Raw genomic sequence first — 144,179 nt, forward strand, 5'->3', positions numbered from 1 at the left:
CCACGTAAGGCTGATAAAATTTTTGTTCTCTAAATGTATAATTTTTTATCTCGAAAATTTCAAAATTTCAATTATTTTATGTAATTTTTTTTTATTATATTATATAAGTAGTTGTACCCGTGTGTTCATTTAATGTTGCCATTGTAGCGCCACGCTGTATATAATCGTAGCCTCTGTTAATTTCCCATTTCGAGTAAGGAGCACTTGAACCTAGTGGAATAAAGGTCTATTTTGAACAAGTCCATCCAATAGCGACACGCCTTATTGACCACTTATGTTTTAGGCGATTGGTTAAGATGCCATTGTTTCAATTCAGAATCTGAAGAATATGTAATTTGGGTATTTTATTTTTGAAACTCAGATTTCACTTCTTTCAACTTTTCCGAAATGATGATAAATGGTAAAATATATAACTTTGATAATGATCGGTGTAATATTTGACACAAAAAATAAAAATATTTTTGATTTTTGAATTTTTTATTGTTTAAAGACACCGCAACTATAATATTTATGTTTTCTTTTATATTTATTCAGAATCATTGTTCTCATGTAAGTGAACTTTTGTTCTTTTTGACAAAATAAACTCTTTAAACCTAAACCTATTTGCTTTAAAGAAATACCTATTAAAATAAACTATTAATGACTTCATCAGAATTCGTTGAATTCCATGCGCAGCACTGAAAATACACAGATAAGGTTTATGAATATTGGCGCAGTAACTGTGGACTATGTTAATTCAACTGACCATTGCATTTAAAGCGACAAATTCGTTGCAAAGCAATCAGCTGTTACAATCCTATATGAGTCCAGCGAGGCCGCTTTCAAACATTGGACTTTCAACATTCTGATGAAACGAGCAGATTCAGTCATAGTTCAGAAATTACTTTTACATAATAAGGCTTTACTACTTCTCTCGGTACATTTACTAAGATGGGTAACTATCAATTAAGATATACTATGCTTAAACTCATTTAGAGGGCTATGTTCGGAGTTTCCCTGCAAGATCGAATCAGAAATGAGGAGATCCGTAGGAGAACCAAAGTCACCGACATTGACGTGACACATCAATGTCATCGACACCAACCATTGGAAATACGAATGGGTGGTAGTTTTTGAGGTCCATAAGTTATTTTAAATCCTATTTTGAATAAAATATTTCAATTTTAATTCGATGTTGAATATTTTTTTTTTGATAAATGGTGACAAGACGAGCAAGACGTTTATCTGGTGGTTAGTGAAACACTCCGTCCATCATAATGCAGTACTTCTGAAAATTCTTGATTGAACATAGTACAGTGTGGCATCTTAACTGCGATCGTCACATAACATGACATATCTCATTCAATCATCATCAAGTAACGGCAGCTTTTATTTAAACTGAAACCGTCCTTTAAACTAAAATACAATAATACTTGCACATAACTACTTCACAGCAGTTGACCAGAATATGACACCGTTGTTTTATATCCTGAAAACCTCCCTGAAACTTATATTCCTTCCCATTTATTGAAATTGTTATAGTAAGCGAGCTTTCCTTTTTAATTTAGTTACAATATATTATGTAGTATTGTGGTGTATCGTACAATAAGATTTTGTAATTAATTATTATGTAATAATTAATTTACCTGTACCACAGAAACGTTTTTTTAACAATTCTTTCGAAGTTGGTAACACATTTGTTTTGTACATTTCTTGAAATCATGTTGTAAACGCATATTATACATCGCCCAATAAAATAATTACTAACTCAACTTAACCGAGTAGTAGACGTGACATATTATTAGATATTATATCATGTAGTATAGCTATAGTATAACATAATAATTTAGCGACTATTATTACCAACCAAATTTAAAGGATTCTAGTGTTAATTTTTTTACAATTAAACTGATGTGCTGATGAATAGACCTCATTAAAATAAAATGAAAAGAAACATATAATACATACAATATAAAATTTTAAAAAATACCTTTATGTAACAATACTATCTGTGCTTCATAACAACGTAACTAAAAATTTAAAAGTAAAGCAACCGTCTGAAGTTGGTAGTAATAACATCTTTGAAAAGAGCAACCAAGATAATCTCCTTACTAGATAAAGAGAGAAATAAGACAAAAAGAGCTATATTAGAGAGTTCAGTTACCACCTTTGACAGTCTTAGACATTTATACCCTTTAGTGTTGACTCATTTCGCCATGAGGCCCAGACGATTGTTTGAAGTACTCAAGAGAATAAAAAAATTGTTTGATAATTCTTAACGAATTTACTTTTAATAAACAAAAATTAACAAAAATGGTATCTAAAAATATTCCTTAAGGAGCTCAAAATTCTTCTCAATATTTCATGAACTTTTGCTTCACAACACTGAAATATTACGTTTTTGTTAAAAAACGTAATATTTCAGGTAAGCACGTGAGAATTCTTTAATAGCCAGCGAGACCGTGGAACGGCTTAAATATTATGAAACATGGCTGGCCGAGCACGCTTCATGGAAATGAATAATTATATCAACGCTCATTCATTTTAATATTTAACCCCTAACAAGTTTAAAGGTAAATTGTCTAAACGAAAATACTTGGAAATTGCAGACTTTAGTAATCATTTACAATAACTTTTTCTTATATGAGACTTAAACCGCGTTTGTTCTCATTTTCACTTGTTGAAATGCGAGATAGAGGACGATCTACTGTTTTGGGCCTTGTCACATCACTGATGAAAAGAAAACACACCATAAAACCTTAAATAAGAATTTTGTATGCATTGAAACTTTGAATAAGAATGTTAAGTTTATCAGGCTATTTTAAAAAGCTGAAAGTAAATAGAGTGAACAAAATAATTAATTGACAAAATAATTAATTTAAATATATTTACCAATTTATTTTTGTAATTTGAGAAAAAAATTATTGTCAACATAGCGTATTAAAAATTTTTACTTAATTTTGAATTATCATTCATTCAATCAACGACAACTATTCTAATATAGGATGATATACTTTTCTTAAATATCTGAATTTTAAAACATTGTAGTTTATCTAAAAATGTTTGTACCGATCGCATCTAAAGTTCTCGAGGTATATAATTTTTTTTAATTATTAATACTTAAACACCACATAAATTTATTACTACTTATGGTTAATAATTTTATGAGTTGGGATTACTATTATTCACAGTAAACATGAAACGCTTCATTCAAAACCATAAATCAACGACAACATGCGCACAAGGATTCGAACCTTTGACCCTTCTTAGCTTAGTGGTAATTGACTAATAAACCCTATTTAATACATCTCGTATGGAACTCATAACATTGGTGGTAACCAAACACTTTAACAGCCAATATTCGCAAATTATGATTGAAAGTCGAGCCTATCATAATATATCTCCCGCCAAACACATCGGTATGCAAATGCATCTAAAACCATTTGAACCAAGCTTTATAACGTTGATTATTTTTCACGGTGAGAATATCGTTGCGAGGTTTATGTGGATGTTATTTTCGTTTGAACTTTATTTTAACAGACAGATACCTGAATATTTAATACGAGCGGTGGAGTTTTTGTCGAATCGCGAGGGATTTCATGCTGGCAAATAGCATGAACGAAAGTAGTATTTTGCACAGTAAATATTCATTTATATTTTTAGCTTTCTGTCTAAAGCCTCATCATACTTCAGTACTGTATTGGACTTATATTTTTTTAAATGAAATGTGTTATATTACAGTACTTGTAATTATTTAACAATAGGTCTCCTTCAAGACGTTACATTATACGCCAATGCTTGTTTATAATTGCATTTAATTGTGTAGCGTAAGTTAAGTCTACTCAAGTCTTTCATTTATTAAACAAATACATACTAAAATACATAAGATTTTTTTATGTACCTAAGATTTTTTTAAATATCATATTATTATATTGCTCTTACTTAGTTCTTATTATTTAAAATATTTTATTGTGATTGATGTTAAGTTGCAACGTTTTTTTAATAAATTTTAAGTTTAGGCCTAGTATTCGAAATTGCGGTGGTAAAGGCAGAAAATACTATTTGTATTATAATATATTTTAATGTTACGACTTGTAACACTTTTTTATACCGCGCTATTTCAGACATCATGATTAAGTACTTCAAATTGACATGTAAGAAGGAATATTAACAAGATATGGCAACACAATATACTAAGATATATCAGTTATAATTCTACGACAAAATGAAACTTCTTAATTTTTTAAATAATACTTTTCCTAAAGCCTTAGTTAAAATATTTGCTACATTATCTTCACTCTTAATATAAATCAAATCTATTAACCCTGCACTTACTTTTTCTATTATAAAATGGTATCTTATAGCTAAGTGTTTTAGACGTCTGTTGTTATTATTATTATTTTATATTAGAATTTGGTTGTCCTCTTAACAATTTAATAACCATATTTAATTCAAAATCTTTTAATAAGTTTTTTATCCAACAAGCTTCTGAAATAGATGAGCTTAAAGCAATATATTCAGGTTCAGTAGATGTTAGAGATACTGACATTTGTTTCTTAGTACACCACAAAATTGGACATTCAAAAATATAAAATATATATCCTGTAGTAGATTTTCTATCTCTCACATCACCTGCCCAATCCGAATCATTAGATCCCTTAATTATGTTAGTATTTTTACACTAGTAAATACTTTTCTACTCTGAATGTAAACTTTCACAATGCCATACACACTCCTTTGTGCGTGCTGTGTTTACAATTTTACAATAATTGTACAATTTTATACACGTGTCAATATACAAGTAGATAAATAATAATAAGGGTAATGCAAAATAAAGATAATAATATGAAATAAATAAAGAACCATTGAATCATTGCAAGTTGCAGAGGGAAAGGATCTTATCGTATAAATCTAGAAAGGATGACTGGTGAAATGTACGTGTGGCGCCAAGTACAAACGAGATCCATGTGGGATTAGCGCCAAGCGAGCCGTGTTTGCGTAGTTTACGATTATAACGTAGCACTTACAACTACCCACGTAGCCAGATAAGATTTCATTGTTTGTATGTTTGTAAGCATTGAATAGGCTCCGAAACTACTGAACCGATTGGAAAAATTCTATCACTGTTGAGATGCTACACTATCCCCGGGTATCGTAGGCTATATTGTTTTTAAAAAATAATTGGGATCCTTACTAAAACACCAGTAATGTATCCCACGGTGTAAAAAATTACCTAAAATAATATTCTTTACATCGTGTGCGTTGCGAAAAGTATTGATGATATAATAAAATAATGTACTACGACTTTGCAGAACACATTATTATTTTCAAAATGTGTCGCAACAGTATATGTTATGTGTTCTTTAATTTTTAAATTAATTGAAATGACGCTACTACGTATTCAGTCTTAGGCGGAAGAAGTCATGGGATATCAGCTAGTATCATATATTTTGATGTGTTACGTAGAATACCCACTACCTCCTCGATGATTAATGATTCAGTAAACTGTATTAAAATTTATTGCCTTTTGACACTTGCATGCTTGCGTGATGTTGTTCTAAAAATATTATTTATAATTATACCGTTTATATATTACTTAATATCAGTCTATTAAAGTTTGTACTTTAAAAAGTTGTTAAGATAATGGGGTCATGTTCAATGGGCAAAGCAGTAACTTGAACTTTTAGAAGATAACACAACTACATAATTATAATGTTGGCGCTGATGGCGATGTTAGGGATCTGCCTATCTTTGACTTCAATTAATAATTTATTGAACAGTACAAATATTTATTTTATAGAAGTTACAAAATATGCTTAGTAATTTAGTACTAGGTATTTAATCTGTGTTTGTGCTTTGATTTCTTGAAGAGAGTGAGCTCGCTCCCCGCATGCAGTGTGGTTATTGTAGTTTCTTGAATCGTACTCGTAGTACTGTACTCATAGTTACCACCTCATTGTGTAGGTGGCGTGCATAATAATGTACCTACACAAACAGTATATTCTACATCAAACTTTTGAAGCCTTTACTACGTGTACCTGGCAAGCGTTGGAATGCCATGTTAAAAGTAGTAGTATTAAGAAAAAATCATAAATATTTTCATATTTGGGCCAGGAATCGTCGTGGGCGTCTACAGATAGAGATCTATTCATCACAATCTAATCAATGGTTTCGGAAGCTAAAATATCTCAAATAGGTGTCATAATTAATGTACTCTTCATCATTAACTATTTCAATTGCAGGTCTAATCTAATTCTACATAAAAAGGTACCTTCATAAAGAGCGCGTACACTTTTCTAAGGAGTTGGCAAAGCCCTGGTTATTCCACTGGTGTCATAAGTGAATGTGGGCGGCGGTGATCACTTAAAATCACGTGATACGTACGCTTGTTTGTCTTCTCTTCCATTAACAAACTTAAATACGTACATAAATCCACCTACTTGCCATGTACTCAATAGACTAATTAAAATATTCATAGATTTATAATTATTTTCAGTGAGAAATGAAGACTAAATTTGATGAATAAATAATAGCGAACCTTTATCTAAATTAAATAATTAAATTTATTATTTAAGCAACCATTAGAAAAGACAATTATAAGACGATTGCAATACTTATAAATTTAAAAGCAGAGTGTAATATTCTATTTATAATTATTTATTGAAGTTTGCATTTCTTTGTTATTTATTTAATAATTATTTTAATACGTGACTATTTCAACAAAAAAATTAAAGAGCTTTGATACAAATTCTCCTAAAGCAACTGTCACTAACACCTAATAAAATATTATTCATCATCATTTCAGTCGAAAGATATTCACTACTAAATAAATGCCTCCTCGAAAGATCCCCACGACGATCTATCCTGCGCTATATTACCATTAATAACTGGTCATTACATAGTATTAACACAAAGTCGCTTACCGCTGTCTGTCTCTGTGTATGCTTAGATCTTTAAAAGTACAAGACGGATTATTATGGGGGATTTTTAAGTAGATAGAGTGATTCAAGAGGAATATTTATATGTATAATACATGATATAGTAACAAAACACTGATAATTTTAGAGGTCTCTAAGTCTTATGTGATATCGTAAATGAACACATTTTTTGAGCTTAAATTGCAAACGCCTGCTTAACCCTATGAAAGAGTAACCTGATTCCTGCCGCCGAATTCCACCTTCGCACGACACGCCACAAGTTAGGATATCATCCCCACCATCTGGATGTGTGGCGGTCCTCCACAGTGCGGTTTTCAAGGAGCTTTCTTCCACGTACTACAAAGCTGTGGAATGAGCTTCCTTGTGCGGTGTTTCCGGGACGATACGACATGGGTACCTTCAAAAAAAGCGCGTACACCTTCCTTAAAGGCCGGCAACGCTCTTGTGATTCCTCTGGTGTTGCAAGAGAATTTGGGCGGTGGTGATCACTTAATACCAGGTGACCCGAACGCTCGTTTGTCCTCCTATTCCATAAAAAAAAAAACTAAATTTTTCTCTACGTTTTCACAGCTCTCACAAGCCTTCTAGATGTTTAAATGATCTAAAGTCTCGTCTATTGACATATTTAGTAAAGTAAGTTAAAAAAATTAAATACTACTAAATGGTCCCCCCCAGTATATTCTTACCTTACATGAGAGACAAAGTCAAAGTCAAAGTTTTTATTTGAATTTATATGTCAAATATTATGCCCACTATTTAGTATGTACATGTATGTTCAGTTTATTATTTGTATTACGTTCTCTAGTTGCTTAAACTGCCAATATGAACGAAACCATGTATTATTATTATAAACCACATTTAATTAAATCATTCAAGACAGATTCACGGAGGCTCCTTTGCACACGATGCTGCCTAGATTTTGGATACCACAACGGCGTCTATTTCTGCCATGAAGCAGTAATGTGTAAACATTACTGTGTTTCAGCCTGAAGGGCGCCGTAGCTAGTGTAAATACTGGTCAAATGAGACTTAACATCTAATGTCTCAAGGTGACCAGCGCAATTGCAGTGCCGCTGAGAATTTTTGGGTTTTTCAAGAATCCTGAACGGTACTGCATTGTAATGGGCAGGGCGTATGAATTACCATCAGCTGAACGTCCTGCTCGTTTCGCCCCTTATTTTCATAAAATAAAAGATTATTCCTGCACGTATTTTTTCAACGTTGCAAAGAAAAGTTTGCTAACAAGAAAGTCCGAATATTACTCTGGAGATATAAACTCTTATGCAAGTTTTATCCTATAAAACACTTTATTTTTTGCATTCTGTTTTTGTGGCAATAACAAATGACTTGAAAATGCAAGTATTTTTCAAACAATTTTTTCTTATAGGAAGTAATAGCGTTTGATGGTGGGTAATCAGCATAAGTTACTATTACTTGGGTAAGTCAAGTTAGTTTATATGTTTTTTGGACGACGTATATATATGCTCTTACAACATGATCCCAGAAAAAACAAAACAAATGTGTTACGAAATTTAAAAGAATTGTTAAGAAACGTTTGTGTGGTAAGATTAGACAAAGATTAGATTAGATTAAACAAACGATTATGAATATAGAATTGTATCCAACTTTAATCTATAGGCTTAAACCAAGATTTTACTAATATAGGTTTATAACTCCGATAAGCGTTTCGTAATGAATAACGCTGTTAGAAATAAAACGCGATAAAAACGCATTATGTCAGAAATATAATCAAGAACTGTTTCGTCAAGGAAAAAATATTAATATTGAACAAAATGTCAACCGACTGACACTAATAAATAATGACCTCGAATTGAGAGTTTTACGTTGCGACCTCGTTTTGTGGATATATACTATATATACTGATGAGATTCACAGTATTTTTGAATGGGCTACTCTCCGGGATAACGACGGGAGGGAGGTGGTGAATGCTCATTCATACCTAAGTGCCTACCCACTAAACACCACCTGAGGTTGGCTTAGGGCAAGTGCCCTCTAAGGCTTCATCGAAGGCGGCCTTCTCTTGGGGAGGGAGAGGTGCAAAGGGAAAAAGAAGCGCAAAAAGATTTACTGAGTAGCTGATCTGCTAAGTAACTTGCTAAGTAGAAATATTCTAAGCACAATAAAAAATGACGTAAAGGCTCTGTCTTCCATCAAATTCAAATTCAAATATTTTAATTCAAAATAGGATTTATAATTACTTATTGAACGTCAAAATCTACCACCCATTCAAAAGAGACTGCCTCAGACCTGAAAAGAATGGGCGCAAGAAACTCAGCGGGCTTTTTTTATATAAAATATGGATTACAATGTAATATCGTACAATAAACATTAATAATTAAAGAGCCTGAGGGTGTTCGCTTTAATCCCAGTCCGTGGGGTCATTAAGAAAATCGTTTATGCTATAATAACCTTTCTCACACAAACGTTTTTTAACAATTCTTTTAAATTTCGTAACACATTTGTTTTGTACATTTTCTGGGATCATATTGCAGAAGCATAACAGCCAACAAAAGACTTACTAACTCGACCCAACCGAGTACTAGGCATAACAAGTTTATGTTTGTTCCTCGTGTTAACATTATGAATGTCACAGTTTCTAGAAAATTCCTCAATGTGCTTATGAACATACAAAACATTATCAAAAATGTATTGAGAAGCAACAGTCAAAATGTTTATTTCTTTAGACTTTTCTCGTAATGATTCTTTAGGACCTAGGTTATAAATCGCGCGAATAGCCCTCTTCTGCAGCACAAAGATAGTATTAATATCGGCCGCACTGCCCCATAACAATATACTATAGAACATAACACTATGAAAATAACTAAAGTATACTAATCTCGCCGTATCTATGTCAGTTAACCGTCTGATTTTCTTAACCGCATATGCTGCAGAACTAAGCCTATTCGCCAATCCTTCAATATGGGGGCCCCACTGCAATTTGGAATCAAGAGTAATGCCAAGAAATATAGCAGATTCCACTGGTTTTACCACCTCTCCATTTAACAAAATATTCGCATCTACATTTTTGACATTTGGCGCGGTGAATTTAATATATTTAGTTTTATGATTATTTAACAATAAGTTATTGGCGCTAAACCAGTACACGATGTCAGATAGAGCATTGTTTACTTCGTCATATAAAACTTGGCTTCGTTTCACTATGAATATAAATGAAGTGTCATCCGCAAACAATACCACCTTGTGTTTTTTTTCTACAAGGTTAGGTAGATCATTTATATAAATTAGGAAGAGGAAGGGTCCAAGAATAGACCCTTGTGGTACCCCCATACCGAGAGGAGTCCCAGGAGATCTCCTGCCATTCACCTCGACCCTCTGAATCCTATTATTCAAATATGAGATCAGAAGATCGAGTGCAGATCCTCTTATACCATAGTGGCATAGCTTCCTGACCAGCGTTGAATGTTGAACACAATCAAAAGCCTTAGATAAATCACAGAAGATACCAAGTGCATTCTGTGATTCCTCTCAGGCCTCAAAAATATTCCTGATGAGTTCAACACCTGCATCCGTAGTCGAGCGTCCCCTAGTAAAGCCAAATTGTTTTATATGAAGTAACTTATAAGTGTTAAAGTGAGAAAGCATTTGGCTTAAAATAATTTTTTCAAAAGTTTTACTAAGGGTCGGCAACACCGAAACAGGGCGATAGTTATTCGGGTCAGAAGTGAGTCCCGATTTAAATATTGGTGTAATTTTACTATACTTCAGAAGGTCAGGAAACACGCCATGAGCAATACAGCTATTAAAAACTAGTGCTAGATATGGTGCTATGACGTCAATAACAGAACTTATTATTTTTACAGATATGCCCCATATATCAGCAGTTTTTTTCATTTCTAAGGATCTGAAAGTTTTACTTATTTCTGCTGGGCTAACAACACTAAATTTGAAATTTTGTTTACATTCCTTAACATTTTCCAAAAGAAGTGACTCGGCAACACTGGTGGAGGAGACAAGGGTGCTTGTGATGGAAACTGGAATGTCAGAAAAAAAAATTCTCAAAAGCAGAAGCTACTTCCTGCTCAGAGTGGATTTTGTATTGTTTATTATTAGATTATATTCAAACTTGCAGTCTTTCGCTCTTCCAGATTCCCAGTTAATAACTTTCCAAGTCATTATTATTTTATTTGAAGCATTTTTAATTATTTCTCTAATATGCATTGACTTAGCAATAGTACATACTTTCTTAAATAATTTTGAATAATTTTTCACATATACAAGGAAAGATGCATCATGATTACATGATGATCTCTCACTATATAGTTCATATAACCGTTGTCTGCTCCTCCATCCGATTAACTTCAATATCCAATTAACCGTTAAAAGTTTAATAAAAAAAAACAATGTTGACTTCAATAAGTAAATATTTCAATCGATGATTTGAATGTAAGCAATCTTCGATTTTTCACATATAAGTACCTAATTGCAAATTCTGTGAAACAAAAACTTGTATTAAAAGCTTTTGCTCCAATTGGCTATTTCTCACGACAGTAAATGATGGAGCAGATAGCCCGCTATTTAATAGATAGATAACAATGAAAATATAATCGAAATATTAATGCATCATTCTATCACACAGAGAATTGAAAATGGAAAGTTCCATATCAATAAAATGCCAGTTATTACATCCAGATTCTTCGAACCGGAATGCGACGATACAGGGGCACATTATTTAGTGTAACAGCTACTGCTGTCTGTGGGTGTCTATGGCAGTACTCTACTACAGACAACCACAGCACAGTCTACGTTCCACTTCATATCATTACATCATTTACTTGTAGTCATGGGTATACATAAGATGTTACAAATCATAATAAAAGTTTTCCATACCAAGACAATTAATAACAAGTCAAACAAATATACAACTTACTTATTACTTGATTACTGAATTAAATTAAGTAAAATGATATTTTAAAATGTCAATTGAGTGAAGCATCTGAAAAGAAGTCTTTTATAGAATAGTACGATTTTGTCAGTAGGAGATTAAATAGTTTCTTATTCAAACATCATCATCAACCTAAGTTCTGTGATATGTGTTGGTATCTTGTTAAAAATTCTCGGCGCCATTTCAAGAACACTATTGTTCATTTATGTTGTGTTGCTACCATGTAAAATTGTTCAGATGTTCTTACAAATTTATCAGGGTTGGTTTATACAAATAATGCTATTTCATAAATATATAGTGAGGTCAAAGAAAGAATTTTAAGTTGATTAAAGAATGGTTTACAACTATCCGTTATCTTTATTTCAATCCAGTAGGTATTATTCACAAGTAATTACTCTTCTTTATATTTCTATCAGTTAATCAGTACTATCGTATATTTTTCCGGCACTACAGAGTGTTCCGTATTGACAAAATTAGTATTCCGTTCGTCGGAGAGGTTAATTGACAAACTGACAAACATCAGTGTGGAGTGCAATTAACATTTCAGTTGGATTAGTTTAGTTTTGTCTGCCATTATTTCTACTACTGCAATTATAATATTAAGTTTTGTTAGTTAAGTGAAAATGCTTTTGTAAGTGAGTCTATAAGGCATTCATAGAGGCAGGAATTGAGATTCTCTCATATTTTTAAAATACTCTTAATTTAAAATTTTCAAGTTGGCTCGTAGAACCGTGTTAACCAGGTGAATATCAAAATAATAACATGGTGAAAACATAACCAACAACAAGCAAAGATATAATTACAAAATCGAACGGTTTGGCGGTTTTTTGGTCATTATAAATTTAATTATATTATATTATCTAATACTCCTATAACATAAGCCATTTAGAAGTTTCACATATATGATTGTAATTAGTTTATAGAGTACTAGAGAGGTACAAGATTTTACATACCATTACAATATTTCTATTAAATAATCAGCATTAATACATAAAACAACTACATTTATAAAAACAGAACTTATTTTCGATATTATCTGAACTGAATTGCAAAGGTAATTTGTCAAGCAATATTTTTACCAAACTACAATTTGTATAATATCCACATATTATTACGTGTACAAAGTTGAACTATAAGATTGCTTTTCGAGCATAAAAGTTAAGAATATTAAATTTCTGAACTAGCTTTTTATTCAAAGTGTAAATGATATTCAGTATAAATGACTACAAACTGTTTGTTTATAAATCTCTCATTACTGTAACAAAAGCGGAGATATCGAGCGACTGCTCCTATTGTGTAACCAAACTGCCTGATCTTAACAGAAGCTAAAGACAAAAGTGTTATCACAATATGTTAAAAGCAAACAGAATAACAGCAGCTAGCTTTAGATGCCTGTTTTTTATTTCTATAAATGTTATAAGAAGTGTTACGAAAAGGAAAATTTGAGGAATTTTAATGTATAGTGCTTATTAAGTATTGAAATAATAGTTAATTTTGAGTTTTGACTGTAAAACCAAACATAAGAAAAAGAGAAAGATTGCAAGCAATTTAACCATGAGAGAGGATTGAAAAATTGCAATGTCATAATGTAGATCGGTTGTACGATCGATTGTACTCTGAATCTGTTAAAGTTATCAACAAATTAAATTAAAAAGATAAGAAAATTTTGGAACACTCTGTAATATTTCCAATAGAGATAAATTCTACAGTAGTCCACAATTTCCAAACATTATCAATATATTATTCAGATTATCGCAGCTCACCAAAGAATCCGTATTATATGGAAGTTTGCAAAGAAACGTAATAAAGACCAACATTCGAGTCGCTTATATCTCTTGTTTGTTCAGAATGAAATTCATAGCGCTTTGTATGACTTTTTGTTCTTAAACAAAATATAATTTGAAAAAGTTATTATATAATTTTGTTGTTTGAAAGTCTGTTGTCATTGCGGTTACCAGATTTCTTGTAACACCTATCATTTATAAATAAGTTTGTACAATCATTTTGGGGTTTGAATATTTTTTGTTCGTTTCTATTCCAGTAATTCTATTGAAAATTCGTAGTCCCTGACTCATGGAAGTCGTTGTTAATTCCCGAATAGTTACCCACATCTTTTTTTCTATTGATAGAACAGTGTCTGTTGGGTCAGCTAGTTATAAATCATAAATTGTAGTTAAAAAAAACTAAAAACTTTCGCTTGACTGTGTTGACTTATAAATTGTCTTTGATACTTGAAAATTTAATTTAATTTAATTAATTAAAATAAAATTTAAAATTAACATCAATTGCTGCCATATAGACGATAGATGATAATTATATAAATTAACACAAATCTTAGTTAACAAATTGAAAAATGGAATAATTTTATCAAATTAATATTGTCATCACTCCCCGATAAATGTACGAAGTTTGAACGAAATCTGGCCGTTTGATGTGGGTCAAAATCGCGTCTAAATGCGTCGGTTACAAACAAACATACATACAGGTGAAGGTAATAAAAAGCGTGTAAAAATAAAGGCTGATTCATGATGGTCATAATGAGCACACGTCATGTTATGAAAACTTATTGCTAAAATACAGAATAGTAAAACCTCAACGAAACTTAGTCAAAACAACATTTAAAAAACAACAGTCATGGAGAAACAAAATGAAAGGAATTTAATATCCGCACGCCGAGCGCCGCGCCGTATGCTGAAGGCTATTAGTTCGCTTGGCCAGAACATTCTTTTTAGATTTATCCTTTTCATGCTGCTCATCTCACTGACTGCGATCTGTAAAGGAACTAAAATGTACTTTCACATTTAATCTGTTAAAACAATTGTTGTTTTATTCTTTGCCTTTTCACCGGCAGCAGTATTTAAAACATTCCCGACAACGTTGCAAAAGTTTATATTTCTACAAGTCCTACAATTGATTTTTATAAATTCTTGTATAAATACTTTCATTCATATTTTATTATATATGCTGTTTTTTATTCCTCATTTTGAATACTCATCGTCTAGAATGTTCGATATTCAATTTAAGACTTAGTATAAGTAGAAAAAAATGTAGATATGAATATATTCCTTTATATTATAGATTGATTTATTTATCTTTTAGCAGATATCATGTAAATATTTTCCCTATTGCAATGTATTTATTTAATTAATTTTTGTATAAAACTTACTCTTAAAGATGGCTATTATTTACACTGACCACTTTTGTTGCTTAAAAATATTTAAGAAAATGTTCTTGAAAATTAATATTGGCGATCGAAAATCCCTGACTTCTACTCGTCGCAATTCCAAAATATCGTTTACTTATTGTGCGGTATTCGAGAACTTTCTTCCACACACGACTAACCTGTGGAATGAGCTTCCTTGTGCGGTGTTTCCTTGACGATTGACATTGACGTGTTGACAGAGAATGTGGGCGGCGGTGATCACTTAATATCAAGTGACCCGTACGCTCGTTTGTCCTTTTCTCCATAAAAAAAACTTATTGAATCATCTTTTGGTTCACATTCACTTGACTTACAATGATCACCAAATCTGCAAGGACCTTTTAAATATCGAAACAATTTAAAAGAATGGCAATGGCAAGCGTCCTGATGGAATGAACCGAGTGGCTTGGTCACGTGGAAGTGCATATTGCATAACAGTGCAAACGTCGCAAATATGTCGTTTACAGTGGGTCTTACATTTTTGTATGGTTTGGTGTCGAGACACAACGCACCTCAATAGGGCTAATGGAAACTCAAGCGCTGGCAGCTATTTCAGTCAACGGATCAGCCTAGCTATCCAACATAGATGTGCTATCAGTGTTTTTGATACTCTTCCTCGTAGTATTATTATTTTTTTTTTATGAAAAAATGGGACGTGATGTGCCGGACGTTCAGCTGATGGTAATTGATACGCCCTGCCCATTACAATGCAGTGCCGCTCAGGATTCTTGAAATACCCCAAAATTCTGAGCGGCACTACAACTGCGCTCGTCACCTAGAGACATGAGATGTTAAGTCTCATTTGCCCAGTAATTTCACTAGGTATATCGCCCTTCAGACCAAAACACAGTAATGCTTACACATTACTGCTTCACGATAGATATAGGTGCCGTTGTGGTACCCATAATCTAGCCAGCACCCTGTGCAAAGGAGCCTCCCACTGGTAAAATTAGTGATAGTAATAATGTAATCATATAATGTTAATATAGTTATAAGCATTGTTTTGCCTTAAATATATATTTAATAGAAAATATAACGAGTAACTGAACTGTTTATAAAGGTTAATGTTAAAATTGTTGTAATCAGTGTACGGCTTATGTTCAGGTAACGTCAACATTTGAACGTATTCCAGTTGCTTTCAAAGTTATGTGGAAGGGTAACTTTTATGCGGGTTTATGTAAGGTAAGTAAAGTAAAGTAAACTATGCATTTATTCATGACAACACAAAAAATTATATGCATAGTAAAATTAACAAATTAAAAATAGGATGTCATGAAGAGGACATCCACTCAGCATTTTTGGTATTTAAATAAGGATCACCCCAATTCCAACACTGATTTTCAGTAGGTATCTACCAAGTATTATAATTATTATTTTAATGTGCGTTTGCTATTGCAGTAAATGAATGAAGTCAATTTAAGTGCTCAATATACTTATTTATAGTTTTATTTAAAGCGTTCTTATAAAACATTACACACTTTCTACTAGAGCTACGGATTGATAATATTTTACAAATGTAGTAGTAGTAAAAACATAATTTTGTTACATAAATTCAGATTCTAGACAGTTAATTCAGCTTGAATCATTAAGACCAAATATTATAAAACGAAAAAAAAACTTTTGTTCCAATTACATCGGGACTGGATCTGATTTATTGATTATATTACTGAATAATAAATATATTGTTGTTTGTTGACACAAAACGTTGACAATAGGTAAATAATTTTGAGTTTAATTTAGTATTATATTTGAATATAAATTTTTAATGTTAATGTTCGTTACAAGAATTATTATGCAGTATCTTTATGAAGTTACTTACTTACTATGGTAACTAGTTATAAAGGAATACGAAGAGATTGTAATTTATTATAAATTGTATAAATGTAGTCAAAAACAAATAAATTCTATGATACGGTCTTCATATTGTAATATTGTTGTGAATATTAAAGAATCATCAGAGTATGGAACAAATATTTACAAAATGACCCGCGTTCTCTTATGTATAAAATATAGATGATACAATAACTAAAAGCTTCTAATGATAGAAAAACTAAAGAATTTGTTATGTCTTTTAAAGTGACCTGAACCTGTGAAACCTGAGAGTTGAACAAAGCATACAAGACTTTATGACGATAAGTCACTCAAACGGTTAGTTCAGTTGGCAGAGCACTGGGACGGAACGCCGTAAGTCGTGGGTTCGAGTCCCTCATCGTTCATAGGATTGTTTTTCAAATTTTATTTGATAAAAAAACTATTAATAATAATAAAATTGGATATTTCTCATGCTAATAAGTGATGGAGCCCGCCTCATATCTACATAACAGAGAAATCAAATCATCGAAATATTAATGTATCACTCAATCACACAAATAATTGAAAATGGAAAATTCCATATCAATAAAATGCCAGTTATTACATTCAAATTCTTCGAACGACCATACAGGGGCACATTTATTTTGTGTAACAGCTACTGATGTCTGTGGGTTTCTATGGCAGTACTCTACTACAGACAACCACAGCACATGCTACGTTCTACTTCATTTCATTTCATCATTTATTTGTAGTCATGGGTATACATATGATGTTACAAATCACAATAAAAGTTTACCATACCTTGCCCGCATGCTGTGGCGCACAAGTAATAATTAATAACAAATGAAACAAATATATATGCAATACAAACACTACAAAATGTCAGCAAATTGATATGTAAATGATTGAAGTTAATACTTACTTAAATTTAGTTATTTATACTTATTACTTAATTACTGAATTAAATTTAGTAAAATGATCTTTTAAAATGTCAATTGAGTAAAGCATCAGTTTCTTTATAAAATATGTCAACTTAACTTCTGTGATATTTATTGGTGCCTTGTTAAATATTCTCGGCGCCATTTATAGAACACTATTGTACATTTAAGTTGTGTTGCTACCATGTAAACGTAATCTATTCTTGCATCTCAAATTTATATTGTGGATTTTAGATGTTCTGACAAATTTATCAGGGTTAGTTTTTACAAATAATGCTATTTCATAAATATATAGTAAGGTCGAAGTAAGAATTTTAAGTTGATTAAAGAATGGTTTACAACTATCCGTTATTTTTATTTCAACTTCCACATATATTATTCAGTATTATTCACTAGTTATTACTTACTCTTCTTCATATTTCAGTTGATCAGTATTATCATCTATTTTTCCGGCACTACAGAGTTCCGTATTGACAAAATTAGTATTCCGTTCGTCGGATAGGTTAATTAGATTGTTTGACAAATTGACAAACATTAGTGTGGAGTGTAATTAACATTTGAGTTGGCTTAGTTTAGTTTTGTCTGCCATTATTTATACTACTGTAATTATACTATTAAACTTTGTTAATTTAGTGAAAATGCTTTTGTGAGAGAGTCATAAGGCATTCATAGATGATCAATGCCTGCCATTTACACTATTTTCGTAACAATTTTCATATTTCTTCGAGGATCACTTCAACTAGTATTTTTAATAACTGGGTGCTTAGAATGACGTGGGAGAATCTGCAGAGAATAAGATAGAAAAGCTCCTAAACGATATTGTAACTCTTCAGGAAGATTTATGTGCATTTTTGTAAGCAATTCATATTTTTAGAAGGGTGGATATATAAAAATTCGTTTTCTTACATAAACTCTTGTTTTGCTAAAACATCATAGCATTTACGGTTATTAACAGACTAGTTACTCCCCAGTTTTAAATCCTTTTCTATTCTTGATTTAACAATTTTTGACAATGTCAACAATGCTCTTTGTACAGTGATTTGAACGTACTACTATTTGAACTACTTAAACAAATTTTTACAATATACTCAAAGGTTGTTATTTTGTTTTAAAGATATCTCCCACTTATGGGATTAAATATATATATGTGTAATATGTACCAAAATTCATGGACGATGTGGGGTTCGAATAACTTAAATTGTAAGAAGAGGTATTTAGTGAGCATTGCTTAGTAAAGGTACACCCTATTGCTTCTTACTTGGATGAGTTTTTGTAGCAGGTTTCGTGATGGTCACTTATTGTCACTGCTTGTGGCAAAGTCGTGGGGCGGGTCTCGTTTACTTCTCTAAAATATGGTCGAGTAGTGTGGTGGTTGGTCGCGATGCTCTTGAACGTGTGATAGTTGTGGTAGCTAGAAAATTGTCAACGAGAAATAAAAAAAAATGTTACATATTTATGTGTGTATTGATGTATCTACTGTTTTCAATAACTTTTGTGTTTTTTTTTTAATTAGTTTACATGTTTTGTTTTATTTTAACTAACATATGTAACTAACTTTGATATGACATGCGAGTATGTTTGTTGTATCGGTTCATATACCTAGATTGTAATTGAAATCATTTGTAAATATTGGTTTAAAGCCTCTCTATCAATGTGTTCCTTTCCACTTCTTCTCAAAAAGCTGAACCTTGTCCAATGTGATGGTAAATGGTAAAATGTTCTTTTTTAATTTGGAATTTCTTAACTGAGTTTTTTGATCTAATTGATTAAATCTGATTACATTGATTTAAATATATTATATAAAATTTAAGAAGCTTTTAATCTATAAGAATATTCCTGGCCTGACTATTTACATTTTATAGTTTATTTTAAGATTTATGATTTTATACCTTATAATGTTGAAGAAATTATTCATGCATTACTTACTTATAAAGTTACTGAAAATTGTTTACGGGAAGGACCTTTAATCTTGGTAATGGGACGGTACTCTTGGGAAATCACTCAATCTCACGTTAGCGGAACAGAAATAGCCAGACGTGGGATTTAACGACATCAATTTATCTGGAAACAGCCTGCATTCATTACTATCGAAACAGATTAAGGTTCCAATAATTGTACATGTAGGTAATACGTATATAATAAATATTAGGTACTATATCGTTTGTTATGAGATAGCGTCGGGTTTCAATGGCGACATTAAATGAAAGGAAGGTTAGAACTACTTAACCGAGATCATACAAAATTAAATATAAAAATAAAAATAAATACTTGAAATTTTAATATTTTTACTCAAACCAATTATATATTTCAAAAAACAAATCTTTTCACCGTTACGTAATCGCTACGCATTTATGAGTTCTGAACGGCTACAGCTGGTAGTGACTACGTGCCGTAGCCGTACTACTGCGGGCGGCTACTAAATTACTTACGTAGTCCTATCATATAATTATTATTTACATAGGAGCCTACACATATTTTTAATAAAATCCGGAACCCGCACGTCCAAGTTAAATAATCCGGAACCTAATAATAGATAAATTATGTGTCTGCATATCTATCCGCCTGTGAATACATTAAATTTATAACAAATTTTAAATTCATTGAAATACTTTTACATGCAACGTGTTACGATGTGATACTATATTTTTTTTTTTATTTTCATGTAATCTACAGCGTCACATGAAAATAAAAAAAAATATTTAATAATATATTTAATAGTTTCTAAAGACATCAAAATGCATTTAATGAGAACAAAGTAGCTGGTAGTATATGTGTCGTTAAATGTTAATTAACGACATATATAATATTAATTCATTTTACATGCGAAATCGCATTACATTTATTTGTGAAAGAACACAAATTTTCTTTATTGTTTTATAAAATGTTAAATAAATTTCTGCAGGAAGGCTGAATCGAAAATATGTTTGGACACTTTAATTTCCGGCTATCCTCTACTGTTTTGCTCTGTGTCAAACAAATTTTTGTGTCCGCAAATAAGTTTAGTTGCTCAGTTTTACATTAAACTAATCAGAATTGGCAGGGTTAACTTTTATTTATTTTAGGAAATAACTTTTGTTCATGATAATATTTGTGTATCAGATTTTTGCATATTTTTACACGTTTGAGTGTTTTAAATTGTGTATATTCTAGGTGGTAGAAATGTTTATAAATAAATTCTGAAGTTAACCATTCACCTACTATAAATTTATAATTGCACAATTCATTTTAATAATAATATTGACATACTCTTACACAAATTATCTTACCCCAAACTAGGCATTGCCTGTACTATGGTACAAGTAAACGATATATTTAAAACAATATACTTACTTAAACATACATAAATACAAACAAACATCCATGACTCGTAAATAAATATTCATACACATCATTAAAATGATTGCATTCTACCGTGATTCGAACCCGGGACCTGAGTTCAGTAGGCAGGGTCACTAAGCACTGGGCTATAGGGGTCGTCAATACTTATATATAAATAATTTACTTGTCGATTCTCCCCAATTCCCGAATGACCCGACCTTACCTGCAAGTGAGCCACTGTTGACACAATAAAAAAATCATTCAAAGTCAAATCAAATCAAAATATTTTATTGCAGGTCACTTTTTTACAAAAGGTACCTTAGATGGGTAAAAGACATAAAAAGGCATAAATGACAGTATGTGACGCCGTGCAAGGGCACAGCAATGTTTTATATAAAATAAATAAGTTTTTATACATAAGAAAAGAGATACTAAAAATACAGATAATAAAACTATTTTATTAGTATAACTATTTATTTCTATGTTATAATAATTAATTTCTACACTTAGTGTAATAAAAAATTCGGGTAAATCGTAGAAACATTTTGAAACTAGATTTTTTTTAATTTCGTTTGGGATGTCCCCACATCCCAAAGGATGTGATTATAGATTTTTATTACATATATTTGGTGAGGAGTTCTCGATGACACGTGTGACATGCTTGTTTGGGGTATTTTTAATTTGATTGAATTTCTATTATTTACATTTTTTCTGTTGAATAAATATATCTTTTATTTCACTACAGTTTCCCCGTATTAATATTCTATACAATAATCTATAATGTGTATATGTATAATAGGTCAAAGTCAAATAAACTTTATTCAATGAGGCTTAAACGACGGTTTGTTATTCTTTTGAAATCGAAAAAATTTGCTCGTGAGAAGAACGTGTAATTACTGTCACAATTAGTAATTGTATCCAACAAAAACAATGATTTATTATTTTATAACAGGTCGACCTGACACCACAAGCAGCATCCGTTCACGAGTTGACGCATGGACCAGCCATCAGTCCCTTCGCACATATTTGAGGAAGGAGACCCAGCACACGACGCCACCGCAAGCAGTGCCATCCAGTGAGCAGGAATTTCGCCTGATATAATTGATATCTTGGCTGGCTTATAATATATTGACTGTCCCAAAAAGTGGAGTAGTAGTGTAGTATCTTAAACACTACCGTATTTGTTCTACAATTTTTTGTAAATTTCGAAATATGAAACTTATAACCTTCTTGTCTATAAAACTAGCTGATACCCGCGACTTCTTCTGCGTACTTAAATGCTCAAGTGCTTATAAAAATGGTGGTTTCTTAAAACTTTACTAAGTTCAAATTAAATGAACATATCACAATTATTTTTCAGATAAGGGTCAAGTGTCTAGAGTATAAAATCTATAAAGAATAAAAATATATCAAAGCTCACTCAGGTTGTTGTTGCCTGTTTGTTTGTTGATGAATCGCTCAATAGAACATCGTCTTCAGATTTTCTAAAGAAACATAAGAATTTCTTGAGTCGATTATAAGATGTCTCAAGTTTGCATTCATAATGAGGCTACGTCGCGACGCATAAATACTCCTGGCATGTGAATGGCCTCGTTTGCTGAGTGCAACATGCTTTGGTTTATGTGTAAAGTACACACAATAGTTTACGTATTACTAGCTGCTGCTCGTGACGTCGTCTGCGTGAACGCTATATAGCAGTAAAACTATACCTGCATCTAGCATATCACTAAGTATCCTATATGTTGTCCCAACCCCTTGTTAATATTCATACAAAATTTTAATTATATCTCTTAAGTACTTTTTGCGTTTCCACACAACGCGCGTTTTGCCCGGACATATATACAGACAAACAGACATCTTGTTTGTAGAATATACAGCAGCTGTTTATCAAAAAAAAGTAAAGTTTTAACTTTACTAAGATTTATAATCATATAATAATTAATACTTAAGCTTTCTGTATTACAGTTATATTAAACATATAAGAAAAAATAGCACAAATCATTTTATAGTGTTTTGTATAGAGCTTATTAACTCTAAAGTTTTTAAAACAATGAATCTAAATTTATTAAAGATAATTTAAAACAAAATTGAAAAATTCTAATTCGAAATTCCAACCGATAATTGCTAATTTGTGCGAACGACGCGACACGAATTTTTTATTTAAGTGAAACTATTTCCGCATTGTTTTTTGGTAATATTCCTTATTGGAGACGAACAGGACATTAGCTCCTTCCATTAAAATGCAGTGCCTCTCTGGATTCTTGAAAAACCAAAAAAAATCTGAGCGGCACTACATTTGCGCTCGTCACCTTGAGACATAAGATGTTGTCTCATTTGCCCAATAATTTCACTAGCTACGGCGCCCTTCAGACCGAAACACAATAATGTTTACATCTAACTGCTTCACGGCAGAAAAAGGCGCCATTGTGGTACCCATAATCTGGCCAGAATCCTGTGCAAAGAATCATCCCACTGGAAAAATATCATTAAATGTTGTAGTATTTTAATTGCTTGGAAAATATCATTTTAATGAATCCAATATATTTTGGAAACCTTATTATAAGCCTGGTTATTACAATTTCCGTGGACTTATAATGTTACTAATTCTACACTAAGTATTTCGAGTAGGATTGTTTAACTTATTGTCACAGTTGTAAAGTAAACATCAACGTTTGTTCACAAATACTCACGTTATCATAAATGGGATACAAAGCAAGTTTAGTTTGGCTTGCAATGTGTTTGTGTTTTGCATCTGTTTGATTTATACGGTATATGGCGAGTACGAAAAGTAAATACTCTTAACTATAATTCGAGCAAATAATATATATTATGATTACAAAGATGTATTGGACTTGCCTTTAGCCAAGTCAGGTGTAAAGAGAATAAGCGTTAGCGTGAGTTAGGAAAGAAGTTTTGTGAAATTCATAATTAGAGTTATAAAAGAACATACAGACAGGCAAATATTTCAAAAATTGTAGAATCGGTGTTAGTCTGCCATAAAACGTTTATCGTTCACAAAAAAAAATTAATTCCAGATACTGCAGATTTATACAGTACTATAGATTACTATATTTATTTTTAACTCTTCTTAACGTACATAGTCCCAAACCCGGCTTGTGAAGGTTGGCCTGTGAATTGCATACATCATAATAAAAAGCAGCCATAAAGTAAGCCAACGCCAGGCAGCGGTAAATTAGCCTACTTATTATTAGGTTTCAGAGACTTTGAGGATTAAATGCCCCCTAAACAATTTGATATAAAAGGTAATGTGAAACACACTACGATTTAAACTCCCACGAGAACTCTATGACAAATATTAACAATAGAAGTGCTGTTACGTCGGACGACCCTGCTGAGGCCTGGCGTCGATACCCGGGTCAATGAGTGTGAAATATGCTACCGATGACCTCTCGTCAGTTTGTCAGCAGGCTGCCAAGATAAGTAATGCAACTGAGGACTGCAACACATATATTCGATCCAAAAATAGAATAGGCAAAATGGAATGTAAGAAGACTAATACAGCCGGGCAATCTCGCCATAGTTGAAAAAAATGAATGAACATCAACTCTACAATGCTAGATTTATGTAAAACTCACATGAAAGGAAAGGGTCATATTAAAACATCAAATGTTAATACTGTACACTTCTCTAGCTATGAGTCGGAAAGCAAGAATGGCATAGGCGTTATAGTATCTGGCAAGTTAGCTCATTTTGTCATTAGCTATAATTCCATAAATGACAGAATAAAGACCATCCGCATATAGATTGCACCCCACTTCCTCTAAATATTATCCAGATATATGCGCCAGCAGCCCAGTTATGGAAGATTTTCAAAATCCCTTGGAAACTATGGTAGACGGTTCATTCAAACATGGTTTTTCAAAACAAAATTTCCACCACTTCGAAGTAAGTTAATACGTAAAACCAAGAGTAACTGAGTACAATAGATGCATCAATCGCTGCCTCTCCTTGGCGACTCGCCAGTTCAAACCACGATCTTGTATTTAACGCTCTTACGGTGAATATATCGTAAATCGTATGTGTATACACATACCTGCAAAAATATGCTAAAGTTGTTTGTGAAGTTGACTTCAGTGTACTTGGTAAGACCTATTTACCTCGCCTCCGAGTCCCTTGGTGGACGAACAATATAGGTACCGTGCGTAACCTCAATAGCCGGTAACAACAATGAAAGACCTATGGTATTGTAATGGAATGTCTGAAAGGATCGCTTAATCAAGTGATACACGTGCTCGAATGAATTTAAATTAATAAAAGTAATAAGAAATTATTGCCGTATAATGGAAAGATGTGTGTACACTTCGCAAAGTAGGATTAAGATACAGAAGTCAGAAACACACTCACTTTAACTTGACACTATAATTTATTCACTGAAAAAAGATAACCCAATATTTTTTGTTTGCCGGCGTATACCATATAGAATTATAACGCTGTGACAATATTTTTGCGCGTTTTAACTTTACAACATATACACACGACGATATCTATTGGATGTTTAGTGAAAGAACGTTAAATGATTCTAACAATAAGGCTGACCCTGCAGCCGAAATTATGAGAAAATTTATCAGTCGCACACACTATAAACACGTTTAACTGAAGTATTAATATTCTGAAGGTACGTCACTGACGTGCACACCGCTGTAAATTAATTAGTACCCAACGTACTCTGAATATTATAATTGACACGCAGCAATTATTACTACCAAACACGTATAATTAAATCAGATATGAGTTGAACCTCAGATTAAGTCAATACGTACCAAGATTTTTTGCGGCTAATCATTTGGAAATAGAATACGCCAAAATTATATATACGTTATCATTATTCATTACTTTAATGTAATCTATACAAATATTATAAAGAGGAAAGGTTTGATTTTTTGTTTGTTTGTTTGTTTGTATGAATTGAATAGGCTCCGAAACTACTTGGCAGATTTGAAAAATTCTTTCACTGTTGGAAAGCTACATCATTTCTGAGTGACATAGGCTATATTTCATTTTCAAAAAAAATAGGCATCCTTACTAAAATTACGATAACGTAATCCAAGGTGTGAAAAAAATATCAAAAAACTACCTTACATCGCGTGCGCTGCGAAAACTATTGATGATAGAACAAAATGATATACTACATTTTTTTAGAACACACCATTATCTACAAAAAATCAGCGGCAGCATATCTCTAACTATTACAGTCATGTCACAATAAGCGTTTTTTTATTGAAAAAAAGAAATTAAAATACCACCGCTACAAAAAGCTCTTTATTTGTACCTTGGTATTAACCCTTATCAAAATAAATGATGTATTATTTAAGACTGCTTCAATATCTTTATATTACTTTTTGAATTATTCGATTCTGACAATCCATTCAAAAGATATCACGAGTTAAAAAAAAATTAAAAAATAAACTGTATTCGGCTAGCTATGCGTTGTAGGCGTCACTCGGGCAGGGGTACGGGAGGGGGGTTAAGATCACGAAATAAACTTGCTCCCTACGTGATGGACGTGTGCGGAATTTACGCTTGATAATAATTCGTTTAGTAAGTAACTAAACCGATTTAAAAAGTTCTTTTCAGAACTAAACCCATTTATATAAAATATTGTTCACTTAGTTATTAACCTAATAAATTACTTGAATATTTTTCATGATTTTCAATTTAATTTTAATAAATAGTAGGTAGTTGTGTACGTTGTAATATAGTAGCATATATAGCTTACAGTTATGCTAATTTAGTTCAAAGGCATTTTTTCTTTTGTCATTTTGAAATGCCTAAAAGATCAAGATCTCAACTTTCTAGAAATAGTTCCCAGGCCAGGGCATCAAAAATACGTCGAAATGAAGAATCTTCATCAGAAACTGAAAATCGTCTTTCAATTCATAGACAATATGTGGCACAATCGCGTGCTAGAGAGTCGAGTACCGAGCGTTCGCAACGGCTCGCTGAACAAAATATGAGAACCGCTCAAATACGCGCGCGAGAATCCAGTTTGCAGCGTTCTCAACGGCTCGCTGAACAAAATGTGAGGACTTCTCGAGTCCGCGCGCGAGAGTCCAGTCTTGAGCGTTCAGAGCGACTAGCTGATCAAAATTTGAGAACCTCTCAAGCACGCGCGCGAGAATCGAGTCTTGAGCGTTTACAGCGTCTAGCTCAACAAAATTTGAGAACCTCTCAGGTACGCGCGCGAGAGTCCAGTCTTGAGCGTTCGCAGCGCCTTACTGAACAAAATCTAAGAACCTCTCATGTGCATGCGTGAGAGTCAAGTACTCAGCGTTTGCAGCGGCTTGAAGAGCAAAATATCAGAAATATTCAATCTCGCACTAGGGAATCAAGCTCTGAGCGTTTCCAACGCCTTCAAGATCAGAGAGAACGACAACAGACGTCAAGAGCGAGAAGTCGCAATCAAGTTTTAGCCCACAGTAAAAGATCGGCTTTTAGATACGATCCACAGATTGATTATGCTCAACAGTCTTCCGTCCAAATCGGCGATATGAATAAGATCTGCCCTAAGTGTTCAGGCAAAAAATGGGTCGATGAAACTAATGGCATGTGCTGTGCTTCTGGAAAAGTTAGTCTCCCCAGTATTCAGGAACCACCACAGCCAATAAAAAATCTTTTGACAAATAATCATTCGCTATCAAGACATTTCATAACCAACATCCGTAAGTACAATAGCCTATTTCAAATGACTTCGTTTGGCGCCAAAGAAATAAGAGAGGGTAATTTTATGCCAACTTTTAAAATAGAGGGACAAGTATATCATCTTATTGGTAGCCTTTTACCACCACCAGGCCAAAATCCACAATACTTGCAGGTATATTTCATTTCAGACGCAGATCAGCTATCATTGAGGTCAAACATAGCTCCAACGCTGAAAATAGATTTAATTAACGAACTACAGACCGCACTGAATAGCCACAATGTATATATACGAAGCTTTAAACAAAACATAGAACGCAATTCTTCGGATAATTTAAAATTAATTATTCATTCCGACCGCCCACCACAGACAGCACACCCGGGTAGATACAATGCTCCAGCTGTAAACGAGGTAGCCGTTCTCTTGGTTGACGAAGAAAAAGGCCCCAGAGATATAGTGCTCCACGGAAGAGACGGCCAACTTAAAAGGGTCTCTGAGTTACACCGATCGTATGATCCACTACAGTATCCCTTAATGTTCGTGAAAGGAGAAGACGGTTATTATTTAACCATTCCGCAGGAAGGTACAGCGCGTAACAAAACTGTGACGTGCATGCAATTTTATGCATTTAGGTTGATGGTTAGAGCTAACTGTTTTAATGCATTACATTATTACAGGGACTTATTTAGTCAATATATTGTCGATATGATGGCAAAAATGATATCGGAACGATTGAATTACATATGTCGTAACCAACAGAGACTAAGGGCTGAAGAATACATTCATCTCAGAGATGCTTTAAATCAAGACGGAAATGTTGACCCATCAAATATCGGTCAACGCGTAATCTTGCCATCTTCATTTACAGGTTCTCCGCGTTACCTGCATGAAAAAACCCAAGACGCGATGACTTATGTCCGAAATTACGGGAGACCAGACTTCTTTGTCACATTTACGTGCAACCCCGAATGGCCTGAAATTAAAGCGGAACTACTACCTGATCAGCGATCTTTCGATCGTCATGACATCATTTCAAGGGTGTTTCATTTGAAAATGAAGAAATTCTTAAATTTATTCGTTAAAAATGAAATATTCGGCAAAGTGAAATGTTACATGGCAAGTGTAGAATGGCAGAAGCGAGGTTTACCACACTGTCATTTGCTGTTTTGGCTAGAAACAAAAATCCAACCAGACGAAATTGATAGCGTCATAGTTGCGGAACTGCCCAACCAACAAAACGATCCGATATTGTACGATATCGTAACAAAAAATATGGTGCACGGACCATGCGGAGAACATAACTTATCAGCACCATGTATGAAAAACGGTATTTGCACAAAAAAATACCCACGACGTTTAGTCAACGAAACTCAGACTGGAGAGGACGGATATCCAGTTTATCGTCGTCGTGATGCCGCAAATGGAGGACTGAGCGCTTCGCTAAATATCAGAGGCAGAAATTTCACTATAGATAATAGTTGGATTGTCCCATATTCTCCACTTTTGTGCAGGACGTTTAATGCTCACATAAATGTAGAGTACTGTCACTCAGTTCAAGCCATCAAATACATTTGTAAATACATAAATAAAGGATCGGACCAAGCTACATTTGGCGTCAGAAACCCAAATGATGAAGTGGAAAACTACGTAAATGGACGTTACATAAGTACTTCCGAAGCTGCTTGGCGAATATTCGAATTCCCGATCCATGAGCGGCATCCTACAGTTTTGCAGTTAGCTGTCCACTTAGAAAATGGCCAAAGAGTGTATTTTACCACAGAAACGGCTGTACAAGTGGCCCAAAATCCACGTAAAACAACATTGCTGGCTTTTTTTGAGCTCTGTAATGAAGATGAATTCGCAAAAACACTTCTTTACCACGAAGTCCCGCAATACTACACATGGGCCAATAATAAGTTCACCAGAAGGAAGCGTGGTGAGAATGTAGTTGGCTATCCAGGCATAAAAAAAGATTCCGCTTTAGGTAGAGTCTACGGTGTCCATCCTTCTCAATCCGAGTGTTTCTATCTTAGGATGTTGCTGCACCACGTACGCGGTCCAACTTCATTCCAGTACTTGAAAACCGTTGACGGAGTTCTGAAAGAAACGTATCAAGCTGCTTGCCGTGCTAGAGGTTTGCTAGAAAACGATGACCATTGGGAAAATACTCTCAGAGAAGCTTGGCTTTCTCAATGTCCATTACAATTGAGAGAATTGTTTGTGGTCATACTTTTATTTTGTCAGCCATCGGAACCATTAAAATTATGGAACATTTTCAAAGACGATTTATGTGAAGATATTAGACACAGAATCAGACAGCAAAATCAAGACATCACCTTACCATACAATGAGGACATTTATAACGAAGGTTTGATACAAATAGAAAATAAACTGTTGCAATTAAATGACAAAAGCCTAAGTGATTTCGGATTACCATCATCAGTTCGTACAGAAAGCAATGCAGCAGAGACTATGACTCATCGCTATGATACAAATAATTTGACCGCTTTTGTCAATGAAAACCTGCCAAAGTTAGTCCCAGATCAAAGACATGCTTTTGAAACTATAGTCGATAGCGTCATTCATGACAAAAGAAAAGTTTTCTTTTTGGATGCACCTGGTGGAACGGGAAAGACGTTTCTTGCAAATTTGATACTTGCTAAGATAAGACAATCAGGGAAGATAGCAATAGCAGTTGCTTCCTCAGGAATTGCTGCAACTCTCTTGAAGGATGGCAAAACTGCTCATTCTACTTTTAAACTTCCACTATCCGTCAATCTTGAACAACAATCTACATGTTCCATCCGCAAAAATGGACCTATTGGTAAATTACTACAAGACGCCTCATTGATTATGTGGGACGAATGCACGATGAGCCATATAGCACATATAGAGGCCGTGAACAGAACCTTACAGGATCTAAGGAACTCCTCTGCAGTCATGGGCGGGATTACTTTTGTATTTGCTGGAGATTTTCGACAGACTCTCCCCGTTATTAACAGAGGCACGCGAGCAGATATCATCAAGGCATGCTTGAAATCGTCTCCCTTATGGACTACGATTGAAACATTAAAATTAAGGACAAATATGAGAGCTCATCTTCATGGAATCACTGATAGCGATTTCCCACAGCAACTGCTAAAACTTGGGGAAGGAATTTTTCCAACTCCAAATTTAAGCGGTCATTGTGACATTCTTCTGGATGAGTCTCTAGGCCAAATACTCCATAATTTGGAAAATTTAATAGATTCTGTATACCCTGATATCGAGAATTTGCACGAAAGAGACTTCCATTGGCTGTGTTCTCGGGCTATAGTATCACCTAAGAATGATACTGTCAATGAAATAAACAATCTGATTGTTCAAAAAGTCCCCGGCCAAACAAAAACATACAAATCGATCGACACTGTAACGAATATTGAAGATGCAGTCCATTATCCACAGGAATTTTTAAATTCGTTGAACCCTTCTGGACTGCCACCCCATGAATTGACGTTAAAAATCGGAATCCCAATCATGCTTTTAAGAAATTTAAACCCTCCGAGCATGTGTAATGGGACGAGGCTGCTTATTAAGGAGTTAAAGGACAATTTAATAGTAGCAACTATTATCACTGGCCCAGCAGGTGGTCAACTAGCTCATATACCGAGGATACCGATGATCCCAACTGATCTGCCAATCCCATTTAAACGGCTTCAATTTCCGGTAAAAACATCTTTCGCATTAACAATTAACAAGTCCCAAGGCCAAACCTTCGAATTAGTAGGGATCGATCTGCGAAAGAAATGTTTTACTCATGGTCAACTGTATGTTGGTCTATCGCGAGTCGGAGCCCCTGAAAATCAATTTATTTTGCTGCCACAAAATAAAACAACATCAAATATTGTTTACAGAGAAGCTCTAACAAAATAAATGTATTTTCTTTTAGGGTTATGACCTCAATAATTGAAAAAAAAAACAAAAAATTAAAAAAATATATCAAAAAAAAGAAAAAAAACCCAAAAAAAATACAAAAAAAAACACATAAATACAAAAAAATCATTAAATAATATCTGAATTTAATTATTCTTATTTTTTTTTTATTTACTCTTTTTTAGGAGCTCGACGCAAAAAGGGATGAATACGTGTCATATTATTATTATTATTATGAATGTGTTAAAATTAACAAATCTAAATGTAATGTTTAATGCCCGTGCGAAGCCGGGACGGGCCGCTATACTTTATATGGCAAAACAACGTTTGCCGGGTCAGCTAGTTTATTATAATTTAATTGTCTAATAAACTGTGTTTTTCTATTTTCATATGGTATCAATGGCTGGCAGCTCCAATTGTAACGAATAAAACTACTTTTATTTCTTTATGACGTAATGTAATCTAAACTAAATTTGTAAAAAAATCAAATCAAAATCGCTGTATTCATGTAGATCCATAGATAAATATATGAATCTAAATAAAATACTTATTAGACGATTAAAACGACGACGTTGACGTTTCGTGACCTTTCTAGAGCACGTTTTCAGGGGGACTGGTTGGTCGGGTTAGCTAAAATGATAGTAAAAATGTAATTTTTACGCAAAACCTAATGTAAAACACTGTGGTAATCATAATTATTGTTATGTAAGATGTTGTTTCTCTGTGTTATAAATTCGTACCTACTGTCGTCATTAAACCACGTCAATTATAATGGTTGTTTTAATTAATTGATCTCATTACTTTCAAGACGAGAAAATGTATTTTATTTAAATGTGTAACTCCTGCGTTAATCAAAGAAATTACTACAATTAATGTCAAAAGATTTTTTTTTCTTTTTAAAGTTACCACCATTTCGGAAAAGATTGAACTTTAATGAGAAGAAGAAACTCATATTAATAAAAATCAATATTTGCCCTACAGATAGATTCGAACTAGGCGCGTCGCTTAGAGCAGGCCATGTTTCCTAAAACTAACCATTTGTAGTCCAAGGGGTTCTGATCTGGGCTATAGAATGACTAGTCTTCAGCTCTTATAAAGTCCGGAATGACTTCTTGCCAAGCTTGTGTACTTTGTGCCTTGTGAGCAAACCTAATAGAAAAACTTTCGCATCGCCACTTAATTACTTTGTTACTAACTCTTTATTTTATTTCCTGTGAAACATATTAACAGAATGCAGATCTAACTGCAGTGTAACTTGAATAGCTTTCCCCTCGTTACCCTAAATGTTTCTTGTTAATCGCTTTGTAATGCCCATACACAGCTGATATTATCAAAAATCTAACACGCAAACGCTATTACGGTATGTTGTTCTAATGTCATGATTCTCGCCATAGCGTTCATCCCCTTTGTTTATACAACAATACATACAAAAAAAAATTTTATAGTGTGCAAACGCACACTATAAAATTTGCTTGAAAGTAGTCAGAAATAATAAAAATGTAGTTTGAGCTTATATACCTAGTCTTGCTCTTAAAATGAGAGAAAAGAGATCGCCTCATTGAGTATCATCTACCGCGTTTATCACGAGGAGTTCCGAAACAGCTGTTTGACCTGATTCCTGCCGCCGAATTCCACCTTCAGAGGACACGCCACAAATTAGAATATCTTCCCCACCATTTTTATGTTTAGCGTTACTCCACGGTTTTCAAGGAACTTTCTTCCACGTACAACAAAACTGTGGAATGAGCTTCCTTGTGCGGTGTTTCCAGGACGATGCGATATGGGTACCTTCAAAAAAGCGCGTACACTTTTATAAAAGGCCGACAACGCCCTTGTGATCACTAAACAACAGGTGACCCGTACGCTCGTTTGTCCTCCTCTCCCATAAAAAAATGCATATTTTTTTTGTGATGTAACGTTGTCATAATAAAACTTATATGTGTGTCGGGGCAAGGCAAGGCGTGGTCTGGATCTTTGTGGTTGTCCATTGTCGGCGTCAAACACGACAGGAAGTAAAACATCGTCTTATAAACACATTGTATCATTATTAGCAACAATCTTTACAATCGTAATCTCTCGCCCGCACTCGCACCGCACGCCGATTACACCCAAGCCAAGACGAATACCAAATCATCTTCGTACTCGCTTCTTAAATCACCGTTCTTGACTACGACATAAAGAAAAAATTAGAACAGTATTAGAATACACTCCGCCTATAACTTACTGCATTGTTAGCATGGACCATGAAATTAAATTATTATTTTACCATTAAATACTTTACGTATATCATTTATTTTGCAACACCATAAACCAAAACTTATAATTTAATCACATAGTTTCGATATTAATAACTCATTGCTTAAGAACTACCTATGTACTTATCTGTTTGATGGAATAGTTTGAAAACAATTTGATAGCAGTCAACGTTGTATACACGCGACCTTGGCAACAGTTTGGATCAAGTGAATTGAATATTTCCGATAAAATGTAAGTTTATGTGGAACTAGAATATTTCAATGATACGCAGCAGAAGTTCATTGACCCCGAGATACATGGTAAAATATTATCTGATCACGTTTCACGAACTGAGAAGAGTGTGAATGTAAAATGTTGTGATTAGCAATAAAACACCATAATTTGAAGGACCTTATTGCTAAAAATTATTATGTCACACATATCATACGGCCAAAGAAAATATCGATCTTAAATATCTACCTTAATGTACATATTCAAGTAAAACAACGACCGTTTCCGCGTAATGTCGATTTTTTTTCTGGAACGTGTAACAAGGTGTATTTAATATATACTCGTATTATATATAATACCTAATTAATATTGTAAAAAATCTCCAGGAAATATAATGATTTGAATACTCTCAGCATACGATCTTTGTAAAGAGAACTTATTCTAAGATTGAATGCTTACCTACTCATATTACTATTACAGAGATATCCAAATTGCTGGCTGTTATGAAGTCCATTCTAGAAAGCCATTGTTTCCGTAAGAGGCGATGGCTGAGCCAGTCATGTTATTCAAGTGTCAGAAAGATTTATGTCATGTTATATATGGCTGCTGTACGTAATATTATTGTTATCTTATCGAGCTATATATAGATCTGGTTAAAATCTCATATGCATCGTAATCTAACAAATATCTACGATGTTGTTATATTAATTATTTAATATGAGTTAAGATGCGCTACCAACGTCATGGAGCCATTATACATCCCATTTAATAATTACAAATATATAACTGCTTTTATTTATAACTGTTTTAGGAAGATTTTTTTATTACACAAATAAAATTTTATGAACGATGCGGGACTCTTGCGTTCCGTGTGAGCGCTCTTACCAATTTGTTATTTTATGTGACTATCACTTTATTTTAAAGACCATTGTTATAGCACTTAATATTCCGATCTTTAGGTTAATTAACTTTAATTTGATTCGTGTAAGTTAAGTTAACATTTTATTAGCATTATTACAGCACTTGATTGTCGTACCCTAAAGAGACTAGATTGATAAGTTCGAGTATTTATTACTTATTGTGAATTTTAAGTGGAAACTACCCAAAGTAATTGATAAATTAATTTATAAGTAATTGTAAAAAAATTAATTTAAACGTAAACGACAAGCCGTCAAAATGCGGTCAGCCGTAAAAATTATCTGTAGCAGTCGATTTAAAAATTCTTTTTTGTATTTTCGATGATGTTTTAGTAACTATTCTATTACTAATTCGTAACTTTAAAGTATGTTTTAATTATAAAAAAATACAACATTCATTAGTAATAATCGAAATGTAATCTGTAGGCAAATCTAAAAAAAATCATAAAAAATGCATGACAGCCCTACTTTATACGAAATTTTTTCAAATCACGCAGTATCTATTGTTTATGTTATCTAACAAAGCGCTAGCTTGTTTAAAAACAAAAGCGTCGACGTTCGTTTTTATAAACATGTCCAAACACTTCAAAAGCAATAAATTGTTTTGTCTGTTGCGTCATGCGGTGACCTTGGCGTCGGTAGACACGAATGGCTCGTGCGCCACGCGCAGTGTGGCAGCTGGGATGCCACCGAAGGGTAAAGCAATTCGTCTGAAATTCTTCACTAACCATTATTCCAAAATATTCAAAAATGCACAACGTTAATGAAGCTTTCACTTCTGCCGGCACTCCCGGAGTGAAATCCGTTATTTTCTTATGAGAAAAACTGACAAGATGAACAAGAGGTTCACTATTTGCCCATTACAACGCGATGCTGCTCAGAAGTCTGGATTCAGCCGTAATCTTAGTAGTATGAAATGCTACTAAGATTGAGACGAAACATGTTAAGGATAATTAGCGCAGGTAATTTAAAAACCTACTAGTAACTAAGTACTATATTTGAATAATATGATGATAACTGATATTATTCACAATTACACATTACTTGCAAAAAATATATATATTTTGTTCTTCTTGTTTCGTTTCTTAATAGTATAGTAATACTGGGTCTCGATATCTCGAGAGATTGCCAATTCTGCGGTCAGCTGAAGAGCAAAGCCAAATTTCCTTCGAAGACGCTGGGCTTCATTAATAGAACACGGCAATGTTTCAAGCCGACCCGGCCCACATTCTAGCGCTCTACAAAGCACAGGTCCAGCTACTTATAATATTATCCTAACAACAAACAACAGTTTTGTTTCAATCCTTCTCCCTTCATACAATCTAAATAATAAATCTTCGAAAAAATATTATCTTTAACGCTTTAAAATATTTTATAATTGCATTTGATTAAGGATAGTGCAGACGCGAGGTAACTCGATAGTGTGTTTGCGAAAGGGGTCAATGAACGTCGCACGGAAACCATTAAGAGATTAAAGAGTGAGTGCACCTGTGACGAACAATGGCTTAGATATTATGGTGGTGAGATGTGATAGAACTCCGGGACAATCCCACGCGGGCTTATATTGCTTTTAAATAAAATGTTTGCATTTCAGAGTTGCATTTGAGTAAATGGATCGGAGGTTACCGGAGAATGCAATTATTTATTTCAGCCAGGAAATAGTTATTTATGCAACTGCTGTGTAATAAGGGGTATCAAACTCTGGACAACAACAAAAACTTCTCGTCTGGACGATACTAACTCTCCAAGGGGGGACCATAAGAGGGCAAAACTATTGAATCGGCCTAAACCTACTACATATGCCAACGCCGCGAAAACTGACCCAGTTGTAGCAATAACATCCGTCACAACAGGGCACATAGACGCAAATGCAGTCCAGTTTATACAAAACAAACTTGAAGACAAGCTGATGGCCGCTATGCTGGCTGCTATAAGTGAGGAGAGAGAAGGGCCTGCTTTTCTGGGCAAGCCAATCTATGACGGGGGCGTCCTGAAACTGTGGTGCTCCAATCTCAACACACTTGAGTGGCTAAAGGCAGCTGTCCCAGAAATAACACTACCAAATGGAGACAGCCTAACTGTAAAGAACATGTGGGAAGTCCCTAACCGCATAAGGTGCGGCATCCTGCTGCCTGGAGTGTGGAGGGACACCAAGGCGATCGGTGGCATGCTTAGGTTCCAAAACTCTTGGGCCGAGGTAGACTGCTGGTTGCTACATGCTCTTCACCATCACAACGATGACACATTCATCATCGTAAGCGTTCCGGAGGCGAAAAACCCAGAATAATGGAACATTAGCGCCGGCTATCGTTTATGCTGGGCTCAGTTTACATGAAATTCCAGGGGCCAGGTGGAAAATTTATTGAGACCCCCCCCTCCAAGGATGCTAACGATGAGGCAACTATTCAACCTGCAGAGCCAAATGAAGGCCATAACACTGCACCATCGGAACCGATGGAAACACAAGGGAATAATCCAGCAGACGGAACCTGTGCCGCAAGCTCCCCTTCTGAGGAAGCGCTCGACAGCCTGAAGGAGCTCGAAGAGCTTCTGGCTTCGGGCACCAAAGGCGATGCCGACTGCACTAAGGGTATCGAAGAACTCTGCATCAGGGACGGTGAGGAGGGCTTGCTATCCAAAGATGGCATCCCATTCTAAGTGCAGTTTTATACAAATAAACCTCCACCATAGTGAAACCGCAACGGCTCAACTTCGGAAATGGTTGGAGGTTAACTCTACTGCTCTCGCCCTAATCCAGGAGCCGTGGGTTAGACGAGGCCGCATTTGCTATCTCTCCAATATTGGAGGTAAGCTCATACATTACTCAGGGCCAGAACATCCTAGAGCCTGTATTTACTTTTCAAATAACCTACATGTGCAATCCCTAATAGACTATTGTTCCAGAGATTTATGCGCAATAAAACTACTGGACCAACATACTCACCAGAAAGCGATAGTGGTCGCTTCAGCATACATGCCGGATGGAGAAGAACCACCGCTACAAGCAGCGAGCTGATAATAGCTGCAGACTACAACGCACATCACCCGCTCTGGGGCATGCAGACAACTAATGAAAGAGGTAAGCAACTTACTGAATACCTTTTCACTACTAACCTTAATATTTTAAATGTAAGGTCAGAACCCACCTTTATTAACAAGAGGAGCAAAACAATTATTGACATTACCCTGGCAACGGAGGGTATGTCTAATTCTATATCCAACTGGCATGACTCGAAAGAAGCATCTTGCTCAGATCACAGATGCATACTCTTTAACCTGAAGGTAAACACTACTAAACCATCTCCCAGGAGGAAACCCCGCAGAACGAACCTCATCCAATTCAAGATGATGATGGAATCACGTCTGAATGAGGGTACACTCTCTGACAAGATAATCGGCGTAGATAACATCGAAAAACAAGTATCACAAATCAGTGATCTTATGATAGCCAGCTATCACGCTACATGCCCCCTCATCTCCCCCCAATCTGACAAACCTAAACCCCAGCCATGGTGGGGACCTGAACTGGAAAGGCTCAGGAAAAAAGTGAGGAGACATCTAAACCGCGCAATGAACACAGGCGAACAATACGACTGGGATATCTACAAGGAAAGTAAGTCTGAATACAAGAAACTGAGTTGGCGTAAATACTGCAATGACATTCAATGCCAAAACCAAGCAAACAGGGTAAGAAGAATGGTCTCCAATCAACCTTGACATATTCTGGAATCCTTGCGAAAACCTGATGGTACTTTCACTAACTCACCAGAAGAAACAGAGCGTGTTTTAACAGAAACTCACTTCCCAGGCTGCAAAATAACGCAAAAAACGGAGTGGGTGGTTGAAAAAACAACTGCTAATGAAGCTGACTGGCAACTGGCCTATAAGGTTGTGACGAATGATAAGACGAAGTGGGCTATAAATTCCTTCCACCCCTTTAAATCGGCGGGACCGGATGAGATCTTTCCCGCTTTATGGGACTCTCCAGTCCCTTCACATCCGGTTAACTAACATTTTCAGGGCATGTCTAGCGCATGGATACATCCATAGGAAATGGAGGGAGGTGAAAGTAATCTTCATACTGAAACCGGGTAAAAGCGACTACTCTAATGCTAGATCATACAGACCCATCATTCTCACCTCTTTTGCCTTGAAGACCCTAGAACGACTGTGCGAAAGAGAACTGAGGGAAAATTACGTGCGGAATATACCCTTACACCCCAATCAACATGCGTACAGTCAAGGTAAAAGCACTGAATCTGCACTACACGTTGTAACGAACGTTATAGAAGGTGCACTTTCGGAAAAGATCTTTTGTCTGTAGGCTACGCAGACGACCTAACTATACTGATATGTGGAAAGTTTGCCAATACTGTATCTGAAGTAACAAATGCGGCACTAAAAATCGTGGAAAAATGGTGCATAGATAACGATCTGACAGTTAACCCAACGAAAACAGAACTGGTATTGTTCACAAACAAAAGAGTTCTAGGTAATTACAAACTGCCGAAACTGTTTAACACTGAACTCCAATTAACAAGCGAAGTAAAGTATTTAGGCGTAATACTTGACAGCAAACTAAACTGGGGCGCCCACATAGATGCGAAGATTAATACGGCTACAATATCCAGCAGGCAATGCCGTAGAATGATAGGGAAGACATGGGGTCTTGCCCCGAAAATCGTACTATGGCTTTACACAGCTGTGATACGGCCTGTGATATGTTATGGTGCTGTAGTTTGGTGGTCACGCACTAGACTTAGAACCACGTGTAATAAACTACAACGATTTCAAAGACTGGCATGTATGGCTATCACAGGATGCATGCGAACTACACCTACTGCAGCCTTAGAAACAATGCTAATTCTTCCGGCTCTACACGTCTTTATAAAACAAGAGGCGGCCTCCGCCGCAGGAAGGTTGAAGACACTAAATCTTTAGAGAACCAATCAACCCGCGCACCCAGAGGTCCTAACTGAGGTGATTGAAAAAGAGCCTCTGCTGCTCGTGGTAAGTGACAGGTCTCCAAAGGAATAAATCTTCGATAAGAAATACAAAATACAGCTGTATGAAGAACCAAAAGAGGACTTTAATGTTATAGACCTCAGGATTTTCACCGATGGCTCGAAAACAAGATCTGGTACAGGATACGGAGTGTTCTCGGAAGATCTAAATATAAAAATAGCCGCACCACTAGGAGCTCAGAACACTGTCTTCCAAGCAGAGTGCATGGGTATCATAGAAGCGGCCACAGCTACTTTGGCACGAAAGGTAAAGGATTACTCAATCCGCATCCTTTCAGATAGCAAATCAGTACTACAAGCTCTACAAAGCAACACTATCACCTCAAAGCTAATATACAACTGTCACCAGTATCTGACGGAGTTATGTGCAAATGGCAACCAGGTAACTCTTCAATGGATAAAGGGTCACAGTGACTCACGCGGCAACTATGCTGCGGATGAACTGGCCAGGAAAGGCTCGGAGATGATAGCAATAGGACCAGATCCAATCGTCCCTCACCCCTCTAGATGGCCTACAATGGTCATACGAGAACATACCAAGGTATTACAAAGTAAATACTGGACGGAAGTGAGAGGGTGTAGACAAGCAAAAGAGGCCCTACTCCAAGTAGATTTCAGGCTCTCTCGCAAGCTACTAAAACTCCCACGCCAAAGATTACGTAAATTAACCCATGTTATAACGGGCCACGGCCCTTTTAACAAACATCTGTTTAGTATAGGTGTCACCGACAGCCCGCTGTGCAGAGCCTGCATGGAGGCAGAAGAGACGGCCGCACACATAATTCTGGAGTGTAGGAGTGTGGCCACTTATCGGGCCAAACACCTGGGGTCACCAAGGACTCTCCCTGAGGGGACATCAGAGGTTTGATTAACTACCTTGAGGAGCTGGGATGGCAAGATTAGCCGCCCATCTCACCACGCAAAATAGGCGCGCCATAGTCGTCGAGTTGCGGATAGTAGCCCGTGATAACCTATAACTTATAAGGGGTATCAAAACACGTATGTGGGTGATAATAGTATCACATGAGTGTTTTAATAACTAAATATCAACAGTTGCATACAAGACTATCTACACCCATAATATGAATCCTCTATAAAAGGTTAACTGTTAACTGTTAACTAACATTAAAAAAGCCAGTCCTATTAACCTTTACATCATGTTGTACTGAATTTCATTACAACACTCGTTTGGATGATGTAATGTTTATTAGGACATTGGGTGTTTTAAAGTTGGCGATAAGCCTCCTGTTTAAGAATCTTTAATAGTGGATTTAAAGCATGGGTTTAGATAAAATAAATTACTTCATTTATTTTAGGCTTTGTAATTTTTGTGTAACATGTGCTAGTTATGTGAAGCATGTAGTCAAATAGCTATTTTAAATCACATTTTGAAACAAGTAAGTTAAAACTGTATAGCTACAGTACAACGGTTTATCAAGTGTCGAGCGCTCTCCTAATTAAGTCGTCGACGACAACCCTATTACTCACTACTGTGAATGTTAACTTGGAACCTTAGTAGGTAATTATAGCAATGCTGCATTTTTACATTTGAAGTGAAGCAAACTATACTTATCGGAAATTTGAGCCTTAATAGAAGAACGTTAGGTATTAATTTTGAATAATGCCTATATAATATTTTTTAGTATCAGAATGATTTGTTATATAGCGTTTATTGAAAAAATACGACAACTGTTATCTGATGAAAATGTTCTTTGTTTGAGGCTCAATCACATGTAAACCACTGATCGTATCAACATGAAACTACCACCATTCAATGCGAAATGTATCCCAGATGGTTTATAGTTACCGGTTTTTTTATTATATTAGTAATAAGATGAATAAAATTTAATTTATTTACTTTTAAAATTCGCCCAGCGAAGCGGGCTGGAACGTCTAGTTTTAATTCAAACTTAAAGATTTAAAAAGCCTGCCTGGTATTGGAGAATACTTAAGATGAAGTTTTTAAATTGAGAATTCAAACATTTGCTTAAATAATAAAAAAGCACGCAATTTATTCTTATAGATTCTGCGTTTTTCGATTTACGTTAACTTTATTGTTTATGTTCAGACTAGCTGACACGACAGACCTTGTTCTGTTCATAATAAAAATACTCTTGCGGGTGGAATCTCGTAAAATCCGTTCTTAGCTGACACCTACTCTTACTTGGTTCTATAGATATTGTGATGAGTCATTACATATTACAAGAGTGAATACAATTCAATTATAAAAACTCTGAATCAATCGGTTTAACTGTTTCTGTGATTTATGTGCGCACACAGACAGAAATTCTAAAAACTATTTAATTTGGCCTCGATTACATCATACGTCATTTAAGAATAGTTTTATTGAAGAATAATTAAACAATAAACGTGTTTGTGTTAAGCATTACATTCGTATTATTATTTAATTGATTTTATTATGTTATCATCTTTATAGTTTACAGGATAACGGGTCTAAACAGGGGAAATATTATGGACATTTGAAGCGGGTAGAGTTTCAAAACAAATAAAATATTTTGAATGTCCAAATCGATGCTATGACAGAGAAAATATGGGGATATTATTAAATAAATAGGGAAAAATTGCTACAGTGAAGAGCGCAAAGCCATCTTTAACGATAGGTAAAATTTTATTGGTTCCAATCTTAGGAGGCTTATGTACAGAGACCAAACCTAACTAACGATAGTGCGTGTTAATATATTTTTTCAATAAAAATTATTATTTTAAAATGTATTGATTTAAAACAAATATTCAATATTTAGTTAATTCCAAAACCGATTAACCAGTTTTTTCATTACAATAAAATATAGTTTTAAATAACAAAAAATATTTCAAAGTAGATAATAATCTTTATATGTTGAACTTGTTCTCAAGCGATATTACATCTGCATGTTTTTGAAGTTAAAACTCGTTTAGGCGCGCTGGCTACTTTATTTTATGGGTATTGAATGAGATTGATCCGCCATGCTCGGATTTGTAACGCTCATTCGGTCAAGTCGGCTTGAGTCAAATAAGGGGGTCTCGCGGCCATGATAAGGATTCAGGGTCTTTGTTAATAATATAGGTTCGAACCTTTTAAAAGGCAAAGGCATAAAAAGGCATTTATTTTCACAAAATTGATTCCTTTAGAATATATTTCGATGTCATTTCTAATATACTAGATACTACTACCGCTTCGAAAACAAATGGCACTCTGAGAGAGAAATAGCTGCTCTAGAAAGTCTCCCAGTATTTTTTTTGCGCTCTTTTTAATAAAAATATACAATATTGTATTGTCATTGCTATTGCTATAAAATAATCATAATCTAGTCCCAGACTTTATCTGCACATTTCATTGTAATCACGAATAAATAACAAACATTTGTTTACCATAACTATAGTAAGAAATGTTAAATGAAGTGACATTTATACCTAGGTGTAGTAAATAATTTCTGGTTAAATATTGGATGAATTTGAATAGTTAGCACAAAATCTACGAATAAATAAGCAGAAGCGAGCTTTCCCGAAATTCTTTCAGTATGGAGCTATCAAAATTTCCTTTCAACCTGAATGAAACTGCGGATAGATTAAAAATTCATTTCGATTCGTTATTGAATTTTTTATTTTCGTAGACATTTATTTCCAATGGGAGTAAAATTTGCAGTAAATGCATAAGAATATGAATGATTAATTTATTATCCATAATATTGTTGATATACAACTGTTATTTTACTATATAATTGTTGATAATAAAAAATTACCCGATACAAATCGCTTCAAAGTGATGCCATTCTTGCACTACACATTATTTAATTCAATATTTTTATATTATATTTAAATATCTTTATTTTAGTAGATAAAACATATCAATCTTTGTATGTGCAACATTTATTTCTATATTCTTGTTATGCTTTCAATCATACTTTGTAGATTGTAAGCGATAGAAATTTTTATACTTACAACTTATGATCGTGGAATGGAGTACCGCCCATGGTCAGTAGCTCACAACTAACCAATAAAATTGAGTGGAGTAATCTACCTCCCATTTGTGTAGGAGGAACTCTTATTCCTTTTATCTGATCTGTTAAGAGGTTCATTGATAGACGTTTTCTTAGCACCATCAGTTAAAAGAAGTTAGTAGGAAGCTCTTTGCTGCCTCTCACCCATTAAAACAATACCAAAACTTTCTTCTCATTCCTACGAAGACTTTGCATGCTCAATCCCTTCTCTTGTCCATGCTTGACTACGCTGATATTTCATATGTCGATTTAATCGAACTCCAGTTCGATAAGCTTGAATGATTGCAGAACATTTGTATTCATTTTATACCTGGACTAAGTAAGTATGACCACGTGTCTAAATAGCGCAAAAAGTTCAAATGGCTCCCTATGCACTTACGTAGGAATCAATCGAGTCCTATTTGATCCTAAAACTCCTACATATCTCAAGGGAAAACTTTCAGCATTAAGTTCTCACCAACTATATCTTCGGTCTGTGTATAATCTCTTATTTTGTACTCCTTATCATAAAACTTCCTTCTTTACCAATCCATTAACTATGCAAGCTGTTAACCTATGGAATTCTTTTCCCACTGAAATCAGAAAGGCTCAAACTCTCCAATCTTTTAAAGCAGTGCTCCATAATTATTATTAATTACTGTGACGAATTCATTCGCTTTTTCTTTGGTATTACGTACTGTATGTGTATGTTTAAATTATATGTATATCGATAACACCACCTACTGTTATCTTAACAATTAAAACTATATTAGTTTAGCCAGTACAGGTTGCCTGGAAGAAATCGCTCTGAAGCGATAAGGCCGCCTGTTACTTGTAATATTGTATACTCGATTTTTCGTTATATTTAATTATTTAGTAGTGTGCAATAAAGATATATTTCTTTTCATTAACATTAGCTTTGACTGACGTAGATTGCACCGGTACGGTTAGCAGTTAAAGTGGTCAAAAAAGTCGTCTAAAAATTGTCAAATTTGCAACTCATTTTTTGCTTAATCGGTACTTTAACAGATTAGTTATTGCTAAAGTTAGTTGGAGCAAATCCGCCTTAATATTTAGGGTTGTGATTTTAAAGCTTTTGAATTACATCTATCATTATAAATGTGTATTATTTGGAATTATTGTGTAAATGAATGTATCTTTCTGGTAATTAATAACAGTTACTACTAGGAAGTGAACGGTCGTAACACAAACACTAATACCGGAACTGGTCAGCATTATATCATAGTAACATGTAATTAATCCGCTAAGCTAAGTATTGTACTATTTACTCGAATAGACAGAACGCTTAAATAATGCACTCTATAAAGGGTAAAAACGCTTGCTATTATAACTGTGTTTTAACATTACATTTTGCGTAAAAGTTACAAAAATATTATTGTCTTAGAAAATTTATTGAATTAGGCGTTACTTTGCGGAAATCTATAATTATACAAATGATTTAGGTTTTCTTAAGTGTTATTTCCCCCAATATTTGTTTTTAAAACAAATCGAGACTGACAGTCTCGTGCCAGATTTTGGCGGAACAACACGTCCTGAGGATGCCTCGTGTAGAGGCGAAACACGTGTCGAATTGTTTTAAAAAACAAATATTGGCGGAATTAACACTAAAGAAAACCTAAATCATTTGTATAATTATTGTCTTAGTTAACCCGACGTTTCCTCTAACCTTTCCAGAGCACTTTTTCAGGAGGACAATCCCTCTCGGGTTAACTAAAATAATAATAAAAATTAACCTTTATGCAAAATGTAAAAAACAGAGTTACATTTATATGCATTTTAACCATTTAAAACGGCTGAACCGTTTGGCTGAAAGTTGAAATGGTGATTATACCTTGGATTAGGATATACAGGACAGAGTACATTTTATTATTTTCTAGCCAACCTATATTTTATATATATGTATACATTATTTAGGTTGGCTATAACAAGATAATACAAATACAGGGTACATAATATTATCATTACACATTATACTGTCGCGGACAACCAACTAGTTGCGATATATTAATGATAATTTCAAATTACACTTTTTGCATTTTCTTACAAATCTCGATGAATATATTTAATATAAAAATTTGGAAGAATTTGGTCTGGTCTTCAATTGTCGTGATTTGTTTTAAAAATATGTAACAGTAATTTTGTTACGTCACTCGAAGAATAATCTCATATTTTCTGACATTATTACTAAATATCCAAAATTAATTTTGTAAATAAGAAAGCTCTGTCTATGCTTTGTATAGGTATTGTAAAGGCATGATGAACACCGTACGTTTATTAAATAAATCATTGTACGCTTTTAAAGTCGGAAGCCAAAATACCAGTTCTCAGTTGTAGATAGAGACAGCATGGAAACATATATCTTTATCATTGTGAACATTATCCATTGTTCACTGTAAAAATACATCAGACTTATATCAAAACAAATCAAATAAATATTACTTTCATCCTTTATGTCAAAGAAATGACACTTGTGAATTTCAAAAGTCTTACTTTGTACCATTTACCACCACGTGGGAAAAGTTTGTACTTTAATGAAAAGAAGAAGCTAGAAACTCATTGTCAGTCATTTGAATCACTATTTACAAATACATCGTTTACAAGTTATTGTAATTACAATATATTTAAAGCAAGGCAAAAAAATACTCAAATTTCAAATACTCCAAATACTCAATGAATTACACGAGTAAATCAAAAATAATGTTAATTTATAAATAAAAATAGTTTACAATTACTAAAAAACACGCTTTGGTTTAATAGATAATGGTCAAAATTTAAAATTAACATAAATTCCTGCCTTATTGACGAAGGAGGAAAAAATTATATAAATTAACAAAATTCTTATTTTGCAAATTGAAAACTAGAATAATTTTACCAAATTAATGTATGGTCATCGGTCCTCGATAAATCTACGAAGTTTGAACGAAATATGGCCATTTAAAGTGGGTCAAAATCTCGCCCAAATGAGTCGGTTACAAACATAAATTCAAGGGAAGCTAATAAAAAGAGTAATAAAATTACAATAGTTATTGAGTACAGAAGATGCATCAATACAAAAACGCTGTAAATAAATAAAAGTATTATGCGATAGGAACATTTAATTGTATAATAATATGTTACGAGGTTGGTAGAGGTGTTGTTGGAGTAGTATTAATAACAAAGATCCTCACTCGGAGTATTTCAGTAAAAAGCCGGCGCTAACAAACAAGCTAAGCCGGATGTGACCCTGATAAGGAAGCCGGATCTGATGTTTGTATGAAAGCAGTTTCATTTGTGAGCTATGACTTTGGTAAACTGTTACTGTAGTCGAGTGTGAAACTTACGAAATCCTTAGACATTCTCTACTTGGAGTTTAGATATATATAAAATTGTATTTGATGTTTAGAGATTAGAAGTTAATAATCCTCTTACGTATTTATTATTCAATATAATAAACACGAGAATAAAATTAAAATATCGTATAGTATGTATGATATTATAAATAAAAGTACAAAAATTCATTAGAAGTAAATAGTGTTGTTTTGTATTGGACTTAATTTTAATTTTAACATAAGCCTGTGATACTGCAAGGCATGGATATTTTTATACCAAACTCTGTAGTACCGATCGGTGGCAGATCACAGCCCAGGTTCAATACGTCAGTCAAAGCAGCATCTGACTGCAAAAAACAGGCGTATCATGCGGTATGCGGCGCTGGGCTCAAAGGATCCGAAGTGCAAAGATCAAAGATCAAAGAAGTGCATCCGAGGAAATATAACTGTGTCTCCAGATTCTTTAAGCGGCAAATCGCCCAGGAGAAATCGAAGCACGTTGTCAAAATCAGCGAGCAGCTTTCTAGTTACCCGACTGGAACACGCAAGTTCTGGTCGTTGTCGAAAGCTGCTCTTGGTAACTTCAACCCGCCGTCCCTGCCGCCGTTGTACATGAGGAATCACACCCTGGCCCATACGGCAAAAGAGAAAGCCGATCTACTGTGCGTTCTTTTCGCCTCCAACTCGACTCTTGACGACAACGGAAAACTGTTCGGCGAGCTCTGTTTTCGTTGGACGTCGAGCAGGCCGGATGGCATTTCTCCAATCGTGCTTAGAACGTGTGCCCCTGAGTTGACCCCGGTGCTAACGCGTTTATTCCGGCACTCTTATGCGTAGGCCCTGACTCATGGATGTCAGCCCTTGTCCATCTGATCCAAAAAAAGGAGAGACTTCGGATCAGGCAAACTACAGGCTTATTGCTATAACCTCCCTGTTCTCCAAAATCATGGGGAGTATAATTAACCGCTAGCTCTTGGTATACCTGGAGGATCACCAGTTGATCAACGACCGACAGTACGGCTTTCGTCATGGTCGGTCGGCAGGTGATCTTCTGATATACCTAACACGTAGATGGCCTACGGCTATTGAAAGCAAGGTGAAGGCCCTTGATCGTGTATGGCACAAGGCGCTCCTCTCAAAACTTCCATCATTTGGGCTTTCCGAGAGCTTATGCAAGTGGACCTCCAGCTTCCTTACTGAGCGCAGCATACAGTTCGTTGTCGACGGATATTGCTCTAACCCGAAGCCCGTGAACGCTTCTTTTCTTCTGGATATCAATGATATGTTGGACACCTCCAACATACATTGCTATGCAGACGACAGCACTGGTGATGCCGTATACACGGGCCATGCAGGTCTCTCTCGGGAAATCGTCAATCAATGCCGGGAGAAACTTGGGAAATCTCCAGCTATTGCCAATTCCGTGGCCTTCTGGAGGGCAAAGCCAAATTGGCTTCAAAGGAGCTGGGCGTCATTAATAGAGCACGACAATACTTCAAGCTGGCCCATATTCAAGCGCTAGCGCTTCTACAAAGCGCAGGTGCGCCCACACATGGAGTATTGCTGTCATCTCTGGTCTGGTGCACCTCAGTTTCAGCTAAATCCACTTGACCGCGTGCAACGTAGAGCAGCTCGAATTGTCGGGGACGCAGTGCTCTGCGAACGGCTGCATCACTTGACGTTGCGTAGAGATGTCACTTAAGTGTGCGTCTTCTACCGCATTTTTCACGGGGAGTGTTCCGAAGAGCTGTTAAACTGATTCCAGCCGCCGAATTCCACCTTCGCACGAAACGTCACAAGTTAGGATATCATCCCCACCATCTGGATGTGTGGCGGTTCTCCACAGTGTGGTTTTCAAGGAGCTTCCTTGCACGTACTACAAAGCTGTGGAATGAGCTTCCTTGTGCGGTGATTCCGGGACGATACTACATGGGTACCTTCAAAAAAAGCGCGTACACCTTCCTTAAAGGCCGGCAACGCTCCTGTGATTCCTCTGGTGTTGCAAGAGATTGTGAGCGGCGGTGATCACTCACCACCAGGTGACCCGTACGCTCGTTTGTCCTCCTATTCCATAAAAAAATATTAAGATAAACTGTAATTTTACTAACATATTGTTACTATTGTAAATTGTAACATATTGTAACTACATAACTATTGTAAATTGTAACATATTGTAACTACATAACTATTGTAATCCAAGTTGTAGAATATTGTAAGGAAGGTAACAGATAATGAATGATGTGTAACCCTGTAAATTATCTGTACACTTAGGTATATATATTTTTATTTTTTGTATGTAGTTTATGTATTAGTGTGCGATTGTTGGGTTTCCGAATAAATAAATAAATAAGAGAAGTATACAAAGTAGATACAATTCATTAAAATACGAATGATGGACAATATTTTCAATGTAATGAACTCAATTTGTTTCATTTATTTATTACAAGGAAACACATCACAAGAACTGAACAATATAGGAAGAGATAGTTATATATCCTATCCCATAGTGAAACAGAGCCTTAAGCTCTCACGCTGCGGTAGAGCCTAACGCAGCACTTCTCTTATCAGTCGGACCTTCCGGGCGACTTGTTATTATAACAGTAACTGGTAAGATAGTTTTAAGTTACATTCTGCATTTATATTTTATAAGCACGGGTCGTAAATAATAAACTCTTATTTCGATTCTAAAATATTAATTTTAATTTCTATTTTTAAAAACCCAATCGCTCGCTCCCGAAATCTAACTAGATACAAAATATAAATATAGATGCGTCCTAACACATGTTTACAGATACAATAATAACAAAAAGAAAAATCAAAGGTATTTAAATCACAAACTCAAACATTCACAGAAATAATTAAAATAACTAATTTAATTATGCGCAATAATACAAAAGATCTAACAAATTAAGTTACATTAAACTCGATATTATTGATTACAAATTTATTATTTTGGAGTATTTAAAAAAAACTGTATAAATATAAATTACCGGATAAATTACCGGATGTATTAACTTATATAGCCTGAATTCATTGTTTGTGTTAGGATGCTTTGCTAAACGTTCCCAAAAATAAGCGAATCACAAGTAAGAAACAATATAAATTTTAACAAAACTACAAGACTAGACTAAGAACTAGACATGTATCAAAATAAGTAACAGTGAACCTTGTTAAAATTCTTGTAAACAAGTAACAAAAAGGCAGATGAAAACTCTAGTTTATATTTTTCAAGGTAATCAGTCAATCACATATTTCCACATAAAATAACATATATGAATAATACATAGAATACCAAGATGTAGTATTTATATAGTCTTGGCATATAGAGCTTGGCAATTGTAGAGATCTCATAACTTGTAAGTAATGCGTTATGATACTTCGAGTCCTGCCAAACCACTTAAAATGAAATGCTTTTGATGACACTTCATTTATTTTACTGGTGGTTAGTTTATGTTCACACTACACATAATATACGAAACAAAATACACAAGCAAATGAAAGTTTACTATGACTTCTGGGAAAACCTTTTTTTACAGATTTTTATGATTTTCGTGAGAAAAATTTAACAAAATGTGCTTAAAAATAAAACATATACATAATTTTCCTAAGAGTTTAAGCAATCGTGCATTATCCCCATGGAAGCAATTAAAAACTAAAACAATCTGGCTCAGTCATAGAAAGCTATGGCTTATCTTGAGGGGCACAAACTCACCTATTTCTGCAGATATATTTTACTTGGGACCTTCTTACTACATACTTTATAGCACCACTTCTTCTTTACATACTCGTACCCATAACTAAACTAATATAATAATGAAACTGCGTGAAAAAAAAATAACTTCTTAACATATTATATTATACTAACAATGTATTTGTTTTGGGAAGTTATTTTAGCAATAATAATCTTTTTGCTATTTCAACAAAATGGAGATATAATACGTCACTCTACTATAAGCTGCTAAGGCGTAAAACGTGATCAGATTTACAAAGCCGTTACGACAACATCAAATCTGAAATCCTTTTAACAATCTCGCTGTGGATTGAAAAATATATTGCATTTGAAACATATTTTTGTAGCATTTCCGAATAACAAAGAGCTCTACGGTAAGGCAAAATAATTTAATATACCTATCATCGATATTACAAAGTCTACAGAATCTTTATAGAATAAAAATGCATAATATTATGTACACAAATAAAACTGAAAACAAACTCAACACAACCTAAGAGTTGAACAAAGACGTATTAAGATTTTATCAACGATGCATCAGTCGAACGGTTGGCTCAGTTGGAAAGAGCCCTCGCACGGAACGCGAGAGGTTGTGGGTTCGAGTCCCGCTTTCTTTCATACATTTTTGTTTTAAGTTTTATTTGTGTAATTAATCCCAGAAGTGAAGGTTATCACTTTAAAAACCTAACAAATCTTTAATATGATGTAACTGTGTTACATACATTATCATTATTGCCGTAATTTTTTTACATAAACTTAACTATACACTCATATTCCCCCATGTACAATACCTCTATCTATTAAAATCGCAGAGTAGCTCGGATTGTCGGGGACCCAATGCTCTGTGAACGGCTGGATCACTTGGCGTTGCATAGAGACTTCGCTTCATTGTATGTGTTCTCTTTGGAAGGAGCTTCCTTATGCGGTTATTCCGGGACGATACGACATAAGGTACCTTCAAAAAAAGCTCGTACTCGCCGGAAACGCTCCTGTGATTTCTCTGGTGTTATAAAAGATTGTGGGCGGCGGTGATCACTTAACAGCAGATGACCCGTACCCTCGTTAGTCCTGAAGCGTCACTTCATGATTAAATTATCTAAAAGGACTTCAAGATTTCCTTAATATAATTCGAAACTATATAACAGTCGTTGAGAAATCTTAGATTAGGATAATGGATATTAGTTCAGTTGCCGATTATGTAAATTCAGTTGGACATTGCACTCTAAGTTATAAGTTTCGTGTAAGGCTGTTACAACCCAATGCGAATCTACTCAGACCACGCTCGAGTTGAGCTAACTATCCGCAAAGCAGACGTCATTATCCGGAATTAAACTTGAATAATGTATTAGATGATACTTTGTTGAAATTTGGAATTTATCCCAATCTATATTGTTCAGAGGAACCACAGAGAATACTGCGTTTGGAGAGAATATCATTACGTCCCTATTTTTAACCAAATATGACATTTTAAATATATGTATTTCATTTTTTATTGTATGCTTTTACTGTATAAATACATTTTCGCAATCCGTGTAACTGTTAAGATAATATTATAATAATCATAACGACTCGGTCCGTTGATTTGTTAAATAATCAGAAGGTTGCGTGTTCAAATCACGTCGGGGTCACCACTTTGGAGGTTAGATCTTTATGAGTTGTGAAATAAAACAAACTATTATGACGAGAGCTCAAACCCAGTGCGCAATGTTATCTGTCTTTATTACCAAGGTAACACTGAACATGTTTAGAAGATGTAAAACGGCTTAATGTAGAAAGTTGCCAATACTTTTATTGTTTTTCGAATTAATCTCCGTTCCTCTCTACACATCGTCGCATTCGATGGAACCACTGAGAAAAGCAGTGGGCCCATTTTTCCCCAGGGGTCTCTTCTATGTCATTTTCGTACGCTTGCACCGCTTCGGGTTCGTAGCAATATATACAGCTTTTATCACCCGTGACGATGTCAAATACATCATTTGAGTCACCGCCGTTGAACTTATCTAACATTTGGCGACACCAGTCCATGCGAAGGTGTTTCTGGTCGTCGCATCGGTTAAAGTATGGGGAATCCATCTGGTACAATGCTTCCTGACGCCTAAATGTTCGTGTAATATTTTTTGAACATAACTCATACCAATGCCTAGTCTTACCCGTATCTGTTCTTCGCTATCATTCGTCGCACAGCACTGATGTTATCTTCAGTAGTCGCTGTTAAAGGACGTCACTCACGCGGATAATCATTGAGATTGCTACGTCCACGCTTAAACTCGTTAAAGCAATTGTAAATAGTGGCATGAGATGGAGCTTCATTAAGAAATGCTAATCGCAGCCATACTATCATAGCTTTGTTGTTGAGTAAGCCCACAAAGAAAGTCATAATAAATCATTAACCGAAAATTTTCTCGCCTTAGGTTCATTTTCACGTGTAACAAGAGTTTTTAGATTTGCCGCCAATTCACAAAAACAAATTACAAATTGATGCAATATACTACATTAGGTTAACAAACAGTTCTAAAATTAAAATTGAAAAAAGTTTTCAGAAGCAATGTTTCTAACTGGCTAGTTCTAAACATTTTCAGTGTAGTGTGTCCCACGTAATCATATAAGTTAACCGGGCATCATCATTTAATATGAAGTGCAGCGTGTCCACATGCACACACGTACATAATATAAACACAGCAAATTATTAATAAGAATGTGTACCTGCGAATCTTTGTATTGAAGCATACAATTAAAATAATATTGACGAGTTAATAAATTGATACTTTAATAATTTCTATTGACGTATTTGTTTCCGTCGCTTTAAAAATAAAACTGATTTAAAAATTTGTTTATCTTTTTTACAGGTACAAGAAATTTTAATAAGTATTACTTTTAGAAATATTAAAAGCAAAATATATAAAACGTGTGATTGTGCGTGCTCGCTTTTTTAAGAAACGTATATTCTTCTTTAAAGACGTTTTTCCCCTTTTTCACATATTACCAATAATACTAAGCTGTTTCAACAATCACTGATATTATATTGTGGCAAACGTCCCGTAATATGTGTTTGTTTCAATCTAATCGGGTTTATTTCATGGAAGAAGCCAAAGGCTCCATCAGGTAATCCGTACGTATGCGGGTTGCTGAATGTTCTATATCGAATCCAAAAAAGTGTTTATATAAATTGATTGTCCGGGCAAAACGAAAATCTACTAAATAGATTTAATTCTTATTTTGCATGAATATTAACAAGAGGTCATAACAACTTATAAACTATGTGTTATCACGCTAGATGCAGGGATAGTATTTTTGCTGTTTTATATCGTTCACGTGGATGACCTCGCAGGCAGCAGCAAGTCTTAAAATCCTGTTACAAACAACAAACGTAGAAACAATGCAATGTTCTTCGTCAGGACTTACATTACACATCACTACACGATTGAGATCCACTTGTAAACCTCTATCTACAGTATGGTCTGCAAAAGTTATTGAGCGAAGAATGTTTATTCTAAAATATATTATGTACAATATTAAACAACAACTTCAGAGAGGTTTTTATTTCCAGCGTCTGCTCGTCACTGACTGATGGAGTTACTTTATTATACCAATGTCGTAATAAAACTTTAAAGTTTTGCTTGCTTTATTTTTCCTACAATACACGGAATTAAATACGGTGCAATGTTCTATTTATTTCTAAATATTACATGAATTAAAATAATTTCACTTTATTATATTTTTAACAATACACGTGCATTGGGCCTTAGCGTCATTGACGGTGAATGATTTCTCCCATTAATTATTAAAATTACTGTTTTATAAGTCAGTGATGAACGTAGTAAAATATTTTGTAAATAATAATTATCACAGGTTACGAAATAAAGTCAATAGTACCTGTACCGAACACTATTAACGCGATCTTTTTAGCAATATGTGTGCGACTCAACAAACCAGTCACTTTATATTTTTCATAAAAAATAAACACAAGAGTAATGGCCTGAAGTAACGGGTAATTTATATATTCAATTAGAATCCTGAATTGGCGATCCAACATTAATATTTTAATCCATTTCCTGCTTTTGACATTTTAAAAGCCAATCTATGGAACGTTTATCCTTTTTAAATTAAGAGTACTTTCTATGATTAATGCGAGTGTTACACATTTAAATAAAATACTTTTCAAAGGATTACAAACCGTATCATTGTAACTGTACTTAAACATTAGGGTTTTACGAAACGCCTACATTATTCTTATTATTTTACTTACCTGACGTTTCGTGACCGCTATGAAAAAGGCACATTTCAGAGGGACTGAATTTTCAACTTCTTCTCTCTCTCGATTCTCTCAAAATCTGGCAGCCCCTATTCCCCGTATAGTAATAATAATCAACTCTTATACAATACAAAAACAATTTACTAGCTTCGTAACAAAAGCCGGACAAAAATATTCTCAGGTATGATCAATAAATGGTACAAAATTTAAATGCAGGCCACTAACGTGTCACAAAATGCATTGGGAATTTATTGTGATTTGTCCAAAGCATTTGACTGCGTCTACCATGAAACTTTACTCCTAAAACTAAAGCATTATGGAGTGAAAAATTCAGCCCTAAATCTGTTAAAATCATATTTAAGCGAAAGAGTTGGGATAGTGGATGTAAAAAGCAAACGGTCTTCGGGTAAACCTGTAGGAATAGGTGTTCCGCAGGGTTCTATTCTATTATATATAAACGATTTACCGGTAGTGGTAGATGATAGCCATGAGATTGTATGTTTGCTGATGATACTTCACTTATTATTAAGTAAAGCGACGTGCAGATACTGATGACTAAGTAAACAATGCACTCTCAACGATAGTGCGTTGGTTTGAGACGAATAACCTTAAACAGTAAAAACAAAGTGTTTACGGTTCGTTACACCAAACACAGTGGAGGTACAAACCAACGTACTTATAAATAACCAGAGATTGTAACTTGTGGACACAACTGAATTCTTGGGTGTCACTATAGATAAAAAGCTTCAGTGGGTTTAAGATGTTGCCCAACTAGCAGATATACTCAGCTCTGCGGCTTACGCTATTAGAAAGATTAGAGAGTACACGAATGTTGTGATCGCTATATTAGTGTATATATGGTTAAAGACAGCCTCTCAAAGAAAAATTTAAGGAAATAAATATAATAACTGTTCATTGTGAAATCAACATTTATAAAAACATCAGAAAGTATTGCTTATTTCTATTTCGTTAAATGTTCATGACTAACATTGAAAACCTAACAGCGGTACAAGAATTTCACATTTAAAAGTATTTTTCAACGTTTCATTTTAACTGAACGTCACTCTAAAGCCTTTACAATTGCAGCGTAAACGAATGTTGATAGCAGTGAGGCACATCAAGGTAACGAGTATATAATCCCCAGCGCAGTACAATCACATTCACAAAGAAAAAGCATTACTGGGAACTTTACACATTTCACTTACTGTGATTACGGTATCATACTGCATAGCAATATCTTCTATGGCTTTATTGATCAAAATAACTTTATGTCTACGTTATAGTACCTAATTACGTCGTAAGAAGTTATATCAGCATACAACTTTCTGCTTGCGATTTAGTATAAAGTTTGAAAAATCCGCAAAATTTACACACTACTTCCCAAATTTTAGAGTTTACCACAAAGTTACGGAAGAACCCCTTAAAGTCCACTTTAAACCACGGAATGCATCCGGTAGCTGCTGGCAAAAGTCCAAGAGCGAGTGAGCTTTTTGATCATGGCTCGAGCTATTTTAAATTGCTTCTCGACTTTATGACGTTGGATTAATGTTAAGTGTTCATAAATTAGAATGTTTGCTTAGGTAAACTGTAAAAGTTGCGGATATTATTATGAAATTCTTCAAGCTGCTTCTTCGAGTTTTACATTTTATCAAATTTTTCTTCGAAATTCCTCTTTAAAAGAGCGTGACTACTTATATATTCATAAAGATTGTATAATTTAAGTGCAAATATCTTTACAAAGTATCTTAAGTTATTTTAAAATTTACTTTTTTATGTCAATACAGGGGACAAACGCGCAAGTTGATCAATGGACAGATAACCATTGGTGCAGTTACGTCCTCGAATGGTGAGCACGTACTGGAAGACGTACATTGGTAGGCCTCCCACAATATGGACCGACGATCTGTTCAGATCCGATCGTCATGGCAATCTTTGGGAGTGGCCTTTGCCCAGCAGTGGACATCTTCCGGCTGAAATAATAATGATGAAGGCTAGACATAAAGTGACTAGGGGTGCAAAACCCTTTACTGGATATGAAAGTTCAGTGCAAAATATTAGCAATTTTATGTCATTAACGTTTCAATTAGTCATGGAGTTGTCTTTCATGTAGCTTTCACTAGCCAATATATCCACATATATTTAACGTTTAAAATATTGATATAATAATATAAAGTAATATTTCAAGCTTCATATTTTACTCCATAAAATTTATAAACCACTTTAAATTATTGATTAGGCATTATTTTGCAGATATCCATTTTCAAAGGTGATTTATTTAAAATAAATGATTGTGGACGTTCTTCAAATAAATATACTAATAGAAGCTACTTTTCAATCAAACGTCACTGGTTTTCATAGACTTCAAAAATGCGTTATATATATATATATATATATATATATATATATATATATATATATATTTATTTTTAACTTTTTGGTATAATTACCAAAAATTTAAAAATAAATTGCTTTTACAAGATTTTAAAGGCATGAGTAATGAAGTAATAAAGATACAAATTAATTGTATATCTCCGTTTTTAAGTCAGTCAATACAAATGTCATATATAAATGTAGCAGTCAGCTTTTATCGTTAGAGCAAAGTTCAAGTCCTTGTTAAATTATGCTTAATAATTGTGTTATGTGCTACAATATTCTGAATCATGAATATTTCATGTGGATTGTGGTGACCTTAACATCGTACGCCTCACATACATAATAAATGCATGTATAGACGTCTTAATGAAGTAGAGAATATTGCGTGAATAGAGTATTATGCAAATATTCGGTAGGAGGCTCCTTTGCAGAGGGTGCCGGCTAGATTATGGGTACCACAACGGCGCCTATTTTTGCCGTGAAGCAGTAATGTGTAAACATTATTGTGTTTCGGTCTGAAGGGCGCCGTAGCTATGAGACGGAGTGGAAAAATGAGACTTAACATCTTAAGTCCCAGTGCAATAATTGTAGTGCCACTCAGTGTTTTTGGGTTTTTCAAGATTCCTCAGCAGCACTGCATTATAATGGGCAAGGCGTATCAATTACTTTCAGCTTATTGTCCTGCTCGTCTAGTACTAGTACTGTCTAATAATTCCATATGTAATAAAAACATTGTTCTGTGATTGTAGCTGGTCACTCAGTCTCGCACCAGGTTCCTCTTCTTCTTTTGTTAACTAATCTAACACAAGTAAACAACCCGAAAACAGATCTGAAGGCGCATTAATTTTGGGTAGGATTATCGATAAAGCAATGTTTTATGGTAGCCAACTAAATAAAGAGCTTAGTGACTGAGGGTAAAGTATGTTTTATACATTACTCACCATGGAGCCCATTAGATGGATGTCTCGGAACATTTTATTTGGGTTCAACATAAACATGGATAAGATATCCGTATCTCTATGTAATTTTTCTTATTAGGAATTGTCTTGTGTTAGTTTTGGTTCAAATAATTATTTTTTAACCTTTATATTTTTATAAGTAGGTCTATTATAATACTTATATTATTTTATAAAATATATGTTTTTTTTTTAAATCTATATTTAAAATGATAACACGAAGAAATGAATGATATTACTTTTTCCAGTAGTCTTATTGTGGCACGTACCTTGGGCCCCACTACCCAAGTGCCTCAACACCAAGCGGCAAAAAGATGTAAGACTTACTGAGTCCAAAATATTTACGACGTTTTCTGTCTTCGGTTGCTAAAGAGCACCTACCACTTACTCAAGTAGCTTGGACATGAGAAGGAGCCAGAGTATCGACGCAAGTTGCAACCCACGACAGCACCATTTCCCCTGCCCAAGGTACTATGGTCATTCCATCAGTTAATGGTTAATAAATTCTTAATTTTGACTATTTATATCATATAATACAATTTATTGTACAATGGATACGACCTGTTACCTTTTCACATGTGTGAAGCTAATATAAAGCGTGTATATATATATATACATACAGATGTATGTTTGTTTGTGACCGACTCATTTGGGCGCAATTTTGACCCAATTTAAACGGCCAGATTTCGTTCAAACTTCGTAGATTTATAGAGGACCGTTGTCACTTCATTAATTTGGTAAAATTATTCCATTTTTCAATTTTCAAAATAATATTTTTGTTAATTTATAAAGTTAATTACTTAAGAAATTTTCATCTATCTACGTGGCAGGAATTGATGTTAATTTTAAATTTCAATAATAAATACAGTTACACACTACTTTATCTACCCACTTAATGTAAGCCTCCATGATGCATTCAGGAGTCGCATATTATGAACACCATTAATTTTCACCAGTAATAACGGTATTTAAAAGTTTCCTGGCAGCTGTCATTGTTTTTTTTTAAATTCAGAGACAAACAAGAGTCGGCCCCAACTATCATATCGTTCATATCTTACTTACGAGCAACATTTGTCAAATGTGCTTGCAAATTGATATTTCATTAGACATGTCGTCTCAACTGATATTAAAACAGACGTCAAATCAAATTTCTTTGTATTTCAGAGATGTTTGAAATAATATTATCGATATCGATGTTATTATTAAGCAATAACTACATTTTTACAAATAAAAATTCCTTCTAACATTCTATTTGAAGTGAAAAATTAGTTAGCGGCGTTGAGCACTTTTCTTGGGATGGGTATAAAATGTTAAACTCGCGTCAGGACACGTGGCAGTCGTTTAAATTATGGATGAAAGTTCATTTTTCTGTAATAGTTCTGAAGTGCAATTTTTTTTATGTAATACAAATTCTCAATTTTGTGAACGATAGTGCACACAAATGAATATTGTAACTAACAACATAAATGCTAGTACTTTTATACTGATAAATAAATCAATTCGTGCGAAATGAATCCCGTGACCATTCCAAAATATTCCAAATGCACAACGTTAATGTTCAAGTTTTCAATCCTGCCAGTACTCCCGGAGTGCAACCCGTATTATTTTAATGGAGGTGATAAAGTTTGGTTCTTGAACGAATCATCGAGGGTTTATGTTATTGAAGTATATAAAATAATTTCATATATGAAAAAATAATTCAGAAATAATAAAAGGTATTGGAACAAATTCTTTATCTAATTAAATTAAAAAGATAAGAACATTTTGGAACATCCTGTAATATTTCCAATAGAGATAAATTCTACAGTAGTAAAGTAGTGCTACGCATTGATAATATTTGACAAATGTAGTAGTAGTAAAAACATAATTGGTTACTTTAGTTTACTTTAGATTCGGACTCTAGACAGTTTAATCAGCTTGAATTTTTAAGACCAAATATAATGAAACGAAAAATAACTTTTGTTCCAGTTACATCGGACCGCATGGAAAAACCAGATTTATACTTATAAGTCCTATTATTAATCATTTTATATTTTCACTCTAAAGTAGGTGCTGGTTATTCAATCAGTATTTAAGTTAACCAAAAAACAGGCATTACGTATCATATAAATGAGTTCGAACATAACTATGTTAAATTTTTTAAATTAAAAAATAAATGCGTTATAGCGAAATCAAGATATAGACGAGGTAAAATATTTAATTAAATAACATAAATGACCTTCTTAATGACGCCACAGATTGGAAATGAAAAAATGATATGGGAAAAGTGGCCTCCGTTAGGCTATTTAAATTGCTAAAGTCTGAGACATTAATTTCCGAAGAAAGTAGTTTTTGTCTTTGTTTTTGTCTTCTTATCTTATCTTTATATATAAAAATGAATTGCTGTTCGTTAGTCTCGCTAAAACTCGAGAACGGCTGGACCGATTTGGCTAATTTTGGTATTGAATTATTTGTGGAAGTCCAGAGAAGGTTTAAAAGGTGAATAAATAGGAAAATGCTGCTAAATTAAATAAAAACAACAAATTTGTTTTTCCTATGATGTGTCCATACATAATTTCTATGAGAGAATTTATTGACGCACGGTTTGACAGTTCTGCTGTGAAACAATTACATTACGACAGCAGGGTGCATATTTTACGAAGTAATTTTTGATGTTAAGATATATTTTTGACAAATTCATATAAAAACATTATTTTATTTATTATATACAGAACAACGTCTGTCGGGTCAGCTAGTTTTGAATAAAAATATTTGAATAGCTCGAACGAGTTAAAGAAACTTGAAATATTATAAATGGAGAAGCAGTAAGGCATGACTTGTAGAATTTATAAAGGACATTGAGCATTTTTGAACCGGTTTTTCGAGTACGCGTCCATTATTAAAAAGTGGTTTGTGTTGAAGGCTTCTCTCCTAATGTATTTATACATTTTATGCAAATGTATGGGGAATAAAGTTTTGTGGTTCAACATAAAACGTATATTATTCCCAAAATTTTTAGACGATGTGAACATTGATATTGATAAGGTCAAATAAGGTTTTACTTGTAATAATACCTTTCATAATTCTCTAAAAATTATGTAAGGAATGTAACAATTTTCATACTTTTTCGAGGATCACTTCAATTAGTATTTGTAATAACTGGGAGCTTAGAATGATGTGGGAGAATCTGCAGGGAATGTGATAGAAAAGCTCCTAAACGATATTGTAACTCTTCAGGAAGATTTATGTGCATTTCGTAAGCATTCCATATTTTTAGAAGGGCGGATACATAATTTTTTTTTTTTTTTATATAAATTCTTGTTTTGCTAAAACTCGCATACTTTTGAGGAATGCGGCTCGTCTCATTAGTTATTATAGTATTTACGTTTATTAACTGACTAGTTACTTCTCAGTTTTAGATCCTTTTCTATTCTTCATTTAACAATTTTTGACAATATTAACAATGCTCTTTGTACACTGATTTTGCAATATATATATTATATATTAATATATTGAACCTAATAGCTACTTAAACAAGTTTTAACAATGAACTCATTAGTTTAATATTTATTTTTAAGTTATATCCCTCAAATCTGGCATTAAATATACAAATTTAATTTGAAAAGGTGAAGTTCGATCAACTTAAATTGTAAGAAGAAGTTTTAAGTGAGCATTGCTTAATAAAGGCTGGTAGAAGGTTCAAAGTATTGCTTCTTACTTGCTTCAGATTTTGCGGCAGGTTTCGTGATGCTCGCTTATTGTCACTGCTTGTGGCAACGTCGTAGGGCGGGTCGTTTCCTTCTCTAAAATATGGTCGAGCAATGTGGTGGTTGGTCACGTCATCACGCTCTTGAACGTGTACTAGTTTTGGTGGCTGGTCAATTGTCATCGAGAAATAAAAAAAATACCTATTTATGTGTGAATTGATGCATCTACTGTACTCAATAACTCTTGTGGCTTTTTTAATTAGTTTTCATGACATGCGAGCATGTTTGTCACATTGGTTCATATATATTGCAATTAAAATCATTTGTAAATGTCTCTCTATCAATATGTTCCTTGCCTTCTTCTCAAGAAGCTAAACCTTTTCCAATACGATGTAAATTGATAATGTTCTTTATTACTTTTGAAATTCCTAACTTTATTTCTTTGACATAATTGATTAAATCTGATTTGATTTATGTATCCTTGCGGAGTTATGTCTTTATGTTTTTTTTTTTAAGGAATAGGAGGACAAACGAGCGTACGGGTCACCTGGTGTTAAGTGATCACCGCCGCCCACATTCTCTTGCAACATCAGAGGAATCACAAGAGCGTTGCCGGCCTTTAAGGAAGGTGTACGCGCTTTTTTTGAAGGTACCCATGTCGTATCGTCCCGGAAACACCGCAAAAGGAAGCTCATTCCACAGCTTTTCCTAATAAATTCCGTTCCTTATTTAAATACATATAAAAGTCAAGAAGCTTTTAACCTATAAGAATATTTTTGGCCAGACTATTTACACTGTCTAGTTTATTTTAAGATTTATAATTTTATACTTTATGTTATTGAAGAAATTATTCATGCATTTACTTACTTATAAAGTTACTGAATAATATTTACGGGAAGGACCTTTAATCTTGGTAATGGGACGGTACTCTTGGGAAATCACTCCATCTCACGTTAGCTGAACAGAAATAGCCAGACGTGGGATTTAACGACATCAATTTATCTGGAAACAGCCTGCATTCATTACTATCGAAATAGATTAAGGTTCCAATAATTGTACATGTACGTAATACGTATATAATAAATATTACTATATCGTTTATTATGAGATAGCGTCGCGTTTCAATGGCGACATTAAATGAAAGGAAGGTTAGAACTACTTAACCGAAATCATATAAAATTAAATCTAAAAATAAAAATAAATACTTGAAATTTTAATATTTTTACTCAGACCAATTATATATTTAAAAAAACAAATCTTATCACCGTTACGTAGGCGCTACGCACCTATGAGTTCTGAACAGCTACGGCAGTTAGTGACTACGTACCGTAGCCGTACTACAGCGGGCGGCTACTTAATTACGTAGTCCTATCATTAACACGCCTATCATATCATGTACATGCGTTCATTTTATCTCGTTATTGAAGCGCAGCGGTGTATTAGGAGGAGAAACGAGCACACATTCGGGTCAACTAATGGTATATGACTACCACGATCAATAGTCTCTTGTAACACCAGAGGAAAACCTCCTTAGCGTTGCCGACCTTTTTAAGCTTCGAATAAAGGTTCAGTTTATATCATAACTATTATTCAAACACGCTGGCGGCCGTCATTGACTTTGCACATTAACATAGGAGCCTACACATATATTTAGGGTGCCCCAAGTAATAAAATCCGGAACCCGCACGTCCAAGTAAAATAATCCGGAACCTAATAATAATTAATAACATAAATTATAATAACATAATAATTAATAACATAATTAATTAATGACATACTTAATTAATAATAATAATAATTAAATAATATTTAATAATAATAATTAAATAATATTTAATAATAATATTAAAATAATATTAAATAATATTAATAATAATTAATAACATAATTATTAATAAATTAATTAATAACATAATAATAGATTAATTATGTAACTGCATTTCTGTCCGCCTATCAATACATAAAATTTATTACAAATTTTAAATTGATAACACGTTGCATGTGAAGATGCGTCACACCTTTCACATGCAACGTGATTATATATTTTTAAGAGTTTTTAAAGAGAGCGAAACGCATTTAATGCGAACAAAGTAGCTAGTTGTTAAATGTTAATTAACGCCATATATCATGTTAATTCATTTTACACGCAAAATTGCATGCAATGCATTTATTTGTGAAACAACACAAATTTTCTTTATTGTTTTATAAAATTTTAAGTAAATTTCTGCAGGAAGGCTGAATCGAAAATATGTTTAGACACTTTAATTTCCGGCTATCCTCGAGTGTTTTGCTCTGAGTTAAACAAATTTTTGTGTCCGCAAATAAGTTTAGTTGAACAGTTTTACATTTAACTAATCTGAATTGGCAGAGTTAACTTTTATTTATTCTAGGAAATAATTTTTGTTTATGATAATGTTTGTGTATCAGATTTTTGCATATTTTTTCACGCATATGTTTTTAATTGTGTATATTCCAGATGGTAGAAATGTATATAAATAAATTCTGACGTTAACCGTTCACATACTATAAATTGATAATTGCACATTTCATTTACAGTTCTGCCCAATTATCGAATTAATTGACCTCACCTCCAAATAAGCCTCATGCTCAGCTGTGGACAGAATAAAAAAACCTTTCAAAGTCAAATTAAAGTCAAATTAGCTTTATTTAATTAGGCTTAAACTAAGCACTTTTGAATCGTCACTACACATATTTCTTTTAAATTACTGAATTTACTATATGTTCCTAAAAAGTTGAGCACGTGAGAAGAACACGCGATTACTGTCAAAATTAGTAATAGAATCTAACAAATACAATGATTTATTAACTATAACAGGTCAAGCTGGCACCACAGCACCTGTTCATGAGTTGACGCATGGACTAGCCATCGTTCCCTTCGCACATATTTGAGGGATGGCGATAACCCAGCACACGACGCCGCCGCAAGTAATGTCATTCAAGGAGCATGACTTTCACCTGATATAATTGATAGCTTAGGATATAATATACTGGCTGTCTCACAAAGTAGGTTTGCAGGTGGTATCCTAAACACTATTTGTTCTACAATTCTTTGTAAATTTCGAGATATGAAACGTATAATCTTCTTCTCTTTAAAACTAGCTGATACCCAAGACTTCATCTGCGTACTCACATAACTAAGCAAAAGTGCTTATAAAGATGGTTTTTGCTTAAAGCTTTAATAACCTTAAATTAAATGAACATATCACAATTATTTTTCAGATAAGGGTCAAGTGTCTAGAGTATAAACTATATGTCTATAGAATAAAAATATATCGAAGCTCTCTCAGGTGATCCCCAGGTTCGTCTGTTGATGGATCGCTCAATAGAATATCGTCTTCAGATTTTCTAAAGAAACATAAGAATTTCATGAGTCGATTATAAGATGTCTCAAGTTTGCATGCATAATGAGGCTACGTCGCGACGCATAAATACTCCTGGCATGTGAATGGCCTCGTTCGCTGAGTGCAACATGCTTTGGTTTGTGTGTAAAGTACACACAATATTTTACGTATTACTAGCTGCTGCCCGCGACGTCGTCTGCGTGAACGCTATATAGCAGCAAAAATACTACAGCTGCATCTGGCACGACACTAAGTATTATATGTGTTGTCCCAACCCCTTGTTAATATTGATACAGTATTATCTATTCCATAGTTTTTGCGTTTTCACACAATGCACGTTTTGCCCCAACATACATACAGATAAACAGACATGTTGTTTGTAGAATACACTTTACTAAGATTTATAATCATATTATAAGCAATGCTTAAGCTTTATTTATTACTTATTATACATTATAAGCTTACTTTATTATTATGTTAAACATATCCAAAAATTTTGAGCGGCTCTACAATTGCGCTCGTCACCTTGAGACATAAGATGTTATCTCATTTGCCCAGTACATTTACTAGCTACGGAGCCCTTCAGACTGAAACACAATAATGTTTACATCTTAATGCTTCACGGCCGAAAAAGACGCCGCTGAGTTACCCATAATCAGGCCAGAATCCTGTGCAAAGAATCATCCCACTGGTAAAATATCATTAAATATTGTAGTATTTAAATTGCTTCGAAAATACCATTGAATGAATCCAATGTATTTTGGAAAAAAAAAAAACTTATTATAACCCTGGTATTAACTCATTATAATTTCGGTGGACTCATAATATTACTAATTCTACACTTTAAGTATTTCGATTAGTAGAATTAGGATTGGTTAGAGTAGGATTGTTTAACTTATTGTCGTAGTTGTGAAGTAAACAGCAACGTTTGTTCATAAATACTCACGTTATCATACATGGGATATAAAGCAAGTTTAGTTTGCCAGGCCAAAGCTTGCAATGTGTTTGTGTTTTGTATCTGTTTGATTTATATGATGTATGCCGAGTACGAAAAGTAAATATTATACTTTTAACAAATAATATATATTACGATTACGAAGATGTATTGCAAAGCCAAGTCAAACGTTAAGAGAATAAGCGTTAGCGTGAGTTAGGAAAGAAGTGTTGTGAAATTCATAATTAGAGTTATAAAAGAACATACAGACAGACCAATATTTCAAAAATTGTAGAATCGGTGTTAGGCTGCCATAAAACGTTTATCGATCACAAAAAAACTTAATTACAGATACTACAGATTTATACAGTTCTGTCGATTACTATATTTATATATAACTCCGCCGTAGACAGCCGTTTCATTAATTATAAAGCGATGACCAAAGTAATGGTGATTAATAGTTTCACAACCATTCATCGTAGCGGCCTATTACAAGAGTTTTCAAACCGTGGATCAGTTCCATTACCCTCCCCGTCCCTGTCTTCCCCATCGCTCTATACTACGCAGAGATATGGACTTACAAGGCCGCAGATAGACAGAGAATCAACACTTTTGAAACGTGGTGTTGGCGTCGTATGCTCCAAATGCCATGGACGGCCCCTCGCACATACATTTCCATCTTAAAGCAGCTCAAGATAGAGGATGCTCAGCGTATGTACACGGTCTGCATACAGTGCATAGCATGATACTTAGGCCATGTTGCATGCAGAGAAGCCTACAATCTTGAGCGTTTGATGGTGACGGGAAAAATAGATAAAAGACGTATTGGCCATAGTCCTTAACGGCAATCGGATCAAATCGCTGATAATCTGAAGATCCCTATAAGCGCTGCACTCCACCAGGCGACGGAGTGAATCCGATGGAGACAGCTCGTTGACCAATTGAATGCGAGTCACGATTCTCAGCAGGGAACGACTAAGAAGAAGAAGAAAATTGATAACTATTCTCTCATCAGCCCATAATTTCAATAAATATTAACAAAATTACGTTATTCATGTAAGGCTTGGAAATGATACTTATTAATGTCAAAAGATTTCTTTTCTTTTTACATTTCCACCACTTTGGAAAAGGTTGAGCTTAAATGAGAAGAAGTTGCAAGAAACTCATGGCCCTACTTTTTTAACTCCACATTTATAGCTTCATCATCCTACAAAGCATTTCAATTACAATATAATATGTAAAATGATATAATAAAAATACTAAAATGTCAAATACTCAATTATTTATACGAGTAAGTTAAAAAAAGTAAATATAAGTTAATACGTAAAAACAAGAGTTACTGAGAACAGTAGATGCATCAATCGTTCGTTGCTTTTCCTTGGCGATTCGCCAGTTCGAACCACGATTTTTATTTAACGCTCTTACGGTGAATACATCATAAGTCGTATGTATATCTACACACATACCTGCAAAAAAATGCAAAAGTTGTGTGTGAAGTTGACTTCAGCGTACTAGGTCAGGGTGGTTAGACCTATTTACCTTACCTCCGAGTCACTTGGTGGTCGTATTTGAGGCGAACAAAATAGGTACCGTGCGTAACCTTAAAAGCCGGCAAAAATCATGAAATTTCTATGGATTGCAAATTGCATGGGATAATGGGAAACGATGCAGAAAATGCACACAAACGCACTCACTTTAACTTAACATCTTATTTTTTTTATTCAGTAATAATCCAAAATTAATTAACCAACCTATACCATATAGACTTACTTTTTTTGCGCATTTCACGTTTTACAAAGTATATGGACGACGATATCTATTGGATGTTTAGTGAAAGAACGTTGAATGAATTTAACAATGGACTGACCTGCAGCCGAAATTATGAGTATAATTTATCAGTCGCACGTGCACACCGCTGTAAATTAATTAGTACCCAACATACTCTGCAATTATTGCTACCAAATACGTATAATTAAATTAGATATGAGTTGAAACTCAGATTAAGTCAATACGTACCAAGATTTTTTGCGGCCAACCACTAGAAAATAGAATACGCCAGAATTATATATACGTTATCATTATTCATTACTTTAATGTAATTAATTATAATTTAATTGTCTAATAAACTGTGTTTTTCTATTTTCAAATGGTATCAATGGCTGGCAGCTCCAATTTTAACGAATAAAAATACTTTTATTTCTTTATGACGTAATGTAATCTAAACAAAATTTGTAAAAAAATCAAATCAAAATCGCTGTATTCATGTAGATCCATAGATAAATATATGAATCTAAATAAAATACTTATTAGACGATTAAAACGACGACGTCGACGTTTCGTGACCTTTCCAGAGCACGTTTTCAGAGGGACTGGTTGGTCGGGTTAGCTAAAATGATGATAAAAATGTAATTTTTACGCAAAACCTAATGTAAAACACAGTTACAATTACATGCGCTTTAATCCTTTGAAAAGTGTGTTAACGCCTAGCAAAGTCATTTGTATTTACTTAGATACTTTGTGGTAATCAGAAAAACTTTCGCATCGCCACTTAATTACTTTGCTTCTAACTCTTTATTTTATTTTCTGTGAAACATATTAACAGAATGCAGGTCTAACTGCAGTGTAACTTGAATAGCTTTCCCCTCGTTGCCCTAAATTTTTCTTGTTAATCTCTTTGTAATGCCCATACACAGCTGATATTATCAAAAAACTAACACGCAAACGCTATTACGGTATTTTGTTCTAAAGTCGTGATTCTCTCCATAGCGTTCATCCCCTTTGTATGTTTGCACACTATAAAATTTGCTTGAAAGTAGTCAGAAATAATAAAAATGTAGTTTGAGCTTATATACCTAGTCTTGCTGTTAAAATGAGAGAAGAGAGATCGTCTCATTGTGTGTCTTCTACCGCGTTTATCACGAGGAGTTCCGAAACAGCTGTTTGACCTGATTCCTGCCGCCGAATTCCACCTTCAGAGGACACGCCACAAATTAGAATATCTTCCCCACCATCTTTATGTTTAGCATTACTCCACGGTTTTCAAGGAACTTTCTTCCACGTACTACAAAGCTGTGGAATGCGCTTCCTTGTGCGGTGTTTCCAGGACGATGCAATATGGGTATCTTCAAAAAGGCTAACAACGCCCTTGTGATCACTTTACTACAGGTGACTCGTACGCTCGTTTGTCCTGCTCTTCCATAAAAAAATGCATTTTTTTTTGTGACGTAACGTTGTCATAATAAAACTTATATGTGTCTCGGGGCAAGGCATGGCATGGTCTGGATCTTTGTAGTTGTCTATTTTTGTGGGCGTCGAACACGACAGGAAGTAAACCACTGTCTTATAAAAAAGACACTGTATCATTATAAGCAACAAACGTTACAATCATAATGGCAGGTACACTTCACAAAGCATTTTTATGATTATGTAATAAGAACGTGGTGTTCCCGGAATGCACGTAGGACACAACCGCCTCCATCGATAGTTCTTCCCTGACTGCCAGCCCGGCGCTCGTCCGGCGTCTGCTCTCGCCCGCACTCGCACCGCACGCCGATTACACCCAAGCCAAGACGAATACCAAATCATCTTCGTACTCGCTTCTTAAATCACCGTTCTTGACTACGACATAAAGAAAAAATTAGAACAGTATTAGAATACACTCCGCCTATAACTTACTGCATTGTTAGCATGGACCATGAAATTAAATTATTCTTTTACCATTAAATACTTTACGTATATCATTTATTTTGCAACACCATAAACCAAAACTTATAATTTAATCACATAGTTTCGATATTAATAACTCATTGCTTAACAACTACCTATGTACTTATCTGTTTGATGGAATAGTTTGAAAACAATTTGATAGCAGTCAACGTTGTATACACGCGACCTTGGCAACAGTTTGGATCAAGTGAATTGAATATTTCCGATAAAATGAAAGTTTATGTGGAACTAGAATATTTCAATGATACGCAGCAGAAGTTCATTGACCCCGAGATACATGGTAAAATATTATCTGATCACGTTTCACGAACTGAGAAGAGTGTGAATGTAAAATGTTGTGATTAGCAATAAAACACCATAATTTGAAGGACCTTATTGCTAAAAATTATTATGTCACACATATCATACGGTCAAAGAAAATATCGATCTTAAATATCTACCTTAATGTGCATATTCAAGTAAAACAACGACCGTTTCCGCATCATGTCAATTTTTTTTCTGGAACTTGTAACAAGGTGTATTTAATATATACTCGTATTATATATAATACCTAATTAATATTGTAAAAAAGCTCTAGGAAATATAATGATTCGAATACTCTTAGCATACGATCTTTGTAAAGAGAACTTATTCTAAGATTGAATGCTTACCTACTCATATTACTATTACAGAGATATCCAAATTGCTGGCTGTTATGAAGTCCGTTCTACAAAGCTTTTGTTTCCGTAAGGGGCTATGGCTGAGCCAGCCATGTTATTCAAGTGTCAATAAGATTTATGTCATGTTATTTATGGCTGCTGTTCGTAATATTATTGTTATCTTATCGAGCTATATATAGATCTGGTTAGCCAGCGTTTGGTTCATCTAATGACAAGTGATCATCGCAATCTACGTTAAAATCTCTTATACATCGTAATCTAACAAATATCTACCATATATATTATTTTTTTAATATGAGTTAAAATGCGTTCCAACGCCATGGGGCCATAAGATATCCCATTCAATAATTACGAATATGTAACTGCTGTTATTTATAACTGTTTAAGGAATGTTATTTTATTACACAAATAAAATTTGAAAATAAAATTTTATGAACGATGCGGGACTCGATCCCGCGACCTCTTGCGTTCCGTGCGAGCGCTCTTACCAATCTGTTATTTTATATGACTATCACTTTGTTTTAAAGACCATTGTTATAGCACTTAATATTCCGATCTTTGGGTAAATTAAATTTAATTTGATTCGTGTAAGTAAAGTTAATATTTTGTTAGCATTATTACTACAGTTGATTTGCGCACCCTAAATACACTAGAGTAATAAGTTCGAGTATTTATTACTTATTGTGAATTTTAAGTGGAAACTACCCAAATACATATAACAATATAGGTATAACAAGAATTATGTGTCATTTGGATAACCACTCCTCTTACAGATATTTTAATAATTACCTAATTGTAAAAAAAATAAATTGGGTTTTACTTTAAACGTAAACGACAAGCCGTCAATATGCGGTCAGCCGTAAAAATTATCTGTAGCAGTCGATTTAAAAATTCTTTTTTGGATTATCTATGATGTTTTAGTAAACATTCTATTACTAATTAGTTACTTTGAAGTATGTTTTAGTTATAAAAAATTACTACATTCATTAGTAATAATCGAAATGTAATCTGTAGGTATCTATTGTGGTAGGTACAAAGCGCTTGCTTGTTTAAAAACAAAAGCGTCGACATTCGTTTTTATAAACAAGCCCAAACACTTCAAAAGCAATAAATGATTTTGTCCGTTGCGTCATGCGGTGACCTTGGCGTCGGTAGACAGTTGGCTCGTGCGCCACGTGCTGTGTGGCATCTAGGGCGCCACCCAAGGGATAAAGCAATTCGTCTGAAATTCTTCCCTCCATTATTCCAAAATATTCAAAAATGCACAACGTTAATGTTCAAGTTTTCACTTCTACCGGCACTCCCGGAGTGAAATCCGTTATTTTCTTATGAGAAAAACTAACAAGATGAACAAGAGATTCACTATTTGCCCATTACAACGCGATGCAGCTCAGAAGTCTGGATTCAGCCATAATCTTAGTAGCATGAAATGCTACTAAGATTAAAGCGGCCTGGTAGTGGAGAATAATTAAGATGAAGTTTTTAAATTGAGAATTCAAACATCTGCTTAAATTATTGAAAAGCACGCAATTTATTCTTATAGATTTGCGTTTTCCGATTTACGTTAACTTTATTGTTTATGTTCAGACTAGCTGACGCGACAGACCCTGTTCTGTTCATAATAAAAAAAACTCTTATTTTTATTTTATCATCTTTATAGTTTACAGGATAACGGGTCTAAACAGGGGAAATATTAAAGAGATTTGAAGCGGGTAGAGTTTCAAAACAAATAAAATATTTAGAATGTCGATAGATGCTATAACAGAGATAATATGGGGATATTATAATTAAATAGGGAAAAATTGCTGCAGAGAAGATCGTAAAGCCAACTTTAACGATAGGTAAAATTTAATTGGTCCAATTCTAGGAGGCTTATGTACAGAGACCAAACCTAACTAACGATAGTACGTGTTAATATATTTTTTCAATAAACATTATTATTTTAAAATGTATTGATTTAAAACAAATATTAAATATTTAGTTAATTCCAAAACCGATTAACCAGTTTTTTCATTACAAAAAAATATAGTTTAAAATAACAAAAAATATTTCAAAGTAGATAATAATCTATATATGTAGAACTTGTTCTCAAGCGATATTACATCTGCATGTTTTTGAAGTTAAAACTCGTTTAGGCGCGCTGCCTACTTTATTTTATGGGTATTGAATGAGATTGATCCGCCATGCTCGGATTTGTAACGCTCATTCGGTCAAGTCGGCTTGAGTCAAATAAGGGGGTCTCGCAGCCATGATAAGGATTCAGGGTCTTTGTTAATAATATAGGTTCGAGCATGAACCTTTTAAAAGGCAAAGGCATAAAAGGCATTCATTTTCTCAAAATTGATTCCTTTAGAATGTATTTCGATGTCATTTCTAATATACTAGATACTACTACCGCTTCGAAAACCAATGGCACTCTGAGAGAGAAAAAGCGGAGCAAGAAACTATCCCAGTATTTTTTAATTACTGTGGCAAATTCATTAGTTCTTTCCTTGGTATAATACCATTTTGCTGTATGTGTATGTTTAAATTATATGTTTATCATTAACATCACCTACTGATATCTTAAAAACTAAAACTATTTCAGTTTAGCCAGTACAGGTTGCCAGGAAGAAATCGCTCTTAAGCGATAAGGCCGCCTATAACTTGTTATGCATTCTCAACTTTTCTTATATTTAATTATAATATGGTGTGCAATAAAGATATATTTCATATCTTTTTAATAAAAATATACAATATTGTATTGTCATTGCTATTGCTATAAAATAATCATAATCTAGTCCCAGACTTTATCTGCACATTTCATTGTAAACACGAATGAATAACAAACATTTGTTTACCATATCTATGGTAAGAAATGTTAAATGAAGTGACATTTATACCTAGGTGTAGTAAATATTTACTGGTTAAATATTGAATGAATTTGAATAGTTGGCACAAAATCAACGAATAAATAAGCAGAAGCGAGCTTTCACGAAATGCTTTCATTATGGAGCTATCAAAATTTCCTTTCAACCTGAATGAAACTGCGGATAGATTAAAAACTCATTTCGATTCGTTATTGAATTTTTTTTATTTTCGTAGACATTTATTTCCAACGGGAGTAAAATTTGCAGTATATGCATAAGAATAAGAATGATTAATTAATTATCCATAATATTGTTGATATACCCACACAACTGTTACTTTACTATCTAATTGTTGATAATAAAAAAGTTCCCGATGGAAATCGCTTCAAAGTGAAGCCATTTTTGCACTACACATTATTTAATTCAATATGTTTATATTATATTTATATATCTTTATTTTACTAGATAAAACATAACAATCTTTGTATATATTTATTTCTATATTCTTGTTGTGCTTACAATCATATTTTGTAGTTTGTAAGCGATAGATATTTTATACTTACAATTTACGATCGTGGAATGGAGTACCGCCCATGGTCAGTAGCTCACAACCAACCCATAAAATTGAATGGAGTAATCTACCTCCCATTTGTGTAGGAGGAACTCTTATTCTTTTTATCTGATCTGTTAAGAGGTTCATTGATCAAAGTTATCTTAGCACCATCAGTTAAAAGAAGTTAGTAGGAAGCTCTTTGCTGCCTCTCACTCATTAAAACAATACCAAAACTTTCTTCTCATTCCTACGAAGACTTTGCATGTTCAATCCCTTCTCTTGTCCATGCTTGACTACGCTGATATTTCATATGTCGATTTAACCGAACTCCAGTTCGATAAGCTTGAATGATTGCAGAACATTTGTATTCATTTTATACCTGGACTAAGTAAGTATGACCACGTGTCTAAACATCGCAAAAAGTTCAAATGGCTCCCTATGCGCTTACGTAGGAATCAATCGAGTCCTATTTGATCCTAAAACTCCTACATATCTCAAGAGAAAACTTTCAGCATTAAGTTCTCACCAACTATATCTTCGATCTGTGTATAATCTCTTATTTTGTACTCCTTATCATAAAACTTCCTTCTTTAACAATTCATTAACTATGCAAGCTGTTAACCTATGGAATTCTTTTCCCACTGAAATCAGAAAGGTTCAAAATCTCCCATCTTTTAAAACAATGCTCCATAATTCTTATCAATTACTGTGACGAATTCATTAGTTTTTTCCTTGGTATTACGTACTGTATGTGTATGTTAAAATTATATGTATATCGATAACACCACCTACTGTTATCTTAACAACTAAAACTATTTCAGGTTGCCTGGAAGAAATCACTCTGATGCGATAAGGCCGCCTGTTACTTGTAATATTGTATACTCGATTTTTTGTTATATTTAATTATTTTGTGGTGTGCAATAAAGATATGTTTCTTTTCATTTACATTAGCTTTGACCGACGAAGATTGCACGGGTACGGTTAGCAGTTAAAGTTGTCAAAAAAGTCGTCTATAAATTGTCAAATTTGCAACTCATTTTTTGCTGAATCGGTACTTTAACAGATTAGTTATTGCCAAAGTTAGTTGGAGCAAATCCGCCTTAATATTTAGGGTTGTGATTTTAAAGCTTTCGAACTACATCTATCATTATAAATGTGTATTATTTGGAATTATTGTGTAAGTGAATGTATCTTTCTGGTAATTAATAATAGTTACTACTAGGAAGTGAACGGTCGTAACACAAACACTAATACCGGAGCTAGTCAGCATTATATCATAGTAACATGTAATTAATCCGGTAAGTCTTGCACTATTTACTTGATTAGACAGCGCTCGTATCTTAGTTAACCCGACGTTTTGTAACCTTTCCAGAGCACTTTTTCAGGGGTCGTCCCCCTCGGGTTAGCTAAAATACTAATAAAAATGTAACCTTTATAAAAAATCTAATGAAAGAACACATAATTTTACGATTACACGCGTTTTATTCCTTTTAAAAATTGTTTTATTTAAAAGTGTAACTCTCGTGTTAATCAAAGAAAATACATTGTGAGACAGAATACTGTATCATTAAACTTTTATCACCTTCTCATTTAACCAGGTCATATCGGCTTCATCGAGATCACTTCATAACTTTAAGTCATTTTTAGTGATGAATTAATTAAGTTACGCCCAATTAAGCCTGAAAAGTACTTACTAGTTAGACCCAAAAATATAACAATGTACTTTTTAGAATATCCACCAAATAATGTACCAACCACCTACACCAAATATTTATCTAATGTATAGAATAATTTTACTTCTTTTTTATTAAGATATACATCTTAATAATTATATCATAGTTGAAATGGGGATTATAGGATATTTACAGGAGGATACATTTTATTATTTTCTAGCCAACCTATTATATATATATATATATATGTAGGTTGGCTATAACAAGATAAGACAAATACAGGCCACATAATATTATTATTACATTTTATAAATCTTGCATGTTCTCACAAATCTCGATGAATATATTTTATATAAAAATTTGGAAGAATTTGATCTGGTCTTCATTTGTCGTGATTTTTTTTTAAAAATATGTAACAGTAATTTTGTTACGTTACTCGATGAATAATCTCATATTTTCTGACATTATTACTAAATATACAAAATTAAATTTGTAAATAAGAGAGCTCTGTCTATGCTTTGTTGTATTGTTATTGTAAAGGCATGTGAACACCGTACGTTTATTAAATAAATCATTGTACGCTTTTACAGTCGGAAGCCAAAATACCAGTTCTCAGGTGTAGATAGCGACAGAATGGAAACATATATCTTTATCATTGTTAACATTATCTATTGTTCACTGTAAAAAATATGTCAGACTTAAAACAAATCAAATAAATATCACTTTCATCCTTTTGCCCTGTACTTTTCCCGGGGCGTAAAAAGAATAGTCCCAGGCCCATGGGTGTAGTAAGAGGCGACTAAGGGCTTTTTGGAAGTGGGAGAGCACGCTGCCGTCTTTTAACGTCAGCACAATCGGGCCAGACTCGTCCGGGTTAATTACCACACTCGCACAGAATACCGGCCTGAAGTAGCGGCCTAGTGCCGTTATTATTATTCACTCCAATTTAAACGCCGTCCACCACCACCTTGAGACGGCGCAGCCGGCCTTGTGTTTCCTTACGGAGACGCAGATATCTAGACCTAGCGATACTTCATATTTAACGTACCCCGGGTATAAAATTGAGCACAATTTTTTGCCTCATGCCGGGGTATGTGTGTACGTTAGGGAGGATATCTGCTGTCGCCGTCTCGGCAATTTTAAGGGTAGGGACCTGTCCACTCTCTGGCTCCGCGTAGATTTAGAGGACCGCGTCCGCATCTATGCGTGTGTCTACAGGTCCCGTAGTGGTAACGCAGAAACCGATCATCTCATGGGCTGCGTTCAAGAGGCAATTGACGACATACTTTCACAGATCCCCTCCGCTGAAATCGTAGTCTTGGGTGATTTCAACGGGCACAATGCCGAATGGCTTGGATCACGTACCACAGACTACGCAGGGCGATCTGTGCATAATTTTGCATTGGCGTATGGTCTGTCCTAATAGGATGAGTCACCAACGTGGCTCCCGGATGTGGATAGCCACATGCCGTCCTTATTGGATCATCTGCTGACTACATATCCCGATTGTTACAAGGTCTTTGTCGACGCCCCTCTCGGAACGTCCGACCATTGCCTGGTCAGAAGTGTAGTGCCAATCCGACGCCAACGTCGCAGACCACCAGCGACCCGCCGCGTTTGGCACTACAAGTCAGCAGATTGGGATAGGATGCGTTCCTTTTTTGCATCCTACCCTTGGTGCAGGGTTTGTTTCCTTTCGGATGATCCTAGTGCCTGACCCGTAGCAGTAGCCGATGTGATGCTACAGGGTATGGATATTTTTATACCAAACTCTGTAGTACCCATCGGTGGCAGATCACAGCCCTGGTTCGATGCGTCAGTTAAAGCAGCATCTGACTGCAAGAAACAGGCGTATCGAACTTGGGTTGCGGCGCTGGGCACAAAGGATCCGAACTGCATAGTTCTTAAGAGGAAATACAACCGTGCCTCCAGATTTTTTAAGCGGCAAATCGCCCGTGCAAAATCAAAACACGTCGTCAAAATCGGCGAGCAGCTTTCCAGTTACCCGACCGGAACACGCAAGTTCTGGTCGTTGTCGAAAGCTGCTCTTGGTAACTTCAGCCAGCCGTCCATGCCACCGTTGCACATGAGGAATGACACCTTGGCCCATACGGTAAAAGAGAAAGCCGATCTCTTGTGCACTCTTTTCGCCTATAACTCGACTCTTGACGACAACGGAAAAACACCGCCGACCATCCCGCGGTGTCAGAGCTCTATGCCTGAAGTACAGTTCAGACAGAAAACTGTTAGGCGAGCTCTGTTTTCGTTGGACGTCAGGAAGTCGAGCGAGCCGGATGGCATTTCTCCAATCGTGCTTCGAACGTGTGCCCCTGAGTTGACGCCGGTGCTAACGCGTTTATTCCGGCACTCTTATTCTAAGGGCGTAGTCCCCGACTCATGGAAGTCAGCCCTTGTCCATCCGATCCAAAAAAAAGGAGACAGTTCGGATCCGGCAAACTACAGGCCAATTGCTATTACCTCCCTGCTCTCCAAAATCATGGAGAGCATAATTAGCCGTCAGCTCTTGCTATACCTAGAGGGTCACCAGTTGATCAACGACCGACAATACGGGTTTCGCCATGGTCGGTCGGCAGGTGATCTTCTGGTATAGCTAACACATAGATGGGCTGCGGCTATTGAAAGCAAGGGGGAAGGCCTGGCAGTTAGCCTGGATATAGCGAAGGCCTTTGATCGTGTATGGTACAAGGCGCTCCTCTCCAAACTTCCATCATTTGGGCTTCCCGAGAGCTTGTGCAAGTGGACCTCCAGCTTCCTCACTGGGCGCAGCATACAGGTCGTTGTCGACGGATATTGCTCGAACCCGAAGCCGATGTTGGACACCTCCAACATTCATTGCTATGCAGACGACAGCACTGGTGATGCCGTATACACGAGCCATGCAGGTCTCTCTCGGGAAATCGTCGACCAGTGCCGGGAGAAACTTGTGTCTTCTATCGAGTCTTCCCTTGAGAAGGTCGCGGAATGGGGAAAATTGAACCTTTTCCAATTTAACCCCCAGAAGACTTAAGTTTGCGCGTTTACCACAAAAAAAAACCCATTTGTCGTATCACCGCTTTTCGACAACACTTCCCTCAAAGCCTCGCCTAGTATCGGAATACTGGGTCTCGAAATCTCGAGCGATTGCCAATTTCGTGGTTATCTGGAAGGCAAAGCCAAATTGGCTTCAAAGAAACTGGGCGTCATTAATAGAGCACGGCAATACTTCAAGCCGGCCCACATACTAGCGCTTTCAAAGCGCAGGTCCGGCCACACATGGAGTATTGCTGTCATCTCTGGTGTGGCGCACCCCAGTATCAGCTCGATCCATTTGACCGCGTGCAACGCAGAGCAGCTCGAATTGTCGGGGACCCAGTACTCTGTGAACGGCTGGATCACTTGGCGTTGCGTAGAGACGTCGTTTCATTGTGTGTCTTCTAACGCATTTATCACGGGGAGGGTTCCGAAGAGCTGTTTAACTTGATTCCTGCCGCCGAATTCCACCTTCGCACGACACGCCACAAGTTAGGATATCATCCTCACCATCTGGATGTGTGGAGCTTTCTTCCACGTACTACAAAGCTGTGGAATGAGCTTCCTTGTGCGGTGTCTCAGGGACGATACGACGTGGGTACCTTCAAAAAAAGCGGGTACACCTTCCTTAAAGGCCGGCAACGCTCCTGTGATTCCTCTGGTGTTGCAAGAGATTGTGGGTGGCGGTGATCACTTAACAACAGGTAACCCGTACGCTCGTTTGTACTCCTATTCCCTAAAAAAAAAAACGTCAAGGAAATGACACTTCTGAATTTCAAAAGTCTTACTTTGTGTCATTTAGCATCAAGTGGGAAAAGTTTGTACTTTAATAAGAAGAAGTAGCTAGAAACTCATTGTCAGTCTTTTGTAGTAGTAGTAGAGAAGTAGAATTGTTTTACAACTTATTAGAAAATCTCCTCATTAACATTAATAAAAAAGAAATGAATAAAAACATTATTATTATGGGAGATATGAATGTTGATTTTCTAGATGCAAAGGAAAAAAGCAGACTCAATAACCTCTTGTTGTGTTATAACTTCCATCAAAAAGTCTCAAAGCCTACTAGAATAACTCGTAAAACTAAAAGGTGCATAGACCTAATTTTTACAAATTTCTATCTAGAAGGCTCAAAAATTGAAGTATATGATTTTGGATTATCAGATCACAAGGGCATCACTTTCACATTATCTTTTACTTTCCACAATAAACAGTCTTTCATTAAATTAAAACGTAAATTTAATGACTTTAATATAAATAAATTTAAAAACGAACTCGCAAATATCAACTGGGATGATCAACTTAAGCCTAACAATAACGTTAACGAAAACTATAAGATATTCCTAAATATAATTGTTACTGCCCTGAATAAATGCATACCTAAATTACTAACAAAATTTACTCTAAACCAAAATAAACCTTATTTAACACTAGGAATTAAAAAATCATGTCAAAATAAAAGATTATTAAAAGTCCTTGTATCACAAACCAAAAATAAAGTACTAACAAATTTTTATAAGAGATATTGCAAAGTTTTAAAAAGTTGTATGAATAAATCTATGAAAATTATAAATATCCGTAAATTCAGCTCAGCTGATAATAAAATACGATCCATGTGGAACGATCCATGTGGAAAATAATAAAAAATGAAACAAATAAAAGTACTATAAGAATAAAGCAAAACATAAGTCTTAAATCTTCAGAGAGTAATATTATAGTAAATCCGAAAATTATTGATAATACATTTAATAGTTATTATTTATCCATCTCATCAAGCCCTAAAGTAAAAAACGACAATATAGCTATAAATTCTAATAAATTAATTAATACTTTATTTCTAAATTCGTTTGAACCCAAAGACATCTTTAACATAATAAAAAATCTTAAGAATAAAAACTCTTTCGGAATAGATGAAATCCCCCCTTTTTTAATAAAAAAATGTGCTGGTATTTTAACCTACCCGTACACTAAACTTATTAATCAATCATTCTGTGAAGGATTATTTCCGGACGATCTAAAGATATCCATAATAAAACCGGTATATAAGAAAGGAAACACATCTGATGTAAACAATTACCGACCTATTGCCCTTTTACCTACATCAGCGAAGACATTTGAAACTGCAATGGCTATACGCCTAAGTAGTAAATATAATATCCCAAATGAAAACCAACATGGTTTCAGGAAAAACCATTCCACAACTTTAGCGATATACATGCAAAAAATATTTGATTCAATTAATAATAAAAACGAATAATAAAGAGCAAAGCATACGATAGAGTCTCTTATGATATCTTACTAGAAAAATTATTTCTCTCAGGAATTCGAGGAATTGGCCACAAATGGTTCAAACCTTACCTTAATAATCGTTTTCAATATGTGGAAATAGAAAATACTAACTTCGAGACTGGAAAGATAGACCACATAAGATCTAATAAAGCTCACTTATCAGGATCAATTCCACAGGGCAGTGTGTTGGGTTGTATATTGTTTCTCATATACATAAATGATCTTCCTAACTTAATAGACGTTGATTGTACTCTTTTTGCTGATGACATTTCTATTTTGATCCCATGCTCTAATTTAAAACAACTAGAAGAAAAATTAAATAGTACAATGGACAAAATCTTTTATTGGCTAAATAATAATAATCTTGAACTTAATATTAATAAAACTAAAATTATACCTTTTAAACCTTATCAAAAATCCCCCTTAAATATATCTTATTCTTACAAAAATTCACAACTTGAAACAGTTGACACAGCTACACTACTGGGAATTGATTTAGACTCACACTTGACATGGAAGCCATATCTTCAGAAATTAAAAAGCAAAATGTCATCTTTTACATATGCTCTTTACCAACTAAAACGCGTAACAGATTTCAAATCTGCCCTTGCTGCTTATTATGCATATGCACATTCTAGATTATCATATGGAATATTAATATGGGGAAACTGTAGTGAAATAAAAGATATATTTATTCAACAGAAAAAATGTATCAGAATTTTAGAAAATATTCAGCAGATGGATTAATGTAGACCATATTTTATTAAACACAAAATTTTAACTCTTACTTCAATTTACATTCTAGAAGCATGTAAATTTGTTAAAAAACATTCGGACTTATACTCAACACTACCAAATAACAAGCGAAATAATAGAAATTTAAACAAATTAAAAATTCCCCAAACAAGTATGTCATTAGTGTCATCGAGCCCTCACCACATGGCAATCAAAATTTATAGTCACATCCCAAATAAAATTAAAAATAAAGAGAAGCCTTCTCTATTTAAAAGATATCTTAAAAAATTTTTAGTTTCAAAATGCTTCTACCATTTACCCGAATTTTTTAATTACAAGTGTGAGAATTAGTTACAATATAGTATAAGAATGTAAAAAATGTATAAGACTTATTTATTTTATGTATAACGTTGCTGTGCCCTTGCAGGGCGTCACATATTGTCTACCCATTAATGTACCAACCATCCTACTGAAAAATACAACTTGCAATAAAATATTTTGATTTGATTTGAATCACTATTTACAAATACATCGTTTACAAGTTATTATAATTACAATACATTTAAAGCAAGGCAAAAAAATACTCAAATTTCAAATATTCAATGAATTACACGAGTTAGTCAAAAATAATGTTAATTTATAAGTAAAAATAGTTTACAATTACTAAAAAACACGCTTTGGTTTAATAGATAATGGTCAAAATTTAAAATTAACATAAATTCCTGCCTTATTGACGACGGAGGAAAAAATTATATAAATTAACAAAATTCTTATTTTGCAAATTGAAAACTAGAATAATTTTACCAAATTAATATATTGTCATCGGTCCTCGATAAATCTATGAAGTTTGAACGAAATATGGCCATTTAAAACGTCGCCCAAATGAGTCGGTTACAAACATACATTCAAGGGAAGCTTATAAAAAGAGTGTAATAAAAATACAATAGTTATTGAGTACAGAAGATGCATCAATACAAATACGCTATAAATAAATAAAAGTATTATGCGATAGCAACATTTAATTGTATAATAATATGTAACGAGGTTGGTAGAGGTGTTGTTGGAGGAATATTAATAACAAATATCCTCACTCGGAGTATTTCAGTAAAAAGCCGGCGCTAACAAACAAGCTAAGCCGGATGTGACCCTGATAAGGAAGCCGGATCTGATGCTTGTATGAAAGCAGTTTCATTTGTGAGCTATGACTTTGGTAAACTGTTGCTGTAGTCGAGTGTGAAACTTACGAAATCCTTGGTAGACATTCTCTACTTAAAAAAAAATAATAAAAATAAAACAATATAAAATTGTATTTGATCTTTAGATATTAGAAGTTAATAATCCTCTTACGTATATATTATTCAATATAATAAACACGAGAATAAAATTAAAATATCGTATAGTATGTATGATATTATAAATAAAAGTACTAAAATTCATTAGAAGTAAATAGTGTTGTTTTGTATTGGACTTAATTTTAATTTTAACATAAGCCTGTGATACTGCAAGGCATGGATATTTTTATACCAAGCTCTGTAGTACCGATCGGTGGCAGATCACAGCCCAGGTTCGATACGTCAATCAAAGCAGCATCTGACTGCAAAAAACAGGCGTATCATGCGGTATGCGGCGCTGGGCTCAAAGGATCCGAAGTGCAAAGTTCTAAGGAGGAAATATAACCGTGTCTTCAGATTCTTTAAGCGGCCAATCGCCCAGGAGAAATCGAAGCACGTTGTCAAAATCAGCGAGCAGCTTTCCAGTTACCCGACTGGAACACGCAAGTTCTGGTCGTTGTCGGAAGCTGCTCTTGGTAACTTCAACCCGCCGTCCCTGCCGCCGTTGTACATGAGGAATTACACCCTGGCCCATACGGCAAAAGAGAAAGCCGATCTACTGTGCGTTCTTTTCGCCTCCAACTCGACTCTTGACGACAACGGAAAACTGTTCGGCGAGCTCTGTTTTCGTTGGACGTCGAGCAGGCCGGATGGCATTTCTCCAATCGTGCTTAGAACGTGTGCCCCTGAGTTGACGCCGGTGCTAACGCGTTTATTCCGGCACTCTTATGCAAAGGCGAAGGCCCTGACTCATGGATGTCAGCCCTTGTCCATCTGATCCAAAAAAGGAGAGACTTCGGATCAGGCAAACTACAGGCCTATTGCTATTACCTCCCTGTTCTCCAAAATCATGGGGAGTATAATTAACCGCTAGCTCTTGGTATACCTGGAGGATCACCAGTTGATCAACGACCGACAGTACGGCTTTCGTCATGGTCGGTCGGCAGGTGATCTTCTGATATACCTAACACGTAGATGGCCTACGGCTATTGAAAGCAAGGGGAAGGCCTGGCAGTTAGCCTGGATATAGTGAAGGCCCTTGATCCTGTATGGCACAAAGCGCTCCTCTCAAAACTTCCATCATTTGGGCTTTCCGAGAGCTTATGCAAGTGGACATCCAGCTTCCTTACTGAGCGCAGCATACAGTTCGTTGTCGACGGATATTGCTCTAACCCGAAGCCCGTGAACGCTTCTTTTCTTCTGGATATCAATGATATGTTGGACACCTCCAACATACATTGCTATGCAGACGACAGCACTGGTGATGCCGTATACACGGGCCATGCAGGTCTCTCTCGGGAAATCGTCTATCAGTGCCGGGAGAAACTTGGGAAATCTCCAGCTATTGCCAATTCCGTGGCCATCTGGAGGGCAAAGCCAAAGTGGCTTCGAAGGAGCTGGGCGTCATTAATAGAGCACGACAATACTTCAAGCTGGCCCATATTCAAGCGCTAGCGCTTCTACAAAGCGCAGGTCCGCCCACACATGGAGTATTGCTGTCATCTCTGGTCTGGTGGTGAAACTGAGGTGCAGTTTCAGCTAGATCCACTTGACCGCGTGCAACGTAGAGCAGCTCGAATTGTCGGGGACGCAGTGCTCTGCGAACGGCTGGATCACTTGACGTTGCGTAGAGATGTCGCTTAATTGTGCGTCTTCTACCGCATTTTTCACGGGGAGTGTTCCGAAGAGCTGTTTAACCTGATTCCAGCCGCCGAATTCCACCTTCGCACGAAACGTCACAAGTTAGGATATCATCCCCATCATCTGGATGTGTGGCGGTTCTCCACAGTGTGGTTTTCAAGGAGCTTCCTTGCACGTACTATAAAGCTGTGGAATGAGCTTCCTTGTGCGGTGATTCCGGGACGATACTACATGGGTACCTTAAAAAAAAGCGCGTACACCTTCCTTAAAGGCCGGCAACGCTCCTGTGATTCCTCTGGTGTTGCAAGATATTGTGAGCGGCGGTGATCACTTACCACCAGGTGACCCGTACGCTCGTTTGTCCTCCTATTCCATTAAAAAAATATTAAGATAAACTGTAATTTTACTAACATATTGTTACTATTGTAAATTGTAACATATTGTAACTACATAACTATTGTAATCCAAGTTGTAGAATATTGTAAGGAAGGTAACAGATAATGAATGATGTGTAACCCTGTAAATTATCTGTACACTTAGGTATATATATTTTTATTTTTTGTATGTAATTTATGTATTAGTGTGCGATTGTTGGGTTTCCGAATAAATAAATAAATAAGAGAAGTATACAAAGTAGATACAATTCATTAAAATACGAATGATGGACAATATTTTCTATGTAATAAACTCAATTTGTTTCATTTATTTATTGCAAGGAAACAAAGGAAACACATCACATTAACTGAACAATATAGGAAGAGATAGTTATATATCCTATCCCATAGTGCAACAGAGCCTTAAGCTCTCACTCTGCGGTAGAGCCTAACGCAGCACTTCTCTTATCAGTCGGCCCTTCCGGGCGACTTGTTATTATAACAGTAGCTGGTAAGATAGTTTTAAGTTACATTCTGCATTTATATTTTAGTTATTAAGATCAGTCTTGCATCAAATTCTAAGCACGGGTCGTAAATAATAAACTCTTATTTCGATTCTAAAATATTAATTTTAATTTCTATTTTTAAAAACCTAATCGCTCGCTCCCGAAATCTAACTATATAAAAAATATAAATATAGATGCGTCCTAACACATGTTTACAGATACAATAATAACAAAAAGAAAAATCAAAGGTATTTAAATCACAAACTCAAACATTCACAGAAATAATTAAAATAACTAATTTAATTATGCGCAATAATACAAAAGATCTAACAAATTAAGTTACATTAAACTCGATATTATTGATAACAAATTTAATTTATTATACTTTTTATTATTTAGGAGTATTTAAAAAAAACTGTATAAATATAAATTACCGGATATTGGATGTATTAACCTATATAGCCTGAATTCGTTGTTTGTGTTAGGATGCTTTGCTAAACGTTCCCAAAAATAAGCGAATCACAAGTAAGAAACAATATACATTTTAACAAAACTACTAGACTAGACTAAGAACTAGACATGTATCAAAATAAGTAACAGTGAACCTTGTTAAAATTCTTGTAAAAAAGTAACAAAAAGGCAGATGAAAACTCTAGTTTATATTTTTCAAGGTAATCAGTCAATCAGTAAATATTTCCACATAAAATAACATATATGAATAATACATAGAATACCAAGATGTTATATAGTCTTGGCATATAGAGCTTGCCACTTGTAGAGATCTCATAACTTGTAAGTAATGCGTTATGATACTTCGAGTCCTGCCAAACCACTTAAAATGAAATGCTTTTGATGACACTTCATTTCTTTTACTGGTGGTTAGTTTATGTTCACACTATACATAATATACGAAACAAAATACACAAGCAAATGTAAGTTTACTATGACTTCTGGGAAAACCTTTTTTTACAGATATTTATGATTTTCATGAGAAAAATTTAACAAAATATGCTTAAAAATGAAACATATACATAATTTTCCTAAGAGTTTAAGCAATCGTGCATTATCCCCATGGAAGCAATTTAAAATTTAAACAATCTGGCTCAGTCATAGAAAGCTATGGCTTATCTTGAGGGGCACTAACTCACCTATTTCTGCAGATATATTTTACTTGGGACCTTCTTAATACATACTTTATAGCACCACTTCTTCTTTACATACTCGTACCCATATCTAAACTAATATAATAATGAAACTGCGTGAAAAAAAAAATAACTTCTTAACATATAAAATTATACTAACAATGTATTTCTTTTGGGAAGTTATTTTAGCAATAATAATCTTTTTGCTATTTCAACAAAATGGAGATATAATACGTCACTCTACTATAAGCTGCTAAGGCGTAAAACGTGATCAGATTTACAAAGCCGCTACGACAACATCAAATCTGAAATCCTTTTAACAATCTTGCTGTGGATTGAAAAATATATTGCATTTGAAATATATTTTTGTAGCATTTCCGAATAACAAAGAGCTCTACGGTAAGGCAAAATAATTTAATATACCTATCATCGATGTTACAGAATCTTTATAGAATAAAAATGCATAATATTATGTACACAAATAAAACTGAAAACAAACTCAACACAACCTAAGAGTTGAACAAAGACGTATCAAGATTTTATCAACGATGCATCAGTCGAACGGTTGGCTCAGTTGGAAAGAGCCCTCGCACGGAACACGAGAGGTTGTGGGTTCGAGTCCCGCTAAGTTTTAAGTTTTATTTGTGTAATTAATCCCAGAAGTGAAGGTTTTCACTTCAAAAACCTAACAAATCTTTAATATGATGTAATTGTGTTACATACATTATCATTATTGCCGTAATTTTTTTACATAAACTTAACTATACATTCATATACGAACATATCCATGAACGATACCTCTATCTATTAAAATCGCAGAGTAGCTCGGATTGTCGGGGACCCACTGCTCTGTGAACGGCTGGATCACTTGGCGTTGCATAAAGACTTCGCTTCATTTTATGTGTTCTCTTTGGAAGGAGCTTCCTTATGCGGTTATTCCGGGACGATACGACATAAGGTACCTTCAAAAAAAGCTCGTACTCGCCGGAAACGCTCCTGTGATTTCTCTGGTGTTATAAAAGAATGTGGGCGGCGGTGATCACTTAACAGCAGATGACCCGTACGCTCGTTAGTCCTGAAGCGTCACTTCATGATTTAATTACCTAAAAGGACTTCAAGATTTCCTTAATTAATTAGTAAGTATATAACAGTCGTTGAGACATCTTAGATTAGGATAATGGATATTAGTTCAGTTGCCGATTATGTAAATTCAGTTGGACATTGCACTCTAAGCTATAAGTTTCGTGCAAGGCTGTTACAACCCAATGCGAATCTACTCAGACCACGCTCGAGTTGAGCTAACTATCCGCAAAGCTGACGTCATTATCCGGAATTAAACTTGAATAATGTATTAGGTGATACTTTGTTGAAATTTGGAATAAATCCCAATCTATATTGTTCAGAGGAACCACAGAGAATACTGCGTTTGGAGAGAATATCATTACGTCCCTATTTAACCAAAGATGACATTTTAAATATATGTGTTTCATTTTTTATTGTATGCTTTTACTGTATAAATACATTTTCGCAATCCGTGTAACTGTTAAGATAATATTATAATAATCATAACGACTCGGTCCTTTGATTTGTTAAATAATCAGAAGGTTGCGTGTTCAAATCACGTCGGGGTCACCACTTTGGAGGTTAGGCCTTTATGAGTTGTGAAATTAAACAAACTATTATGACGAGCGCTCAAACCCAGCACAATTTTATCTGTCTTTATTACCTAGGTAACACTGAAAATGTTTAGAAAATTTAAAACGGCTTAATGTAGAAAGTTGCCAATACTTTTATTGTATTTCGAATTAATCTCCGTTCCTCTCTACCCATCGTCGCATTCGATGGAACCACTGAGAAAAGCAGTGGGCCCATTCTTCCTCAGGGGTCTCTTCTATGGCATTTTCGTACGCTTTCACTGCATCTTCAGGGCTCGTAAAGCGAATACCTTGAATTTTATCTTTAGTTCTTGGGAATGAATAAAAGTCCGTTTTGAGAAGTGCGCTGAAGCATTGCCGTGGTGAAGGAGGATCCAGGGCGCTGCTGTCGAATTTTTTCCAAGACAACAGGCAAACAGCGATCCGAGAAAGGAAACACCTACTGAGTTGATTATCTTTTGGTTTCGGGTTCGTAGCAATATATCCAGCTTTTATCACCTATGACGACGTCAAATACAGCATTTAAGTCACCGCCGTTGAACTTATCTAACATTTGGCGCACCAGTCTATGCGAAGGTATTTCTGGTCGTCGGTTAAAGTATGGGGAATCCATCTGGTACAAAGCTTCCTGACGCCAAAATGTTCGTGTAATATTTTTTGAACTTTTTTTTTTTAGTTATACTATTAATCATTTACAGAAAGAATCTTAAAAGCTAACATAGTCCCGCAAAACTGTTTGGACAGTTTGTCTGCAGGATCAAGTCTCTTGTTATACATTAATGCTTATTAGAACATTGATTTTATACAAGTGTAATTAACAAATATTGATAAAAAATATAATAAAAAATCTGATTTTAATTTTAAGGCAGTGTTGACAATAAATATTTCTTAAGTTTAGTTTTAAATTTTCTTTTACTGGTTTCTAGTCGGATGTCCTCAGGCAAGCTATTTAATAGATAAGGTAGGCGTTTTTTCAAAGTCCTATCTCCGTAGTAGTTATTGATTCAAGGAACCTCGAACTTACCAGCGGACATCAACCGAGTATCGTGGTGGTGCATAATTGGGTTATGTTCTTGATTGCCATGATTGTTAATGGCTAATAAGTACTTATGTTTTAACCTAACTGGCAATACTTTACATATTTTAAATAATTTTCTATAATCATTTTTACAATTATTTTTAACTTTTTTGGTGACGAGAAATTTTAAAAATCGCATTTGAAGTGATTCGAGTCTATCGATATATGTTTTAAAAGTAAGCCCATAGCTATCAAGCGCATTATCAATTATGGATTCCACCAAAGAAAAGTATAAGCGCTTTAGGGTACTAATGGGTATTCTAAAACTAAGGTGGTAAAATTTTCCTAGTAGAATAATTCTTAATTTGCTACAAATAAAGTCAACATGGTGGAACCAGGAGAAATTAGAATCTACTTTAATACCTAAGTATGTTACAAAATTAACTTTTTCTATAGGATTACATAGGCAATTACTTAAATTATTATGAAAGCAGTTAAAACTGTGTGCATACAAGGGAGGCGGTGAACCTGTAGAACGAAGATGAGGCGATCCAATCACTAGAAGTTTTGTTTTATCTGCATTTAACATAATACCATTGCCGTGTGACCATTTGACTACGGAATCAATATCCTGTTGAACCAGTCAATATCCTGTTTACTCATACCAATGCCTAGGATTGCCCGTATCTGTTGATAGGTCTCTCATCTTCCTCTATCATGCGTCGCACAGCACTGGTGTTATCTTCAGCAGTCGCTGTTAAAGGACGTTCCTCACGCGGATAATCATTGAGATTGCTACGTCCACGCTTAAACTCGTTAAACCAATTGTAAATAGTGGCACGAGATGGGGCTTCATTAAGAAATGCTAATCGCAGCCTATCATAGCTTTGTTGTTAAGTAAGCCCACAACGAAAGTCATAATAAGTCATTGACCGAAAATTTTCTCGCGTTAGGTTCATTTTCACGTGCAACAAGAGTTTTAGATTTGCCGCCAATTTGTTTCATTCTAATCGGGTTTTTTTCATGGTAGAAGCCAAAGGCTCCATCAGGTAATCCGTATGTATGCGGGTTGCTGAATGTTCTATATCGAATCCAAAAAAGTGTTTATATAATTTTTGTCTATTTGTCCGTTTGTCTGTTTGTATGTCCGGGCAAAAGGAAAAACCACTAAATAGATTTAATTCTAATTTTGCATGAATATTACAAGAGGTCATAACAACTTATAAACTATGTATTATCACACTAGATGCAGGGATAGTATTTTTGCTGTTTTATATCGTTCACGTGGATGACCTCGCACCCAGCAGCAAGTCTTAAAATCCTGTTACAAACAACAAACGTAGAAACAATGCAATGTTCTTCGTCAGGATTTACATTACACACCTCTACTCGATTGACAACCACTTGTAAACCTCTATTTACGGTATGGTCTGCAAAAGTTATTGAGCGAAGAATGTTTATTCTAAAATATATTATGTACAATTAAATAACTAAATTAAACAACAACTTGAGAGAGGTTTTTATTTCCAACGTCTGCGCGTCACTGACTGATGGAGCTACTTTATTATACCAATGTCGTAATAAAACTTTAAAGTTTTGCTCGCTTTATTTCTCCCACAATACATGGAATTAAATACGCTGAAATGTTCTATTTATTTCTAAATATTACATTAATTAAAATAATTTCACTCTATTATATTTTTATTTTTAACATTAGACGTGCATAGGGCCTTAGCGTCTCTTGACGGCGAATGATTTCTCCCATTAATTTTTAAAATTACTGTTTTATAAGTCAGTGATGAACGTAGTACAATATTTGTACATAATAATTATCACAGGTTACGAAATAAAGTTAATAGTACCTGTACCGAACACTATTAACGCGATCTTTTTAGCAATGTGTGTGCGACTCAACAAACCAGTCACTTTATATTTTTCATAAAAAATAAACACAAGAGTAATGGCCTGAAGTAACGGGTAATTTATATATTCAATTAGAATCCTGAATTGGCGATCCAACATTAATATTTTAATCCATTTCCTGCTTTTGACATTTTAAAAGCCAATCTATGGAACGTTTATCCTTTTTAAATTAAGAGTACTTTCTATGATTAATGCGAGTGTTACACATTGAAATAAAATACTTTTCAAAGGATTACAAACCGTATCATTGTAACTGTATTTAAACATTAGGGTTTTACGAAACGCCTACATTATTCTTATTATTTTACTTACCTGACGTTTCGTGACCGCTATGAAAAAGGCACATTTCAGAGTGACTGAATTTTCAACTTCTTCTCTCTCTCGATTCTCTCAAAATCTGGCAGCCCCTATTCCCCGTATAGTAATAATAATAAATTATTTCTCTTATACAATACAAAAACAATTTACTAGCTTCGTAACAAAAGCCGGACAAAAATATTCTCAGGTATGATCAATAAATGGTACAAAATTTAAATGCAGGCCACTAACGAGTCACAAAATGCATTGGGAATTTATTGTGATTTGTCCAAAGCATTTGACTGCGTCTACCATGAAACTTTACTCCTAAAACTAAAGCATTATGGAGTGAAAAATTCAGCCCTAAATCTGTTAAAATCATATTTAAGCGAAAGAGTTGGGATAGTGGATGTAAAAAGCAAACGGTCTTCGGGTAAACCTGTAGGAATAGGTGTTCCGCAGGGTTCTATTCTATTATATATAAACGATTTACCGGTAGTGGTAGATGATAGCCATGAGATTGTATGTTTGCTGATGATACTTCACTTATTATTAAGTAAAGCGACGTGCAGATACTGATGACTAAGTAAACAATGCACTCTCAACGATAGTGCGTTGGTTTGAGACGAATAATCTTAAACAGTAAAAACAAAGTGTTTACGGTTCGTTACACCAAACACAGTGGAGGTACAAACCAACGTACTTATAAATAACCAGAGATTGTAACTTGTGGACACAACTGAATTCTTGGGTGTCACTATAGATAAAAAGCTTCAGTGGGTTTAAGATGTTGCCCAACTAGCAGATATACTCAGCTCTGCGGCTTACGCTATTAGAAAGATTAGAGAGTACACGAATGTTGTGATCGCTATATTAGTGTACTTCAGTTATTTTCACAGCATCATGACGTATGGTATTTCACTGTGGGCTCATGCTGCTGACATTGATTTAGTGTTTGCTCTGAAAAAGAGAGCTATTCGTGCTTGGTTAAAGACAGCCTCTCAAAGAAAAATTTAAGGAAATAAATATTATAACTGTTCATTGTGAAATCAACATTTATGAAAACATCAGAAAGTATTACTAATTTCTATTTCGTTAAATGTTCATGACTAGCATTGAAAACCTTACAGCGGTACAAAAATTTCACATTTAAAAGTATTTTTCAACGTTTCATTTTAACTGAACGTCACTCTAAAGCCTTTACAATTGCAGCGTAAACGAATGTTGATAGCAGTGAGGCACATCAAGGTAACGACTATATAATCCCCAGCGCAGTACAATCACATTCACAAAGAAAAAGCATTACTGGGAACTTTACACATTTCACTTACTGTGATTACGGTATCATACTGCATAGCAATATCTTCTATGGTTTTATTGATCAAAATAACTTTATGTCTACGTTATAGTACCTAATTACGTCGTAAGAAGTTATATCAGCATACAACTTTCTGCTTGCGATTTTGTATAAAGTTTGAAAAATCCGCAAAATTTACACACTACTTCCCAAATTTTAGAGTTTACCACAAAGTTACGGAAGGACCCCTTAAAGTCCACTTTAAACCACGGAATGCATCCGGTAGCTGCTGGCAAAAGTCCAAGAGCGAGTGAGCTTTTTGATCATGGCTCTAGCAATTTTAAATTGCTTCTCGACTTTATGACGTTGGATTAATGTTAAGTGTTCATAAATTAGAATGTTTGCTTAGGTAAACTGTAAAAGTTGCGGATATTATTACGAAATTCTTCAAGCTGCTTCTTCGAGTTTTATATTTTATCAAATTTTTCTTCGAAATTCCTCTTTAAAAGAGCGTCCGTGACTACTTATATATTCATAAAGATTGTATAATTTCAGTGCAAATATCTTTACAAAGTATCTTAAGTTATTTTAAAATTTACTTTTTTTATGTCAATACAGGGGGCAAACGAGCAAGATCAATGGACAGATAACCATTGGGGCAGTAAAGTCCTCGAATGGTGACCACGTACTGGAAGACGTACATTGGTAGGCCGCCCATAATATGGACCGACGATCTGGTCAGATCCGATCGTCATGGCAATCTTTGGGAGTGGCCTTTGTCCAGCAGTGGACATCTTCCGGCTGAAATAATAATGATGAAGGCTAGACATAAAGTGACTAGGGGTGCAAAACCCCTTTACTGGATATGAAAGTTCAGTGCAAAATATTAGCAATTTTATGTCATTAACGTTTCAATTAGTCATGGAGTTGTCTTTCATGTAGCTTTCACTAGCTGTGGATATATTTAACGTTTAAAATATTGATATAATAATATAAAGTAATATTTCAAGCTTCATATTTTACTCCATAAAATTTACAAACCACTTTAAATTATTGATTAGGCATTATTTTGCAGATATCCATTTTCAAAGGTGATTTATTTAAAATAAATGATTGTGGACGTTCTTCAAATAAATATACTAATAGAAGCTACTTTTCAATCAAACGTCACTGGTTTTCATAGACTTCAAAAATGCGTTATATATATATATATTTATTTTTAACTTTTTGGTATAATTACCAAAAATTTAAAAATAAATTGCTTTTACAAGATTTTAAAGGCATGAGTAATGAAGTAATAAAGATACAAATTAATTGTATATCTCCGTTTTTAAGTCAGTCAATACAAATGTCATATATAAATGTAGCAGTCAGCTTTTATCGTTAGAGCAAAGTTCAAGTCCTTGTTAAATTATGCTTAATAATTGTGTTATGTGCTACAATATTCTGAATCATGAATATTTCATGTGGATTGTGGTGACCTTAACATCGTACGCCGCACATACATAATAAATGGATGTATAGACGTCTTAATGAAGTAGAGAATATTGCGTGAATAGAGTAGTATGCAAATATTCGGTAGGAGGCTCCTTTGCAGAGGGTGCCGGCTAGATTATGGGTACCACAACGGCGCCTATTTTTGCCGTGAAGCAGTAATGTGTAAACATTATTGTGTTTCGGTCTGAAGGGCGCCGTAGCTATGAGACGGAGTGGGAAAATGAGACTTAACATCTTAAGTCCCAGTGCAATAATTGTAGTGCCACTCAGTGTTTTTGGGTTTTTCAAGATTCCTCGGCAGCACTGCATTATAATGGGCAAGGCGTATCAATTACTTTCAGCTTATTGTCCTGCTCGTCTAGTACTAGTACTGTCTAATAATTCCATATGTAATAAAAACATTGTTCTGTGATTGTAGCTGGTCACTCAGTCTCGCACCAGGTTCCTCTTCTTCTTTTGTTAACTAATCTAACACAAGTAAACAACCCGAAAACAGATCTGAAGGCGCATTAATTTTGGGTAGGATTATCGATAAAGCAATGTTTTATGGTAGCCAACTAAATAAAGAGCTTAGTTACTGAGGGTAAAGTATGTTTTATACATGACTCACCATGGAGCCCTTTAGATGGATGTCTCGGAACATTTTATTTGGGTTCAACATAAACATGGATAAGATATCCGTATCTCTATGTAATTTTTCTTAATAGGAATTGTCTCGTGTTAGTTTTGGTTCAAATAATTATTTTTTAACCATTTATATTTTTATAAGTAGGTCTATTATAATACTTATAATATTTACGACGTTTTCTGTCTTCGGTTGCTTAAGAGCAGCTACCACTTACTCAAGTAGCTTGGACATGAGAAGGAGCCAGAGTATCGACGCAAGTTGCAACCCACGACAGCACCATTTCCCCTGCCCAAGGTACTATGGTCATTCCATCAGTTAATGGTTAATAATTTCTTAATTTTGACTATTTATATCATATAATACAATTTATTGTACAATGGATACGACCTGTTACCTTTTCACATGTGTGAAGCTAATATAAAGCGTATATATATATATATATATATATATATATACATACATACAGATGTATGTTTGTTTGTAACCTACTCATTTGGGCGCGATTTTGACCCAATTTACCGGCGAGATTTCGTTCAAACTTCGTAGATTTATCGAGGACCGTTGTCACTTCATTAATTTGGTAAATTTATTCCATTTTTTAATTTGCAAAATAATATTTTTGTTAATTTATAAAGTTAATTACTAAGTAATTTTCATCTATCTACGTGGCAGGAATTGATGTTAATTTTAAATTTCAACCATTTTCTTTAACCGATTAATGTATTATTAGGAAATTTACGAATACCAAAGAGAAATTTTAATTCAACACTGCAAATATTAGTTTAAAAAAATTAAAAAAAACACGCTTTTATAAATAAACTAATATTTTTATAGTTCGGTTTTTTGTAAAAGGCGTGTTTTTTTCTACTATTTATTTACCCATTAAATTTTTTATCATTTGCGTTGAAACTTCTGTTACAGTTTTATGAACGTTCGACGAACATGAAAATATTATCAATTTGTTGCGATTATTATAGTATTTTATGCAACTGTAAGTAATGAAGGGAATTAGACACGAGTGTGGGATTCATAATAACATCATACGAGTGTTTTAATGCCTAATTATGTATAATTACTTTCATAATTTATAAGTTTATATATAGAGTCACTTGAGATAATAAATGAACGTCTATTTAGAGTATGTTGCTGTAAGACAACCGATAAAAACAGGCCAGAAATATTAGTTTAGTGTACGTGACAAGCTACGTCTTGCTACTCGCGATTTGTATAACACTTTCTGTTAGTATGCGTGCATTGTTCAAAATAGAGGTAAACTCTAAACTAAATTTTTTTCGACGTTTTCACTGTTATAGTCTATAGACTATTTTTACGTTTATATATAAACGTATAAATGATATAAATACAGTTACACACTACTTTATCTACTGTCATTCAGGAGTCGCATATTATGAACACCATTAATTTTAACCAGTAATAGCGGTACTTAAAAGTTTCCTGGCAGCTGTTATAGTTTTTTTTTTAAATTCAGAGACAATCTAGGGTCGGCCCCAACTATCATATCGTTCATATCTTACTTACGAGCAATATTTGTCAAATGTGCTTGCAAATTGATATTTCATTAGACATGTCGTCTCAACTGATATTAAAACAGAGGTCAAATCAAATTTCTTTGTATTTCAGAGATGTTTGAAATAATATTATCGATATCGATGTTATTATTAAGCAATAACTACATTTTTACAAATAAAAATTCCTTCTATCATTCTATTTGAAGTGAAAAATTATTTAGCGGCGTTAAGCACTTTTCTTGGGATGGGTATAAAATGTTAAACTCGCGTCAGGACACGTGGCAGTCGTTGAAATTATGGATGAAAGTACATTTTTCTGTAATAGTTCTGAAGTGCAATTTTGTTTACAATAGTACACATAAATGAATATTGTATCCAACAACATAAATGCTAGTACTTTTACACTGATAAATAAATCAATTTGTGCGAAATAAATCCCGTGACCATTCCAAAATATTCCAAATGCACAACGTTAATGTTCAAGTTTTCAATCCTGCCAGTACTCCCGGAGTGCAACCCGTATTATTTTAATGGAGGTGATAAAGTTCGGTTCTTGAACGAATCATCGAGGGTTTATGTTATTGGAGTATATAAAATAATTTCATATATGAAAAAATAATTCAGAAGTAATAAAAGGTATTGGAACAAATGTCCAGTGTGGACAATAATGCTATATCTAGGAAATAATTTATTCCAATAATTTTAAAGAGTCAAAATTCATATTATATTGGCACACACACCAGAAACAACGTCCAAATCTTTTAACCGTAAATTTTCCAACCGAGGGAACATTTTCTGAACCCGAACCTTATCTTTGGATACAGCTTTTTACAGACAGCAGCCACTATTGCCAATTTCTTACTTGATTGGGCAGCTTGATGGCTTTTGGAACAAAGAACTCGATTACGATCCAGGAACAAAACAAGTTAAGACACATGGTCGCTGCCAGTTACTGCCAAGATTTGCTGCCGGTTCCTTTTCAGTTCGTCCAATCACGTGTAAGCGACTTGTTCCATTTTTATAATTTTAACAAATAGGCGCTCACGAAAACATAATCATACCATCATGGACTTATTTTATTCGTTCTATCTCATAATTTATATAATATTATAGTATCAAGATAACATTATTTTTACTTGGAATTAAGCTTACCGTATTCAATTGCTCGGGGTAAAAATATTTTTTGCATTTAATATGAAAACTGTATATTGTTTAACTGACTTTAAAAAAGAGGAGGTTCTTAATACGATCGGTATTTTTTCACATATGTACACCGCTGAGAGTTATGATCCCATTAACATGATTCTTCTTATTTTGATGCGCAATATTTGCCTTTCGGTCCCGTAAATATTTCACACACTTTGGCACAGAACTTTTCATTTTATGACCATTTTCTATGAATATCTTTGTTTACGTAGACGATATAGATATAGTTTGTGTACGGCTCTATGATTGAATATATATTGTTTATCCGTTTTACGATAAGTGGGTCTTAGGCTACCCGTCATTCTAACTTAACCAACGTTCGTCACGATATTTAAGTGTCTAACAAGAACGTGAAATAGAACAGAATCGAACAGCATTTTTTCGAACTCGATTCCTTTTCTGTTTTTTCCGTTTCTGTTTCTTGGCAACTATATTAGTCTAGAGCAAAACAAGCCAAGGGCGGGCACCGACTTAAGCCCTATCAATAAGTCCTATTTTATTGATATATTAAAGGTTTACATAAGAGGTGAATTAAATTGAATCTTTGTTTAAATGTTTATTTAATCAAAACAAATCTTATAACTATATTTACAATACTACGACTACATAAAATTAAAACTATCATTACGTGGAAGCGTACCAAGAATACTGGCAGCATTACCCCGTTGGATAGCAAGGCTGATCCGTTGACCGAAATAGCTGCCAGCGCTTGGGTTTCCAGTAGCCTTATTGAGGCGCGAAGATAGTATTTTGAACATTCTCCGCGCCTCTGGGCCCCACGGGCCAAGTGTCTCGACACCAAACGGCACAAAGATGTATGACTCACTGAGACCAACATATTTGCGACGCTTGCCGTCTTCGGCAGTCGAAGCAGCAGCCCCAGCACCAACTGACGTAACATGGACATGAGAAGGAGCCAGAGTGTCGACGCAAGTAGCGTCCCACACCAGCGCCCTTCCCCGTGCCCAAGCCACCAGCGTCATTCCATCAGGACGCTTGCCATCGCGGCGGGTAATACCATTTGGCTCTAAAACAGCTGGTATATTAAGAGCGGCAAATGCCCTGCGGATGACTTCATTAATGCTGGCGTGACGACTGATACGGCCTGCCGATTTTAGGCAGGATAACCCGTGGCGTCCAAGAGCATCTACCTGAACGCCACATCTACATTGATGTGGTTCATTCAGTTTTATACCTAGCCGGAGTGATACGCATATTGACAATGTCATATTGTCAAGTAGCGTTCCAATCGGCGCAGAAGGCAAGGCTTGTAACCAAAAGCCCGACTCATTTTGTGTCACGGCCAAAAGACGAGCACGCTCTGTTATGTCAGTAGATGAGATCAATAGATCATCAAAGGCTGACTTACAAAGAAGTGCGTCCCATGCTTTTTGACACTTTAAATCGTCTGGAAAATTTTGAATGTTTGCAATATTTAGCCAAGCATTGTTAGCTTCGTTCAAATACACAATCTCTGAGTTACCTGATACATGATTTACAATTCTAGTAACCAAAGGCTGCGCACTATGAACTGAAGATAGAAATGCTGGTAAGGCAACGCCCGAAACTTTGCGAGTACCCAAACCACCAAACCGTATCGGTAAAGAGGCTTGAGACCATGCACGATCTGTAAACGCGCAATTCAAAACGGTTTCTAAAATATTTTTAAGTGAAATATCAATCACATCAAGCAAATTTGGAAATTTCCATAACGGGCTAGACCTTAAGAGGTACGTAAATTTTGGAACAAATAAACAAGACCGAATAATAGTTAAGGCCATATGAGAATTAATTTTTAATAATCTGTCCGAAACATTATTAAATTTTTTAATGTGATCGTTTAAGATCGTTGGAATTGAAACAGGAAATAATGGAGCTCCAAGAAGGTCAAGTGAATTCTTATCCAAAACTTTAATATTGGGGGCCAGAACATTAAATTTATTGGTAATATCAACCCGGTCTGAAATTTGGAAATTTTCGCCGATAAAAAGCTCGCATTTTGAAAAATTTAACTCAAGGCCGATTGAGCTAAAACTTTCTATTACAACTTTCAAATCATCTAAAACAGAGTCCACTTCACCACCCAAAGTACCATCATCCAAGTACCAAACATTAAATTTTGATTTTAGTTTTGTTATGGCGGAATGAATGGCAAGGCTAAATATTGCTGGACCAAGAGGGTCGCCTTGCTGACAGCCAACAGAAGACCAAATATTATGATTTTTGAATAATAATTTGGATGGTTTACTATAACATTGCCAAATATAATGATATATTGAAGGAATTGAATTTTTAACTTCTCTCAGCAGAGCTCCCCTATCAACAGAGTTAAAAGCATTTTTCACATCTAATTTTAAAAAGACATCACCAGAGTTCCTCTCCAAAAAAGTTCGCGCAGCGTGGACTGCAGCTTCGCAACCACTTTTGCAGCCGAAACCCAACTGAGTTGGAATGAATTTAGTTGATAGGAAAGGAGAAATATGTTTACAACAAATTTTAGAAACAAGGCGTCGAAATGTGCAGCCCACGGCTATAGGACGAATACCACCATCTTTTTTCTTAAGAGCACATATATTCGCACCATATAAAATTTCGGTAATTTCGGTATTAACTTTTCCAGAAAGCATGAGATTTACTAAGAGAACAATGTCCTCAAGCAACGCTCTACCCGCATCCCCTGTGGAAGGACATACCAGATCTTTCAGATGCTGGGGTGTCAGTCCATCGGGGCCGCCGGCAGAACCAGTCTTAAAGGACATTATTGCTTTTAGTACATCACCATCATTAGCCCGTAGATGATTATCGGAAAAAGATGGTTCCGGAATAACACAATTAGCATCTGGTGATGGGTGTTTACTTTGTAAAGCCAAAAGTGTTTCATTTGAGTCGGGTGCCAGGATATCATTTGAAAAAAGTATAGATGCAGCACCTTTCACGTCACCGTCATTAACTTTCTGTTCTACTTTTCGAAAAATGTTGAATTTGGAATTTTGGTTACTATTTAAAATATTGCCAAAGATATTTGGGTCAGAACAATTTGATTTTATTTTCTGTGTGAGTGAACTGTGGTCATCTTTTTTTGCATGTAAAGTTGAATATGCGAACATGAACAAATGCTCCCAACTATCTTTTGAATTTTGGTTGACTGTAGATCGAATGACTTTGGAGAGTGCAGTTGCAACAGTAATGCGAGCCCCTTTTGGAATTCGCTTTACTACTGGAACCGAATTCTTTAATTTTCCTAATAATTCCGAAAAATTTGTTGTAACATGATATGCGTTATTTGTCGAGGGCAAGGTGCTATGATGTATATCCGAAACTAACGCGGAGCTGTGCTTTTTACCGATGTGAATTTTTAAGCCTCTTGCACCTCTAAAATAACGTGTAGGAGAGCATAGGTCACATTTCACAAGATCACTGGCTTGGTTACAAACATTGTTTATGTTTAGATTATTATCACTCATTAATTCACTATTGGTCCATTTAACAGTCACTTCACACACAAGCTCAGCTATTGGTCCTCGAATGACACGAACTGCGCGTTGCTATGTGCAGAAGACAAATCTGAAAACAATAAATACCTTAGCAACTATATTAACAGGACAAAAATACTTAGGAAATATACTATCCTAAAACATTGTGATGGGTAGCCACACCGACACACCAACACTTGTACCGATGCAGCACCACTTTCTGAGGCTGGGATGGGACAGCAAGCGCTGATTTGCAGCGAAAATAATCTGAAACAGAATTAAAATATGGATCAGTAGTATGTTCTGCGTGACAGCTCAATGACATCCCCAATGGGTAATGCTGCCAGTATTCTTGGTACGCTTCCACGTAATGATAGTTTTAATTTTATGTAGTCGTAGTATTGTAAATATAGTTATAAGATTTGTTTTGATTAAATAAACATTTAAATACAGTACTATCTTTGTTTAGTTATTTATTAATTTTCGGTTTTTTTAAACATACGTCTAATTAGACTATGATAGCTGTGAACAAATAGAAAAAATAGCGACGAAAAGTTAGCCTCTATTTTCAGCAACGCACGCACACTAAAATAAAAGGACTTACATATCGCGAGTGTAAAGCCGGAATTATATTTGTCTGACATGTTGTGTCGTGATGCGCTCTGACGTTACAGCTACCAAACAGATTTATGTGTCGTGTTCTGACGAAATCTTAAGTTAGTGTTGCTACAGCTCTTAAAGAGTTCGTAAATTAGTATTGCATTCCGAGATTAGCAATGAATTTACGAGATTCTGATTCCGATTCTGAATCCGAATTTGAGAATCTTCAATTTTTGGCACTAACAATACTTCTAATGAAAAAAAGAAACAAAAGAAAATACTGGCTTCATCCGGTTAATAGAAAACGAGACTTAAAAGGCTCTGTGAACTCGGAAATATTAATACCACCCTTTATACATAACTTATGTAAAGCAAGCAAAATGTACACAGCATGCTATAATTCATTTTATTCTGTAATTTCCTACAAACTCTAAGTCGGGAATTTCACTAATATTTAATTGATTGCATAAGCAGCGTCGGTTTCTTCTACTTTTTTAATGTTCTTCACGTAGAGCAGCCTCGATCAATAGCATTCTTGAAACCATTTCAAGCCAATTTGCATCAAAATATACACAAATGAAAATCAAAAAGGTAATATCTTTGGTTTCGTCAAATTGACGTTAAAATTCCGAACAAACAGCTGTCATGTCATATTTTCGGAACTTAATGAATAAGAGTTGGTTTAGAAATTCGAAATGTCAAGCAATGACGTTCGGGACGAAACTTTGAAACGATTGGAACTATAGTAGGAAACATCCGAAACTTCAATCGAAACTTAGTTCGTTGTTGAACTAGAGTAGACCTACATAGAAGGAAAAATCCAAAAATTTCTTTTTTCGTTGAATTAGAGGTTATTAGTAGACCTACTGGATCTGAGTTAGAACGTTTGAGTATTTTTATTGCATTACTTTGCATATATTGTTATTGAAATGATTTGTAAATTTAATTGAAAATAAGACTTGTTATACCATTCTGTTTTGAAAAGAGCAACCTTAGATTTTCTTGTTCGTACTTCTCTAAGGAAATCTGCCTTCCGAACGAACTTTATGAAAAAATGACACATTTCAAGTGTAATGCAATTTACCTACGAAATGAAATATTTTTGATGTTATTTGATCCATTCTATAATTTAAAAGGCATTTCATGTGCTTATTAACCCTTAGCTTGTATCGCTAAGAATGGCAACGTAACTGGTATAGGGGTAATTTGTACATTTTCAAACGCAAACAATGTGTTTTTTGATAGATGAGTCGCTAGAAACCTCTTCGTAACTTTACATTTACATTGGGAAACAGGACCTAAGAGGTTCTAGGTTCCGGTTTCCTTATCAGATTATTTCCGGTTTTGATCCTCTCCCAGCACCGGATGTTAGAGCACTCCAAACGAAGCAACTTTCCGTTTTAGTAATACCCTAAGTAACGTTGACCATAATACTTGTCTAAGCGATGAATTTCGGAACTTGTGTAATAATTTGACAAAAAAAAATTAATTAAACGTTATTTTGCGGACATCCATAACTATCCCAATGTTGTGAGTTTTCTTGAGTGTTAATTCCGCTAAGATATATCTTTAACCATATCGACACGTTTATCGCCTCGGCAGCAGGCATCCTCAGGAGATGTTGACTCGCCGAATTCTGTATTATATTGATTAGTTATTAACCAATATAATAATATTGCTGAGCCATAATATATCCCAATTAATAATTACATTTATTTAACTACTGTTACTTTTTTTCGTTTGAAATTAAAGTCCCAGATTGATTTACAAGTCTGTGAGTATTTGAGGGTATTCCTCGAATTTAGATTTAATGTTTTTGCAATTTTCAAAAACAAAACAAGCAATTGTATGTGAATTTGTATCATTTTGTGAAGTGTAGTAGCAGTAGCTGATAAATGGCCATTAGAACTTTTTAAAGTACTTAAAGGATGTATGCAAAAGTTTAAATGTATGGATTTTATTTTCCTAAATCAATAGCCGTATTAAGATAAGTTATAACTATAAAAGTAATAAAAATTACAAATATAAATACCATCTTAAAACATGCACATTATACAATAAAACCTCAAACTTGTTGCTATGTATTTTTATTTGAATTTAAAGTTTTAAAATAGATTCCTTTTATTGCCGTGCAAGAGGTACGAAAAATAGAGTACCCACCTTTATAATGAAACTTTCTAAGTCTTGGATGGCTTGAATCCTGGAATCTACTGGTGATGGAACTATATCTCCCAGTCTAAATAATTCATCTACTGCAATCTGCCAAAACGCGTTCTCATCAAAAGTTTGATTGAAACCAAACTGCAGTTTCAATCTTCTGAGTCAAATGCATGAAACGGCAGTCATTATGTAAGTACTGTATTTGTCTTGACTGCTTCTTGATTTTGGAAGACAAAAATATTTTATTTAGTACTTATTATGTACATTTTATATAAAAGTTTAATAAGTGAAGCCTTGAACCATTATTTGCAAAGATTAGGCATTTAATGCGGAGTTCATATTTCTGCTTCAAGTTATAAATTTCTAATATTTCTAATCTCATAATATTTTTTGGATCACGTCAGTTAAAAGGACAAAATATGTGAAAAGTGAAATATTAGAAATGTCCGTAATTATTTAATTAGCTGTATTGGTAGTGTACGATCAAAATATAAAATTGAGAATACTGCAGTGTCTTAAATTGCTCCAGTTATATTACTTTTTAAGTGGCAGTGGGCAGGGCACATAGTTCGACGGACAGATGGCCGTTGAGGTAGCAAATTCCTCGAATGGCGACCATGTACCGGAAGACGCAGTATTGGTAGGCACAAGATGGACCGACGATCTGGTTAAGATCGCCGGAATATGTTGGATGAGGGCAGCGCAGGACCAATCGCCGTAGAAATCTTTGGGGGTAGCCTTTGTCCAGCAGTGGACGTCTTCGGGCTGATGATGATGATATTACTTTTCAAGTATCTATATTGGAACTATATCTTATTTGTATGTATTAATCTGATGATATACGCTCACGGTAAAAGAGAAAATATTACAATAATCGTATAAATCATATTTCATCTTGGTGCTTTGATAGCACAACATTGCCTCATCTTTCTTGAAAATAGAATCTGTCTCCGTTGGAGCATGTTATTAAATGTTCATGGAAGTTGATGTAGTCAGTCACTATGACAGGAATATACTACAACATTGTTATATTGTATTAAAATAAGAAATTTGTTATTACTCTAGTGATAACCCTCACTTCTGGAATTAATTATACGAATTAAATTGAGCCAACCGTTCGAGTTCTATATATATATATAGTTAGGTAGTCTCGGCTTATAGCAGTTTCAATTATGTAAATGGTCTTTGTTTGAGGCTCTTTCACGCCTAAACTACTGATCGTATCGACATAACTCTCACTGAATGTTGTTCAATGTTATTCAACAATAACAATATACAATAATAGATTTAGTAAATGTTTTCTTTTGTCTAATTTGAATAATTCTAATAATGTTTAGTTGTAAGTCCTAATAGTTTAGATTAAAGTACGTAGTAGTTAAGTATGTACACATAATTAAATGTTTTTTAAGCGCATTAACTTGCCAACAAACTGTTGAAGTTTGGCAAGATATATTAATAAGTTAAAAGTGTACTTATTTAATTAAAAAAAAAAAAAAAAAAAAATGAAACTACCACCATTTGATGCGAAATTTATCCTAGATTGCTTATGGCTACTTATTTTTTATTTTTGAATTTATTTCCTTTTATAATTCGCCCGGGCGAAGCGGGCGGGAACGGCTAGTTATTGATAAACATAATGAAGTAGCATGAATTGCAATAAAAGATAACAAAATTATTAAATGAGTACCAGGTACCAGTTGTGTCGGCACTCCGCACATTAGTCTAGGGCACTCGTGTAATATAATTAATAGAACATTGATATATCACATTTAATCACACGGCTAACTCGAACATCGCCCATTATTAACTCTGTACGGAATAATAGCTTCATACAATGTTATTGATAACTGCTCACTCATTAAGCTTCTGTTCATTACAAAGTAATTCATGTTGAGGATTTCGCGCTAAATACTAAAACAGGCCCTCTAAACTGCAAATTTATGGTTTTTTCCGCTAATTTAAACATTTAAGTTAATCAATCGTTGATCTAACTTTAATAACGATATTTAAATTGAATTTAATCTCTTAGAAAATATTATATTATTGTAAGGATTTTCTATTGTGATTTTTATAAACATAATAGTTACCTGCTCAAGAAGGTACACATATGTCTATTAATTTTAAAGACATATGTGTATATAGTTATATATATATATATATATAGTATGTCTATATATATATATATATATATAGACATACTATTTTTTATTTAAAATGAATGTCTCATATTTATGTTCGGAATAAGAAAAGTCCGTAAGAAGAACATACAAGAAAATCACTAGACACTTTTTAATTGTGGTATTTACAACAAGTTACATTTTAATTATGAAGCATTTCAAAGAAATGAAAATAAGCTGTTCACGTAATATATATCGTGTATCATGGCAGCAACAACAGCTATTATTGTAACATTGACTTTTATATAAATTCATAATATATAATTAAATAATTTTTTAAGCATTAAATTGCGTGTAATTGTAGCAGTATACTTACATTCGATATATGTTGAATATTGATTTACTTATTTCACGTGGTGCGTATACGATTTTTTTCCCATCAGGATGACAAAGCTCGCTTTCAATCCCTAGTACGACGGACAAAAGTCGTCTTGCCGGGAAAATGGGCCCCTTTTCTCCCTCGTACTAGGGACTAAAAGTGAGCTATTCATCGAGGTGGGAAAAAAAGTAATATTTTTAATAGATATTATTAATTTAACTTGACGTTTCGTGACCTTTATATCTTCTTCTTATTCTATGAATATTTTTCTTTTTTCATAGCCCGTTTTTTTATTTTAATACTATAAAATAATTTTTAATATCTTATCTTAAATATTTTATCAAGAAGAGGCATAGGATAGGTAAACAGGACAAAGTATTAAAAACGGAAATGACGCGATTATAAGTAAAATTATGATGTTGAAACAAGTTCCAACTAAATCATCCCAAATAAGTCTCAAGACAAATAATCATAAGAACAGTGTGTAGTTTAAATATTTTTTCAACGATCTGGTACACACAGAGCTTATTACAAGTGTGGTTTCAGCAGGCTTCTGGTCCGATGGCACGGAAATTGTGATAAATGGTGTTCTAATTCTCATTCGTTTTAGTCTAAAGTGTTGTGTGTGAAATGTATCCAGGTTACGTTTGTAATTCATATAAGTGAGTTGTATGATATTATAGAGTCGAATAGCGACGAAATATGTAATTTTCTGGGATAATTTATATGTTGAGGTAAAGCCTCTTTGTTTTAGTATGCGTTGGTTACTAAAAATAAAAGTTAAAAGTCCACCGCTATTTTTTCGATGTGTTCAAAGCTGTTAGTGTTGCTAGACGTATAAATTATCTGAGGACATTTTATTATATTATGATTTAATATTGTACAACTACAATGACTTATCTTAATTAAGAATTAAATTATGTTTTCTATGTTTTGTATGGTATTACACATTTTTAAATTATTTTATAGTATTAATAATATAAACATAATTTGTATATTTTTAATATTTTGATTTGTCTGAAGTACTCGAGCTGACTCGCAACAGCTTAATACTCATTGGTGCTCCTGTGTATGTTTTATATTACATATTGGAGTTTTAGGACTTATTAAATGTATTATCAACTGTATGTTTTGGTAGTATATGCAAGTAATGATGACAGTTTAATGATGTTATTTAAAATAAAATTATTTAAATCATTTAACTCTTAACTTTTAACTTAATATTTTTTATTGTATGTTATGATGACGGACGTTGTGTTGTTTTTAATAAGAAAACTGGTTTTTGTTAATTAGTCAAAAGCCATCGTGAAAATCTAAACCAATTAAATGAGAAAGAAATAAAATTGAACCGTATTTGTTATGGTTACATATATTAGATAATAGTTAGGATATTAATAAAAAGAAGCCACTATTAGGATTAGCAGTTTCTAAGTCGACTTTTTCATTTTTAATGATGAGTTAAATGTATGTATATCTGCATAACTCGTAAAAAAGATGTTTTTTTCGAAACGGAGCCAGAACTTCAATAAATTAACACAAAATTCTAAAACCTTTGTTCATCACTTTTAAAAATATAAGAATAAAATATATTTGGAATAACAATGAATATCAATTAAACCAGTAATTATAATTAATAATATATGATTTAAAGTTTATTGTTTCTCGCATTTTCTAACAAATGGAAAAGCGAATGATGCGGTATTTTCATAAAAAGAAAACAGAAGATTGATTAGGTATTTCAGTGATACGTTATCTTCATTATTTTTATCAGTAAACTACTGTCATTAATTCGTTTCATTTGCATAACTTATAGTTACACTCGTATTCTTTTGATACGTTTGATGTCTACAACATACATTGTTATACCGATAACAATATTAGGGTTGCCATATGCCAGCTATGCAGGTGTCTCCTGGGAAATTATAGCCGAGTGCCGAAAGAAGCGTGTATTACCAACCAAGGCATTTAGAATGTGTAAAAAATATAAATATCTTCTAAATTGGCTTATATAATTCTCTTCGACAAAACTCCCCTCTGTGCCCCCACCATGAAAATTAAGAGCAATTACCAGTACCGCTGGTAAAAAGAAATGCCAAATCGGTTTCAAAGAAGGTGTGTAGAAGATATTGATACAATACTAAAGGTGGACCTTAATACTAATTATAGCAATAAAATATTTTTTTTTATGGAAAAGGAGGACAAATGAGCGTACGGGTCACCAGCTGCTGTCAAGTGATCAGCGCCGCTCACTTTCTCTAGCAACACCCGAGGAATCACAGGTGCGTTGCCGGCCTTAAAGTGTACGCACTTTTAGAAGATACCCATGTCGTATCAAAGATGTGTATGTGGAAGAAAGTTCCTTGGAAACCGCACTGTGAAAGAACTTCACAAAGACGGTAAGGATGATATAGTAACTTGTGGCGTGTCGTGCAAAAGTAGAATTCGGCGGCAGGAATCAGGTGAAACAGCTCTTCGGAACACTCCCCGTGATAAATGCGGTAGAAGACACAGAAAGAAAGCGACGTCTCTACGCAACGCCAAGTGATCGAGCGGTTCACAGAGCATATCAACAGATAAAAATTGTGATTATTAAATACTTATCATTTAGTAGTGACTGTGAATATAAATACTCTGATATATGTTACAGCTCTTATATCCTTATAAATAAAACTAGATGTTAGTTTGCCACAGCTTGACGCATAAAAATCTACGGAAAATTAATAATAACGGCCAGTGAAAATAAATAACAAGAAGTACAGAAGTACCAGCGGATAACAATGACCGCAATTTCAGCACCGCTGCGGTCTGCTAACGGACGTGAGAGGAAATATGTAATCATGTCATACCGGTATTTATTACTCCCATGAATAATAATTACAGTACCAAATTACATGAACACAAAATCTGATGATAGCTCTCATATTTCTAATATGATACAAGAACCTTGTTAATGTATATAATATATAAAATGATAACGCTTTTAGTGACGTAAAAATAATGGATAGATTTGAATTAAGTCTTCTTAGTTTTATTTATAAGACACTTGGCCCCTACCAAAAAAAAATTTGCGATAATTTAATTTAATACAATGTTATGAAAGTTTTAAGAACAGATATTTTTATGCGCTCATTCATGTGTGTACGCGGACGACGTCGCGGGTATCAGCTAGTTATTTAATGAAAATAAAACCTAGATTATTAGTCAACTCAATAATGACGTAATCTTACTCTTACTGAAGATATTTATATAAAGGTCCATGCTTATATTATAAGAGATTTCCACCTATGTATTGACTCATCACAATATCTCTGGAACCTAGGAGTAGAGACTTGAAATTTGGTAGGAATATTTCTTACGCCGAGTAGAAGTCAGCTAAGAACGTACGGATATTACGAAATTCCACCCGCAAGAGTATTTTTTTATTATGGACAGAACGACTATCAGATCAGCAAGTGCTATATTTATGATATATACTGTAATATATCCTGATTTGTTTGAGCTTGTTATAGAAACGACCAATGGATCCAACTTTACCTTTATGAGAACTATTTGAAAGAAATTTTTTGGCTGCGATTCAAAATATAATATGATTTGGGTAACCCATAAGGGAATAAGTCAAAGTAAATGAGTTTAGAGACATGAATATATTCTTTACTTCAGCATATTAATATTGTAATTATTTGTGATACTAAACTTTTTGACATTTTGATAAACATGGCAGTATTACTAAATATTATAATATATGGATTGATGGAATGGATGATGGTTATAAAATTGACGTAATTTATACTGATTTTGAGAAGGCGTTTGATCGAGTCGACCATATTATACTTTTACGCAAGTTGCAGGAACTAGGGATTCGTGGTGATCTTCTTCGTTGGATGGAGTCTTACCTGTACAATCGTTCGCAAGCTGTGGTCTTGGCTGGGCATCGTTCTGACCTTGTGGATGTTCCTTCTGGAGTTCCGCGAGGGTCATTTTTGGGACCATTACTATATTTATCTTATTTATATGATATTGGCGACTGTTTCCAGTTTGCTAAGTTTCTTATGTATGCTGACGACACTAAAATTTATGCTCGCATTAAGACTGAAATAGATTCAATAAACCTTCAGAGTGATTTAATCAGACTTTGTGAATATTATCATGACAACCGTATTAGAGTCAATGTAACTAAATGTTTTCAAATCACCTTTACGCGAAAAAGAAATAAATTAGAATACCAATACACATTACTTGATGTTCCTTTAACACGAACGAATAGCATTAGAGACTTAGGAATAGTGTTTGATACAAAAATGTCAATGTCAGATCACGTTGCTGCAATAACTGAAAAAGCTTACAGGAATCTAGGTTTCGTTATACGTGTGAGTCAACCTTTTTCAGGTTTAGAGTGTATAAAAGTTCTTTATTTCTCATATGTTCGTAGCGTCTTAGAATACTGCTGTAATATCTGGAACCCATATTATAGGATATATATCGATGAAATAGAGAATATACAATCAAAATTTGTAAAGGTATTAGAATATCGCTTTCAGCATTATGGTTCTAGTTATGAGGAAGCCTGTAGCCACCATAAATTAATGCGATTAAAAGACCGGCGAACTTTACTCGATATGTTATTTCTGTATGACGTGTGCAACAACAAAATTGACTGCCGCGAACTTACATCTTCATTCATGCAATTTAGAATCCCGAATAAGCGTACAAGGCATACCACCCTTTTTAATTTCCCAATTACTCACTCTATTTATGCACAGAATTCGGTGGTCTGTCGTACCCTTAGCTGCTATAATAAACATTTTTTACCAACAGATATATTCGTCCATACTAAAAGCTCTTTCAAAGAGGAAATCATTTTAAGTATACTGTAATCGAAGAGTTGAAAACGACTTAAGACATACGCACATACACTCATACACACATATACTCATACACACATACACTCATATACACATACACTCATACACTCATACACACCTTTATATTTATTAGTTAATTTTTTTATTTTGATTTAATCATAGTTTAATTAGAGCGTTTAATGTTATACCATAAATAGTGTGAACCTGTAATTGGCAGTCGGCCATCGCATAATATTTTTGTTATTAGTTTAATTTTTGTGTGCTGTTGGTTCAATAATAAAAAATAAAAAAAAAAACAAATCAAATAAGTAATTATTAAATATTATAATAGACCAATTTAAAAAAAAACAAATGTATAGACCAACACTTTATTATGAGAGTAAGACGAGTGTATAAAAGTCGAACCAACAACTCAAATATTTAATTATTCTCGGTTATTTGATGATAGTATGGCATACAATAGATTTAGAATCAGCTGAACAAATTTGCAATTCCAAAACTATTTCGTTTTCAGCATTAATTAAAACCGAAAGCCACATTATATGAACATTTATGTATTATTACTACTTCCCATACCTTGATAACATTACAGAGTGTAGGAAATGTTTGTCGAGATTATAAGCCTTTATTATTGTAATAACCAATAGACAATTTTTTTCCTTTGAAATATTTTATGAGTGATAACTTGGATAATATTGTTATCACTAGGGGTATGATAGTCATAAATCTGAAAAAAATAAAGATTACGGAATATTATAACAACATATTTTTCATAAGAAAATAGTATTTAATGCAAAAGTTGTAAAAGAATGGAGAAAAGACGTAAGTAGTGTGGGTTGCGATGTGAGCCGAAGCGTTTTAAATTGCAATATGAACATAATATTATAATATTAAAATATTAAAATAGTTGGTTCACATTTTTTGAACGTTTCAAGTGCTCGTATTGAAAAATATTCCACCGCTAGCGCTTTTTAATAATGTTGCTGATATGATGTGAGATATTTGAATGTAGCGTCGATTTAAATACTAAATAGTAGTAATATTTTGTTAACCAATAAACGGCAATATTAAGTGAATGTACTGAAGCGTTAATCGACACTTCGATTGATGAATAACTTCTGAGCGACCTACAATCTAGCCGAGATAAATAGCGGTGATCTATCTTTTTTTTTTATGGAATAGGAGGACAAAAGAGCGTACGGGTCACCTGTTGTTCAGTGATCAACGCCGCCCACACTCTCTTGCAACACCAGAGGAATCACAGGAGCGCTGCCGGCCTTTAAGGAAGGTGTACGCGCTTTTTTTGAAGGTACCCATGTCGTATCGTCCCGGAAACACCGCACAAGGAAGTTCATTCCACAGCTTTGTAGTACATGGAAGAAAGCTCCTTGTAAACCGCACTGTGGAGGACCGCCACGTGGCGTGTCGTGCGAAGGTGGAATTTGGCGGCAGGAATCAGGTTAAACAGCTCTTCGGAACACTCCCCGTGATAAATGCGGTAGAAGACACACAATGAAGCGACGTCTCTACGCAATCTCGGGGGGCAATTGTATGAATAACATTAGATTGAATGTGTCATTACAGTAATATTAACTTTTTAGAAAGCATAATATAGTATTATATCATTTAATGTATTGATAACGCTTAGTCCTAAATCTGGCTAATTCTAGTTTCAATCTCAAGTTTTTGCGTGAGGTTGAATGAATTCCTAAAAGCATGGCTTCATCATCACTCATTTAATTTTAGCAATACTGAATATTCTTGCAATAACAGTTACCTTAAAAAGTAAAATCACATTTTAGCTGCTATGCCGAGTGCACTCAGCGGTATGAAAATCTTTAGCCTCAAAAAGTGTGTTTTGGCAGAGCAAACAAATAACACAATACATGCAACACTTTACGTACGGATCATGACTTTTTAGGGTTCCGTAGGCAAATGGCAAAAAACGGAACTTTTATATATTCGTCATGTCTGTCCGTCCGTATGTCACAGCCACTTTAATCCAAAACTATGAGAACTATACCTACTGTTGAAACTTGATAAGTAGGTGTATTGTGTGAATCGCATTAAGATTTTTACAGAAAAATAGAAAAATATAATAAATTTTGGGGCTTCCCCTTACTTAGAACTGAAACTCAAAACTTTTTTTCATCAAACACATACGTGTGGTACCTATTGATAGGTCTTCAACAAGGATATTGAGGTTTCTTATATCATTTTCTTCTAAACCGAATAGTTTGCGCGAGAAATACTTCCAAAGTGGTATATGTGTGTGTGTGTGTGTGTGTGTGTCCTTTTAACTTCTAAAAATAAGAGAATTTTAGATTTAAAAAAAAATTATATGGTGTACCATGCAAACTTCCACCGAAATTTGGTTTGAACGAGATCTAGTATTTAAGTAATTTTTTTAAATACACTATTATTAAAACATCGATCAAAGTTATAACTAACTACAAGAACTTTTATATTATATTACGTGCTGCTACGGAACCCTTAATAGGCGAGTCCTACTCGCACTTGGCCGTTGTATTTCGTTAGTAACTTAGCCTATGACGTAATAATATATTCGAAAAATAAATGATAGAAAGGTTTTTATAGTGTGAGTATATTGCTTGTTTGCGACGAAGTAGCACTTATTGTACGATTTGGATTTGTTCTTAGATTTGGTATACTGATATATGGAGACTTTTCAAATATTATGAAACGCTAATAGTATTTTCAAGCATGAACATTTATAGTTTTGTATACAATTCTACATCTGCGATGGTATGTACGTAGCTTCACTTCCAAGCAGTGAACAAATGGACACAAAAAGGAAAGTTATTATTACGAAACATATATGATAATGTTTCAGTGTTTTTTGTTTTATTTAGCGTCACCTTTGTAACAGCGATGCCTGTTATTATAACCCCATAACTTGCTTTTAACTACAGCAGTTATACCGCCATAAAATCATTGTTGATTTGTATAATATTTTCTTAAAATGTAAAATAAACTAGGATTAAGAATAATAAATCTAATTCCCTTCAATAATTAACACACACAAAAATGATCTCGCCCCAAACTAGGCATAGCCTGTACCATGGATGCAGGACAACGTCATATTTAATTCGACATAAATAAACATGTATCCATGACTCAAATTCAAATATTTTTATTCAAAATAGGACTCAAAGGATTCGCTTATTGCACGTCAAAAACTACCACCATTAAAAATAGACTGCCTCAGACCTGAGAAGAACGGCCGCAAGAAACTCAGCGGGCTTTTTTTATTTATAAAAATATGGATTACAATGTAATATCGTACAATAAACATTTATTATTAAAGAAAGTGTTCGCTTCATTCCCCGTCTTTGGTATCATTAAGAAAATAGTTTTTATTATAGTAACCTTTCCCACACAAACGTATTTTAACAATTCTTTTAAATTTCGTAACACATTTGTTTTGTACATTTTTAGGGATCATATTGTAAAAGCATATACATCGCCCAATAAAAGACTTACTTACTCGACTTAACGGAGTAGTAGGCATAACAAGTTGATGTTTGTTCCTCGTGTTAACATTATGACAATTGAATGAATGAAATTCCTTAATGTGCTTATGAACATAATATAGAACATTATCAAGAATATATTGAGAAGCAACAGTCAAAATGTTTATTTCTTTAAATTATTCTCTTAATGATACTTTACGACCTAGGTTATAAATTGCGTTAGCTTAAAAACAAATAATATCCATATTTTTCGTAATGGGAATAGAATTCGCGAAGTTCAGTGGTCACTCACCACTGGGTTAATTTGGTCGTCAGATATGCTTTTATTTATTTTATAACCACGTAATCCTTTAAAAGCAGTAATATATGCTAACATTTTCATAAAACTATCCACGTTCATAAAAAAGAAATAATAACCCAAGCCTCATATATCATTTCAAGACGCAGATTCCTCCATGGAGTCATGACGTCAACAAAACATTGGCTTGTATTTCTGTGAAATAGAGTCGACTCCATTGAAGCGTGTTATTAAATGATAAGTGAAATAGTACTGAGATGTGATATTGTATTTATTATAAACTTGTAACAGACTTTATCACAAACATATGAGTTCCTTAACTTATTTAACTTTTTCAAGACCTAAATGAACTGTATTGACTTTATGATATTATTTTATAAATTGCCACAAATTTATAAGAAAATTATGTTAAGATATTATGATATTACTAAGGATTATATTTTCACCATTATTAAATGGAATACAAAAAGAAATATTTTATTAATTTAGACTTGAGACTGAGCAAGAGGGACATATTCGATACCCCGTAGGTGCAAACATGTATAACATGATGAATATGGATGTTTGTGATTTTATAAGTGTATTGTAGACCTAATTGAATAAATAATTATTCTTTTTCTCTTTCACTTTGGGGCCAGTATTTGTGTCAAATGAATAAAAAATCAAATCGGTCAAATTTACGGCCAAAATATGAGGCAACAGGTTAACAGTAAGATATAAAACACACCGTCAAATTGAGAACCTTATCGACATCTAACAGTAATATTTTATTATCGAGCACACAAGTAATAAATTTGAATTAATTAAAATCGTAGTAATTTGTTCGTCGTTGAACATTTGAGTCTGATTAATTTGGACGAACGTCCGCGTTCTTGCGTTAAATCAAATATTAATATGTGACGTTGTAATTTTTCATAATGAGTGATAGATTAATGATAATATAGAAGCTCACAGAACTAATGAAACTTGGTATATAATCAAAATTTAGGTTTTATGTTACTGATTTATGATTGAAATAATGTTTGGTGCTCTACAGGCCTGTGCCTGTGTACCCTCATGTACATGTACATAGACCCTCAATTTTATTTAATTTTGTATTTAATGTTGATATGATTCACAAAAGAAGCTAATCTTTTTTCATACAATACATTGTTGTTTATTCAGTTAGTTATAGTTAGTCAGATAGGCACAGACACAGTGCAGCGGGTGCAGCAGGATACAGGATTTGGATTAATAACTCAAAAAGGCCTATAGGTATTGAGGGTTTGTTTCGAGGCACTTTAAAGAGTTGACTAATATCAGAACCTTCAAAGTACTTTACAATTTACTAGTAAGGAGTCGTTTGGAGTACAACTAGGCGATATGGGCCCCTACAATAAGTACAGGTTGATGTTAGATCGTGTCCAAAATAAATTCGTTATTACCTATACTTCAAGGTATGTGGAGTATACCCATTATACCCACACTAACCCACATTATGTACGTGATACTGTTCTTGCTGGGTATGGTAGTCTATAATGAGTTGAGCGTATGTATTTTCTAGTGTAATGTAATGTATGTTTTGTAATGTATTAATTAATGGTATAGGTATTGTATTAATGTTATTTGATTAGTTTAAGATTGATTTGCTTGTTGTTGGCATATATTATTTTTCTTGTTTGTTAGTAACTGTTGCATTAGGTCTCCTGTAAGGACAGCTTCTATGTGGGCTGAATAAATAAATAAATAAATACAAGTTTCTTGCATATTGGTTGCCCCGTCACCAGCGCAAGCTAAATGTATAATGCTAAATAGCTAGCATATATGTCTAGATCAGCTTAAGCAGTTACATGAGTACTTCATTTCGTTTGATGTGATAGTATATATTATATTATATACTAGAATAATATACTTTATATCCATCGGTTTCTTAATAATAATTATAATTATAAAACTAGAATTCTTGCTGTTAAAAAGTATATTATTTAAGTAGTTTTATACCGTCTGTTAGCGTGCCTATAGAAGATTCACTTTGGACTTATGACAATGGAGTTCTCGTAAGTGACTGTGTTACCTATAAGATTTTATTTGTTCTTATTGTTTGTTGTTTAAATAATATTTTAAAATGAAAATTGTATAAACAAATGGAACACGAAGTTCTGCTACTTCCTTGCTTTTTAGATCCGGATATCCGCCTTCAGTTCGTTTCTTGGCTCGGCGCAACTAAATTGCAATGAAGTAACAGACGACAATGAATCTTATACGAGAAATAATATTTAATTTACTGATTCATAACCATTTATAAACATTAGTTTTATCTATTTTTCTATATCTACATATATTTCATTCTTTAATAGTAAATTTTTTACACTTAAATTTGTACTGTAATTCCAAATTTTACTATTTCAGAAATTCGAACCAAATAACCGATGTTGTTTTTTTATTTTACCTGATTCTTTGATACCACTTTGCCATATTATGTTGTGTCAGTTTGCAGTTAATTTGGCTGCCCTGTTTTTTCGGATGAAATTAAATTGACATTCGACGCCAGCCTTCCAAAGTTTTATTAATATTATCAGTGCAAAGATGATACTGCGCTAACAATAATATTGTCGATCATATATTTATTGAAGTAGGTGTTGTTGAGGAAATCCATGTCTATCCTTATTTTGTGAGTTTTCTTGAATGTAAATTCCAATAATGTCTTTCATCAATTGGATTATAATTCTGGCACGAGACATAACAATCTGAATTGGGCGAGTCAACATCTCCCGAGGATGACTCGTGTAGAGGCGAAACAAGTGTCGAATTGATTAACTTAGCGGAATTTACAATAAAACTCACAAAATTTGGATGATATTATCTACACAGAAAAAATTACAATGCATGAATGTTTTAAATACTAATCTACTAACTAATTTAATTTATTGCCCTCCATCCTGATTGGATGAGCGGATAAATGGAAAATTTATTTCAGTTCATGTCTCCTTAAAATGCCATTTGAATTTACAAGCGGCTCTCCAGCACTCTTACCAACTAATCCAACCGTCATTTTGCCTTTTGATCTCTAAATCTCTAAAAGACGATGCCTCATATACACTTTGCTGTATTAAGGTATCAACGATAGATAATGTTAGTGGATTCTTGTTGATGTACGATTATTTTAAACCAATCCAAATACAAGAGTTTAAATTTGAAGTAAAATTAAGTGATAGTAGTATGAAGTGGACTCGCCATAAATTATTTCAAGTTGTTTTATTACTAGTGTGATGACACAGAGTATATGGTATAGTGATGACATAAAGTATTACTTTCAGTGTTATCTTCTCGCGTCATTTCTATAGTTTAATTAATTTTCTTCTCTTATTTACTGTTTAACATCTTTTGTTTTTCTTATTTACACCTGTTGTCCCATTATCACCTGCTACAGCTTCGAAGTTGTACTACAATTCTATTAAATACAATGGGTAAGAATCAATAATTGTAATTGGTGCCTCCCCCAAAGATTTCCACGACGATCACTCCTGCGCTGCCCTTATACAACATATTCCGGCGAATTTGACCAGATCGTCGGTTCATCTTATGTGGGGCCTACTAGCACTGCGTCTTCCGGTACGTGGTCGCCATTCGAGGACTTTACTGCCCCAACGGCATTCTGTCCGTCGAACTATGTGCACTGCCCACTGCCACTTCACTTAAGAAAATACTATAAAAAATAAATTAAAATCTACTTAAATTATCTTTTATCTCTTCAATCAACGTTTAATTATCTTCTTTGTACGAAATAAGGTAACGGTATAAGTCTATGAAGCAATCTAAAATTTAATTAAATTTTATCTTTGTTTTGGACGATGGCTTGATACAGAAAAAGGTCGATGTATTAATAAAGCAGCTCTGTAATTAAGTAGTTTTTTGTAGAAACAACGATGTAGTGTATAACCTAGTCTGGCCAAACTGCTACAAATAAAAATGCAATTATTGTTTTTGACTTAATGTAATCTTAATAAGACTCTTTTGTATTTAAATCAAATCAAATCGAAATGACTCTACTCATGACGGTCAAGGAAACGACATTTATGAATGACAAAGTTTTCTTTCCTTTTTACATTTACCACCACTTCGGAAAAGGTTGATTTTTTTAAGAAGTGAGGCAAGAAACTCATTGCCACTCTTTGAAATAAACATTTTCACATAACTTTTGATTTTTTGTCATTAATTATTATTGCAGTCTCTCCAATCTCAAAATGTTGAATCATTGAATCTCAAATTCAAAATCAAAAGACTTTTGACGAACTTTGTAGTGTTTCAAGGACGATACAACATGGTTACCTTAAAAAAAGCGCGTATAACTTTCTAAAAGGCTAGCAACGCTCCTGTAATTCCTCTGATGTTGCAAGAGATGGGCTGCGTTCAAGCGGTATTTGATGACGTGCTTGCACAGATCCCCTCTGCTGAAATCGTAGTCTTAAGTGATTTCAACTGGCACAATACCGAATGGCTTGGATCACGTACCACAGACTACGCAGGGCGATCTGTGCATAATTTTGCATTGGCGTATGGTCTGCCAAATGCCGTCCTTATTAGATCTTCTGCTGACTACACATCCCAATAGTTACCAGGTCAACGCCCCTCCCGGAACGTCCGACCATTGCCTGGTCGCAAACCAGTCAGCAGATTGGGATAGGATGCGTTCCTTTTTTGCATCCTAACCTTGGGGCAAGGTTTGTTTCCCTTAAGATGATCCTAGTGCCTGCGCCGTTGCAGTAGCCGATGTGATGCTGCAGGGCATAGATATTTTTATACCAAGCTCTGTAGTACCGATCGGTGGCAGATCACAGCCCTGGTTCGATGCGTCAGTTAAAGCAGCATTTGACTGCAAAAAACAGGCGTTTTGAACTTGGGTTGCGGCGCTGGGCTCAAATAATTCAAACTGAGAAGTTCTGAAGAGGCAATATAACCGTGCCTCCAGATTTTTTAAGCGGCAAATCGCCCGTGCGAAATCGAAGAACTTCGTCAAAATTGGCGAGCAGCTTTCCAGTTACCCGACCGAAGCACGCAAGTTCTGGTCGTTGTCGAAAGCTGCTCTTGCTAACTTCAACCAGCCGTCCATGCCGCTGTTGCACATAAGGAATGACACCCTGGCCCATACGGCAAAAGAGAAAGCCAATCTCCTGTGCACTCTTTTTTCCTCCAACTCAACTCTTGACGACAACGGAAAAACACCGCCGACCATCCCGCGGTGTCAGAGCTCCATGCCTGAAGTACAGTTCAGACTAAAAACTGTTCGGCGAGCTCTGTTTTCGTTGGACTTCAGGAAGTCGAGCGGGCCGGATGGCATTTCTCCAATCGTGCTTAGAACGTGTGCCCCTGAGTTGACGGCGATGCTAACGCGTTTATTCCGTTATTCCGGCTCTTTTATTCAAAAGGCGTAGTCCCTGACTCATGGAAGTCAGCCCTTGTCCATCCGATCCAAAAAAAGGAGACAGTTCGGATCCGGCAAACTACAGGCCTAAAGCGATTACCTCCCTGCTTTCCAAAATCATGGAGAGCATAATTAACCGCTAGTCCTCGGTTAACCTTGAGGGTCACCAGTTGATCAACGACCGGCAGTACGGCTTTCGCCATGGTCGGTCGACTGGCGATCTTCTGGTATACCTAACACATTGATGGGCGGCGGCTATTGAAAGCAAAGGGGAAGGCCTGGCAGTTAGCCTACATATAGCGAAGGCCTTTGATCGTGTATGGCACAAGGCGCTCCTCTCAAAACTTCCATAGTTTGGGCTTCCCGAGAGCTTATGCAAGTGAACCTCCAGCTTCCTCAGTAGGCGCAGCATACAGGTCGTTGTCGACGGTTATTGCTCGATTGCCAAGCCCGTGCACGCTGGAGTGCCCCAAGGCTGTGTGCTATATACCCCGCTGTTTCTTCTGCATATCAATGATATGTTGGACACCTCCAACATACATTGCAATGCAGACGACAGAACTTGTGATGCCGTATACACGGGCCATGCAGGTCTCTCTCGGGATCGTCGACCAGTGCCGGGAGAAACTTGTGTCTTCTATCGAGTCCTCTGTCCAGAAGGTCGCGGAATGGGGTAAATTGAACCAAGTCTAATAAAACCCCCAGCAGACTCAAGTTTGCGCGTTTACCACTAAAAAAACTCTATTTGCCGTATCACCGCTCTTCGACAACACTTCACTTCCCTAAAGCCTCGCCTAGTATCGGAATACTGGGTCTCAAAATCTCGAGCGATTTCCAATTCCGTGGCCATCTGGAGGGCAAAGCCAAATTCGCTTCGAAGAAGCTGGGGGTTATTAATAGAGCACGGCAATACTTCAAGCCGGCCCACATTCTAGCACTCTACAAAGCGCAGGTCCGGCCACACATGGAGTATTGCTGTCATCTCTGGTCTGGCGCACCCCAGTATCTGCTCGATCCATTTGACCGCGTGCAATGCAGAGCAGCTTGAATTGTCGGGGACCCAGTGCTCTGTGTACGGCTGGATCACTTAGCGTTGCGTAGAGACGTCGCTTCATTGTGTGTCTTCTACCGCATTTGTCACGGGGAGTGTTCCGAAGATCGATTTAACCTGATTCCTGCCGCCGAATTCCACCTTCGAACGACACGCCACAAATTAGGATATCATCCCCACCATCTGGATGTGTGGCGATCCTCCACAGTGCGGTTTTCAAGGAGCTTTCTTCCTCGTACTAAGCTGTGGAATGAGCTTCCTTGTGTGGTGTTTCCGGGACGATACGATATGGGTACCTTCAAAAAAAGCGCGTACACCTTCCTTAAAGGCCGGCAAAGCTCTTGTGATTCTCCTAATCAATTAAAAAAAAAGAGATTGTAGACGGTGGTTATCACTTAAAATCCTACCTTTCTTTACATTGTTGCCAATTGATTTGATAAAAATGGTTTCTTAACAACAAACCTTCTTATTAAAATCCAGCTTTGGAAAAATGAAGTACTTTTTTATTTTGAAGTATTATTAAAATATAACTTTGAGTAATTTATTCACTGCATATACTTTATAACTATATTGTATATTCAGAAAAAAATACGGATTGCACTCTGTCAGAGCCAGCAGAAGTGAAAACTTGAACATTAACGTTTTGCATTTTTGAATATTTTGGAATGGTTAGGGAATACACGACTTGCGTTATTTATCAGTGTTTTTTTTTATATGAGAGGGGGCAAACGGGCAAGAGGCTCACGGGATGGGGAGAGGTGAGGTAACCGCCCATGGACATCCGCAACAACAGGTGTGTCAAGAAATGCGTTGCCGGCCTTTAAGGTGGGAGTATGCTTTTTTCTTGAAGGTCCCTAAGTCGTATCTGTTCGGGAAGACCGCTGCCGGTAGTTGATTCCAGAAAGTGGCTGTGCGAGGCAAGAAATTTCGTGTAAAAGTACTAGCATTTATGTAGTTGAATACAATATTCATATATTACGCTCACAAAAATGACAATTTATATTAAATAAAAAAATTATCACTACAAAACTATTATAAAGTAATTATTTTACATCAAAAAGTTAATTAATCTCTCTGAAAAATCAACTTTCATCCATAATTTCAACGACAGTCTTTTCGAATTTTCGGTCAGGTCACGTGGCCAGACGCGAGCTTAACATTTTATACCCATCCCAGGAAAAGTGCTCAACGCCGCTTAGAAGTTTTCACTTCAATAAATCAATAGGTGTGTGTATAACATATACAATTTATTTTCAAATTATTTGTAAAATCACTAGTCTATAAACACGATTCAATATTTACACATAGAACTTATATTCTAAGCGCTCTATACCGTTATCTAGGTGTGTGAGGTCATTGTGACTTATGAACACATATCTCCCGTCACCTGTTCCTCTCTACATCATAGTTATGTGACACTTATAACAAACGCGAGCTATGAATGCCTCTCCAGTGAATAAAGTTTAGTTGTGATTTTATATAAAACTACTCCAGCTTTTTACTTTTGGGCCTTGCTACAATTCACTTAATATAAAGAAATTGTTTTATTTTGCAATGTAATGTTTTTACTGGTGTTTAAATGGAAATAAGTGGCTCGTTAAGTTATGCTAATTGGTCTAGTTTTTATTCTTGTATGTATTTCCCTTTCTCAGCATCTGTTGATATTATATTATATCCAAGAATGTACTAATGTGAAAGTAAATTATTCTCGCTTACACATTTTAAGCTAAGGGATAACGTTGTCATTTATATATGCGTAGGCTAAGGGCCATTAAGCAGCCGGAAAAACATTTTCACATTGTTTCCTACTATTATTCTATACTACAAAATTCGACAACATCTTGATCACGTAGGAGCAAAATATTTTTACAGTATAATTTTTAATATCCATTAATATCTTAAAGGCCTGGAAAACCTCTATAATTTCAGCATCTATAAAAAATAAAAAGAAACTACTTTTAAAAACCCGACCTTTAAAACTGAAACATATAAAATAACTTAATAAAGATTTAATTCAGTACACCTTTTTTGTCTTTTTTAGATTTTTCTAGATACATCTTGTGAACTATAAGATTTCGTTGCTTTTCGTTTTAAGTATAATATTAAATAGATTTTATTTAAGTAACTATGGGTAGGCCTACAAAAAGTGCCGCGCGCCTTAAATAATATAGATTCAAAGAAACGGCAACGAAAATAGGAATCGACTCCGAAAAGATGCTGTTGGAAACTTTATTTCACTTTCTTGTCAGACACTCAAATATCGTAAACATTTGTTAGGTTAGAATGACAGGTAGCCTAACAGCCACTTATCTGGACACGGGTTAATAATATATAATTAACCTAAATGAAAACTCCTAAAAAAGCCGTACACAAACTACAATTACATCATCCACGTTAACAAAAATATTCATAAAATGAAAAGTACTGGGCCAAACTATATAAACTTTTTATGGGACCAAATGGCAAACAATTTACATCAAACTAAGGAAGAATCAGAATTAAGAATGAATTGGATCATAAATCTCAGAGTAATCGGTGTACATGCAGAAAAAAATTCCAATTGAATTGCAATCCTTATCCCTTTTGAAGTAGGTTAATAAACTCAAAACTTGTAGGTAGCTACTTTATATCCAACACATAATTTACTGCCACTTTTCCAATTTTCTATTTCCAAGTGATTCCACTCACGTTTTCTTTGTGCTAGCTTCAACCCGTTTGTCTTTTTCTTTAACTTTATTGTTTCAAGACTCAATATGTTCACCTTTTCTAAAACAAAATGACCAATTTGAATTGGTAATTTTGTTTTACGTTGAAGTAAGATTCTACACGATATTGATCCTACAGGCAATTTTAAGGTTTCATTTTAATAAAATGGATGTTGTTTCTTAATAAATTATATTTAAATCACATCAGCGTAGCGGTGTTTTGATTGAATATGATAGTGAATGACCGCTCGCGACTTTTTAGATTTCATTAACGGAGCATCTATTCAGATTTTGTTTACAATTCTAATGTTTTAATATTTTGTCACAATAACCTATTATCACGTGAACAATCTGACATAGAAACTCTAGCAGGGGTGTGCATATCATATAGGCAATTAGGCAGTGCCTACCTCTTATAAACCTAAATAAATATAGTGTGAAAGTTAATTTAGTTTAATTTAGTCCCGTTATTTTATAACCAAACTTATATTGAACCCCTACTCATAAATTTTTCCAAAATACCTACGCTTAGCAATCTCCTGTTTAAGTGACAGTTTGAGCTATTTTTGACCCAGGAAAGAGTTACCAGGATTGACTCTCACTACTAATTACAAGGTCAATGTTAAAACAAGTTGGTGAAAGTTTAGATCTAAGGATTTATGTTTTAAATTCACAAAAAGGTAATAAGTATATATTGGAAAGCAGAAATGTAAAAAAATATTTACATATCTAATAGTGGACCCGACAGACGTTGTCCTGTACACACGTCTCAAATTTGAAAAATCGGTCCAGCCGTTAGGAGGAGTTTACTAACATACACATGAGCAGGAGAATTATATTATATAGATGAAATTGAGAATCTACACCAATCTCAAATTCACTGGAACATACAAAAAAAACATCAAAATCGGTCCAGCTGTTTAGGATGTAGTTCAATTGTGAATCTAAACCATTCTCAAATCCACCTGAAGACACACAGAAAGTTTTATTAAAATCGTTCAAGCCGTTTAGGAGGAGTTCAGTTACAACAGATGCAAAAAGAAATATATTAAGATATTGATTATAAATATTGGACCGTCATTTTACGAAATTTTAATGTTTGTAGACTTAAAATTTAAAAAAAGAAGCTTTTATTTACATTAATGTTGCATTCAACAAGCAAGCAATTTATAGCTTAAGTTATATGGAAGATGCAAAATTGAAAAATCCAAAAAAAAAATGTCTTAATCAAAAAGAAAAAAATAAATTGACTTCCTATGATATCTATATTGTAATATAAAAGTTTCATGAAGGTTTATTACATGCCTCCATGAAACCATATGTGAGGCAAGAAACAGTCGGTGTATCTGACCTAAATGAGATTCTTATGACGACCGTTTACTGTTCCTTTACATGGATTGCAAAAGAATGTTTAAACAGAAAACGAAAGATATAGCCAAATAGATTATACAATACCATATAGCAAATAATATTATGAGACATTTTAAAGTTCCTTCATTAAAAGTACCTTTTCGAAACTGATAACACTCTAGAACTTGAAATAAATGTTGTGTATATAGGTGAATTGATAACGGCATGATATTGCTCGTATGTGAGAAAACAGGAATTATTTATGTGCTGATTTACGAAATGAAATTAAACAAAAAATATTTAAATAAGAACCCCGGCTATATGTTCATGAGCAACCCTTTGGATAGGGCTAATTTTAAATACGTATCTACTGAATGATGACAAAGACGTGGCAAGAGTAAGTATCTAACTTTAGTATTAATAAAAATAAATCGTTTTCGAATTTGGCATGAATTCAAATGCAAACGTTTCACAATAAGATCTTCCGGAATATTCCAAAGCATTATACGTACTTCAATTTCATTACCAAGCTCAGGTGTACTTTCGAAATAACCCTCCTTAACATTGCCTTGCCAGGTCCTCATTGAACCAATATATCGTTTCTGTAATGGAAGGAAAGGCTCAATAAAAAACATAAAAACTCTAGTTCAACTCACAAATATAGCATTAAGTTATATTGATCGAGGACTTGGATTTTATGTTTAGGATGTTTATATTAAATAATTTATAATAATAAGTGAAGAGCCTTTTTTTTGAAAACTACTGAAGCGGTCGTAATAATACTTATACCATAAGATACAGCGTGTTTTGAAGAATACGTTTGTTGGTGATTAATTATCTATAACCTATATTTGTCTTAGAAATATGTACAACGTTGCAATACAAATAGACAATGATATTTCAATACATAATATGACAATTCATACAATGAGCGGGCGCGGAGTACTTATATGTCAAAACAACGTTTGCCGGGTCAGCACTTGTATAATAATATTATGTATCAAGGAGTCATAATATTAATTTATGTTTTTATTCGTTTTGTTAGTAGCTCCTCTAAAACGCTTAGAGTGCTATGTCCAGTGGGTTTTGGATGAGTCCATCTATTTTCACTATTTTATATATTTTAATAATATATAAACATATTGAACGTAAATATAAATTTGACTTTCTGTTTACAATTTTACATTTAATATAGGAAAACCAATATGAAACCACCACGCTCTTTGATGTGAAGCACAAATGAAAAAATCTTTTCAGCGAGTGAAAGGAAATGACGTAATTATATATAGAAATGCTCTCAACAGAACATAGTAAGATAATCACGGGAGCATCAACCTATGAATGTGTCCTGATGAAGGTTGATGAATGAATTATTCGCAACATGTAAATCTTTTATAAAACTCAGATGACATCGTAAAACAATAGTCACGTAAAACGTTGATATCGATAAACTAGATAGGCTTTAGTTGGAGTGGGTTACATTAAATATTTACTGTGGTAGATTAAATTTTGCCAATTTTCAGGTTAACTGTTAGTAGAAGCAAATAAATTGAACTAATCATTTTAATAAATTTAACATGGACATACTGTTGAAGTCTTATGGATCCACAAGTTTATTGTTATTAATAGCCCAAATTTTGATATGCAATTTGATGTATTATCTGGACAAGTATACTAATTATTAAATTATCTTAACATTTATAGTATATGCCAGTAGAATTTATACATACATTTTCAATTTCTTAGAGTTCTGTTCTATTATCCATATCCACTTTGACTTCTGCTTTGTAACGTTATATTTTAGCTGAAGTTTGTAAAGACGTATGCAATGAAAAATGAGTCCTTGAACTCATTCTTGTATTATATGATTTTTTGTTATTAGATTCTACATTGATATATTCTGCTGTGAAAATTATACTTTAGTATAAGATAGAATAAGAAACATTGTAACTAGTGAAGTTGTGTTAGAAAAATTTTACTGTAATTTCGATTGGCATTTGGTGATGAAGCTGCATCTTGTAGCTTATTAAAGCTCTAAGTAAATAAAGTGCTGATAATTTACTCAATTTCATAAAACGTACTTTAAGAAAAAAAAACCATTCATTCCACACTCGTAAATATCTCAGATCCCATTTATATTGATGGCAGCAATGATTCCAACATTTGCAGACAATTCAGTCCAAACGAAGCTTATCACGTGCGGTTTTTACAGTTTTGCCGTTTAATGTTACGGAAACGGTGATAAATTACGTTGTAACGCTACGCTGTATTTCCTACAGACATTTTTATTTGTGTCTCAAGACATTACTGTAGGTTCAACCGTCAGCGATAGGTTCAAGAAGTATATTCTCAACTCCTGTTATATTTTTCGTTATATCAATGTTAATGATAAACATTCTTGAAAATAGATTATTTACATCTTCTAGAGAAGTAATATAAACAAAATTATACAGTTACTAGTTACAGTTAACAGTTACCTACCAGTGGGAGGCTCCTTTGCACCGGATACCGGCTAGATTATGTGTACCACAACGGCGGGTATTTCTGCCGTGAAGTAGTGTGTAAGCATTACTGTGTTTCGGTCTGAAGAGCGACGTAGCTAGTGAAATTACTGGGCAAATGAGACTTGAAAACTTATGTCTCAAGGTGACGGGCGCAGTTGTAGTGCCGCTCAGAATTTATGAGTTTTTCAAGAATCCTGAGCGGCACTGCATTGTAATGGGCAGGGTGTATCAATTACCATCAACTGAACGTCCTCCTCGTCTCGTCCCTTATTATCATAAAAAATGCCCAGTAACGACTGTGTGTAAGGTGCTGCGTGGTGTAATTGAATGAGTTTTTGAAGGCCTCAAATATAGAACTGAAGACGCATTTATTATGCAGACTAGACTTTGCACCATATAATTCTTTTTTGAAATTTAAAGAACAGCTATCAATAAAGCTACAAATTACAAGCTCCTAAAGAGGTGGTGAAAGAGTTCCAAGAGGCCATACAAGTCATACCTCCTGAATACTGGAAGAAATGCGCCATAAAATGATTCCAAATATGGAAGTAATATATTTCAAATAACAATAAATATATCACAACCATAAAAGTGAGATGAGAATATGAGAATCCAGAAATTTGCAGTATGACCTAAGTCTTAAGCTCCATCCACAATCAGGCTGATCCAGGATAAACATACGTTACTCACAGTTTGAAGTTGTTGTTTGGTCACCTCATGCCTTATCATGATTTGAACACGCGAATTTGCGAATACAACCCATTTTCTACTATGACCATACACGAAAAACTGGAGCATTTGTCATGAAAATGGCGGGAACGACAATTATAATTTAATTCAAATTCAAATATTTGAATACAAATAATATATGAAATTATTGGTCGAACGTCAAAAACTACCACCAATTCGAAAATTTATGCCTCAGCCCTGAGAAGAATGGAGAGCCCTGGAAGAATATAGATAAAGAAGAAAGAAACTCAATATCGTAATGTGGCCAAATAATCTTATCCAAATCCTGTAAGTTGCAATTCAAATTAGTTAACATTTAATTTTCTAGTCCAATGAATGACCCATGACGTCGGTAATAATGTTTCAAAGTCAAAGTCAAATAAACTTTATTCAGGCTTAAACTAAGTGCTTTTGAATCGTCACTATAAATAATAATTTTCTGAATCAATCATTTGTTCGGAAAAAGTAGAGCTCGTGACAAGAACATACAAGAAACTCAATGGCCTCTCTTTTCAATCAATAGAGTATTTTACAGTGGCTGTAATATACTAAATAAATTAGTTTGTAAGAGGCTGTATCCAAAATATGAATCATGTTAGTTAAATTTATTTGATCGAAACCTTCCTTAAAGGCCGGCAACGCTCTTGTGATTCCTCTGGTGTTGCAAGAGAATGTGGGCGGCGGTGATCACTTAACACCAGGTGACCCGTACGCTGGTTTGTCCTCCTATTCCATAAAAATAAAAAAAAACGAATTATTAATTAAACCAAAAATGTAGGACTGCAAGAACATAACAAAATACACCTAGTGACTAACAGGAACGAGGACCCTATTTCCTTGAACGGATATCCTATTTGAATACTACTTTTATGTCCTAGATTTTTTATATTTTATATACATCAATCGACTATTATTATTTTCTAACGAATCAAGTAAATACTTTACGCAAAAATACTGTAACTTCATAAACCAAGCTTATAATAAAAGACGTAAAAGGAATTTATTTTCTCAAAATTGATTCCTTTAGAATTCTTTTTGATGTTAGTTCAAACACCATCACGGCTTCGGAAACAACTTGCTCTCTGAGAGAGAAAAAACGGCGCAAGAAACTCTACCAGCATTCTTTTTTGTGCTCTTTTTAATAAAATATACAATAATAAGAAGCTGTCTAGACTCGATGTTGCTGTCTTTTCCTAATAGTCTAAGATTCTGGTATAGAACGACCATCACTAAGCTGGTTAAAGGTTGAAACATATTTTTTATGAAATTTAATATGTCAATAAATATTAAACTACTCCAAAATGATGCGCAGTATGTACGACTCTATCGCTATCCTTTTTGTTTTCAAGTGCAGATAGCATGCGCACTCTCATTCTTTAAATGGCCGGACTACGAACCGCTGCTATGTTGTATCCTCTTCTAACGCATGTAATGGTATCGACCTCTCAGTTGCACATATTCACTCGGAGCAGTATTTAATCTTTTAAAATTCGGCAACCGGTATTCAGTACTGCGATTTCGCAGGCAACCCTATATCACCGTTTTTGTAAATGAAATAAATTTTATTTTCATTCAAGTTTCATTTAATAACCAGACCAGGCGCAACTTATTGGTATCTATTAACCTGGCAACCCATGACTTGTGACAGGAAAAAAATAGGCAACCTAACTTTTGCATATACTATGGACTGCATACTTTCGATAGAATTTGTCCATTAAACAAAACGGTGAAATATTAAAAAAAATAATAATAATAATTAATCGTATACTGGACTGAAATTTGCTAGGTTACCCATATGCAATATGTTTATTGACATATTAAATTTCATAAAAAATATGTTTCATCCAGTAACCAGCTCGGTGAAGGTCGTTCTATGTTGGGATCCTATACTATACGCCATCTTATGGTTAGGTAGTTATAAAATATAAGGATTTAATTTTACTGTATTGGTTAGTATATTATAACACTTATAATATTCATATTCTATAACCATCTTCAAATCTTCCGAAAGCATAAATTATCTCGTATTTGAAAAGTAACCTAAACCTAAATTAACTATGACTTAAGAATAGATGTTCTTCTTTCTATCATATTTATTAATTTCAGCGTAACCTATTTTATTATATTTTGTATTGTAAATGCGAATCATTACACCAGCACGAAAAGCATATTTTTACGATGTCATAAAGCTATAGAAGTAATTTAAAACAGCGTCGAGACGGGGATATTTTTGGAAACTTGCCAAGCAGTGAGATTCCTCGCTATGTTTCAAGTAAAATTCAAGTTAAAATAACAAAGTTGTAAGTGTAAAACAGCTGAGAATGTAATTCAGCGGATTCTTAAAAAGTAGGAAATTATGATAACATGGAACTGTTACAAGAAGGACTATTGTAAATGCTTTTATCATATATACCTACCAAGATATGTAGTACCTTAACATTAACAAATAAAAATATTATTTTAATATATTAATTATTATAATATTATAGTAAATAAAAATTGAAGTTACTACCTAAGAAGTGCAATAATTTGAGGAGTTTCATTAAAAGAAAAAAAATTATTGTGAAAAATATAAATTAACAAAAACCTCATGTATTATTTTATTGAATGCATTGCATTTAATTTTTGCAATTTGAGTAAATTAAGTTTGTCCGCTATTCGGAGATTTGGGATTCCACGAAAAAAATTTGTATTACAGATAACAGAAAAAAATTCCTTCACTTGGTTTTGGCTCCAGGTCGACAGAGTCTTAGTGGAAAGTTGAAATGATTATCTAAATAATTATATTACAGAAATGTAATGACAACAAAAATAAATATTTTTTTATTGAATATATTTCATCCTAATCCATATATTCTTATGAAATACGACTTACGAATACATGAATATCCTACTAATATCCCTTTCTTGGCGTGCGTCTGTGCAGAATGGGATGTCGCTTTGCCAACTTAATTGTGACAGGTTTGCCCTGCATGTTTCAGTATGACAACTTTCTCTGTTATCCCTACTTGAACAGTTTATTGAGATAAAACCTTTAGTTGCGAATGCAACGGGCAACTACTAGTTTTCTTAATAATAGGCAATCTCACATTTTAGTCCCTATATTATACTTACTTATTATAAAATTGAAAAGCATCTCATCCAATTTTAGCTGATCATTAATGGCAACATGCAACAAAGTTATACGTACATAGAACCACTCAAGTCTATGTAGTACTAGTTTGTAGCTTTAAGAGGACTTAAAGCGTTTGGAGTTGCTATTAATGGCCAAGTGAAGTATGGAACTTGTAAGATTTTATAAGTAGACTTATGTATATTATGTATATATTTTGTATGTAGTTTCCATCTTCCATTACATGGAGTTTTAGAAAATGTTAATAAATTAAATAAACACATTTAAAATGTACTAACGCAACAAATGCAATGTTCTAAAACAAAATTTTATGAACGATATGGGACTCGAACCCACGACCTCCGGCGTTCCGTGCTGGTGCTCTTACCAACTGAGCCAACCGTTAGAAAAACATATCATTATAAAATCTTGTTTGCTTTGTTCAACTCTCAACGTCGTCTTACCACGCCACAACTCTCTGGTTGTGGCGTGGTAAGACGACAAAAAATTTGCAGAATAATATTACACTGACAAAAGCTTATACAAGAAAAAGAAAAAAGACACTATTCCTGATTAATTTTATTTTTGATGCATTATGTTTTGTGATTCCAAGTTGATCTCCATACAATATAAACATTATATCGTTTTAAGTTTAAAGTTCTGTTTTTGTATTAGGCTCAACCGGATTAGCTTAAGTATTATTATAATATTAGTAGGTACTTCAAGAATCAGACAGAAGATAAGAGAACATCAATGATGTGTTAATTTTCTTATTACTTTTTGGAAAAGTATATTGGTAGTATGTATGTTTGTATATAAAAGTGGTATACTAGACCTATAGGTATCAAAGCTACCCCCAAAATCCTACTTTTATTCATAATTCTCAACTTTTGTAGGTATATTTTTAAGTCATAACACTTAATATGACATTGTGTAACCTAATTCTTGGTTTAATTACATAACTTTTTCTGTTTAAAAGTGGCCGAATTCGCCTCATGACTTTATGTTAATACGTGTTTTTGTCTTAATCAAAAATATCACATTGTTTTACAGAAAATTGTTATATTCCTGCAGAGATATTCCAAATAACATGGTTAACGATAAAAAAGATTTATTTATTTTTATGTATCATTACGAAATTGGGTCAGTATACGTCACAAAATTGCTAGAGACTTTTTGAAGTATGTCGAAGTTCTTTAATTTTTTTATAAGTTTTGTTTCACGGAAGTGAACAAATCCTAAGACGTGTTACTTAAATAAATAGAATAATAAATTTTCTTTGTTTTTAATTTATTTTCATTCATTAATGTACAATAGGTAAAAATTTATAACAATTAGAAATAACAAAAAACTTCAATCAGCTTCCTTGAAAAAAATAGCAGTTTTGAGTTGAAACAGTATTCTTCCAAGGCAGCGACATATTTTTTAAACTTACAAGAGTGACATCTCAAGTCAAATTCCTAATTTGCAAATATTTGGGGTTGAGTAGGTTATCAACTGTAAAGTAGATCCTGTTGATGAAGCCACAACCTGAGAGTTGATCAAATCAAACAAGATTTTATAACGATTCGTTACTCGAACAGTTGGCTCATTTGGTTAGAGCACCGGCACGGAACGCCGGATGTCGTGAGTTTGAGTCCCACATCGTCCATAAAATATTGTTGTTCAAATTTTATTTGTGTACTTTTGTATAAGTTTCCCTACAACATTACATTTGTTACGTAAATACATTTTAAATGTGTATATTTGAAGAAGAAGAAGAAGGAAAGTCGTGAGGGTTAAAAATATACTACACACAAAATATACTATACACTTTAAAAATATAACATATTGCTTATACAAAAGTAATTTACAGTTCATTTTGAAAGTGATCGGAATAGTAATATTTATTCACAAGCTAAGGCTAAGGAATGAGATGAGAAATAAATATAATACAATATAAATAATCAATTATGTTTAATGTTGTTAAGTTTTGTCTTCTGACGCGAGACTCAAACTAGTGTCAGACTCAGACTAGTGTCTTGTGTGAGAATTTGGCGAGTCAACATCTCCTGAGGATGCCTCGTGTAGAGGCGAAACACGTGTCGAATTCATTGAAGACAAAACTTAGCAGAATTTACACTCCATATCCAAATTCAAATTAAAATATTTTAATTCATTTTTTTTTTATGGAATAGGAGGACAAACGAGCGTACCTGGTACGAGGTCACCTGTTGTTAAGTGATCACCGCCGCCCACACTCTCTTGCAATACCAGAGGAATCACAGGAGCGTTGCCGGCCTTTAAGGAAGATGTACGCGCTTTTTTTGGAGGTACCCATGTCGTATCGTCCCGGAAACACCGCACAAGGAAGTTCATTCCACAGCTTTGTAGTACGTGGAAGAAAGCTCCTTGTAAACCGCACTGTGGAGGACCGCCACACATCCAGATGGTGAGCATGATATCCTAACTTGTGGCGTGTCGTGCGAAGGTGGAATTCGGCGGCAGGAATTAGGTAAAACAGCTCTTCGGAACACTCCCCGTGATAAATAGGATTCAAAATCACTTATTGAACGTCAAAAACTACCACCCATTCAAAAGAGACTGCCTCAGACCTGAGAAGAATGGGCGCAAGAAATTCAGCGGGCTTTTTTTATATAAAATATGGGTTACAATGTGATATCGTACAATAAACATATATTATATAATAGATTAATGAGGGTGTTGGCTTTATTCCCAGTCCGTGGTATCTTAAAATATCAATTCGAATAAGATAGCGTTATTCGAACTGAGAGGTCGCTGTCGTAAATTACCAATATCTATAATAATCATTAAAATAAATTTAGAAGGTTTTTAAACTTAAAATATAAATAAATATATATTCCATGTATATTTTTCTCTCGACATAAACATAATTCTTATAGTATCATTCTGTACTTTTTTAATACAATTTTAAAATTTATCATTTAATTGGAGTAATTCTATTCCAACTTCGAGCATAAAGAAAACAAGCAGCTGATTAAGAGCCATTTCAAAGCATATTTTTATATTAAAAGAAATAATATTTTTTGGTTTCTATTTTGAGTAGTTCTTAGTATCGAAACATAATCACTAAATAATGATGACAAACATATGCTACATTGTAAACAAGAAATCTAGTTTAATAAATGGTACAATATATTTCACGAACATCAAGCTAAGAGGAAAAAGGAAATTAATAATGAATAATAATGAAGGTACTTTATTACATTAATATAATAAAATGAAGCTTCACTTTCACTGCTCAGAAGCAGTAGCAATATTAAAAAGTATCAAAGGGAGTATTGAAGTCATGTTACTTTGTACGACATGTAAAAAGCTTATTATAAAGCTTCCCATTGAATAGGATCCCACAATCGTACCATTCTGTTATATTTTATATCCTGAGTAACAACTAACATGAACCTTCTGAGAGTTTAAGTTTCGTTCAAATCAACCTAATGGAGTTGATATTGTTTCATTTTATTTAGGTTCTGTATTTAAGCACTCATTTGCATTCAGTAATAACCAAAATTAAAACTAATTATAATCACTTTCTGTTAATATATATGATATTAATAACTCTTCACTTTTATTAATGTGTCCAAATTTGAAATAGAGCATCTCGTATGTAAGAGATAAGGTGATAGCCAAAAGAAATTCTGCTTTGTCCAAATTACAAGTATTTTTAAGTGAAAACTTCTTCTCTGGCGTTACAGGTTAGATGGGTATAAAATGTAAAACTCGCTTCAGGACACGTGGCTTGATCGAAAATTCGTAAGACACTCGTTGATATTGTGGATGAAAGTTGATTTTTCTGAGAGATAAATAAATATTGTATTAAACCACGTATATGCTAGTACTTTTAAACTCATAAATAAAGCAATTCGTGCGAAATTATTCCCTAACCATTCCAAAGTATTCAAAAATGCACAACGTTAATGTTCCAGTTTTCACTTCTGCCGGCATTCTCGTAGTGCAACCCGTTATTTTTTTGGCAATAATAGTTTCGTGGCAGAAATCGACTTAGGTTATCATTGATTGACTGACAACGATATGTTATGTGACTGTCAAATGTTTTCCGTACAGCATTTCTCTTGTATGAAATAAAAAAAGGTTCAAATGCGAGACTCATGTCAGACTCAGATTAGCAAATTCTGGCACGAGATGTGCCAGAATTTGTAGTCAACATCTCCTGAGTGATTCCCCCGCTGCATCAGTTTCTCCCGTACGATTTCCCATCATACTTCATGAAGGGCATTGTGGAAGTTGATGTTCACAGAAGATCGTATTTGGTCCAACCATCTGGCGGGACTGCGTCCTCTGGGACGTTCCCCGTCTACCTTGCCTGTCACCATCAGCTGTTCAAGATTGCGACTCTCTTAACAAGCAATATGTCCGAAGAATTCCTTATGAATTTCCGCAAAATAACGCATAATTTAATAAATTTTAACAAAAAAAAGGTTAAGCCGCACAGTACGGATGAATAGTTACGTATAAAATATAACTAAAAGAATATTGTCTACGAAGGAATACATTTGAATGTGTATTGTGCTCGGCAAGCTCATATTCAAATGTTCCGATTGTATTGCTGCCGTCGTATTTCGATATTCAAAATATTGTATTGTAGTACGTATTGTATTAACTCATGTCTGGCTGTAAGTGGTTTTATCATTAGTTGTTTACAGTTTTTCTAATTTAATAATGTCTTAGTGAACGCTTTATTCCTCCTATAGCTAAATAATTTTGTAATCGTAAGCAATTACGCATTTTAGGAACTAATAAATTTTTAGGTTGCGTTCATTGATGCAGTCAAGATGTTCAATATTATGTATGTTTGTAACTAATATTGAAGGTGGTTCAGTCTGGTGTGTTCTACATTTAAAACGCTTAAATATACAAACTGAAAATCGCGACAAACTTTATAATCAGTTATATAACTAACTATAAATAGTTATAACATAAATAATAATATAATATATACCATAGCTTAAACTTAGCACCGAGCCTGTATGAGGATACCGTTTTTATCTTGCACCATTTTTCCATTTGATGGATATTTAATCAAATCATTAAGAAGGAGGCCATTACATTTTGCCAAAATAAAATGTTATAATTCCATTTAGATTGCTTCGAAGATTTATATAATTATCTGCCTACAAATATAAAGTTTATGTTCAGCTTAATTAAAATTTGAAGTAATAAAGTAATAAAATAAAAATAATAGTATCTACTAGGTATTACCACGGCTACTTGTAAATCAAATGTCAAAATATTTTCTGTACTATAACAGTCAGTATATTAAACATAATACAAACTAACAAGTTTGTTCAGCCTTTTAATTATAACTGTACATACATTAGCCATGGCTTTATATAATTTACTAATTTAAACAAATTTTTTCTAGATTTCTCGTTACTTATAATTTTTGTAACACAAAGCATGTTGTGCTTACCTTTAATTGTAGGAAAAGTTAGTTTTATATAATTAATGCAATATTGTTATTAACACTGTAACTACTGTTTCTTATGTTTGTGATCCATAAAATAAATAAATAAATCTGGTAAGAAGCCTTGCCACTCATCTGTTTATCTTTCTCAGGTAGAGTCTCAGTCACATTATAATTAAATATTATTAATATATATAGCATAAATTACCTTTATAATGTGTAATGTAACATGCTACGACTAACAATATACTGACTTTTATTAATATCAAGAACAGAATATAATGAAAATATAAGCCGACGTAAAATAAGAAAGTGTTGGAAAATAATATGTTTGATATTTATATTGATCACGATTTATCCGTTAATTTTAAGATATATTTCAGAATAGAGCAAGAAAGACTTCCTGTATATTCTTATTGTTGGTTTTGACTGGTTCTGATTGAAATATTATTGTAATTTTCTTTTAAGATCAAAGTTATTTTTATTTTGCACCCTCTTATGAATTTAAAAAAATATATTTTTATATTGCTAGTCTATCTTTGTCTCTCTTTCTTCTGATAAAAATTGATATCTTCAATAATATTAAATTTGTTTTGAAATTTCATAAGCGATGAAGTGCACTGGGAATCAAAGGATTAAAGGGTAAGTTATTTCAAAAGAAGGCTTTGTTTCGTCATTTTACTTATAAAAATATCATTTGTCATGTGAAACTTTAACAGAGGATCGAATTAATTTACATAACTATGAGCTTGGCTACAAACAAATATGAAGGATGTAATATTAGTAGAAGGTTTAGTTTTGTTACATTATTTAGTATATTGAGTTGCATTGATATGGAGTATATAAAATACCTTTTTGTTTATAGCTATAAATGAAACTGTAAAAGTAGTAGTCTGACCCTTAATTATAAACATTTTAAAATAACCTTTCTTTATCTAATATATATAAATTACGTGACACGTTGTTTGTCCGCGATTGACTCCTAAACGAATGAACGGATTTTAATGGCAATTACTTCATTGAGTGCAGTTTGGTCCAACTTGAGAGATGGGATAATTTTTATTTCGATTTGAGACCCATAATTATTTTTATTTTCAATATTTGTTTTGTACGGACATATTTTCAATGAGAGAATTCAGTGACGCACGGTTTGACAGTTCCACCGTGAAACAATTTCATTATAACAACAGGGAGCATTTTTTACGAAATAATTCTTGATGTTTTTTTTAAATATTATTATATATTTAAATATTATTAATTCCTATAAAACAGTATTTTTCTTATTATCTACAGAACAACGTCTGTCAAGTCAGCTAGTATACTATATATTAACCCAAATAATGATATATTTGTAAAATACGTCGGAGAAAAAACCGTCGAACCCTAAAAATAAATTATATGGCAAAACAACGTTTGCCGGGTAAGCTAGACAGTATATTTTATAAAAAAAAAGCAGACATCCACTGAGTTTCTTACGCCCGTTCTTCACCGGTCGAGGTATCCATTTCCGAATGTGTAGTTTTGCCTTTCAATAAGTGATTTCATAGGATACGATATTGAATAAATACATTTGAATTTAGAATTTACAAATGAATAAGCAGATTTAGCTTGTAATACAAGGGTTGAAAGGTACCGATTCCTAACCAACGTATTTAGACTTTTATCAATGTGTTAATTATTTAAAAAATGAAATTTTGATTCCGGTACAGCCTACAGATTTTGAGATCCCGCCAAATCAGATAATGTTATAAAAATAATAACAATATTTAAATATGGAACACACAGCGTCACTGCAGCCAGGCATCCAGCTTGATAGAAATTTTTGTAAAGCATTACGGACTCGTTTTTCATTCACGCACAAGATTTTTTTTTTATTTCTTAAAAAAATTAAAGCAATTGCTATGAATCTTTCCAGTCCAAAGTTTAGGAACAGCATTATACCCGCTTCTTAGATCAAATAAATACAAAAGAGAAAAAAGGAAATCCCTTATGATTTTATCTTAGAATATATTATAGTCAAGCTCATAAATTACTCGGAAGAGTAACATGTTCCCAAATACATCAAGATTTGATCTTTAGTCTGATCGTTGCGCATCGGCCTAATAATACATTGTTAAATTGCTAGACTTTTTTGTTTCATTTAATCTTAAACAATTTTATGATAGTTTGAATTACGGTATAAATAGATAAAATCGCAATTAAATCTAAAAACAGATAATTTTCAATTCTTGTCACGAAACATAATAAATCTAATTATTTCTTAATTATTACAAATGCCAGGTTGAGGAAGTTTTGAATTGTTCTTCATATTCTTACTGGACTGATTTGTAAGTTTCAGGTAATTTACCAAAAAATATTTTCAATATTTTGATGGAAAATTTTCTAAGCTGTTAGTATGTCTGTGCTATTTTCGCCTATTATGAATAAACATTGAATAAATTTTAAACTAGAAAATTATCCAAATCAATCTATTTATTGACTAAAATGACAACAAGCATTTCGTATTTCAGAATATGCTCCACAAATCCACTGCCTGAGCTAATAAAACAACATTTTCTACAATCCACTTTAGTTGAGAAAATGTAGGAGTATTTCCTAGAATTACAGGACTACGACGAATGCACCGACAATTGGAGGCGGTTTTACTTGGAGTTGCAACACGGACACTATAGCAGAGATCTAAGATATAAACAATGAATTGAGCCGTTAATACATATTTCTGAGTACTTTTATTATATCAGTTCATATTATTGCTCATACAATATTTCATTATACAAGTAATTTCTGGTGATTTCGACGAATGAGTTTCTTATATGGACACCGCTGGTTTTTTAAGATATTAATTGTTTTGTTAGTGTATATTATGTTTCAACGAACTCTAAATTGTTATGCCAGCTTCTTATTTTCTTAAAGAACAGTAACATTTTATGACAATTAATAGCTAGGTAACAGATTGTATGTTGAATGTAACATTTATACGAAAACCCTAATGTAATAATCTCACGTTTTATAAAAAGTGTTTCAAAGCTATCACATATAATTACAACTTAAAATTACTTCGTCCAAATTGTAAATATATCGGATATATAACTCCATATTAGTTGAAACAGCTTTAACCCTCCAGATTTGCATGAATAATGTAGTCGTTAGTGTATTAAATATGAACATGTCATTCCAGAAATATACAACGAAATAGGGCATAATATGTAACTTTACGACTTGATTGATCCGTTCACCTACTGCTTAAACTAGAAAATCAAATATCATATGCTAAAAATAGCAGTTTACTTAAAGTTGAATGAAGAGTTAAATTTATATTAAATATTAAAATCTGAAATAAGGCAGGAAATCTACCACAGTAGAAGTAGAAGTTAAAATAAAATGTAGTCTTATTTCTTCCATGCCTAACATACACATGCAAAACATGGAAATATAAAAACCATATCAAGAACAAAACTACTGAACGCCAAAGGAAAATGAAGCACAGTGTGCTTAATATTAAAGAAAACATTCATTCTGTCACTCTAAAATTTGATCAACATCAAAAGCAATTATTAGCTCACCACACGCGCTCAATATTAGGTGGAAATGGGCAGGCTATATAACAAGAAGGCATGACAATAGATAGGCCAAAATTATGACTATTACCTCAAAGTGAGACCTCAAACTCGTTGGAAGGAGGACGACGACCATACGTGCTCGTATGGCTTGATCACGCTAGATGGAAGCACCGAAGGGCAGAGATATCTGGCATTCTCTGGAAGAGGCGCCTCAGGACTTCTCAAAAAATAAAATATTTTACAGTATTTTCTTTGATTAACGTGAGTGTTACACATTTAAATAACACACTTTTTAAAGGATTAAGACTGAAGCACGGACGGATAATTTCACGTAAAAACACAGTTATAATTACACGCGTTTTAATATTTTAAGAAGTGTTTGATTTAAAAATATTTTTATTCATGTAATTAGATAAAAAGTATTGTAAAAGTTTGAGAAATATGTTTTTATTCTTATTATATATTATTTATAATGATAATCAGCTTAATTATGTAAATGCCTTAATGAACAAGTGTTGCAACGCTTTAACCCCTTCATCACTCCACCGATTATAATAAAACTATTCACACACATTGTGACTAGTACTGATAGGGATAGGGTATACATTTTGTCGATAAAGAGGATGAAGTCGTAGGGAGGAACTAATGATAAATTAATTATTTCAGGTAACCAAATAGATTTCAAAGAAAAAATACCTATAGTACTTATTTCATACGTTACTTCTAATTTGAATCAAACTTATAATATGTGAGTACTATATACGAACTAGTTCACCGTACCGTGTTCACCACTTAAGCTTAATGCGAATACTCAATAAATTAAAGATAAGAGCACAATATATTGTATTGACCGAACTGCAGCAATCTGACTCATGAATATTGCATGTGGTTTGTGCTGACCGTACGATCACTTCATTTATTGATGAACTTATTTGAAGAGTTGGAAAATCAAATATATAAGTCAATAGTAGTTCATCACATTAAAATACTACAGTAAAATATTTATCAGATATACAGTTTGTTAATATTTGATTTAATGTTTAAGCTACTACTAATAAGATTATACACAAGGCTATATAACTCAGCTCCCTATTCATCAAGCGGTTGTGTTATATTTACTGATGGTAAACAGAAAGCTAATTTATATCCGCTTAACGGAACTGTGTGCATAATGGATATAATCAAATGCTATTGTGTGTGTGCTGTTTGTTCATCAGAACAATGTGACCGCATTCTGAATGTTTTATTGAGCGGAAGATTCGCTGCAAACATGTCGATAACAGAGCTCCAGTTTCCTGAAATAATAATATACCATCAAAAACATGGAAATGGAAGCAAAAATTGATTGAGCGACTAAACGTGTACGTGATATTTACTATATGTGATGAATGATACTTGTGTTATTTTTGTTAGATATTATTGAAATTTAAGTATGCGAAAATAAATTAATGGCAAATAATGTCAAATAAATACATTTAAAATATTCTCACAGTAAAAATGTACCCGAGTCGTGAAATACCCCAAAGTAATTTAAGGTGAAAAACGTAAGAGTGCCGGAATAATGTTGAATCTTTTATCGATATCTCTCTAAAAAATGCAAAATTTAGTTGAATTAAATCTTGTTCAGTGTCACCTCCTAGAACTCTTTTGGTTGCGCCGTTTTTTGAAAGAATTGCTATCAATAAATATAGCGAGATGATCCGTAAAACAAACTCACATGCTCATCTCATACACGATTCACCTTAGCTGTTTGACCACATATAAGTTACTAATCGCATTAGTGTACTTGTCTTTTACCATATCTATAATGAATAATAAATAATGAGCTACAATGTAAACACATTAATTTAAAGCATACACACCAACAGTTTTCATGACGTATATTAACTCTAAAAGAACTTTATCTCACGTTTTACAAATTTAAATTTTAACTTCACTACGATTCGATGCTTGGAAATTGTCCTCGAATTAAGGTAACAACTGGGATGAAAGTTTCTTATTTATTTCGTTTGTTAAATTAACATAGAAATTATTAACTATATGGTTGAGCGGGCGAAAAAAAGTGTAAGAAAATCCATTGTCAGCGCATCTAGTCTGTTACAATTATTTATAAATAATCTGTGTGGCAGCTTACATAATATACTGTGTAGAGCTTATTTAGGAGCTAAAAAGTTTCAAACGTAAACCCTAAGCCCCGTCCCTTCTATAAAGGGATTCCATACATTGACAGGTTTGCTTACTAATTCCCGTTTGTATAAATTAATTGTTATGAATATTTAATTCAATGACGAAAGTTGTTTAAGAAAACATATAAGTTTCATAAATGAAATAACAAGGAGTGAATGGGTACTCATACTTATACATGAATAATACTGAAGGCACTGCAGTAGTTACAAATGAATATCGTTGGTACTCACTGTATTAAGAATTGTCTCAAATTCAAAAAAAAAAATCGTAGATAATTAATACATCTAAAAAAGAACATACCAACGAATTGAGAACCTCCTCCTTTTTTGAAGTCGGGCAAAACAGGCCAGAACTATTATTTTAGTCTGTGACAAGCTACGTCTTATACTCGCGATATGACACTTTGTGTCAGTGTGCGTGCATTCCTCAAAATAGAGGTTATATTATAATATTAAAGGCATAATTCCTTTAGAATTATTTTTGATGTCATTTTTTCACATTTAAAGGAG

Source organism: Leptidea sinapis, chromosome 8 (assembly GCF_905404315.1).
Source record: "Leptidea sinapis chromosome 8, ilLepSina1.1, whole genome shotgun sequence".
Taxonomy (NCBI): domain Eukaryota; kingdom Metazoa; phylum Arthropoda; class Insecta; order Lepidoptera; family Pieridae; genus Leptidea; species Leptidea sinapis.